A 144179-nucleotide genomic window follows, 5' to 3' on the forward strand; every position below is an offset into this window, starting at 1 on the left:
ACAGTTATGGATGTTGAAGAATGTAACTAGTATCGGTCTTCATAATTGTACTTGTCATGATGAAAAATATTTATCAAAAGAAAGAAAGAAAAAATATTATTAATAAAATTAACTTATTAAAGCATGGGTTTCATGCATGGGTCAATTATTTTTAGGTCAAAGCCTCCATTGCAAGCTTCTAGGGTTTATGTCAAGTGTCCTTGTCCATGTCATATTGTAAGAAACCCTTCTTGGGATTTCTTTGTCAAAGAAGAAATTTATTTTAGTGTATTTTAGGTCTTCTAGGCCTCCTCTGCTAAGTTGGCCTCAAAACTGGACAAGTCAATATAAAACTGGGCAACAAGATCACTATATAAAGATAGCAACTCAACCTCATTTGTAACTCACTCACAACAAGTTCGATCTGCAATTATTGGGCCAAGAAAAAGTGTGAAATTCAAGGGAGAAGGAGAAGAAGGAGGACTCTCTCTAGCATTAAAGTCGAAATTTTCTCTCTCTTTCTCACACGTGTGAAGTTGTGCAGCTGTTGGAAGGCGGCCGAAATTCTACAGTAACTGGGAGGCCAAAAATCTGCTGCTAGGGTTTGAAATTCTGCAACTGGTAAGTCGAATTACTGGTTTGTTGTTTGGGCCGAAGTTGTTGGATAAGAAGAGATAACTATATCATCTTGGAAGGCTAACTTTGTGGAGGAGAAAGGTCTATTGTTCTAGGGTCTTGGTCCATCTCAATTTGAATTACTGAAGGAAGAGTTCTTGACTGGGTATTCCCCTATATAGGGGTTTTCGCCCTTGCTGTCCACCTACATCTGGTGCCCCTGATCTTCATATTTTGCTTTTGATAACTGCTTGATGAAACAAAGATAAAAGAACATAAGAAAGTTAATAAGACCATAAGAATATCACAAGTAATTATCAACATAAAAAAATCTTTTTGCCTTTCTGACTTTTCAACATGGTTTCAGAGCTAAGGTGAAAAAGAAGGAAAAAGGAAGGATAAAGGATCTATTGAGGAAAAAGGAGATCAAGAAAAGGGTCATTAAAAGGGGATCACATAAGAAGACAAGCCTACTATCTACAAGAACTATGACAAACTCAATGAAAGGAGAAGACAAACTGGAAGGAGACTCCAACTACAGGGCCTGGAAACAGAGAATAGACCTCATCCTCGAAAATAACAAAGTTTTGGATCTTGTTCAAGGAAAAGTCAAGAAACGGATTGATGAATCAAGTGGTGCAGAGAAAGCAAAGTTTAGAGAAATTGAAATATTGGCTATGAACCTAATAGTGGATGGATTTAAGGACACCCTAATTCCATAAGTTTCCAACATAAATTTTGCACAAGAAATGTATGAGGCTCTCTCCAATTTATTCACAATCAAGAACATTGGTCAAATAGCAAGCCTCAAGAATGAACTAAGAATTGTCAAGATGACAAATGATGATACAGTTTCATCATATTTTATAAGGATATCTAGAATCAAAGATGAACTCCAAGCAATAGATGAAGTTGTCCCAGAAAATGAGCTCATAATCACTGCCCTTCTAGACTACCAAAATCTTGGAGTGCCTTTGCATCAAGACTTAACAGTTGGAAGGATACTCCAACATTTGAACAAATGTGGAATGCTTGTAGTCAAGAAGAAGCAAGAAAATTGTTGGTAAACAAAAAGGAGGATGAAGAGAAAACACCTCGACTGTCTATTATGCTCATCACAAGAAGAAGGGAACCTTTAAGAAGTTCAAAGGACTAAAGAAGAAAATGGACCTATCCAAAGGCAAATGTTACAATTGCCACAAGATGGGTCATTACAAGAGTCATTGTCTTGAGAATCCGAGAAATAAGAAGAGAATTAGGGATCAAGCAAATGTCACCGATGAAGCTCACTCTAAGAAGAACAAGGCTAAGAAGAATCAGAAGTCAAGGACTCATACTATTAAGTCCTCCCTTTCACATATCCTCCCTTAGTCTTTATTCTAAGTTCTAAATTTCCTTTATGTTTTGATTTCTAAAATTTGTAGGTCTAACATGTTGTGTTAAGACATTTTTGAATTATTTTTATAAGTTATACGTACCCCTCAAAGATTGGATTAAGAAGGAGCCTCCATCATTTACCAAAAGATAAGTATCTTGTTCCTTGTTTCATCTTTTCATATTTAGTTTCTCCTCACATTAAGGTTTATTTGTATTATATGCTAATACTCATGACTTTCCTTGGTAGTAAAGCTTGCAAGATGCACAAAGGCTATGGAGGAGACCTCAAAGGATAAACTTGAAGCATGAAAGAAGTTCTAAAATTCCATCAAGAATTGATGTCCTACAAGGTTTGTTAAGAAACAACTCAAGGTATGTCTTAGCCTATAAGCTTTGTTACAGATTTCTCTTCATAAAAGGTATGTTCATTCTCTTTTAAATTTTACTCTACATTACTAACATCGTTATGTCTAGGATTTTGAATCATTAGAAATTCTTGTTAGGGTGATTAATCATTAGATTAAATCTACCCTCATTACATTATAATTCTTATTGAACCCTAAAAGGTTCTCTATAAAACCGTAACCTAAGGGTGTGTCAATACTGATTATGAAACCCTAGTCTACTCAGGGTTGATGATGAAGTCTATAAATCATGTTTTCTTGATATTTAGAGTTTTGGTATTGTTATGATAGAAACCCTAGTCCTTTAGGTTTGTTGTTAATGTTTAAATAAAACCCTAGATCTTTAGGGTTTGGTAAATTAGGTTTTAATAAAAAAACCTTTTGATGTCTATAGTAAGATTCTAGGGATGAAATCTTAGGTGTTTATTCCTCTGTTTGATCGAAACCCTAGTCATGTCAACACTGCTATATATCTAACTTTAATATATTTATGTTTGTATCTTGGGTTTACCTAGTAGATATTAAATGCTAGTACATTATTATATTGTTGTGATATACCTAATCCTAGATGTAGGTAAATATGCTAACTAAATTATTGATACTCATGAAATCTAGGGTTTGTAACATAACCTTAGTAAAGATTGATATTCTAGGACTTGATGATATTATTATATGTTTTAGTTTTGATGAAAAGTCTAGGGTTTGCAACAAACCCTAGTAGAGTCTAACATGCATAGTAGAATTGTTATTTGATTAAATTGCTAATATCTAAAGGCTTTGTGGAATCTATGGTTGGCAAGAATAAAAGTCTGTTATAATATAATCTAGGGTTTATGACAATAATCCTAGAAAAAGATTGAAGTATGTTTCTCTTGCTATCTAGGTTTAGGTATCAAATGTCTAAAGTTTGAATTATAATGACTTGATTTTTGGTATAGTTAACTTCATATTTGTATTTGGTTCTACTTGCTATTAAAGGATTTGCAAGTACACAATCTTCAAGGTGATGAAGATGATAAGCATGATGAAGGAAGATGACCTTGATACTGTAAGAAAGAATGAAGACATAAAAGGTTCTCTGATATTATAGAAGAAGAAAGTAGTTGATCTCCCTAAGTTAAGAGGGAGCCTGGATAGAAGGAAGGATATCTCTCCCCAGGAAAGAGGGAGGGCACATTATGACAGTGAAAGAACTTCAGATGAATTGAGAAAGTACTAAGGATATATTTGGTGCTAAAACAAGAAGGAGAAAGCTTCCGACAAAATTGTATATAACTTGATGATACTGGTAGCATCTAAATATTTGAGGACCCCGAAGGTTTGTATTTACTTGTTTGTATGTTTGAAAGATTATTTTTAAATGGGGTTTGTGTTTGTACAGGTAAATCTCTCCATAAGAAGGTCGAACACTTGGGAAGCATGCTTGGACAAATGGATATATCTAGTTTATTAGGGAGAGTTGAAGCATCTAACGGTGGATGCTTGGGAGGACATTTGGTTGGCTAGATGTCGATGTCTAGATCCCAAAGAGCGAGGGTGGCATTGGTCATAGAACTTTGACCTTGGATATGCACCTAGATCCTGGGTTTGGTTAGCAAGTAAGCCTGATGGTACCTAGATTCACTGAAAGCTTGAGTCCATCTTAGTCCCACCCGGATAGATAACCCTGGTCAGGTATCTAGTCTGAGGCACTGAATGTGCTAGAACTCTTTGTAGTTCATTTTGGAGATCTTCCGTGTACCTTCATATATAGGTAATTATGAATACCTCCCTAGTTAAGAGGGAGTGTTGAAGAATATAACTAGTATCGCTCTTCATAATTGTACTTGAGTCATGATGAAACATATTTGTCAAAAGAAAGAAAAAGAAATTTTATTATTAATAAAATTGACTGATTAAAGCATGGGTTTCATGCATGGGTCAATTATTTTTAGGTCAAAGCCTCCATTGCGGGTTTCTAGGGTTTATGTCAAGTGTCCTTGTCCATGTCATATTGTAAGAAACCCTTCTTAGGATTTATTTGTCAAAAAAGAAATTTATTTTAGTGTATTTTAGGTCTTCTAGGAATCCTCCACCAAGTCGGCTTCAAAACTGGACAAGTCCACCTAAAACTGGGCAGCAAGATCACTATATAAAGGCAGCGACTCGACCTCATTTGTCACTCACTCACAACAAGTTCGATCTGCAGTTACTGGGCCAAGAAAAAGTGTGAAATTCAACGGAGAAGGAGAAGCATAGCAAAGAAGGACTCACTCAAGCATAAAAGTCGAATATTTTCTCTCTTTCTCACACGTGTGAAGTTGTTTAATTGCTAGAAGGGGGCCAAAATTCTGTAGTAACTGGGAGGCCGAAATTTTGTTGCTAGGGGTCGAAATTCTACAACTGGGAAGTCGAATTACTGGATTGTTGTTGAGTTGAAGCTGCTAGATAAAAAGTGATTACTATATCGTCTTGGAACGTTGACTTGGTGGAGGAGGAAGGTGTATTGGTCTAGGGTCTTGGTCCATCTCAATTTGAATTACTGAAGGAAGAGTTCTTGACTAGGTTTTCAAGTATATAGGAGTTTTATCCCTGGTTGTTTGCCTACATCTGGTGTCCCTGATCTTCATATTTTGCTTTTGATAACTGCTTGATGAAACGAAGATAAAAGAAGAACATAAGAAAGTTAATAAGAACATAAGAATATCACAAGAAAATCTTTCTACCTTTCTGATTTTCCAACAATAGACACACTACTTCAAACCAAGTTTCCCAAGTAATGCCCCTCTTATGACCCTAAGGCCTTTAAAGGGCATCTCACTAGACTAGCGTTAAAGACTAACCCCCAGGGTAAGGTGAGAGAACAAGCTTACAATCAAGATCGGTCAAATATCCAAATCACCCCTTTATCCAGGTTAGAATGCCCAAAACATTAAGTAAAAGCACTCGATTGCAAAATGGTTAAATTACCTACCTAGTGATAGACCACCTTCATTCAAGAGGAACGCTAAATGGTGAGAGGTGTATGCCCTGTGCAAATGACGTAGGAATGTGGCATATCATCATCACTGAGCAATATGTAGGGCTACTAGTTGGTTGGTTGTCTAAGATAGAAGAGAAGTTTCCTCCTATGGGGTTACTCACTTTTAGTGGGTAACATCTAGCTCCAACTTGGGGGCATGTGCTCACCGTAGAGCGCATGATCCATATGCTTGAACAGAAAGTTCATGAGAACCCCAGCAATCCCTAGGCTCACAAACTTGTTACCTATACACTCAAATCAATTTGTTTTCTAGAATGTGTATGGGGTTTCAATCATCACCCTTGCATTTATATGATATAATAAATCCATACTGAAAAAAGAAACGAGCTTAGCTAAATTCAATCTAATCTAGAATGCAACACAACATTATGAGAAATGAATATGTAGAATGCTCACACAAAAATGTAACACACATGCAATGCAACTACTTATCTAAAAATGCATCAAGATCTATTGAACAAAGTAAGGTGGTACCGAGGAAGGTAGGAGTTCACAATCAAGTTTAGCAATATCCTACTTTGCCATGGACCCTAAATGGAATGGGGTTGCTGACAAGAACCAAATCACCAACTTGAAAATCTTTACCTTGTCTTTGAACCCATTGTTTCTTTTTATTTTGGAATGTCAGCTTCTTATTCTTGCTTGCATGAGTGTTCTTGACTTGACAGACATTCCCCGATGATGATTCAACCTCTTTAGGCCTTTCACGGACCTTTTGTTGGTAAAGTTGTCATTGATGTCAATATGATAAACCCTAAGTGCATTATTGAAGCAAACCCCAATTGCATTGTTGAAGCAAACCCTAGGAACAAACCCTAGCATTGTTGAAGATGATAACCCTTAAACCTTAACAATATATCTATGTCAATATGATGTCAAGACAAGCTCTTGTTGGAGATGATGAAACCTTAGTCCTTACAACCCTAGGAACTCTTGCTCTTGACGATACCTTAGCCTTGATCCTAATTAATTCATATATCCAACATCCCTAAGATGAAGAGGCCCTAACGTTAATGCCCTCAATCCATGATTTCTTAGCCTTGATGTAACCCTAACACTGTTGAAACAAGCTCCATGTAAAAAGTGTTATTAAAAGGTTGGCAAGCCCTAAATCCTAGATCAATGAAGAAGATCCATAATGATTACACCCTAGCATAAATAAATGAAGTCCTATCCACTACCCTAAAGCCCTATCCACTACCCTAAAGCCCTATCCACTACCCAAATGTCCATAACCTAAAGGTTGTCATAGTCCTTAAATTTTTTAATCTGTCCCTAATATTTGAAAACAAGAAATTATTTTGACACTTACACAATACCCTGAAAACTATTGTTTACAACAGCTTGAAGAAGCCTTCAAGCCCTCCCCAATCAGTCCTTTTCCATCCCCTAAATCACCTTGTTATGGACTTATTGTTTTTTAAATGTTTGAAATATATATAGTTTAAATGTTGGCTCCTATAGATATGTCGGCCCTCCTTTCCAACTGACATGTCTTTTTAATAAACAAACAACTATATATATAAGCTAAGGTACATTCAGTCATTGTCATCAAGATTTCGGTGAAGATTCAATGCAGAGCAAGCAAGATTAAGTTCACTCCTTGTGAACTAGAAGGGTAAAAGGGCAAACGAGTTTGTGAAAACATTTTTTTGAGAAATTTTCAAAGAAGTTGCCTGTGGTTTCATTTTTTTGTGGAAGCATTACTTGTTTTGTGATATCCGAGTAGGCATTTTTTTATTTTTAACAAGATTTGTGGGTTAAACTTGGAGACCTTTCACTCGAGACACCTAAGAGATTACACCTTGGACCTACAACAACACTCCACAAACATGTGATAATCCTCTATAATTTGGAGCTGTGACCATTGGAAGAAACTCGAACCTATGGAGAACTGCAAACTCGGACTTGTGGTAAGTTGCAAACTCGGACTTGTGGATGACTAAGCCCTCTCGGACCTGCAATAGCCTCAATACTAAAGCTTATTCCTACAAATTTGTGAAAGCCTAGTAGATCTGGTCTGGCATCCTTTGAAGACTGCTCTTAGCTTGGATTTGCAGCACCTCCGAATTTTTGAGAAGTTCTTTTGACTTGTGGGAAGGTGGACACATGTTCATACATCAAAGGACTTGTTGAAGTTGCATACCATCTTGAATTTGTTAAAAAGTTGCAGACCATCTCAAACTTGTTAAAAAGTTGCAAACCATCTCAAACCTTGTCTCTTTTACAGTGTGTTTGACTGAGAGAAGAATTTAGTTCTTGACATTTTTCCTAAAGGCTTGTTGAAGGAGCATTGAAAAGCCTTGCTTGTTAGAGCATTCTTGAAGGCATTGCTTGGACAAAACTTGGTCAGAGTGTTGAGTATATCTTGAGCATATTTTGAAGGCATCATTATTGAAGACGCATGGTTTGGGCATCATTTGAGAACATTGAGGGAAATGTATTAAGTATTGTATAAGGCATTCTTCTTGAATACTTGTGAAGACTTGTTGACTTATAAAAATGAAGACTTGTTGACTTGTGAAGACTTGTTGATTTGTGAAGACTTGGAGATCATTTTGAAGATCAAATTTGGCGCATACTTTGAGGAGTATTGATTTGACCCTCTTGGAGCATCTTATTAAAGACATTTTGAAGACCTCTTGAAGACTAGTAGAAGTTGATCTTGGAGTCATTCTTGGAGACCTTGATGCATGATTGAAGCCCTCATGGAGTAACCTTGAAGGAAATTGTTTGGGTATCATGAAGAGTTTTGGAGACACCTTCTGTGATTGCTAAAGTTGTCACTGATGAACTAAGTACTTTGGATATTAATTGAAGGCATTGTTGAAGGCAATCTAGAAGATATTATCAGGGCTTGCTACAGAAGATATTGGAAGCCTTGAAAAACTATCAAACCTAACCTGAAGAACAGAAGTAGAGGGTTGGAGCCCTAGATGTTAATTTTAGAAAACAATGGTATGTTCTATGCTTTAGCACAATTTACTTCAATGTTCCTTATCATCCCAATGGCAATTTCCAATATATCCAGTAGCAATCACATTAACTTAAACACATTGATAGTAAATGCAGACAAACCATAAAAACATGTGCATAAGACAAGCCAAGACAAGAGGACACAAGATTTGGCGGATGCCATGGAAAAACCCCAATGTGGGGAAAACCCTTTGATCAAATCTTCTTATTATTATTCAATAGTTCAGTGGAGAGAGAGAGTACAAATATTAAGTTTACTTGCCCAAAACTATCCTGTCAAAATCAGCAATCAACAACAGTCAACTACAGCCCTAACCAAAAAGTCAATGGTGGTCAAAGCAGCATTAAAAAGTCCTCCAAGCATCTCAATCAACAACAATCCAATTCAGCCTTCCAAGAGAGTCAAAGTCAGCCCAAAACAGTTCGGTCAAACCCAGTCAAACACTGTTGTAATTTTTGCAGTCAAATGTTGAAGTCAACCTTGGTCAAACTGTCCAAATCACCTCAATTTCTGTGCCAATAAATGTAGCCTCCAAAACTCAAAATTTTGCCCTCAAGATCGAAGTCAACAGAGGTCAAATAAGCCCTGGTCAACGTTGGTCAACACTGATCTATTTTCCTGAAATTCGACCTGTTCTACCCCAGAAGAATTCGGCTTCTTGCCACACGTGAAGAAGAGGAGTTGCCTCCAAGTTGTACGAACAGAGAGGAGAGAGAGAGATGTGTGATGTGATGAGTGATGTCCAAATGAGGAGAGAGGTCACTCCTATTTATACAAGTCGTTGAGGGTGAGAAGACACATCTATTGGGCTTCATGAGCCTACATTTGGCTGAGGCCGACCTTGACAATTTGTGCACGAGAAAGAATAAATTCAAAATTCCACTTTTACTTGTCAGAATGAGATGATCTTAATATCAAAATTGGACCTCCCTAAAAGAGGAATCCAATGCAATAATCATCTCTATCATATGAGTTGTCCTAAGGTGAAATTTAGCTCTAGTTGCCAATTTTAAAACTCCCTCTCAACTAGGGAGAATTCCACCTGGCAATCCATCTGTCATCATGCCATCCTATCATCCTACACCATCCCTGTTATCACTTCCCTACTCTGCTCTGTTGAACCATGAAGTAATAATGAAGAAGAAGTGATCGAGAGTAAGTCATAAGATCATACCACTCTCCACTGACAAAAGTCAGTCCTGGATCCCAGATCAAGTTGTTGAACACCATGCATCCTAGTCATGGGGAGTACGGCAATACACGATGCGTCCATCGGTAGTGCTATGGTCCCTAAACATCTTTTCCCAACTCAATGGCCATATGAGAGGTACTTCCCATGAGTCCCGGACTCCATGGGTAGGATGTGTGTTGGGGCATCGGCAGGAGAAAGTGAACCACTCATCCACTCATCCACTCATCCTACTAAAATGCCATACGAGAAGGTGAACCACTCATCCTATGCATATGTCAATCTTAGGGGAAGGTGAACCATTCACCCTACATACATGTGTCCACAATGGTAGGGGAAGGTGAACCACTCACCCTACACACATGTCAAACCATCATGGGGTATCATGGGGGAAGGTGAACCACTCACCCTATGGTTTTTCATAGCTCCAAGAAGTACCCCAAGCCCCAAAGAGCTCCCAGAGCTTAGTGTCCAACTCATACTGAACCCTCATAGGAGGATTGTTCCACGACTCCAAGTCTCTCTCGGAAGGTTAAGAATTTGACCTTCCCCAAAGGCTTCGTGAGAATGTATGCGATCTGCTCATCCGTCTTGATGTGTTGGAGCCTTATTGCTCCATGTTGTACCATATCCCGGATAAAGTTGTACCTAATATCAATGTTCTTGGAGCAGTCGTGGAACACACTATTCACTGATAGGCGAACCCCACTCTGGTTGTCGCAGAAGATCATGGTGGTATCTAACACATGCTCAAATAGCTCATTGAAGATCTTCCGAAACCAAACATCTTCACAACAAGCCATACTTGCAACTATGTACTCACCTCGATGGTGCTTATAGCAATTGATTTATGCTTCTTGCTCATCCAAGATATTGAAGCCCCTAAAGAGAAGCAGCACCCAGACGTGCTCTTTTGATCCACCACACTGCCAACCCAATCAGCATCTGAATCTCCGTGTAGCCTCAAATTCCCAACAGTGTATCTCAATCTATAGTGGATTGTGCCCCGGAAATATCTCAAGAGATTCTTAGCAGCAATCCAATGAATGTGATGAGACTCGACCATAAATTGACTCAACATGTTCACAACAAAGCATATGTCAGGATGAGAGATGACCAAGAACATCAAAGCCCCCACAAGTTGATGATACTCAAAAGGGTTCACTAATCGGGGCCCAACATCACTACCACAGCTTCTTGAGGTTGAGTTCCATCGTAGTAGATACGGACTTGCATTCCAACATCCCACATCTATCAAGTAGCTTGACAATGTATTTTCCTTGAGAAAGGAAAATTTCACCTGGCTTTTGCCAGACATCCAGTCCTAGGAAGTAGTGCATCAGTCCTAGGTCCTTCATTTCGAATTCGGAAGCCAACTCCCTCTTGCATTGATGAATGAGAGAGTCACCACCTGTCAGAAAGAGATCATCCACATAAAGGACCAGAATGAGAGGTCTGTCCTTTTCAACCTTGAAGTATAGGTTCGGGTCAACATCACGCCTTGTAAATCCCAGCTTCATAAGATAGCTATCAATCCTCTCATACCAATCCCTAGGGGCTTGCTTCAACACATAGAGGGATTTCTTCAAACTGCATACATTTGTCTCACGATCTTGAACTTCGAACCCCTCGGCTAACGGATGGTGGTATATCGGGCAACCGATGCAAATATCTCATCATAGTCTACTCCTTCCTTTTGAGAGAAGCCTCAAACAACAAATTTGGCCTTGAACTTTTCAACACTCCCATCAACTCCATGTTTTATTTTATAGAGCCATTTTGAAGTGACTTGTCCTTGCATCTAGGAACCACATCCCAAACATCATTCTTCATGATCGATTCATACTCTTTGTTCATCGCATCCTTCCAAACTTGGTGTTTCATGGCTTCTTCAAATGTACAAGGCTCAGATTACACAATGGTACTCATGGCAGCTAAGTACCCTTGGCACCTGTTTGGCTTCTTGCTTTCACGAAATGTCCCCCTCAGTGCAATATGTTTCTTAACACCTTCAAGAGTATCTTTAAGCCACAAAGGTCTTTTTATTGAAGTAGAGGGCTCACTAGGAAGTGGATCAATGGGATCTATCAACTTTCCACATCGAGCATCGGTTCATTAGACGGAGGTTCATCTTGCTTTCTTGCATCATCGTCATCATTTTCCTTTCTAGGGATAGGAAGAATCTTCATCGAAAGGGCAGAATCTTCATCCTAAGGGCAGAATCTTCATCGAAAGTGACATCATGGCTTAATTCAACTTCCCTTTAACTAGGAACATAGATTCTATATGCCTTTAAAGTTTCACTGTAGCCCACAAACGTTCCTTTCTTCCCAGATGCATCTAGCTTGTTTCTTTTCTCTTTTGGTACATGAAAATATATGGGGCAACCAAAAATTCCAATATGAGAAACATCAGGTTTCTTACCGGTGAATACTTCTTCGAGTGTCTTGAAGTCCAATGCTTGATGTGGGCATCTGTTTTGAACATACACAACGGTGTTGGCAGCTTCTCCCCATAAGAACTTTGGAAGACCTTGGTCATGAAGCATGGCACGAGTGGCTTCTATGATAATACGATTCTTCCTTTTGGAAACGCCATTTTGCTCGGGAGTATATTAGGTAGTGGTCTCCCTCTTAATGCCAGCTTCTCTACAATAGTCATTGAATTCATTTTACTCATATTCGGTCCCATTATCGGTCCTCAATATTTTGATCTTCTTCCCTATTTGATTTTCGACCAAGGCTTTGAAAGAGCGAAACCATTTGAACACTTCATCCTTCTCCTTTAAGAAATAGATCTATGTTTTGCGAGAGAAGTCATCCACAAAAGTAGCATAGTACAAATATCCTCCCAAAGATGTCACAGGCAACACACCCGAGAGATCAAAATGAACCAATTGAAGAACATCGGTAGTTCGAGTTTCACTTGAGGGGAATGGTCCCCTTATATGTTTTCCAGCTGCACAATCCTGACATACACCTTCATGACCTAAGTTGAATTCGGGCATCCCTGTGACCATCTGCCTTGCATCGGGTAAGGCTTTGGAATGAAGGTGAGCAAATCTCCAGTGCCATAATTCGAATTGAAGAGAAGTATCACAAGTCATTGCTCTCAACAGACTTTCTCTAACCTGATAAAGACCTTCACCCTAAATCCAAGAGTGAATGCATCTTTTGGGTTCCATTTCCAAACACAACCTTCCCATCAATGAATGTCACCTTGAAACCTTTGTCTTCCATCGCAGAAATAGAGACTAGTTTCTTTCTCAGATCAGGTACATATAACACTTCTTGTAAATGAAGGGTTTGACCTTGATTTAAGCGAAGAGTAACAATCACAATTCCTTTCACGGGATAAGTGGCATTGTCCCCAAGTATAATCTCCATATTTGTCTTCTTTTCACTCAAGTTAGAGAGAGCTTCTTTGTACGTAGTGAAGTGCCTTGAGACACCACTATCAATCAACCAATCATCCAATGTATCTGGAGGAGAGGCGGTGGTGAGGGCAGAAATAAGATAAAATTATTTTGCTTTACAACATTCACTTCTTCATACCTGGAGTTTCTCGACTTCTTAGGAGGACGCGGGAGCATTCCTCTTTCCTTTGTTGTTGAACCTGTTGTTCCTTTGATTGTCATTGCCCTCATAGTTATTGTTATTGTTGTCATCATCTCTTTGGGTATCCTTCTTGTGAGGACATTCTCTAGCGAAGTGGCCAAACCTGTTACAACTGAAGCATCTTCCTTTTCTTCCTTCTTTAAATCCTGGCTTGAACCCTTGACCTTGTCTTTTTGGACCAGATTGTTCTTCCTCTTAGTATGAGCAGAGAATATGGTAGGATTGTTTCCATTTGAGGGCTTGTCTCTTTCCATCATCCTTATTTCTTCTTGAGTGCATCTAGCCAATAGTTTATCAAATCTCGGAATCTTGTCATTGTTGAGAATGGTAGTGTTGAACACATCCCATTCTCTTGTAAGGCCTCCAAGTACAATAAGAGTGAGCTCCCTGTCACCAATGACTTCTCCAATAGATAGGAGATCATTCTTGATTTCGGTAATCCTCATGAAGTAGGATTGAATGGATTCTCCTCTATCCATCTTGATGTCTTTCAACATGTTCTTGAGAAAGAGAACTTGATTTGTGTTATTTACTTTGAACATCCCAACCAGCTTGTCATACATCTCCTTAGACGTTTCCAAATCAGAAATATAGGCAACCAAAGGCTTGTGTATAGAATCAACAAAAAATTTCTTAGCTTTAACCTCACCTTTGTTGTACTTGGTTTGTGCAGCTGCGGATGCATTTGAAGGAGGCTCCACCACTCTTCCTTTGACATAGTCCATGGCATCATTTTCTTCCAACGTTAGATCTAGAGACATCTTCCATGCATGATAGTCGGACTTGTCCTTAAGTTTATCCTCGGATTTGAAGTAAGATATAGTCGTCATTGGGACTAGTTCCAAGTCCTTGTCCAACAGCTTTCCTTGGTGATTGTTTTTCCTCACTCTTGCTTGGGCTTTGTCTTCACTTGAGCTTTGATACCATATTAATTTTAGATAACAATGGTATGTTCTATGCTTTAGCACAATTTACTTCAATATTCCTTATCATCCCAATGACAATTTCCAATTATATCCAGTAGTAATCACATTAACTTAAACACACTGATATTAAATGCAGATAGAACATAAAAACATGTGCAGAAAACAAGCCAAGACAAGAGGACACAAGATTTGGCAGATGCCAAGGAAAAACCCCAATGTGGGGAAAACCCTTTGATCAAATCTTCTTAATATTATTCAATAGTTCAACAAAGAGAGAGAGAGTACAAATCAATGTTGTAGTAATCATTATCGGGATATTATCAGCGAGGGGAAAAAATCGTAAAATACAAAAATATTCTTTTTTCAATTTTTTAATATCTAAAGCATCTACAACATAAAATAAATACATTGACACATAAATATGATAAAAGAACTAATATATAAGATGTGTAATATCATTTCTAGTGCTACATCACACATAACAGTGAATCATGTCCTAAATAGTAAGTCCTGACTCTTGCGTCCCAACTAAGCCTCAAAATATCAACAAAAAATATAATAATGTATTTCATGAGTCATAATGTCATATACAATTAAATGAACCAAATAACTAAAGTCTAATACTATTGATTTCCTCTGCCCTTCTTGCGAGAAAATGCAATAGCTTTTCCTTTCCCTTTAGATGTAGATGTCTGTGGAGTTGGCAGTGGACTCTATTGTGCTCTAGAAGTTGAAGAACTAGGAGCTATAGGAGGTAGACCACGTCCTCTACTTGTGGTAGGGGTAACCTGGGTAAGTGGTGTCACCTCCTTCTCTTGTTGCTCCGCCTCCTCCTCCTCCTCCTCTGCCTCCCCCTCCACTACCTCCTAATCTAACCAATCATCGACAGACTCCATGAGAGGCCTCTCGGCCTCAACCCTCCATGCAGCAGTGGTGTCAATCCCATCCAATGAGATGGCCTCCATATCAGGTATCCTCTCAAGTTGCCTCACCCACAATCGAAGATTGTAGTAGACGTAGACCATGTCATTAAGTCGCTGGGACTCCAACCTGTACAAAGATCATGAAATAATAATTATAAAAAAAATATTGTTTAATGAATTCAAAAAATTATTTGGAAATTTGCAATATTTTAAGTTTTAAGTTTAACCTGTTGCGCTTCTTGTTGTGTATTTTTTCAAATACACTCCAGTTGCGCTCGCATCCTGAGGAGCTACATGTTTGGCTGAAGATTCAAATGGCAAGATTTTGCAGAAGGGGTACCCTAGCACCATACATTCTCCACCATGCATCTACAACAAAATTAAAAATAAAATTTTAAATAAACATAAAAAAAAAATGAAATTTGAAATTTGAAGCAAAGTATGAAGTTATGAATTTGAAGAGACAATGAAATTTGAAACAAACTAAAAAATACCTGGCATTTTAGTCGTCCTATCAGTCACAGCCATGTCAAAGCCAAATGTGCCACCTGCCATTCTGTATGTCTCAATTTCTTTGGAGATTTCTGTACGTTCTGTTGGAGACGCACCATCCTCTGAACACAGGTTAAGAATCCATCCATGATCTCAGCGTCAAATACGAACCCACATGGGTAAGAAAATGCGAGGTTCAGCTTGATCCCTGCAGCATGAATGGGACGATGGAGTGTGTTGTTCCATCGTTCATCAATCACTTCCCATAGGAGGAGTCGTCTCTAAAACCCCTCATCTCCCTTATCATCATAGTAGGCCCGAATGGATTCTTTGGTCCTGTCCATGGCCTCATACAAATAGCCCATTGCAGGCTTCTCACCATCAACTAATCGAAGAACCTTTACCAAAAGTTCAGTAACGGTGCACACCTCTTGCACTCCCACCCAGAAGTCTTCCTGGTATGAAACTAATCTGCATATGGCCTCTCCCTCTAGTTTGTGGCTCATTGTCAAAACACGCCACTCCTCTGAAAGAAACATTCTCTTCACACCCCACATAGAATTCAAGAAGGATTGAAGAGATATGAAACTGGTGGCAAACCGTGTAATGGCGGGGCGCACCAACTCTTTGTTGTTGGTGAATTTTCTCATCAAGCTAAGCACAGATGTATGATTATATATAAATTTTGTAATATTTTTTTGATGACTCAACAATATCTTTGACAAAGGAAATTTTCTCTATGTCCTCCAACATCAAATCAATACAATGTGCAGCACAAGGTGTCCAAAATAAAGTAGGATGCCTCTCCATAAGCATCCTGCCAACAGCAACATAGTTTGCAGCATTGTCCGTTATGACTTGGACAACATGTTCTGCACCCACCTCCAAAATAAACATAACCAGCTAATCACATAAAGTTTTTGCATCTTTGATATGTGAAGATGCATCAACAGATTTCATAAACATTGTCCCCTTGGGACAACTAACCAAGAAGTTTATAAGGGTTCTCCCCTTTTGGTCAGTCCAACCATCTGACATCACAGTGCATCCTGTTTGTGCCCATGATACCCTAAACTCCTCCAATCTTTTGGTGCAATCAACCTTTTCATTTTGAAAAATCCAGCCTCTAAAGTCATCATAAGAAGGGATTTTGTACCCTGGGCCAATAGTTGCAATAGTATCAACAACACGCTGGAAAAATGGATTATTCCTTGCAATGGTGAAAAGAATATCACTCCAAAGGAAAAAATTGGCCAACAACTTGTCAACTTGTTCTTTCTCAGTTTTTTTAAGCATTGAAGTGATAGATGGTTGTGAACCAAGTGTGGTTCTAGAACAAAAAATATTAAGGCAACTACTGGGTTGGTTGTAGATATTGATGCTAAAGTAGAACCAGTGCCACTTCCTTGTTCCCTGAGCCTAACACAGTCTTTGTTAGTTACTTCTTCATTTCTGCTTTGGCCTCTCTATTGCGCTCTAAATTTTCTAATGATCTCATGGCTTTTCGGATGATTTCCGGATTTGTATTTTTGCAAGGCCCTACATCAAATCCAGGGATTTGTGCAAGGTGATACTTCAATCTATAAACCCCCCCTGACATATGTTGCCCACACAACTTGCAAGACAAGTTTATTCTATCAAACCCTCCATCAAGTTCACCAAATTCCCACAGAGAGTCCAATTTCCTTGGTATGTTTGTAACTTGGTTGAACTCTTGACTCTTGAGTTTTAAATTTGTAAGATGAAGTTTAAACTTTGAACTTTGAAGTTGAATGGTGAACCTATGGCAAAATAAGGATTACAAGTTACAAAATTAAAAAAAATTACATACATGAGTAACATGACAAAACACATGGAATTTTTGACAATTTAACAAACAAAAACCCCATCAAATCAATTCAAAAATATTTGATAAACAATGGGTTATCCAGATTCCAAACCCAACCAAAAACATAAAAAAAAACAAAACAAAGTTACAAAACACATAAATTTGGTGCCCATACCGGTTTGCTGGAGAAAATTCCTCTCCTCCTTAGCTCTCAATCCGTTTTTCTCCTCCAATCAGCTCCCAATCGACCAAGGTTTTTCTCCTAGGTCACTCCCAAACCACGTCGTTGTCACTGTCTGTCCAAATGAATTTTAAAAAATCATTTTTTGGTCTTATAAACCCGTTGTCCATTGGCCTAGCGATAACTATGCATTGAATCACGATTTTTTTGTTTTTATCGCGATTATTTCAAAAATTCTAAGTTAGAAAAAAAAAACCGTTAAAAAATCGGGGAAAACTGAAAATCACAATTTTTGCATCACTAGTACAAATATTAAGTTTACTTGCCCAAAACAGTCTTGTCAAAATCAGCAGTCAACTACAACGCTAACCAAAAAGTCAATGTTGGTCAAAGCAGCACCAAAAAGTCCTCCAAGCAGCTCGATCAACAACAGTCCAATTCAACCTTCCAAGAGAGTCAAATTCAACCAAAACAGTTTGGTCAAACCCAGTCAAACACTGTTGTAATTTCTGCAATCAAATGTCAAAGTAAACACTGAAGTCAACCCTGGTCAAACTATCCCAATCACCTTGACTTTTGTGCCAATAAATGCGGCCTCCAAGAATCGGAAATTTTTCCCTCAAGATCAAAGTCAACGGAGGTCAAATAAGCCCTGGTCAACGTTGATTGTTTTCCTGAAATTCGACCTATTCTGCCCTAGAAGAATTCAAACTCCTACCACACATGCGAAGAAGATAAAGTTGCCTCCAAGTTGTACGAACCAATCAAGAGAGGAGAGAGAGAGATGTGTGATGTGATGAGTGATGTCCAAATGAGGAGAGAGGTCACTCCTATTTATACAAGTCGTTGTGGGTGAGGAGACACATCTATTGGGCTTCATGAAACTACATTTAACTGAGGCCGACCTTGACAATTTGTGCTTGAGAGAGAATAAATTCAAAATTCCACTTCTGCTTGTCAGAATGAGATGATCTTTATATCAAAATTGGATCTTTCGAAAAGAGGAATCCAATGCAATAATCATCTCTATCATATGAGTTGGCCTAAGGTGGAATTTGCCCTAGTTGCCAATTTTAACAGGATTGGAGTCCTTAAGAAAACCAAGTTGGTGCTTGGTGAACTACAAGTTGGAGCGTGGTTGATTTGGAGATTGGAGTCTTCATCTAGGGTTGGCGCCCTGAAGAATTAGTGTACATATTGGAACTTGAATTATTGTAAAAGAGGATTGGAGTCCTCGTTAATCTGATTAATAAAATTATTTGTTATTCATTTTGTGTTTTGTTTTTAAGTGATATTAACTAGCATAAAATAACAATTGTAAAAGAAATATTGATTCACCCCCCCCAGTATTTCCAACACCTTTGGCTCAAATTGCACTTGTTTCAAGTTCAAATATTTCTAAGGCATGTTACCCTTGGATTTTCCAACAGGTTGAGGGAATGAGAATGGTTACTTGTCTTCCACATGCTTAGGCATGTGTGGTACTCTATATAGGATGAATGGTTTCCCATCCATAGTAGGTACAGTAGCATATGATAAATCTATTTGTCACTGCCCACCAATAGAGCATCCCCCAAGCATTCAGCACATCTATGACTACAATATCCATTATCACTAAGATATCTTTATTAGCATCCAAAGATACTTTAAAATCCTTTATCAAGCCATACACTAGGATAGACTTTGAGTCAAATCCACACACATTCTTATATGGCCTAGAGATTTCCATTTCCAATTGGTTCAAGAATCTTAAAGGCATCACATTAGCAGAGGCATCAAAGTCAAGCATGCAATTGTGTAGAATTAAATTGTCTATCACTAGGGACAGTAAGAAGGGTACATGCCCTCCATTCTTTCTATCATTATACATGTTTTGGAGAATTAGTGGAGGGTCCTTGAGCTCTTTCTCAAGGTTGAATGCTTTCTTCACTTGCCCTCTTTGGGTCTCAAACTTGGCCAACTCCAAAAGAGGCACTTGCACATTCATCTTTTCTTGAACACTTCCTAAGTCAACATCCAAAGACATACTAGGACCATGTGCATTCGGTTTTAGGATGTTTTAGGAGGTGGGGGTGGCCTAGCACTCTTTTGAGGGCCACTATTGCTACTAGCACATTCTTGGTTTTGGCCATTGTATCTTCTATTATAATTTAACCCTTTGAACCTTCCTCCCTCCCCAATGACCATGAATGGCTCATCATAATCGCTAGTCAATTCTTTGTTGCTTTCTTCATGTTGTTGTTGAGAGAAGTAGGATTCTCCAAGCAAGGTGTTAAAACGAGCATCATCATTAACAATGTTAAGATGCTCCAGGGTTTCCTCCTCTTCCACTCGATTGTAAGGACACTCCTTTTGGATATCCATTGCATGTTTAACACCAAGAGGTCCCTTCTTGGCCAACCATATTGGTTGGGGCAAGAGTGTTGGGTACACTTTGTTGTGAAGCAATGCTTCCAATGAAAGAATTCTTCATAGAAGGCCTCTCTTTGTTGAATTGTGGCTGAGGAGGTAACGTGGGGCAGTGAATATATTCTACCTTGTTAATTTTTCATAGAGCTACATTTTTCTTTGCTTTGATAATTGCATTTCTCCATTAACACATTAAGTTCACCCCATAGCATTATAACATTATTCAAATTTACATCATTATTCATCATCATATGCAACCATGTAGAAAGAACAATATCGCCATCATCAATACAACGGAACATAAAGGAAGAATAGAAGAAAAGCATGCACGCATAAAGACACCAGAATTGGTCGGAGACCAGGGAAAAACCCACCACAGGGAAAACCCTTGCAAATTCTTCTTCTTCTTAGATCATCATCAAATGATTCAGCAAAAGAGAGTACAATGATTCATATATTCTTCTATGCAACAAAATTACTATAACATCCATGACATGACCCTGAACATGCTTATACTTGAAAACCATGATCCTCAGGACTGTAATGCCCTATCACTGACTATAGTCAACTGTTGAATGTTGTTGTCACTGAGCAGAAACTTCGAAGTACTGATAATTCATCTTTTGGTCCCATACGCTCCCTGAGACACTCTATGGAAGCATCTGAGACTGACCTTGATGCTCCCAGGTGAACTACATGCGAGTGTCCGGGCCCAAACTGGACTACGGAAACTCTAGGCTCCCAGACGCTCCCCAGACCACTCTATGCTAGCGTCCAGGATGAAAATCCTTAATTACAAGCATGCGTCCGAGAAACAGAAACCCTAGACACATGCGAGCTTCGACCTTGTAGCTTCAGACCCTTTGCGCGAGCTTTCCTCCATTAGACCTATGCGAACCAAACAATAGAAGAGAGAAGAGAGTGTTTGATGATTGTGTCCAAATGAGCTTGAGGTCTCTTCTATTTATAGGCTTTCATGAGGGTCCACTTGATGTTGAGGCCGACATGTCCAATTGAATATGTGCATAGGGCCAACCTAATCCAATATACATGAGTAAATAAATAAATTCAAAAACCAACTTCTACTTGTCCAAATAAGGTAATCTTTAGGTCAATTTTGATCCTCTCGAAAAGATGAATTCAATGCAATCATTATTTCGATCATGTGAGTTGTCCAAAGTGGAATTTGACTGTAGTTGCATAATTTTAACACTCCCTCTCAACTAGGGAGAATTCCACCTGCCAATATATGTCCATCAAACAATATGCCATCCTGATATCTTAAGTGTCATCACGTATTGTCACAGACCATCTCTGTCATGTAGTCGTCATGCCATGATCATAATCACAAATCACCAATGTACATCTCAATTCATTCCTTGTTTATCTCTTGATCATCCCTACTCATATGTTGAATATTCTCGAATCTAGAAGAAGAAGAATCGGAGGGGAGCTTAAGCTACCACCCTCTATTCATTGGTTAGTAACCGGTATCTCTGTTAGCGGGCTACTACCGGGAATATCAATCAACGGGCTACTATCTGGAATGTCTGTCGAGAAGCTACTACCCGGAATGTCTGTCAACGGGCTACTACCCGGAATGTCTGTCACGGGCTACTACCCGGAATATCAGTCAGCGGGCTACTACCCAGAAATATGTCATCAGGCTACTACTTGGAAATATGTCGACGGGCTACTACCAAAAATATGTCATCAGGCTACTACCTGGAAATATGTCGACGGGCTACTTCCCGAAAATGTCATCAAGCTACTACCTAGAAATATGTCGACGGGCTACTACCCGAAAATATGTCATCAGAGTACTACCTGGAAATATGTCGACGAGTTACTACCAAAAAATATGGCATCAAGCTACTACCTGGAAATATGTCGACGGGCTACTACCCAAAAAAATGTCATCAAGCTACTACCTGGAAATATGTCGATGGGCTACTACCCGAAAATATGTCATCAGGCTACTACCTGGGATGTGTCAACGGGCTACTACCCGGAAATATGTCATCATGTATTATCATTAGAGAGCATATCCCCAGGGAGCACATCTCAACCTGGAACCATATCAGGGAGCTACTCCTCAACCCATCCTATCACCTGCTAATCTTCCCAGCAACAACCCTCAATAGCCATGTGGTAGAACACCTACATCGTAATCCTAGCTTGAGCGAGATACCCAACTTACCAGAGGTAAGGATCTCACACCCCCAAGCCTCCACCGTTGGCCAAACGGAGAGGGATAATCCCAACAAGACCATCTTGTGGGTATGATGCCAACTAGGGTATACTCTGCAAAGAACAAGATAGGGTGAGCTATTACTCCAACCATATGGGTAAAAATAGGGGTAATACCCTATTATCCAGAGTTCCCTCAACCCCAAGAGCCTTCTATCTCAATTCCACACCCTGGGAGCTTAGACAGGGGAGGAAGAGCTTGGCTCAGTGTCCTCAATCAGTGTTGCTCTCATCATACTTGTATCAGGTAATCATCATGTATCAATAGCAGTTGTCTCCTGTTCATACAGGACATTGAATCAAATATCATGTTAGAACATAAATAATCATATAAATCACAAAAAGATACCATATTGATCCTCCCTCTCAAGGAGGTGCCAATCACAAGCCTAAGCTTGTCTTGTACAGCTGCACTGTCTCAATATATGAGAATATCTCAGTCCCAACTATATATATGGGATTCTCTGCCTCTTTATGTCATCGCAATGTATCCATGTCATATTCAGAACTTTCTCAAACATCTCTTCAAATGCTTCTTCATCATGCCTCATAGCTAGACATGCTAGCAACATCATACTCAACCCTAGTCGTGTTATGGACCTCTCATCATGGCAGATCTCATACTAGGGCAGCACTCATATGTGCTCATCTCATCAATAACAATCCCAATCAACATCAGAATATCCATACAGTCATATATCATAAGAAGAATATCAAGAATAGATCGTTCCATGCAAGTATCTCAAAGGGTGCTCGATGGCAACTCTATGTGAATGAATTGAATCAAGTTCTATGCACATCATGTATGTATATGGACGGATGTTCAAAAACAGAACATCTATGACTTAATCAATTGTTGGTTGCCAAGTCAAGTTCAACAATATCTATTCAATCAAGGTGTCCAAGGATTTGCATTTCCTCTTTCCAATACTTCTTCAATAGATTATCTTTTCCCATTTTTTTCAAAAATCGATTCATCATGCCATGATTTCTTATTTTGAGCTTCAGAAGCCATTCCCTCTTACTTAGATCATCATAGGATCATTTCCTGTCAAGGGTAGATCATCAGTGTATAAAACCAAAACCAAAATCAAAGTCATACCTTGGAACACATCATCCTGACTTCACCAGATAACAGTCAATGCGACATATTTGGATCGGAAATCTTGCTTCATGCAATGCTCTCTGCAAACATAACACTTTACCAAACCAACTTGCTCAGCTTTTCACAAATCAATATTGTACCGTCAACTAAGTCAACTTATCACAGTATCAATTCTATAGACCAGGTGACAAGTAGAGCTCATATTAAGTCTTAACTTCATTTATTATTATACCAACAAGTTGTCATTTATCATGCAATATCAATCAAATCGTTCTCATAATCAAAATACAAGTCATTATGTCACAATATAAGTCATCACAAGTGACTATGCTCATATATCATTCTCATCAAGGCAAATCAAATCATTATACATTAGGTCAAATTCAGATTTGCTATCGCAGAGAGATCTATAGTCCAAAAACATATCTCAATATCAAGTCAGAGTTCTAAATCATTGTCAAGTATCATGTCAAACTTCAAACACAATTTATCTATATTAGTCAGCCAAATCTTTTGTATCACAAATTTCAATGGTTAAATCATAATGGCATATCTATATGCTTATCTTGGTCACCTACAAACACAAGTTCATATTATAGCAAATATCTAAACTTTTCCTGCTCATAGATCTTTCTGTCTTCATATCTGTACGACTGACATGCTTTAGGTGGACATCTGACTTCATGCACAATACTTCATTTTTTTTTTGTGATCAACAATTCAACCCAACAACTTCATAAATCAGTTTATAGTGGCTGGATATGTCAGGGACGCCTTGATTCAGACTTCAGGCAGCTTCAGAAAACTTCAGATGATGGTCAACTGTAGTCAAACCCTTGGACATTCCCTTCAGGTTAACATGGGAGCGTCTTTAGCATCCTAGACATTGCCTGACCTTAGCATGCATGCGTCCAGGGATGAAATCTCCCAGTTTTGTGCCTGCGTCCGAAACAGAAACCCTAATTTTGTACGAGCTTCAATCTGAGACTTAGATGCAATTCAATAATGTCATATGCACAAAAAATCATATTTCAACAATACCGAATGAAAATAGTAATGAGTAAGAATCTTGAGAAGAGATTCTCCCTCTGAATGGGAATCTACTTCATTCATGTCATCAACTTGTCTCTGCTAGTGTCATGAAACAGCAGATTTGTTAGATCATAAACATATATCTATCATGGTCATCAATATCATTTCATCAAGGGTTAGACTTGAATGATTAAGGCAGCAAACAGATGTGACATCATATCTCAAGAACAATAACACTTTCTATCATTGCATTTTACCATATGCGATGGTTACTCATCACATCAAGACATGACCATGGTTACACTTTTATCACCATGCTTATCATTATCAACAAGATCAAGTTAGGTCATTCAATAAAACTTTATCAAAACAACAAGAGTGTCAACCCTTCCATGAGCATAATCATATCATGTATAAGAATCAAGGAGCTAACCTTCTATGTGAAATCCATCATGTCTTATGCATGTCAAGTATCAAGAGTATCTAGAGTCAAGGTGCTAGCTTTCTTTATGGGATCAAAATATCCATCATCAAGTATATCAAAGATCAACATAGAATTCAAGAAGATAAAAAGTGTTCAATACCAAGTGCACCATTTCATCATAAATCAAATCACCTTCATATGTATGTATGGACCATTTGAGCAGGAGATATTCTCAATAGGGCTTAACAGCTAAAACATAATAGTGAAACAATATATCTAGCATACCTTGAAATATGCAAGTACCTGTGCACCTTCCCAATAGACATAGGCAACTCATGTAGTGCTCTTTACCCTTCTCCGGATCTAGCCACCTTTCCTGCATTTCAAATTATCCTCAAGAAGGATCCACTTATCACAACTCATCAAGAGGTTAGAAACATCCATATACATAAACACACATGCAGGAAGTATAGACAATAATCAAAATAATCAGATCCATAAGTCTAAACAAAAGTAAGGATAGAAGGAAGCATCATAAGTTAAGAAATACTTATCTTTAATGAGAGGTGATCCTCTCCCTCTTGAACCAACCTTCAAGGGTCATCAATATCCATAGTCCATATACCAATGTTGCCTTCATTTATCCAACCAGGCCTACTAAGGATTATCCCATCTAGGGCTTCATCAAATATTTCACAAGTGCTTGAGCCTCTTTACATTGACTATATTATATCTCATGTCTTTTCCATAAACCAAGGGTTTTCTCTCCAACCCTAACCTTATAGAATCCATCAAACCCTAATAATCAAGTTGCCTAAGGTTTTCTTCAAATCCTAGGATTCTTTTAGGTCTCCACCATCCTCTTCTTACTCCCATCAACGGTGTCATCATCGGGGTGATCTCCATGGATTTTCTTCAGCCTAGCTCCAATACCATGTTAATTTTTCATAGAGCTACATTGTTCTTTGCTTTGATAATTACATTTCTTCATTAACACATTAAGTTCACCCCATAACATTATAACATTATTCAGATTTACATCATTATTCATCATCATATGCAACTATGTAGAAAGAACAATATCATCATCATCAATGCAGCGGAACATAAAGGAACAATAGAAGAAAAGCAAGCACACATAGAGACACCAAAATTGGTCGGAGACCAGGGCAAAACCCACTACAGGGAAAACCCTTGCAAATTCCTCTTCTTCTTAAATCGTCATCAAATGATTCAACAAAAGAGAGTACAATGATCTTTTTCTATGCAACAAATAATTATAACATCCATGACATGACCCTGAACATGCTTATACTTGAAAACCAAGATCTTGAGGACTGTAATGCCCTGTCACTAACTATAGTTAACTGTTGAACACTGTTGTCACTGAGCGGAAACTTCAGAGTACTGATAATTCATCTTTTGGTCCCAGACACTCCTTGAGACACTCTATGCAAGCGTTTGAGACTGACCTGGACGCTCCCAGGTGAACTACATGCGAACGTCCGAGGCCAAACTGAACTGCAGAAACTCTAGCCTCCCTGACGCTCCCTCAAACATTGTGTGCGTGCGTCCGAGACTTCCCAAACGCTCCCTAGACTACTATGTGCCAACGTCCACGGATGAAAATCCTTAGTTACGAGTGTGCGTCCGAGAAACAAAAACCCTCAACACGTGCGAGCTTTGACCTTGTAGCTTCGGACCCTTTGTGCGATCTTTCCTCCGTCAGACCTGTGCGAACCAAACAATAGAAGAGAGAAGAGAGTGCTTGATGATTGTGTCCAAATGAGCTTGAGGTCTCTTCTATTTATAGGCTTTCATGAGGGTCAACTTGATGTTGAGGCCGACCTGTCCAATTGAATATGTGCATAGGGCCGACCTAATCCAATATACATGAGTAAATAAATAAATTCAAAAACCAACTTCCGCTTGTCCAAATAAGGTGATCTTTAGGTTGATTTTGGTTCTCTCGAAAAGAGGAATTCAATGCAATCATTATCTCCATCATGTGAGCTGTCCAAAGTGGAATTTGGCCGCAGTTGCATAATTTTAACATTCAGAGGGGCATAAAATAGCATTTTATTGTGGTCATGGTTAGGGGACTAACAGCTGGGCAGATATTCAGGCTGTACATTGTATTGGAAGTAGCAAAAGGAAAGACAAGCAGAGGACCTCCAAATCTTTGGGGACTCAAGGCAAGTAGAGAACCTCCAAATCTTTGGGGACTCGAGACTAGTAATAAAGTGGATGAGTGGAGGATACAACAGTCAGAACCTGCTACTACAGGATGCAACAAGGACGGTAAATAAGATGAAAAGCAGGATCTCCAGGTTATCCTTCTCACAGGGCAGTGGAGTCTCAGTATGGGCTGTTGAAGATGACCAAAGTTGTAGGAGACAGTCTCCTCTCTCCCTTCAAAACAGATCCTCAACTAGTTTTGGTATGAGACGGTCTCCTCTCTCTGTCTTACTGTTGCTTTAGCGCTTTATGCTTTGATCCAAAATTGGTAGATGCCAAGAGTCCAGACATTAACCAGAGTTTGACAGTTGTTCTGAAGATGTTTCAGTCTCCAGGCAGTTTAGAATCTAGATGACTTTTGCAAGTCATTACAGAATGTATCCCCAACTCTTTCTACTTGAAATACAAAGAGATGACTGTTTTTTGTGGACAAAAAAATACTGAAAGTAAATAAACATCTAATTAGGCGTTTAAGAAAGTGCCCTGCTATAAATTCTCAGGAAATGTCCATTGCTAAGCTTTCATGTTAGCAGTTTGGTGGCGATTGTTAACAGTTTGGTGGGAAGTAAACAGAAGAAGCTAACATATATACTGAGTTAAATTTTTTGATAACACACACTGCTCTTACATATACCAACCATCATAGGGGTGTGTCCACGGACTGTTGGTGCAACATTGTAATGTTTTAACTGCAAGCATTTCCAATAGTTATTTGATGGCAACAAAAGTACCTTAGGGACAGACATGTACGATATAGGACACAGACAGGCCTCTTTTCAATCAGAAAATATCCCTCCAATAACTTGGGATCTTACTATGTTTGTAATATGTGGTGAACCTGCTAATATCCAGTTTATTTACCATAGATCCTCTATGATCGTCAACTGAACTAATGACAACCATATACTCCCTGAGGCATAAAGGTGTGAAAGACATTCCAAGCTGGACATATATAAAACATCAGGAGATATAGAATGACTTTCGTGGGCAGATTATGGCTCATGGGAACTGTTACCCACCTAAAAGTGGGTAACCCCATTGGAAAAAAAATTCTCCTTTGGACAGCAAGTCGGCCTCTTTTCAATCAGAAAATATCCCTCCAATAACTTGGGATCTTACTATGTTTGTAATATGTGGTGAACCTGCTAATATCCAGTTTATTTACCATAGATCCTCTATGATCATCAAGTGAATTAATGACAACCATATACTCCCTGAGGCATAAAGGTGTGAAAGACATCCCAAGCTGGACATATATAAAACATCTGGAGATCCAGAATGACTTTCGTGGGTAGATTATGGCTCATGGGGACTATTACCCACCCAAAAGTGGGTAACCAGATTGGAAAAAAATTCTCCTTTGGACAGCAAGTCGGCCAGCAGCCCTACATTGCTTAGTACATGATGATATCCCATATTCCTCCACCATTTGCACCAGTCGCACACCTCTCACCATCCAGCATTCCTCTTGAAGGAAGGTGAGTCACCATTCGGTATGTACTTTAGGCATCTTGCAATCATATGCTTTTACCTATGAAACCGGATTCGTCCAAAACCCTGGACGAATCGCGAATCGGACGAATCGGACACGATTCTGTCCGGACACGTGTCATGATGGCAGGACTCGTCGTGTCCTCTTGTGGCACGTCGTGTCCAGGGGCGTGTCCGAATTTCGAAAGCGTGTCTCAATTTCCTGCCGACTCCTGGTTTGCGGATTCGTTTCGAGGGTTCGGAACTGTTGCTAGGTTAAAGGGGGCGTGTCTCTCTCGATATTGGAATCACCTAACAATGGAAAATGCGTCTATATTGATGAAAATATCAACCTATGAAGCCCTGTTATCAACTCAAGAAGGAAGAAGTTTCGTGGAATAGAACAGGGAATAGATCCTCACCTTCAGTCGTGTAAATGTCAAGAAGGGTTAGAGTTACGACATGGTAAGGCACAACCTTCACATTGTAAATACACATTATATTTCAAGTGAAACATCAGATCAGGGTGCATAATTTTGTAGATCATGTGCAAATCAATTTGTTATTTACTGTGCTTAAATAATTTGATAATTCTGAAAAAAATATGCATAATTTGTGGCGGGATCAGTCATCTATTTAAAATAGCGAGTTCTATTTTTTCGTTCAATTATAATTAAGTATTACTCCCTCATCACTATTGCAGAATTTATTGTAATATTTAATTATAAGTAATAAAAATGATAAATATTTTAATTTTCTTTTTAGAATATGTATGTTGAAATACAATTTTGACATAGTTAAATATACTTTTATTATTAATTCTTTATGAATTAATGATTTTGGTTTTCATATGGTTTACTAAATTTACTAAAAGACAGGTTATCTTTTATGTTCGTTTCAGCTATCACAAATGTCATGTCATTCATTTTGTGTTTATATAGGACACAAATTTGCTTGTTTGAGCTGTTTATTCATATGGACTTGCTTCTTTATATAGAGATCACTAGAATATTTTGCCAAATGTATTTATCGTAATTAAACTGGCCATAATTAATAATGTCATATAATGTTGTTTTTTTATATAGAGATCACTTGACTATTTTGCAAATTTATTTGAATTTTTATGTACTATGCATGCTAATAGCTATAGATGAAGAATCAAAATCTATGTTTGAATTTTGAAATCAATAAATTTGTATCATTAATTAAAATTTGTGTAAGAAATATGCTAATATCTAATTTTTAATATTATATATATATATATATATATATAATAAAATAATATATAACGTGTCCTGTTCCGGGGGTCAGCGTGTCCCGAATCCGACACCACGAATCCCGAATCCTACGTGTCCCGAATCCCCGTGTCAGGTGACTTAGGCTTTTACTTAATGTTTTAGGAATTCTAACAAGAATTAAGGAGTGATCTGGATGATTGACCGATTTTGATTGTAAAAATGTTCTCTCACTTTACCATGGGGGTTAGTTCTTGACCCTAGTCCAGTGGGATCTCCTCTAAGGCCTTAGGGTTATAGGAGGAGCACTACTTGGGAGACTTGGATTGAAGTATCGTGTCCATGATTATTCCATACCACTTTCCATAATTCCTCTGATTTCATCTCCATTCTTTGGGTTTGTCGTCACTGTTACATTGGGATTGGCATCCTCTTATCCTCATTCTTGAGCCTAGACTGAAAACTTTTCCCTAGAGTTTGTTGCAACTAAAAGAACAATAAAAGCATGAAATAGCCACAATAAAGAAAAAGAAAGTTGAAATGCAAAAGATGGTCGAGACAATAATTAGCATGTGGGAAAAAGCCTAGCATGAGCCCTACCCCCTCATTAGTCATCACCCGGCTCTTGAGCACTTGATGCTCCATCGCATAATAAAGGAACCCTTATACATGCCAACCCTGATGAGTGATAAACTAACTCATCATTAAGGGGTAATTAGATGTTAAATCATTAAAAGCAAGCTTGGAATCCTAAGCTATGCTCTCAATCAAAGCATTATCAAAAAGATGTAAAAGGCGCACTAGAGGGGTGGAAAAAGCAAGCCAAGGAAAGGGGTAACTCCTACCTCCACAATTGCTCCCTCCTTATGTTTATACACTCAGGTGGGTGGACCTCCATCAATTGGTCCCATGGCCATGGCACCTTGCCTTGAAGTCCTTCCCCTCCATTGCTACCATTATCCCAAGCACCTTTGGATTCAAAAGGTTGACCCTAAGACATGTCACCTCCCCTTAAGGGTTGGAAACACCTAATAAGGTTGACCATTTAGCCATCCCTAATACAAGTAGGGAACACTTTTATAGGACTTGTTCTAGGTAGATATTTGAAGGTGACTTTAGTTTGAAGTGTTTTTATGCCCTTAACAATCAAGTATGGTCCACCGTGATGCATATATGGTCACTGTCCCTAATGATTGGTGGCTTTCACTTGATCCTGAGATGGTTTCGCCAAGTGGTTCCTCATTCAATAGTAGAGGCCTTTGAGGGCACATTACATCACTCTACTACACATCATGCCACTTACACTTTCTGGAGAGCAGTGATGACCTTGCAAATGCATCATTGCCCCTCCAGAATACAGTGTTGGGCACTTTGATTATTCTAGTTGACGGTTGACACCTTGGAGCAACCCCAAGTGCTGAATCACTAAGCTCCACATGCCTGGTGTTGGATTTACTTATTGTTATACCCAACAAACCTAGCTCGTCCCCAGGCTGACCTTGAAACTGTTTGATGGGTGTTGCTTGATCTGAAGTCCAGATGATGATGATCATCCCCAGGATGACAAGGGAGGGCTTGTACTTGCATAAGGAGCCCCAACGCTAGAGAGAGATGATGGCACATCACCCATATATCCCCTAAGAGGGTGACATATGGCACCCATAGCATGATTTTGACACATGTAAGCATTTTGAGGCATTTCTTGAGGTCTCCCCTCAAGACTTGAGTTGATTACAATGATGGGGCATCTCATAAGCCCAACCCATGCATTTTGTAGCATTTATGACCCAAAAAGGGCATGGCATTATGCTTTTGGAGGACATTGACCCACATGTGTGGGCTTCTATGGCGTTATTTTGTTGTTTTGAGCTATGGATGTAATAATGTCTCGGGGAAATTAATTTCCTATGGGAAGAAATAGCATATCAATCCCTGTAGGCTATAGTCCTTCGTAAAGGGGAAAAACCCCCAAAATTCCCAATGTTGCGCAAGTTTGGGGGCAGTTGGGCAAAGAAACCTGTTGAAAAATGTAACAAGGTTCGGTCTTCATAATGAACTAATTGTAATCATGACATTGTATATTCTTTATAAAGAAAGAAAGAGAAATTATATTTTATTTTGGAGTATGGGTTTCATACTCAAGTTCGAGTCAAAAGCATGTTCTTCTTGCTTTTAGGTTTTCTAGGTCATTCTAGGATAAAGAATAATATTTGTCATGTGTCATAGTCCCATTTGGACTCATTGTAATAAAGAAAAATATTTATTCTGTCAAGAAAAAGCCACTTATAAGCCCAAGACCAAGTTGGCTCAAGGAGCAGATCAAGTCAGCCTAAAGGGAGGGAATTCAACCCTCAAGAAAGGCTATATAAAGAAGAGGAGCTCAACTCATTTTGACACATTTCAAGTACAAGTTCAATCTACAATAGCGAAGAAGAAGAAGAGCAGCTGGGAAGACGAAGAAGAGGAGAAGTCGAAGTTTGAAGTCTATCTTTTCTTGTCTCATTGTTCGGATTTGTGAAGCTGCCAATTGCAGGAGGCAAAATTTATAGGCCGAAAATCTATGAAGCAGTTGCAGGGGCCGAAGTTGCAGTATTGAAGTTCTGGAAGTTGCTTAAGGTCTTGCTAGGGGCTGACTTAGCACTTGGTAGGGTTGTTGGCTTTGGTCTTTAGGTCTTGGAAGTCACTTTGTAAGAAGATTCTAAAGAAGAAGAGGCATTTTATGGGTTTTCCCCTTGGAAGGTTTTTGCCTTGGCTTCGAACCTATATCGTGTGTACTTTGTCTTGTTGTGATCTTCATTGTTTTGATAATTACTTGATGAACAAAGATATAATAAGTAATAAAAGGCCAACACGAGAGGTTCATTCTTTGTTTATCGCAAAGTTTCAATACTCATCGCAGGAGGTTCAATGCATATCATTCATCGCAGAGGATCAACACATAGTTGCAGAGGATTTGCATATGGATCAATTCGCTCTATTCCTCATCCTTGGCTTCACTTTTTGGCATTGCATTAACTCGCAGGCTTGACATTACTCTATTTCTCAGTTTGGCATCGCATGGATGTTGACTCTCGCTCATATGACATTGCACAGATCTCTCTCACTCATATGACATCGCACAGGTCTTTCTCGCTCTTTGTATAAGTCTCTTGGCACAATTGTAAATGCACAGGTCTCTCTCACTCTCTATATAAATTGTAATCGCACAGGACTCTTATCTATGGTCCTACAATAGCTTATGGCATCCCTAGTAATGTATTCGCATCACTGTAAGATTTCAGATCATGATAATAAGTATGGTTTCAGATCACGGTATTAGGTATGGTATGAATGTCATCCCTGTAGTATATTTGATCCTCATGGCATTAGTCCCATTACTTTGTCCTATCACAACTGTCATAAGTATGATATTATGGCATCATATACATATATATGAGTTGGTAAGACTTGTGCAACATATATGGCTTCTTGCTATTGGTATGCTACCATATATTCAGGCAGATCAGTATTATCATGAGTATGAGCAATATATATATGTATAGGGAAAAATCACATTAGTATACATGGCAGAGTCGTATTGATGTAATAGTGAATATCGCAGACCCATATTGGTGAGGCATAGTTTATATATGCAAACCCCTTGACACCTGAAACCCTGAACAGAAACCCTAATGACAGTATGGTACTATTATATGTATGGCACTCTTTGTTAAAGTGTGTGAATGGTATCATTGACATCTCAATTTTATTGAGGAATAGTATAATGTTTGGTATGTCGAGCGGTATAAGTAGAGTGTATGGTCAACACTGATATTGACATCACAGTTATGTTGGGTATTACAGTTAGCTCTATAGTTTAACACTACACTTGGCACCACTTGGTATTATAGTTGTATCACTTCAGTTGAATCATCACACTTGACACTGCAGTTGTGTATGGCAACATTTGATATTCCCTGGCATCTTCAAGTGATATGCAGAAACCCTATGTCCAACAAAAACTCTAATCATCATATATATACATATATACAGTCAGCATTACAAGAAGTATTGGTATATGTATGGCATCCTTGCCAGGTATTTTTGGCAAGTTATTGATGTTAATATCGTATGGAAATTTTGGTGATGAGACTTGTTCACAAACGAAGTTGTGAACAAGTCATAGCCATGGGTAGTCTGTTGACATTTGTACATTGTACCTCTTTGATTAAACTTTCGATGACAATCTAATAGAAGAAGAAGAATTGAATTCTGGGTTTTCCTCCTTGTGGGGTTTTTCCCTGGTCTCCGACCAATCTCGGTGTCTCTATGTGTGAATGTTTTTCTTCTAATGTTCCTTTTATTTCCCCTACATTGTCAATGATGTTGTTCTTTCTACATAATTGCATATGATATGATGATGTTATGGGGTGAATGAATATGTAATTAATATATATATATATATATATATATATATATATGAATGCAATTATCAAAGCAAAGAACAATATAGCCCTAAGTGAAAATTAGCATTCCTCTTACTAATTCCTTTTCAGAATAAACCTTTATAGGATCGACAGGCTTCTCAGTGACATCATTATCACCAGCTGTGAGAGAAGATTCACGAACTGTCTTTGTCTTTGGATTGTTTTGTTTGTTGCTAATAACAGGCAAGCTTGAAGGTGCAAAATGACCAGTCATTCCCTCAAATGCCCACATCTTTGGTTCTATTTTCTTCAACCTGGCATTGATCTCTTTCAGCTGGCGTGAGCGAAGTTTGTGATGTTGGAATTCCTCCTGAAACTGAGGTTCTCCTTGATGATACATTTCCTCAAAACATAAAATAGCTGCTTCCCTAGCCTTGTTGTTTGAGTCTTCTAGCAAATGTAACACTGATGGAAGTACCTCAATGGCAGCAAAGAGACTAAGGGCAAACGCAACTGTTCAAGCAAATTCTTCATGAACTCACCAATTTTTATGTATCCAAGCATATCTCCCTGCTCTCTTCACAATTATTATTGGTGAAGTTGTTCCATTTCATTTTTCTTAGGCGTTGCAACATTTTGTTAAATTCTTCTAATCTTCTTATATTTAATGTTTGTTGCTCTTCTACCTTCCTCCAAGACTCTGCTTGCTACTCTTCTAGCTTCTTCCAAGGCTCTGTTTGTTGCACTTCTAGCTTCCTCCAAGACTCTGCTTGTTGCTCCCAAAACTCTGCATACATTTCCCAAAAATTTGCTTTTGGTGATTCTATTTCTAAATACCATCCAGGCTGGTAGGATTTCTACTCTGATACCACTGTAGTGGTCTACGGTGATTTTTGCCTTAGAATTTCACAAGGCACTAGGGTTTCCTCTAAATTCCTTTTTCCAAACAATAGTTAATTAGATTACATATTCTTCAAATACCAATTTCTCAAAATTACAATAGATTGAACAAAGCCATGTGCGAATTCAAAGCACAAATTCACCAATACAATAAGCCCAATAGTATAATGTATCATTCATCAAATTCATACACGATACAAGCTAAACATTTAATATTCCAACAGTAAACATGTGACCCAGATTCTGTTGTTCAAGTAATCCAGTCCCACTTTGACTACCATTCACAAAGGTGATTGTACCCAACAATGTCAATACAAATATAATCTTAATTAATACAATGTTAAGATATGGTATGTACTATGCTTATAGCAGTTTACTTTTCTTTCTATTATTATTATCCACAAATTAGCAATCACATATGGATAAAGTAAAGTGCAGACAGAACATTAAACGATCAACAGAAAACAAGCCAAGACAAGAGACACAAGATGTGGTTGCTAGCCAGGGACAAACCCCACAATGTGTGGGGAAACCCTTTGATCAAATCTTCTTTTATCTTCAATAATTCAGCAGAGAGAAATAGTACAATAAATCTGGTTTATATCAGCAGTAGCAAACCCTAGATTAGCAGCATCAACAATAGCAGCTCCATCATCAAAACTAGGGCAGTCGTTATCTCGCAAACCGGCCGTCGGATTGGCTTGATTCCACCACCAAAAGTTGCGGCCTTTAGAGGAGGTCCAGATGAACCTACAACGCAGTTCAGAAGAGGAGGTTTGATGGTCCGCGCTGGTCAAAGTTTGGATCTGCAGTTGCAGCTTCAGTTTCAGCAACTTCCTTCAAACTAGGGCAGTCGATATCTCGCAAACCAACCGTCGGATCGACTTGATTCCACCACCAAAATGTACGGTCTTCAGAGGAGATTCAGATGGACCTACAATGCAGTTCTGATGAGGAGATCTTCTGGTCCACACAGGTCAAACTTCACTTCTGTCGTTGCTGCCCTAAAATCTACAACTGCTCCACATGTGTGAGAAAGGTCTCTTTTCTGCGCAATAGAAAAGAGCCTCTTTTCTGCGCAGGAGAGAGAGAGAGATGTGAGGAGATGAGTGAGTGTAAATGAGGAAAAGTCCTCCTGTATTTATACACAACTGTTGATGTTTGAATAGATGCCACTGTTGGGCTTCTGAGCCTACATGAGTTGTAGGTCGGCTTGATAATAATTCCATAATCATAATAAATTCATATCTCCATAAATACTTATCAGAATCAGATGATCTTTAGATCAATCCTACACCTCTCGACGAGAGGAATCTAATGAAAATATTATCAGTGATGAATAAGATGACCCACATGGAGTTTGGCCCTAGTTGCCAATTTTAACACTCCCTCTCAACTAGGGAGAACTCCATCTGCAATCTATCTGTCGGTCGCTACTATTCATCCATCAAATGCATTGCCCTATACAGCCTGACCCTTGCCCTGCTCTGCTCTATTCTGCCTGTATCGCTTTGTCTTGTTCTGCCCTGTACTGATCTGTACTGCTCTGCTCTGTTCTGCTCTGCTTTGTTATGTTCTGCTCTGCTTTTGTCTGAATTATGAAGAAGAAGAAATGATCGAGGATGTATCATACTAACTCAAAGTCAGTCTCAGAGTATGTACCACTGGTCCCAGACCAGTCTCAACCAACCCGAAGTCAACGTCATAGTGAGTACAACTCCTACCACTGGTCCCAGACCAATAACATCCTCCACTGACTTAAAGTCAGTCTCAGAGTGCGTACCACTGGTCCCAGACCAATCTCAACCGACCCAAAGTCAGTGTCATCGTATGTACCACTCCTACCACTGGTCCCAGACCAGTATCACAGGCTCAGAGAGTGTACCACTGGTCCCAGACCAGTCTCAACCGACCAAAAGTCAGCGTCATCGTATGTACCACTCTCACTGGTCCCAAACCAGTCCTGCACTAACACGAAGTCAGTCTCGGAGTATGTACCACTGGTCCCAGACCAATCTCAGCTGACCCGAAGTCAGCGTCATAGTATGTACAACTCCTACCACTAGTCCCAGACCAGTATCATTGATCCCAGATCAATGAAGGTCATCCTAGCGTAGGGAGTACGGTAGATACAGCGATGCGTCCATCGGTACTACTATGGTCCCTAACTTCATTTCCCTGCTCATTGATCAGATGAGAGGTACTTCCCATGAGTCCCAGACTGCATGGGTAGGATGCCTCGACAGGAGAACTTAATCAATCCCGTCCTCACAGGAGAACTAATCATCCTGCTACACAAACACCATGGAGAACACATCATCCAGGCCTCACAGGAGAACTAATCATCCTGCTACATAATCGTCATGGAGAACACATCATCCAGACCTCACAGGAGAACCAATCATCCTGCTACATAGTCGTCATGGAGAACACATCATCTAGACCTCACAGGAGAACCAATCATCCTGCTACATAGTCGTCATGGAGAACACATCATCCAGACCTCACAGGAGAACCAATCATCCTGCTACATAGTCGCCACGGGGTGTACATGTACACCACCAGGGGATGGTGAATCACCCTATGGTCATATGTCGCTCCAAGAAGTACCCCGCACCCCCCCGAAGCTCCCAGAGCTCAATGCATCATATAGGACCCTCATCGGAGGGTCTTTGAACAACACCAAGTTGTTCTCAGAAAGTTAGGAATTTGACTTTTCCTAGGGGCTTTGTCAGAATGTCAGCGACCTATTCATCTGTACCGATATGTTGGAGCCTTATAGCTCCTCGCTGCACCATATCTCGAATATAGTGATACCTGATATCGATATGCTTGGAGCGATCATGAAATACGGGATTCTCTGACAAACGAATCCCACTCTGGTTGTCACATAGGATCACGGTGGTATCTAATGTAAATCCAAACAGCTCACTGAAGAGCTTTTGCAACCAGACTGCCTCACAGGAGGCCATGCTAGCAGCAATATGTTCTGCTTCGGCAGTGCTCAAAGCCACCGACTTCTGCTTCCTGCTCATCCAGGATATCGAAGCAGATCCCAAGGAGAAACAGCACCTGGAAGTGCTCTTACGGTCCTCCACATTGCCTGCCCAATCAACATTAGTATATCCAAGTAGTCTCACATCTCCGGCAGTGTATCTTAACCCATACGTAATTGTGCCACGAAGATATCTCAACAAATTCTTGGCACCAATCCAATGTATGTGGTGAGGTTCAACCATATGTTGACTCAATGTGTTGACTGCAAAGCATATGTCTGGACGGGAGTTCACTAAGAACATTAATGCTCCGACGAGTTGCCGATACTCGGTAGCATTTCGTAAAACAGGTCTAGCAGCACTACCGCTTAACTTCTTGAAGTCAAGCTCCATCGGGGTAGTTACAGGCTTGCAGTCTACCATACCAAATCTTTCCAATATCTTCACCACATATTTTCCTTGAGATAGGAAAATTTCCCTTGGCTTCTGCCAAACTTCAAGTCCTAGGAAATAGTGCATCAGTCCTAGGTCCTTCATTTCAAATTCAGAAGCCAACTCCCTCTTACATTTGTGAATGAGAGGGTCTGCACCTGTTAGAAAGAGGTCATCCACATACAACACCAATATGAGAGGTTTGTCATCTTCAACCTTAAAGTAAAGGTTAGGATCAGCTTCACTCCTAGTGAATCCCAGCTTCATCAAGTAGCTATCAATCCTCTAATACCATGCTCGAGATGCTTGCTCCAGCCCATAGAGAGCCTTCGTCAACTTCATACATGAGATTTTCGGTCATAAATCTCAAACCCTTCGGGTTGCTCCACGTAAACCTCTTCTTTGATCGAACCATGCGAGAACACGATCTTGACATCCATCTGATGTAGGTTCCATCCTTGTGAAGTCGCAAGGGCTATGATCGAGCGGATGGTCGTATATCTAGCAACAGGTGCAAATATCTCATCATAGTCTATACCTTCCTTCTGGGAGAAGTCATGAGCAACAAAACGAGCCTTATACTTTTCCGTACTTCCATCTACTCCATGCTTTATCTTGTAAAGCCATTTAGAAGTGATAACTTTCTCATCTGAGGGTCTAGGAACTACTTCCCAAACATCATTCTTCATAATAGACTCATGTTCTTTAGTCATAGCATCCTTCCATATTTGATGCTTGACGGCATCTAAGAATGATGAAGGCTCATTTTGTATGATCGTGCTCATGATGGTCAAGTATCCCTGATACCTGTTAGGTTTCTTACTTTCACGGAAGGTTCCTCAGGGTGCAACATGTCTTTCAGCATCATCAAGTAGCCCACTAAGCCATGAAGGCCTCTTCCTAGAAGAGGAAGGCTCAGGTGGATAAATAGGATCCATGGGTTCCTCCACATCAGGCATTGTTACATCATTTACCCATAGAAACTTCAGAAGTCTTTGGACAGGTTCCACAATCATACAGTTCTTCCTTTCTGCCACACCATTCTGCTCAGGAGTATGTGGAGTAGTAGTCTCCCTCTTAATGCCAGCCTCAAGTATGCCTGAGTGAACCAACTGTAATATATCGGAGGTCTTGCTTTGGCTTGAGGGGAATGGTCCCCTTTTGAGCTTTCCTTCGACACATACACCTTCTTTCTCTACTCGGAATTCGGGCATCCCTGTCACCATTTGTCTTACATCGGGTAGAGCTTTATAATAAAGGTGGGCAAACCTCTGATGCCAAAGTTCAGACTGAAGAGATGTGTCATAAGACATGACACCTAGCGGACTTCCATCGACCTAATATAATGAATCAACACGAAACCCAAGAGTAAAGGCATCTTTATGATTACTTTTCTATATACGTACCTTGCCATCGTTGAAGGTTACCTTGTAGCCTTTGTCTTCCATTGCCGAGATGGACACCAGGTTCTTCTTTTTTTTGAGGTCAGGTGCATTTAATACATCCTGAAATTTCTAGCCTTCTTGAATGGTTGTCCTCTTCCTTGATTCTCAACACTCCTTTTACCTTTGCTATTGAATTTGTCATTTCTTTGATTGCCATCAGAGGGATTTTGATCATCGTCCCGGTGCGAGTCCTTTCTATCAGGGCACTCCCTTGCATAGTGACCTGCTTTATCGCAAATATAACATCGTCCTTTTCTTCCACCCTTAGGTCTAGCCTTTCTTTTTGATTTAGACCCGGAATTCTTTCTTTTCTTAGCATGAGAAGAAAAACAGCAGGAGGACCTTTAGGCATGGGCATTCCTTGCTCTTCAACACTTGTTTCTTCTAGAATACATCTAGCCATTAATTCCTCAAAACCAGGAATTACATTATTGTTCAGAAGAGTAGTCCTGAACACATACCATTCGGATGGTAATCCTCCAAAAGTCATGAGTGCCATTTCCCTATCAGTAATAGTCTCCCCAATAGATAGGAGATCGTTCCTGATCTCGGTGATTCTTAAGAAATATGCTTGCATGCTCTCATCTTTACCCTTATGAATTTCCTTCAGCTTATTTCTAAGAAACAAAACTTGATTTGCATCATTAACTTTAAATAAACTCACCAGTATATCGCAGATTTCCTTGGAGGTGTTCAAATCTGAGCTGTAGGCTACCAAGCGCTTGTCAATAGAGTCCCCGATGATCTATTTCTCCGGTCTTCCATTTGTTCTTGGCAGCAGCAGATGCATTTGACGGAGGCTCAACAATATTGCCTCTCACATGGTCCAATACTCCTTGATCTTCTAGGGTTAGATCGATAGACATCTTCCATCCGTGATAGTCAGCTTTCTCACGAAGCTTGTCCTCAGTAGAAAAGACTGATGAGGACCCCATTGTTCTTTTAGGATAGCCTTGCCAATCTTCTCTTCGGTGATTGCTTTTGCTCTTGCTCGGGCTTTGTCTTCACCTCAGCTCTGATACCATGTTAAGATATGGTATGTTCTGTGCTTATAGCAGTTTACTTTTCTTTCTATTATTATTATCCACATATTAGCAATCACATATGCAGAAAGTAAAGTGCAGATAGAACATTAAACGATCGACAGAAAACAAGCCAAGACAAGAGACACAAGATGTGGCGGCTAGCCAGGGACAAACCTCACAATGTGTGGGGAAACCCTTTGATCAAATCTTCTTTTATCTTCAATAATTCAGCAGAGAGAAATAGTACAAAAATTTGATTTATATCAGCAGCAGCAAACCCTAGATCAGCCCTAAACTAGGGCAGTCAATATCTGTCAAACCGAAGGTCAGATCACCTTGATTCTGGTGCCAAAAATTGCGGCCTTCCAAGGAGAATCAGCCACACCAAACTCGCAGTCAAAGAGGAGTCCACACTGGTCAACGCTAGTCAAAGTTCCTTTCTGCAGCTTTAGCCCTAGAAATCTGCGTCCCTTTTCCACACGTGTGAGAGAGAGAGAGCCTTTCTGCGCAGGAGAGAGAAGAGACTCTTTTTTTGCACAGGAGAGAAAGAGATATGTGTTGAGAAGTGAAGTGTGCAAACGAGCAGAATGCTCCTTGTATTTATATGCAAAACGTTGGGGTTGAATAGACATGACTGTTGGGCTTTTGAGCCTACATAAGTTGTTGGCCGACCTTGACAATTTGTCCATAATCAAAATAAATTCATATCTTCATAAATACTTATCGAAATCGGATGATCTTTAGATCAATCCTACACCTCTCGACGAGAGGAATCTAGGAAAAATATCAGCATCCATAAATAAGGTGACCCACATGAAGTTTGGCCCTAGTTGCCAATTTTAACACTCCCTCTCAACTAGGGAGAACTTCATCTGCAATCTGTCGAACCATCACTGTTGTCCATCCATTAAATGCATTGTCCTGTATGGCTTGACCCTACTTGCTCTGCTCTGCTCTGTTTTGCTCTACTCTGCTTTGCTCTGCTCTGCTCTGTTCTGCTCTGCTCTGCTTTGCTCTGCTCTGCTTTGCTCGAATTATGAAGAAGAAGAAATGATCGAGGATGTATCATACCATCCTCCTCTAACCCACAGTCAGTCTCAGAGTGTGTACCACTCTCACTGGTCCCAGACCAGTATCACTGATCCCAGATCAATGAAGGCCATCCTAGCATAGGGAGTATGGTAGATACAATGATGCGTCCATCGATAGAACTACTATGGTCCCTATCCTCATTTCCCTGCTCATTGATCAGATGAGAGGTACTTCACATGAGTCCCACACTGCATGGGTAGGATGCCTCGACAGGAGAACTAATCATCCTGTCCACAGGAGAACGAATCATCCTGTCCAGTGGATGCCACGGAGAACTAATCATCCTGGCCTACAGGAGAACGAATCATCCTATTCCACAGTCGCCATGGAGAACGAATCATCCTGGCTCACAGGAGAACTAATCATCCTGTTCCACAATCGCCATGGAGAACGAATCATCTTGGCCCACAGGAGAACTAATCATCCTATTCCATAGTCACCACGGGGTGTCACAGGGGAAGGTTGAACCTTTTACCCTGTACAAAGTGCACCAACAGGGGATGGTGAGTCACCCTGTGGTCATATGTCGCTCCAAGAAGTACCCCGCGCCCCCCCTGGAGCTCCCAGAGCTCAGTACATCATACTTGACCCTCATCAGAGGGTCTCTGAACGACACCAAGTCGTTCTCGGAAATTCGGGAATTTGACCTTTCCTAGGGGCTTTGTTAGAATGTCGGTGACCTGTTCATCTGTACCGATATGTTGGAGCCTTATTGCTCCTCGCTACACCATATCTCGAATATAGTGGTACCTAATATCGATATGCTTGGAGCGATCATGAAATATGGGATTTTCTGATAAACGGATCCTGCTCTGGTTGTCACATAGAATCACGGTGGTATCTAATGTAAATCCAAACAGCTCACTAAAGAGCTTTCGCAACCAAACTGCCTCACAGGAGGCCATGCTAGCAGCAATGTATTCTGCCTCGGCGGTGCTCAAAGCCACCGACTTCTGCTTCTTGCTCATCCAGGATATTGAGGCAGATCCCAAAGAGAAACAGCACCCAGAGGTGCTCTTTCAATCCTCCACATTGCCTGCCCAATCAGCATCAATGTACCCAAGCAGTCTCACATTTTCGACAGTGTATCTTAATCCATGAGTGATCGTGCCATGAAGATATCTCAGCAGATTCTTGGCACTAATCCAATGTGAGTGGTGAGGCTTAACCATATGTTGACTCAAAGCATATATCTGCACAAGAGTTCACCAAGAACATTAATGCTCCGACGAGCTGTCGATACTCAGTAGCATTTCGTAAAACAGGTCCAGCAGCACTACCGCTTAACTTCTTAAAGTTAAACTCCATTGGGGTAGTTACGGGCTTGCAGTCCACTATGCCGAATCTTTCCAGTATCTTCACCACATATTTTCCTTGAGATAGGAAAATCTCTCCTAGTTTCTGCCAGACTTCAGTCCTAGGAAATAGTGCATGAGTCCTAGATCTTTCATCTCGAATTCAGAAGCCAGCTCCCTCTTACATTTGTGAATGAGAGGGTCTGCACCTTTTAAAAAGAGGTCATCAACATAAATCACCAGTATGAGAGGCTTGTCATCTATAACCTTAAAGTAAAGGTTAGGGTCGGTTTCACTCCTAGTGAATCCCAGCTTCATCAAGTAGTTGTCGATCCTCTCATACCATGCTCGGGGTGCTTGCTTTAGCCCATAGAGGGCCTTCTTCAACTTGCACACATGAGATTCTCAATCATAAATCTCAAATCCTTCGGGTTGCTCCACATAGACCTCCTCTTTGATCGAACCATGTAAGAATGCAGTCTTCACATCTATCTGATGTAGGTTCTATCCTTGCGAAGCAGCAAGGGCTATGATCGAGCGGATGGTGGTATATCGGGCAACAGGTGCAAATATCTCGTCATAGTCTATACCTTCCTTCTGGGAGAAGCCACGAGCGACAAAACGAGCCTTATACTTTTTCATACTTCCATCAGCTGCATGCTTTATCTTGTAAAGCCATTTTGAAGTGACAATTGTCTTGTCCTGGGGTCTAGGGACCACATCCCAGACATCGTTCTTCATAATAGACTCATATTCTTCGATCATAGCATCCTTCCATACTTGATGCTTGATGGCATCTGTGAATGATGAAGGCTCATTTTGGATGATCGTGCTCATGATGGTCAGGTATCCCTGATACTTGTTCGGCTTCTTACTTTCACGGAAGGTTCCTCGGGGAGCTATGTGTCCTTCAGCATCATCAAGTGTCCCCCTAAGCCATGAAGGCCTCTTCCTTGAAGAGGAAGGCTCAGGCAGTGGAGGATCAATAGGATCCAAGGGTTCTTCCACATCGGGCATTGTCTCATCTTCTTTTTCTTTCAGTTCCCTGGTGTCAGCTTCTTGAGAGCTCCTCAAAGTCGGAAGATTGTCCACCTTGCTAAGGGCCCATGTCTTCGTCAAAGGAGACATCATGACTAATCTCGACTTCCCTTTGACCAGCTACATAAATTCTATATCCCTTAGTATTTTCACTATGACCCACAATGATTCCTTTCTTTCCAGATGCACCCAATTTATTCCTTTTCTCTTTCAGCGCATGAAAATATACAGGGCTTCCAAAAATTCTAAAATGAGATACGTCAGGTTTCTTACCGGTGAACATTTCTTCAGGAGTTTTGGAACCCAATGCTTGATGAGGGCATCGGTTATATACAGCAGTGTTTGCAGCTTCGGCCCATAGAAACTTCGGAAGTCTTTGATCATGGAGCATCGCACGGACAGCTTCCACAATCATACGGTTTTTCCTTTCTGCCACACCATTCTGCTCAGGAGTATATGGTGTAGTAGTATCCCTCTTAATGCCAGCCTCTTTGCAAAAGTCATAAAACTCATTGGATTCATATTCAGCCCCATTATCAGTCCTTAGGATCTTGATCTTCTTTTCGGTTTGATTCTTGATCAATGCTTTGAAGTGTCGAAACCAGGAGAACACTTCATCCTTCTTTTTCAAGAAATATATCCAAGTCTTGCGAGAATAATCATCTGTAAAGGTGAGTTAATATAAATATCCTCCCAAGGAGTTCACAGGCATCATACCGGATATGTCTAAGTGAACCAACTGCAATATATCGTAGGTCTTGCTTTGGCTCGAGGGGAATGGTCCCCTTTTGAGCTTTCCTTCGGCACATCCTGGACATACACCTTCTTGCTCTAATCTGAACTCGAGCATCCCGATCACCATTTTTCTTACATCAGGTAGAGCTTTATAATGAAGGTGAGCAAACCTTCGATGCCATAGTTCGGACTGAAGAGATGTGTCACAAGACATGACACCCAACGGACTTCCTCCGACCTAATATAATGAATCAACTCGAAACCCAAGAGTAAAAGCATCTTTAAAGTTCTTTTTCCATACACGTACCTTGCCATCACTGAAAGCCACCTTGTAGCCTTTGTCTTCCATTGTCGAAATGGACACCAAGTTCTTTTTGAGATGAGGTACATATAATACATCTTGTAAGAGGATGGTATTACCCTGATTCAATTGAAGAGTGACATCCCCTACGCCTTTCACGGGATATTTTGAATTGTCTCCAAGAACAATTTCCAGGTTGATTTCTTTCTCTACCAGATTATAGAGAGCTTCTTTGTAACCAGTGAAGTGCCTTGAGGCACCACTATCAATAAGCCAATTTTCCAGCGAGTCTGGGGGAGCAGTGGTAGATAGAGCAGCTAGTAGATAATATTCATCTTGCTTATTGTCAACAGTGTTAGATTCATACCTGGAATTTCTTGCCTTCTTGAATGGTTGTCCTCTTCCTTGATTTCCAGCACTCCTTTTACCTCGGCCATTTGTCCTGCCATTTCTTTGATTGCCTTGAGAGGGATTTTGATCATCATCCCAATGTGAGTTCCTTTTATCAGGACACTCCCTTGCATAATGACCTGGTTTATTGCAATGGTAACATCGTCCTTTTCTTCCACCCTTTGGTCCAGCCTTTCCTTTGGATTTAGCCTCAGAATTGTTTCTTCTTTTAGCATGAGAAGAAAAGGCAGCGGGATGACCTTTAAGTGTGGGCATTTCTTGTTCTTCCATCCTTGCTTCTTCTTGAATGCATCTTGCCATTAATTCCTCAAATCCAGGAATTACATTATTGTTGAGAAGAGTAGTCCTGAATATATACCATTCAGATGGTAGTCCTCCAAGAGTTGTGAGTGCCATTTCCCTGTCAGGAATTACTTCCCCAATAGATAGGAGATTGTTCTTGATCTCGGTGATCCTTAAGAAATATGCTTGCATATTTTCATCTTTGCCCTTCTTAATTTCCTTCAGCTTATTTCTAAGAAACAGGACTTGATTTGCATCATTAACTTTAAATAAACTCACCAGTCTATCGTAGATTTCCTTGGAGGTGTTCAGCTCAGAAACATAGGCCACCAAGCGCTTGTCGATAGAGTCCCAGATGATCTTCTTTGCTTTGACTTCTCCCTTGGTCCATTTGTTCCTGGCAGCAGCGGATGCATTTGATGGAGGCTCAACAACTCCGCCTCTCACATGGTCTAGCACTTCTTGTTCTTCTAATGTTAGATCGAGAGACATCTTCCATCCGTGGTAGTCAGACTTCTCACAGAGTTTGTCTTCAGTAGGGAAGTGTGTATAGTTCCTTTTAGATAGCCTTGCCAACCTTCTCTTCGGTGATTGCTCTTGCTCTTGCTCTTGCTCTTGCTTGGGCTTTGTCTTCACTTCAGCTCTGATCCCATGTTAAATTATGGTAAGTTCTATGCTTAGAGCAGTTTACTTGTTTTTCTTATTATTATCCACAGATTAGCAATCACATGTACATTAAGTAAAGTGCAGATAGAACATTTAAACAATCAACAGAAAACAAGCCAAGACAAGAGACACAAGATGTGGCGGCTAGCTAGGGACAAACCCCAATATGGGGAAACCCTTTGATCAAATCTTCTTTTATCTTCAATAATTCAACAAAGAGAAATAGTACAAAAATCTTATTTATATCAGCAGCAGCAAACCCTAGATCAGCCCTAAACTAGGGCAGTCAATATCTGTCAAATCGGAGATCAGATCACCTTGATTCCGGTGCCAAAAATTGCAGCCTTCCAAAGAGAATCAGCCACACCAAACTCACAATCAAAGAGGAGTCCACGCTAGTCAACACTGGTCAAAGTTCCTTTCTGCAGCTTCAGCCCTAGAAATCTACGTCCTTTTTCCACACGTGTGAGAGAGAGAGCCTTTCTGCGCAGGAGAGAGAAGACACTCTTTTTCTGCGCAGGAGAGAGAAGAGACTCTTTTTCTGCGCAAGAGAGAGAGAGATATGTGTTGAGAAGTGAAGTGTGCAAATGAGGAGAATGCTCCTTGTATTTATATGCAAAATGTTGGGGTTGAATAGACATGACTGTTGGGCTTTTGAGCCTACATAAGTTGCCGGCCAACTTTGACAATTTGTCCATAATCAAAATAAATTCATATTTTCATAAATACTTGTCGGAATCGGATGATCTTTAGATCAATCCTACACCTCTCGACGAGAGGAATCTAGGAAAAATATCAGCATCCATAAATAAGGTGACCCACATGAAGTTTGGCCCTAGTTGCCAATTTTAACAGATCAGCAGGTTTAACTGGTTACGGTCCAGTTCTTATAACATTGTTTACAGGAAGAAAACCTTTATGCAATCAAAACAAGTAGTAGATATCAATAAGTCAATGTTCGTACAAGTAGGGCCTCTTTTAGGGACACACAACTAGGCTTTTACCATTCAATCCTCCTCTCTTGACTGATTTTGTTGGATGTTCTTGTGGAGGGTGTTTTAAAAGTAATGTTTTTTGTATTTTTATTTTTCACACTGCGGAGTCTAGGCTAGGGCCAGCCCCAATGTTAGATGGAAAAATAACTTTCTTACAAATGAAATGCTATCACCAAGATTGTGCAAATTTAAGTCAAAATAGACACCCCTTAACATAATTTCATTCCCCAAAACAATATTACCAGAACCAACAAAACCTAACAAAAACAAGCTAATTAAAATTCAAACTAGTTTGGGAGGTTTCTGATCTGAACCAAATTGAAACCAGTTTGAACCGGACCTGGGCCTGAACAGGTCACAACAGCGCCATTAAAGACAAAACTGGTCAAAATCAATTGGTTTCACCATATTTGTGCTGATGCATCCCCATCCCAGAAAAAGAAAAAATCGAAAACATAGAACTACCTTAAAACCTTATTTTTATGTCCTTAATGGGGCACACCCTCTATTACAAATAATATTTATTATGAACTTAACATATTCATTATTAACTTAACATGTGATAGAAAGGATTTGAATCCAGATGGGGAGCAATATTTATTATGAGCTCAATATGTGATAGGCAAGACTTAAACCTAGGTAGGGGGATAATAACATTTCTCCCAACCACCTAAGCTAAACCCAATTGACACTAACAATGTTTATATACCAGAGAAACTTTACATATTTAATCTCATAGTTTGGATTTATATTAATGTACATGAATGAATGGATAACTTTTTCATGAGTTACTAAGTTTTTTCCTTTTCCTGATTCTGGTGCACTTCCAGTTTGAGGTCTACCAGTTCAAAAAAATTCATCAAAATTTGAATATTTTATATTTTGTTTTGATTGACTAGTTTCCAGATTGGGATCTACCAGTTCGATAAAGTTCATCAAAATTTGAATATTTTGTATTTTGTATGGTTTGACTATTTTTTTTGGTTTTTTTCCTGTTTCTGGTGCAGTTCCAGTTTGGGGCTCTACCATTCAAGAAATTTCACAGGTCACATGGAATGCCGTTTGTAAAATCGTAAGGGGATAAACTATGACGATTGAAAATTCATACTTGGCCAATATAGACATCCCAAGCAAATAAGCAGAAAGTTACATTTTACCCTGGAGGTTCACATCTCAAACTCGAAAAAGCAATTAAAACATCTGGTAGTTGCAATATATATTGCAATAAATTATGCTCTAGCGATACACAGAGAAACTTCTTTGCATGCAGAGAACAACAATAAATACACATTGTAAACCGTGCTATGCTAAGTAACTTTTAGTTCCCGGGTGAAACGCCGAAATGTCCTAACAGTAAATGCCCTTCTTTGTCAGTTTTCTGTTGATTTTAAGCAGATTATGTGAACCCTCTATTGACCTTGGTCGTGGATGCAATATATGAAACCTAAATATGCATGCATTACAGTTTTGCCATGTCATCCGTCCTAAACAAGACCAAGTTTCGGAATGAACGCCGGGTACATTCAAACCCAATTCCATTCTTCGACGACAGCAAGAACAGTTAAATGGGATTCTAATTACATTTGCCTCGAACAACTAATGCAATGCCATTTGCGTGCAGTTATACGACCTTTACTTCATATCTCAAACAGGAAGATGAAAAAGACGGACAAAAAGTAGTCTCTATATCTCTCCAAATTGGGAATACAGGATCAGACCTGGCAGTTAGTGCATCAGTCCACGTCCCTCTTCTGCAATTTGATCGAATCACCCACGCCCTCCAATCAACGCATCAATTTCTGAAGGACATCATCGCTGTAACCTGACCGAACTGCAGTAGTAGCTGCCCAACCTTAGGGGTCAATGTGGCTTTAGGTCGATGTGGAGTGGGAGATTCTAGTGCTCGTTTTAACTCACTAGATGGTTGTGGCACACTCGCAACTTGTATCAAGTACTTCTGAATCGTTAAAGAGAGGCGGGGAGCGTACTTGTTTTTATGTATATAAAATAGGGAGTAAAATTATGTTAGGAACTTAAGAATCTTGAAAAAGAGAGGGAAGTACTTATTTTTATCATTATAAAATAGTAATATTATGTAATATTATGTTAGGAAATTATATTGTTGGTAGTAATATGTGTTTGAATTTTTTTTTACGTGAAGTGTAAATATCTTTGATTTTGAGTTGTGTAATGTATGTTTTATAAATAGCAATGAACTAAAGAATTTTGTTATGGAAAAGTTTCGTAAACAAGTATGGGGAAAAGAGTTGGGTAGAAAGAAGAAGTACTACATTGAGGAATTCAACCCTACATGCGATTTACAACAAAAAGAGTTTATTGGAGCTAGCATTTCGTGAAGGGAAAAGGTTCTTCTTGCTCAATTAAGAACCAACTCGCATCAACTTTGGTGTGAAACAAGACAGTGGAAAAGGCCTAAAGAAGCTTGGGAAAAACGAGTGTGTACATTTCGCACGTCTAGGGCAGTGGAATTGGAAAAACATTTCATTTTGCAATGTGATGCATTCAAAGACATCAGAAAAAGTTATGGGAATATGTTAGCATCGGTTTCTTGGCATTGTCTTTTCAGCGAGGGGATTGTTGGAAGGTTGGGCTAGCTCATCATCAATTTGAATAAGAAAATGGTTGAATTGCAAAAGGGGAAAAGAAGCGAACTAATAGTCCCATAGACTATTTTTAGTCTCATAGACATTAAAATATCATTTCATTTCATATATTGTTTGAAGCAAACAAACATCCTTCTTGTATTCAAAATGTAAAATACGCAATGTACAGTAAAATAAATAAAATGTAAAATACACAATGTATTGTAAAATAAATAAATATATGTATAGATGATATGTAAAATACACAATGTACTGTAAAATAAATAAATATATGTATAGATGATAGAATAACATCATGATTGAATGTTACAATGAGGATTTTGTTTATATATTAAGAAACAAATATATGTATAGATGATAGAATAACATCATGATTGAATGTTACAATGAGGATTTTGTTTATATATTAAGAAACGTGTCATTTCATAAGTAGTCGTGTCTTTTTGGATATGTCTCTTTAATAATTAATTACTATTTAATGTATATTTATATTTGTTACATTGCCACCTGTTAAGGGATGCTTTGCCCTAAAAGCATAATGAAAATGATCATATCCAGTTGTGCATGTTGTTTTGCCATATATAGTTCATTGTAATTCGACAAATAATAGAATTGGGGTTAATCTTTTTCCTCATGGCCTAACTTCTTCTTTTTCCAATAAAAATATTATTTTATTAATTAATTATTATTATTTTTAATTTTATTTGATTTATTTATATTATTAAAAGTAGCTTTATAAAAAATTATTATAAAGTAACTTTATAATTTAATAAAGTCACTTTCACAAATTTTATAAAGTAACCTTATAAATTTATCATAAATTTATTTAAATTTATGAGCAATCTTCACCATATAGATTCATATAATCGCATCCGACAGCACTTCAACTTATATGGTCGTGTCCCTGCGCCAGTTGATCGTTCTATATGCTAGTGCCTTATCGTTGGAGGGGATCCACAAGATTGGGGTGCATAAATAGTTGGAAAATGGCTGTCAGTTCTCTCGGAGAATGTTGAGGCACACGTTGCCTTCGAATTGATGTTGGGTTTGGTGAGGCGCTTCACCCAATGGGAGTTGATAAGGGTAATCTTGCAGAATGCTTATGCTGAAAATGAAAGACTCGTCCTCAAAATACCCTTCGTCGACTCAAATGGTTATCACGATGTTGTCTGCAAATCGAGAAGATATGGTCGTTGTTCATTCCATGAGGTCAACCTCACTCAATTTTTTCCACAACTCAAGTTTGTACATGTTACTCTTCCAAGTTGAAGACTACATGGAATACCCAATTGACCTTAATCTGGTTCCGCTTAGGGATGTCAACCCATTTCTCAAAATCAAATACCAACTTCTTACGGAACTTCCATGAAATCTGTATTCGAGGACTTGTTCTTTGCTTTTCGAGAAATTAGTATGTTTAATGAGGGTGTGCAATCTACAGACTGGACGATATTTTGGGACCACAAACATGGGAATATATAATGTTCGTGGAACATGCCGTTGCATGGGAGTTGTCATGCCTCTTCATCCAACTAAAAATCATTCAGGCAGATTGGACAGATTGAACTGTTATTGTCGTTATTAATATTTATGTGGTCGTCTATGACTATTCAACAACGACTTTGTCTGTTGGGCTATCCACTGTTGCGGAGAGATCACCCTCTTCATAAAAAATTATTGCAAACAGATCTTCGTCATCTACAGAAACATCTTCAAAGTTAGAATTGTCCACCATAGACATCCAAATGAGAGGAAGATGCCAGTAATTTTCATCTTGTCTATTGTAACCATCATTCGAGTCAGCATAAGGATTTGGCAGACCTCCAACATTGGAAATGAATTCCTCTTCCTTCCATTCAATTGTGTGAACAAAGGAAACTATTTCTACTTTTAACGAAGAAGCAGTTACCGTTTTCTCCTAATTCTGGATAGTGAAAATGTGAATATGTTTATTTTTGTGTCACTTTTTCATTTATAGAGTTGATCATGGGGTTTACATTGAAAATATTAATGAAATGTCCTAAGCATTGATGGACCTTCCATTTTTTTTAAAGAAGGGGAAGGAATGGTTCGAACACATCATGGATGCTAACTATCGCAATCATTACAAAGGAAGTTTCTAAATCGACCACTTCACCAAAAACAATTTTATCTGGAAGTTTGGTGATTAAATCTCTATTGTTGTAGATATTGAATTAGATGTTTGATGGGTAGCGGTGTCATTGTTTCTTTCTTACTAATTTTCTTATTGATAGGTTAGCTTGTTTCATTATGATAAGAGTGATCCATAGGTTCCTTTATACTTTCAAGATGTTTAAAATGACATGCATCTTGACAACTATTGATAGACAAGCTATCCACTATATTTTCTCCCTTGGCTGCTCCAAATCAACTATATTGGATATTGACTTCACTAAATCAGAATCCACAACTCCCTGACTTGCAACTTTAATTTCATCATCTTCTTTAATAGATTCACGTCTTGTAGTGTCAATTTTATCATCCTTCTTAACAGTTTCCCAAATAGCAGTCTCATTTTTAAATTCTACATCTTCAGGTGCTAAATTAAATTTTTCATACAACTTTGTTGATTTTGCAAGTATTTCTCTCATTTCCAGCAATAATTCTCGATTAGTTTTATGGTCATACGATACTGCTTGGGAATATGTGTTGGAGAATCTAGTAGGCAAGTTATTTAAACAATTCTCCTTATCCTTAATAATTGCTTGTGAACTTTAGTTAGCTTTTTATTCTTCTTTATTAGATTCTTTCAACAAACAATTATTAAGAGCATAAACAATAGAAACAATAGACATCAGAAGTAGGCTCCAAGCCAGGGCAAAACCCCTCCAAGGGGAAAACCCAGTAAGAATCTCCTCTTCTTGTAGAAGCAATTCAAATGAGAAAACCAAGACCCAAAAACCAAATTCAAACCTCCTCCAAGCACCAAGTTAGCCCTCCAAACTATCTCCTTCAGGACAAGACAAGGTCCACCACATTCAAGAAAGTCGTCTCCTTCAATATCTGCTTCAATCAAGATTTCGACCCTCAAATTAGATGTACAACTTCAGCCTGCAACTTTCAACCCTACGACAACAACAAAAACCCTAGACTCTTCACATGTGTGAGAGAGAATGATTGCAAAAGTCATATTTTTGTTCTCTTCTTGAGATGTTTCCTTCTCTTATACATTCACTCCCTTTTTCTTCTTCTTTCTTTCTTATGATCAAACTACAAAAGTTTGTCCAAGTGAATCGAGCTCCCTTCCTTTATATACACTTTTCATGTGGTCGAATAGGCCAACTTGTTCTTGAGTGCGCCAACTTGGTCTTGGAGGCCTTTTTTACTTTCTTGGACTCAAAAAGAAATTATTTACATGTTAAAAGTTGCCCAATAGGGTCTTATACAAAATATAATGACCCTATTGACTCAATATAAATATTTCCTTGACTTGACAAACCCTAGGAGCATGAAATGCATGCTTGGCCTAGATGACTATTTAAATTGGGCATGAAACCCATGCTAGAAAATAATATTTTTCTTTCTTCTTTTTCTTGTAACATAAGATATACATAGTGACATGAGTACAATGACAACTATGAAGACTGAAACTAGTTACATCTTCCAACACTACCTCTTAACTAGGGAGGTATTCATAATTGTACAATCGGTACAAGGATGTTCTCAAACTGAAGAGTTCTCATAAGAAGAGTCAGATTAATAAGTCATATTTTAAGCATCAACATCATAACCAACATTGTCATCATAGTAAGGCCTTTAACTGACAAGTTCATTTTATTTTAGAGCATAATGTTGGGAGGTTTTACATGAGACACCACACTACCTCTAAGGCACATACCCCATCTGGATGTTCACTAGGTATGTCCTTTTAGGACTTATTCTTATCTTGGATTACCTATCCTCAAAGAACGTTAATCCTCTTCGACCACTCTTGTCTTGGATACTTGTCCAATACTCAAAGAGTGTCAGTCAACTTCCTATCTTGGATTCTATATCCTCATGGAGTATTAATCTCATATGCTTATCCAATCCTCCAGTATCCTTTCCAGTGCCTTCACTGAGACTTACGGTTGTTAGTTCTGGTCTAATGCATGACACATGGATAATATGATGTCTAACATCACTCCCTCCCATTCAGAGAGGAGATCCTCATTCCCTCTTGATCGGGGAATAGATCTTTGCTCCTTCTTAAACATTTAAGGAGACTTCTTCCTTCCTCTTAAGCATAGGGAATATTCCTAACTTCCTTTCAATTGGGAAGTTAGTTTTTAGTGTGTCTTCATCAATACATTAGCTACCAGTTCTTCATGGAGATATTCAAGTAGTTGCATGCTCCTCCTTTCCTTCGCATCTCATCATATTGAGCTTTTATTTTCCTGGATGTAATGGAGCCAAATTTGTGACAAGGTCTGGGCCATCAACCTTTCATACCACTTTCTTCTAATCATCATCGACAAAGGCATTATATCGACAAAATTAAAATAAAGCTAGTCATAGCTCCCTCTAATCATGAAAGTGATATTCATTGTTATCGAAACATAAACATCAGGTTATCTTATTACACTACTAGCTTTCAATCCCAAGATGATGTACACATCTTGAACATGTAATTCTTCAAAACCATCCACTCAATCCATGTATTCATTGAATTGAGTTCAAAACAAATAGCTATAGATATACTTACCTTAACATTCTACTAGGTAGCAAAATTGTATACCAAATAGATAACCAATACTAAAACATCAATATTGCACATACCTCAACATGATGGCCTCTTGCCAAAAGATCAAATTTTTCTTTCTTGTTTCCTTTTAGATCAACATCCTTTTGCATGGTTTATCTTCATATAGTTCAAAAAATCCTTCTCCATGCTTTCACTTTTGATCTAAGTGCCCATGGAACGAACTAATCATCAGGATACAATATCTTCTTCCTTGGAGTTTTCATTATTAACTCTCTTTCTTTCTTCAGGAAACCATGTATGAAGTTGATCAATATCATCATTTCCAAATCATGCTTTCTTGTGGAAGAGTTTTGATCTTTAGTCATTCCAAAGCATACCAACTTCTTAAGCATCGAGTAGCGACATGGAAGACTTTTCATGCTTGTGTTTATGACCAACTCTTTCTGCAAGATTCTTGTAGACATGAATTATACCTTCCAAATAAAAGTTACTAAAAACATGCATACCTTTTTTTCCAAATAACCATCTAGTTGTCCTTTATATGAATGAAATTTCTTCTATCCTTGTCGAAGATAAGATTCCTTCTTCAAGAGGAGAAAGGATTCAATTATTCCTTTCATATTGCAACTCGGCCATCTGCATCCCTTCATTGTTCAAGACTATTGATTCCACACTAAGTGGAATATACTAATTGTGTCATAATGCTACTTCCAAGAACCTTCCTTAAATGATGGTTTTTATTGGAGGATCCTGGTGATCCTTATTGCAAGATAAAATACTCTAACATTGTGTTAGAAAGTGTTTGTTTGAACCATGGTGTGCAAGATGATCCTAATCTACTCATTCTTACCAGCTAGATGACTTATTCCAAAGAAAATTGATCATGTAGACTCTAAATCTTCTACTATCATATGCTTCCTTCTATGATGCCATGTTTTATAAAAGCAAATAATTTTTCTAGAGAATGCAACTATGCATGCTTACTCTAACTTCTACTTTCTAATAAGAGAAAGATAAAATGTAAATGCACCTTAAAGAGATGGAGCTTCCTTTAATAATATAGATCCTTGGGATCTTCTCCTTTCAGTTTCTTCTTAGTTTCTTCTTTTTCTTCAGTTGTGTGAGCTCCACTTCTTTCCTTCCTTTTGTTGTTCTTCTTGTTCTGAGGATTGTTTGGACAATCCCTCTTAAAATGTCCATATGCATTACACCCATAACATTTTATTTTAGACATATCTTGTTTTCCTTTGGACTTCCCAAACTTCCCTTTCTTCTTCTTATATTTTACAACAAAGGCTTGAGACTTTTCATTTGATTTGATGTCATCCTTTGCCTTAATACTTGTTTCTTCAAAGATACATTGAGCCCAAAGTCCATCAAAGGGAGTAGTATATTTTCTTGAGTAGACACTAGTTGCAAAATTGTTCCATTCAAGTGGTAAAGTATTTAGTACACAAGTAGTCATCTCTGAATAAAAAATGACTTCCCTAATACCTTACAACTAGTCCCTCAATTGTGAGATCCTCATGAGGTATGAGGACATATCTTCATCCTTTGACATCCTTGTTCTATATAGTTGATTCCTCGAGGATATTTTATGGCCTAATGAAGTTATAAACTATAATTTCACCAACTTATCATAGATAGCTTTATATGTACTCAAATCAACAACAAAGGGAATACAATGATCCTTGATGGATTCAATAATGATCCTTTGTGCTCTCACCTCTCCCTTCTTATATCTAGCTAATTCTTTACTCTTCTCTTTGTCTGGTTGAGTAACTTCTTCTAGAACATATTCCATTGCTTCAATTTCTATGAGTACCAAATCAATCATTTTCTTCCATGCTAGGAAGTTTGTTGATCCAACGAGTTTGTTGCCTTCCTTGAAAAACGAAGTCATTTGATTTGTAGATTGAGACATGGAGAACAATATAATACTTACTTATCAAATAGGTATCCTTCTTGATGATGCCTTCAACTATTTTAATGCCTTTAATAACATTCAAGAGACTTCAAAGATGTCCTTCACCAATAGTGTCTTCAAGTTGCTTCAAAGAGTAAACGATGTACCCAAGATTCTTGATGCTTCCTTATCTTCCTTAGCTTTGTAAGATGCTTCCTACAAATATGTCTTCCAACGAGCCTTCCAATAGAGAGAGAGATAGATCAATATTCTTTCTCAATATAGAGAAACCTTCCTTCAAGATGTTCCTTCAAAAGCAAAGATCCTTTAAGAGAGAGAGATGTTCTTCTTTAAATGATGAGGCCTTCACTGAGAGTTTGATGCAGTAGTCTTTCTTCCTCCAATGAGAGCTTGATCCTTCTTAGGATGATGAGGTATTGTTCTTTATGTCCTTCCTTGTGTCCTTAGCAAATGGTTCCCTTTAACATGCAACATTTTCTTATGCCAACAAGATGATCTCCAAGTCGCCTTCTCTTCACCTTAGCTTTGATACCATGTTGGAGAATCTAGTAGGGTAGCTTTTTAAGCAGTTATCCTTATCCTTAATAATTGCTTGTGAAACTCAATTATCTTCTTATTCTTCTTTATTAGATTCTTTCATCAAACAATTATTAAGAGCATAAACAATAAAAATAATAGACACCAAAAGTAGGCTCCAAGCTAGTAAGAATCTCTTCTCTTCTTGTAGAATCAATTCAAATGAGAAAACCAATAACCAAATACCAAAGGCAGACCTCCTTTAGCTTCTTATTCTTCTTTATTAGATTCTTTCATCAAACAATTATTAGGAGCATAAACAATAAAAATAATAGATACCAAAAGTAGGCTCCAAGCTAGTAAGAATCTCTTCTCCTCTTGTAGAATCAATTCAAATGAGAAAACCAATAACCAAATACCAAAGTCAAACTCCTCCAAGCACCAAGTCATCCCTCCAAATGATCTCCTTCAAGACAAGACAAGGTCCACCAAAGTCACGAAAGTCTACTCCTTCAATATCTGCTTCAATCAACTTTCAGCCTTGCAACAACTGTAGAAACCATAGACTCTTCACACGTGTGAGAGAGAATGATTACAAAATTCATATTTTTGTTCTCTTCTTGAGATGCTTCCTTCTCTTAGACCTTCACTCTCTTTTTCTTCTTCTTTCTTGCTTGTGATCGAACTACAGAAGTGTGTCCAAGTGAATCGATCTCCCTTCCCTTATATACTCTTTTCATGTTGTCGAATAGGCCTCTTCTAGGCCAACTTGTTCTTGATTGGGCCGACTTGGTCGTGGAGGACTTTTTGACTTTCTTAGACGTAGAAATAAATTATTTACATGTCACAACTTGCTCAATAGGGTCTTATACAAAAGATAATGACTCTCTTGACTCAATATAAATATGTTCTTGACTTGACAAACCCTAGGAGCATGACATGCATGCTTGACCTAGATGATTATTTAAATGGAGCATGAAACCCATGCTAGAAAAATAATATTTTTCTTTCTTCTTTTACTTGTAACATAAGATATACATAATGACATGAGTACAATGACAATTATGAAGACTGAAACTAGTTACATTTTCCAACAATATTTTCACATGACTTCAAGATCTAAAGCTTAGTAAACAGACTATGCAACAATTAACGTCCAGAGGGTCAAATGGCTCTGATACCACTAAAGCAAACAAACATTGTAGCTTGTTGTACTTAAAATGTAAAATACACAATGTACTATATATATGTGTGTGTGTGTGTGATGGAATGTTATAATGAGGGCTTGCTTATATACCAAGAAAACTGCCCTTTCATAAGTAGTCATGTCCTTTGGGACATGTCTCTTCAATAATTAATTACTATTTATATTTGTTACCTTGTTGTATTTTTTGTGTGTTATAATTAGTATATGTTGAATTTTTATTTATTATATGGGTTTTTTTTTTAAGTATTTTGATTTGATATGTTTTTTAAAACTTGCATTTATATGTAGTTGGTTTTGAGTGTAATCTTCTTCATGGTGTTTGTGTTGTTACAAATTTAAATATAGTTTTATAGATTTTTTATCCGAACGAATCTCATTCTGTGGAAACCAAGCCTAGTAACAATAAAGACAAAATACAATAATTATTCTCTAGAAATACTTGAATCATTCATAGGTAAACTTACCCGATGATCGAAATAAGCCTTCAATCCTTTGCTTGCTTGAGATCCTGCTCCACTTTCAATCCCTGAAATGGAATATGTAATGACAAAAACAGAACAAGATCAAAGCATACAATATATCAATGAATTCAATCTATTTCTAACCAAAAGATGAAGGAGCTTTGATATATATATATATATAAACATTGAACACATAGTATGAGAAAAATAATGCACTTTGTATTAACAATGGGAAGACAATATTACAACCCTTTTGGCCTTGATGTTATAAGCTCTCTTCCAATAAATCTCCAATCCTTCCTCTTACAATGATAAGCCTTCACTCTTCAATTTGACAGCATAAGGGTACTTCAAAAGCAACCCCTACTCCTTTAGTCTGCATTGTATTTATGGGAGAGGAGAGGAGGTTGGAGATCCATCTTCTAAGGGATGAGATCCACAATTAGAGGGGATTGGTTCCATGATAAGGGGGATGAGATCCATCATTCCTGGGATGAGGTCCAAAGAGGTAGGAGCTCGAGGTCTAGTTGGTTGAGGGAAGATTCCTCAACAAGGTTCTAGACTTTACTTTTTTATTTTTAACCATGTTGAAAGGGTGTCGCACTTTGTAATGGAGAACAGTGTGTCACTATGTGCAGGTTTCAATGACTTAACTTGCAATGTCGTAGTTTGTGTCTAGGTGCGACACTACTTAAAATGAGGGTTTTTAAGCAATGTAATCCAGGATTCTTGGGATCTTTAAAATGGTTTTTCTTCTAACTTTGTAGGGAATTATTGAGAAGGGTTCTTCAGATAGTGAGGGATCCGAATTTGGGGTCATTTTCCTAATGGTAACAAAATGACGTGTAACAAGATTATACTTATATTGTTAACTAGGTCCAGTTGGAAGGAATGATTGTTATCTTCTCCATTCAAGTTCAAACGTTGTAAGTGAAATGTTGAGCTCTTGACAAGTATATTGTTGTAATGGCTTCAAGCTCATTGTTGACCAACCTTATGCCTTGAAGATTCTAAGGTTTACCCTGAGTACCATCCCAAAAGATTAAAAAAAAACAAAAAAACAAAAAAACAACAAAACAAAACAAAACTTATACCATGAGGACCTTATTGAATGTGGCAATTTGACATTGTGGTTAAGGATCAATGTCCATAAGTAACCAATGTTGAATTCAATCTCAATCTCCTTGTGGTACTTATGCATCACTATAACTCCACATAAAACTTCATGGGTTGAATTTCTATTTTCTACCAATGGCATGTGTACCTTATCAAATGCTCAACTCTAACATTTGTCAAATACAAATATCTAGTAGTTTGGTAAAAGAATTATATCCAAAAATAATTGGTGTTGAGTTCAATTATGTCCTACTTGCCAATGCTCATGTATCAATATAAGTCCATGGAGCAATAAAATATACTTTATTATAAAAAGTTTTCACAAATATTAAATGTTGATAAATATAAAATATATCTTGTTAAATTTTCTATTAAATTAATATTTATAACATATTAGCCTATATGGGCAGCTAAATTGGCAGTTGTTGTGTTGTGAAGTATCATGTTAATTGTGGGATTTAAGGTTCAAAACCCCTAATGATGTTACCCCACAAAAGAAAATAATACATAACATGTTTTATAAAAAACATTATGTAAAGGATGCCTAATGGGAGTGATAATCGAGGAGATTGGTGGACTTGGGGACTATGCATGCCACCTTGGAGAGGAATACATTAAATGGAAGGAGTGGTGTGGCGACCCCCAAGCATGCAGAAGAATGTGAGCATACAATATCTCATCAACCATGACAAGTGAAGTACAGAGGAGGAAAGGGGGGCGACAGGTTCAACTAGTTGAATGGCGTTGTCATTGATTCCAACGTTGATTCTTGAACACTCTTAATATTTGTCTAGATTGTAGTGATTGGAACTCCAAAACTCTAGAAGTATTGGAAAACCCTATAATCCCCACACTTGTTGAAGTTTTTTAGGATGAATATCAATTGGGTTGCTCCTATGACCACCATCATTGGATGCTCCTCGTCATGCCAATTCCAATGGTATATGACACACCTCGTGGCTCCTCACAGTTTGCAAAATATTCCTTTCAGAAAGTCAAAGCCCCTTAATGTGGTCCAAATCCCCAAAATGAGGCAGTGTGGAAAAATATAGGGTTACGATTTGTTCATGATTTTAGCCCACCATCAAGGCAAACATCTTAGGCATATGTGAAAGTCTGAGCACAAATCATGGTGTATTTTAGGGCACAAACTTAAGCAGACCAAAGGCGGTCAAAGTTCAAGGATTAAATGCATAACACCAAGATTGTGAATGCATCTCAGCATAATTAAAAGCATAGTCACTTTAAAATCTGTATTAATGCAACTCTACCTATTGTGTACTAGATCTAAATTTTTTCTTGAAGGATTTGTTGGCCTATCATAGTCACAAATTGATACAAGTCTATGGCATGGTCTTTTTCCTCTAGAGCAAATTCTTGAACTAGTTTGTGTTGAGGAATATAACTAGTTTCGGTCTTCATAATTGTTGTACTCATTTCAATATGTATCCTCTGTAACAAACAAGAAAACAAAACAAAAGTTATTATTATTAAACCATGGCCTTCATGTTCATTATTGATGGCCTTCTAGGTAAAAGCATGTTCTTTGTGCTTCTAGGGTTTGTTAGGTCTTAGGATTTATTGTCTTGAGTCAAAGGATTCAATACCCTTCTTGGCAAAATTGTATTTGTAAAAGGAATTATTTTTTAGTCTAGAAAGTCTTGGAAGCTCCAAAGTACAAGTCAGCCCTGGGAACATCAAGTCGCCCTAAATGAGGGAATTTGACCCCTTGAGAAGGCTATATAAAGGAGCAGTTTGACCTCATGTAGCACTCACTCACTTCACAAGGTTGATCTATCAAGAAAGGGTTTGATCTATAGTTAGGAAGCTTGAAGAAGGAGAGCAAAGGTTTAAGAGAAGAAAGAAGGAAAAAATACCTTGGTTTTGGGCTTTATCTCTCTCACATGTGCGAAGTTATAGGGTTTCTGGTATTGCAGAAGGATAATGAAATTGCAGGTCTAAGTCAGAGTAGGATGAAGTACAAAATCTTGTAGTTGGAAGGGATAAAACCCTATATTGACCATTTTTACCTTGGGAGAGTTGTCTTTCTCTAGGAAGGTCTCAAGAGGAGGATGGATTAGGGTTTCAAAAGAAGTTGCAAGGCCGATATTACAGGGTCAAAGTTGCAGGACGAGTTGCAGTAATGAACTTGATAGGTTGAAGTTGCAGTATGTAAGTTGGTTGATGCAGAATCAAGGAAGGAATTGAAGAAGGGTTGACTTGGTACTAGGACAAGGAATGGTCTAGGGTTTGGGTATTTGTACCTAATTTGAAGCAGATTATAAGAAGAGAAGTTTTTCCAGGTTTTCCCCTTGGAGGGGTTTTTCCCTAGCTGAGAGCCTAATATTTGTGTCCTCTATTGTTGCAGTTTATATTCTTGATGTTTGTTTGATGAAAGATACAACTAAAAGAACACAAGAAGGATAATAAGTTCACAAACAAATATTAAGGTTAAGGAAAGTAAGATTAATAACTGCCACTTTCCATTTTATAATAGTTTGAACAAGTCATATCCTCCAATAGTGCTCTACAACTTATGTGTGTGGCCTTACATATCACTTTGCATGAAGAAGACCCGATTGTCAAGGAACCTGAAGTCCCTTGTCTATGAGGCATGACGTTTAACAAGAGATTGCACTCCTGAAGTTGATATGTAACAAATGTAAAACCAAATCTATGAATACCTATGGCTACACACTAAATATTGATAGTGCACAAACTTGTACAAGGTATGTTTATCTCTTACAAATAGTGATCCTTAAAGTTGTTGTCAAATAGATTTATGTACAGACCAATAAAGAAGTCATTATATGCTTGATACACTGGTATAAGTAGTACTAGAAGGTTGCATTTCTCCTTGTTCTAAACACTGGAATAACACAGATACTGAGTATTCATCTCTAGCAAACAAGACCACATTTGCACCCACTTTCTTGAACAAGTATGTTGTGATAGAATTGAAGTGCACTATGTATTTGGCACTATATCACTGAAGCATCTTGGAAGATATGACAGTAACTAATTGCACATCCTACAAGACTGAATTATATTGAAACATCAATTCTGAGTGAACATAGGTATGTTTTAAGCTATGTAAACTAACAATAACATCTTCAGGATCAACCGTGACAGAAAATATGCCTTTGGTTACATTGCTGGTATAAGTCTTGTTGTTGTTTGGACTAACTTGATACTAAGTCAGAAGATAGGATTTACTTAGCTGAAGTGGCCAATGGCATTTCTAGGATTGTCATGATGTTGAGAACAAAACCCAATATGGAACACTCGTATGTCTCTCATATATTAATGAGCAAAGAAGTTGTATGACAAGTTTGTATGTTCTCCCAATACTGCTGTGAGAATTTTTGCACTGATAGGATTTGACAAGCTTGTAACAAATATTGTTGACAAGAAGAGGACAAAGGTCATTGATGATCTGCATGTTATTATATCATTGAATTTGTACCATATTTTGAGTTATAGTTGAGAAAGGTTGCTAGTAAGGTATCGTGTCAATAAAATATATTGCAATGTTTACTTAGTCGTTGTGTATGCTTGATGGGTTTTGAAAGTTTGAAGAGAAAAGTGTAGAAAAACCTATAGATTCACAAGCTCATGTAATCTACTAAAACAAGAGACAAGAATCTACTTCTACTCTTTATAGTGGAAGCCCATAAACATCGATCAAACAATAATCAATAGAGGAAGAGAATCAAAGGCACATAACACAATAAATATCTGGGGAAAGCCACAGCTCAAAACCCCACTATTTGTTTTGTATTAATCCGAAAAATCAAGATGAAATTACAATGCTTGTTCTCTCTAGAACAATCCCAACACTCAACAAATTCAATCTCCAACTCATAAGCAAGCTCAAGGCCAAATCTTAGCCAATTCACAAGCTCTCCAAGTCTCTATTCCAATGTGTAATTCCTATGAAGGATAGCTTGTATTTAAAGGGAAATAAAGCCTCTAAAAATAGCGCAATCCCTCAAGGATCAGTTCCTGATTGCATGCACTATCAGTGCAACTCAGAAAAATCTAAAACAAATAGTACATTGTCCCTGCACTCTAGTCTCAACTGGGTCTTTCTCATAATCAACATGCATGAGTTTCTGATGGTGGAATCTTTAGTTAACTAGAGTAGCACTAATTAGGTCACTAGTGTCCCAACTGACTGTTTACTCACTATTAGTTCCTGAAACTAATTGGAACTAATTTAACTAGACTTAACTCAATAAACTGAGTTAACTAATTACAACTCATTCATAACTCATCCTGAACTCCTATAAGTTAGGGAGAACATATAAATGTCTTCTAAAAGACTTCCAATTCGAATTTCCTAAATTAATTAAGTTAATTAAACTTAATTAATTATTTTTAAATTGCTATGAGAAAATAATTATATTTTAATTCACAGTTAATTCAAGGACAAACTAAACTAGAATTTCGTCTTGCCATTTCTCAACACTCCCTCTCAACAAGAAAGGGATTATCCACTACCCCGATCATGGCTATGTGAAACTCGAATTTACATCTTGGCAATGCCTTTTTCAACATGTTAGCATCTTGCTCCTCCGTGGGAATGTAATCTAACAACATGATCTGCCTCAATACACAATCTCTGATATGATGATGTTGGATATCTATATGCTTGGATCGATCATGAGAAACTGGATATTCAGAGAGTTTGATACAACTCTGATTATCATAATAAATCACTGTCGAATCCATCTTCTGACCAAGCAAACCAACCAGGATCATCCTCATCCAGATAGCCTCACATGTTGCTTGACTTACAGCCATGTACTCTGCCTTTGTTGAATTGAGTGCAACCGATCTCTGTTTCCTGCTGTACCAAGAAATTGCAGTTGGCCCAATACTAAGATCCCTCCTGATGTGCTCTTCCTGTTGGATGGACTCCCTGCCCAATCTGCATCGGTGAAGCCTTGAAGCTTCACTCCCTCTGTCTATTTGTACCATGACCCAAACTGAGTAGTGCCTCTAAGGCATCTCAATACATGCTTTGCCGCCTTCCAATACAACTTGGTAGGCCTAACCATCTCTTGACTAAGTTGGTTAACTACATAACACATATCCGGTCGTGTGTTCACCAAGTACATGAGTGAACCCACAAGTTGCCTGTAAACAATAACTTCCACTACTTCCCCTGAAGTAGCATCCTCCTTCCTCCAGTTACCAGCTAGAGGAGTCTCCATGGGTTTACTGCTCTCCATGAAGAATCTCCTGAGTATCTCATTGGCATACTTGCCTTGAGAAACAAACAACTCCCCATCTCCCTTCCATACCTCCATGCCAAGAAAGTAATGCAAGAGCCCCATGTCCTTCATCTCAAACTCTCTTGCAAGATCCTCCTTGAAAGATTTTATGAGCTTCTCATCACCTATCAGTATGAGATCATCTACATAAAGTACAATGATCAAAAGCTTACCTTCCACCACTATGTGATATAGGTTCGCATCTGCTTCACTCTTCGAGCAACCCAACCCAGTGAAGTAGCTATCTATCTTGGTGTACCAAGTGCCGGGTGCTTGCTTTAGCCCATACAATGCTCTCTTGAGTCGCCACACATGTGACTCACGGTCAAAGGTTTCAAAACCTTTGAGCTACTCTATGTACACCTCTTCGTCAATCATGCCATTGAGGAAGGCAGTCTTCACATCCATCTGATGGACACTCCAACCCATCTGTGCAGATAGTGCCAAAATAGATATGATAGATGAGTACCTTGCAACAGGAGAAAAGGTCTCATCATATTCAATCCCCTATACCTATGAAAAGCCACGAGCCACAAATCTAGCCTTATGTTTCTCAACACTACCATCTGCAGCTTGCTTTACCTTGTAAAGACAACGGGAGCTCAAACTGACTTGTGCTCCGATCTCGGGACCACATCCCAGACACTATTTCGAACTAAAAGGAAGATGGCTCTGTCACAACACCTGCACCCATAAGTGCCATGTATCCAGTGTACCTCTCCGGTGACCTCCTCTATCTGCGCTGAGAAGACACATTCTCCCGTGCATCATCCAACAATTCGTCAGCCTCTCTAGTGTGCTTTCTTCCCTCTCTGGAAGACTTTCCCTGAGTTGATGTCTCCACTCCCAGAACCTTTGCATGTGGCTACTCCACATCAATCTGAGGCTCCTCAACCTTAGGAACTAAAAGTTCCTCCTCCGCTTGTAGCTCAAGCTCCCTCTCAAGGGATACTCGCACGGCCTTCTCCTCATCAAACTTGACATCCATGCGAACCACTGTCATCCGACTGGTTTGCATGTACACTCAATAGTTGTGGAGAGTATCAGTGTATCGCACAAAGATACCCAACTCTATTGTTGGCCCAAGCTCCTTCCGTGCATCTTTGGTCACATGGAAATAAACTGATGACCCAAAAATCCTAAAGTGACCAACATCTGACCTCTTACCGGAATAAGCTTCCTTTGGTGTTTTACTCTCAAGTATTCGATGTGGGCTACGGTTTTGAACATAAACCGTTGTGTTGCATGCATCAACCCACAAGTGTAGTGGTAGGCCTTGATCATGCAACATCGCCCTTGTTGCTCCTACTATGCTCCTATTCTTCCTCTCGACAACCCCATTCTGTTGAGGGTTATGAGGTGCCGTCAACTCTCGTTTAATCCCTTCCACTGCACAGAAGTTCTTAAACTCATTGGAGACATATTCTCCATCGTTATCACTCCATAGAGCTTTAACCTTCTTTCCTGACTCTTTCTCGACCAATGCTTTGAATTCACAAAACTTTGTGAATGTCTAATCCTTTCTTTGCATGAAAAATATCCAGCATTTACGAGAATAGTCATTTACAAATATAACATAATACCTGTGTTTGGTGGTGGATACTGTCGAGAATGGTCCACACACATATGAATGGACTCTCTCCAGAATAGACTTTGCTCGACTGTCTCTGTCTCCAAAGGAAGACTTGGTGTATTTTCCCAAAGTACAACCCTTGCATGTATCAACTTGCTCAAGCGTACCTTTGGGAAGACCAGTAGATATTTGTTGCAATATCTTCAAAGCCCCATGATGCAAGTGGCCCAAGTGCCTGTGCCATAACTTGCCAACATCTCGGCTCTGCATCTTTTCTACTTTTGAACTCAAAGCAGCACACTCCTCTACCTCTAGCTTATAGAGATTCTTCACCCAAATCCCTATCTTCTTTACTTGACCCGTGGCTATGTGTTGAAGGAACACCTTTCCTTTCGAGAAGATCACATCATAGCCTCTATCCTCAAGCATGGTGACAGATACCAAGTTCTTCATCAGACCGGGTACATGCATAACATTCTTCAAGGTGAGAGGAGCCCCGTGCTCCCTCTGAAAGGTTGTAGTGCCAATACCGGTAACACTATGCTTCCCATAGTCACCCATATCGATATGCATCTTGAGATCTTTCTCCTCCAGTTCACTGAATAGCTCTTTGTCGCCAGTCATGTGGAAAGAAGCTCCACTGTCTAAGTACCAGACACTTCCCATCATTGAAGACACCATGTATGCAATGAGGGAAAATTCCAATTTGAATTGGGAGGCCAAAGCCTTACTCGCCGCTCCTCTTGAGGACTTCTCCTTGGACTTCTTCAATGGAAAATTTGTAGCAAAGTGACCCATCTTGTGACAATGAAAGAATTTAACTTTCATCATGTCCTTCTTCTTACCTCCATGATAAGAATCTGATTTGGAACAAGAAATTTTACCTTTCCCTTTCCTTGCCTTAGTCGCTAAGGCACAGTTCTCTTCATCATCAGTCTTTAATGAAGATCCATCCCTTGTGTTCCTCCTAATCTCATCATGCATCAAATCTGACCATAGTCGTTCCCAATCTAGCAGCTTCTCCCGACCATTGATAGAGTCCTGATAACTATGCCAACTCTTTGGGAGTCCAAGAAGAGCAAGGCTCACCATATCCTCCTCGGAAACTATGATTCCAACACTTCCAAGTTCATCCTGACATTGAGTGAACTTGGTCAAGTAATTTGGAATCGTCTCGCCTTTCTCCATCTTGATTTTACAAAGTTTATCCTTTAGTGCCAACTTCCTTTGATCATTGTTATTATGATACAAGTCTGTCAATGTTTTCCACATAGCATGCAGAGTTTCCTTTCCATGGAGACTCGAGACAATGTTGCCTTGAACTCCCTCAAGGATTATCCGCCTTGCCTTCACCACACACTTCTTCCATTCGGCCAAGTTCTATGCATCTGTAGCTGTTGGCTTGGGGACTTCTTGATCAATGAATTCCTTCAAGCCATTATCTTCTAGCACAACCTCCATCTTGTCCCTCCAGGCTAAAATTCGAGTTGCCTTCCAAGGCATACTCAAGCCTCAACCCACGGAACGCCATCTGCAGATCCTGAAGTATGTATGAAAATTCGACTTTCACCTGTAACCCAGAAAGTCAAAACTTCGAAATATCCTCTAGAGATACAAATATGCAATTTGTTTCTGAAAATTTTGCACAGAAATTCTCATAAATTCTCTACAAACTCTCAGCCCAAAAAGCAATCTTGCTTTGATACCATGTAGAAAAACCTGTATATTCACAAGCTCAGGTAATCTACTAAAACAAGAGACAAGAATCTACTTCTACTCTTTACAACAGAAGCCCATAAACATCGATCAAACAATAATCAATAGAGGAAGAGAATCACATGCACATAACACAATAAATATTTGAGGAAAGCCACAGTTCAAAACCCCACTATCTGTTTTGTATTAATCCGAAAAATCAAGATGAAATTACAATGCTTGTTCTCTCTAGAACAATCCCAACACTCAAAAAATTCAATCTCCAACTCATAAGCAAGCTCAAGGCCAAATATTAGCCAATTCACAAGCTCTCCAAGTCTCTATTCCAATGTGTAATTACTATGAAGGATAGCTTGTATTTAAAGGGAAATAAAGCCTCTAAAAATAGTGCAATCCCTCAAGGATCAGTTCCTGATTGCATGCACTATTAGTGCAACTCAGAAAAAATTAAAACAAATAGTACATTGTCCCTGCACTCTAGTATCAACTAGGTCTTTCTCAGAATCAACATGCATGAGTTTCTGATGGTGGAACCTTCAGTTAACTAGAGTAGCACTAATTAGGTCACTAGTGTCCCAACTGACTGTTTACTCACTATTAGTTGCTGAAACTGATTGGAACTAATTTAACTGGACTTAACTCAATAAATTGAGTTAACTAATTAAAACTCATTCATAACTCATCATGAACTCTTATAAGTTAGGGAGAACAAATACATGTCTTCTAAAAGACTTCCAATTCGAATTTCCTAAATTAATTAAGTTAATTAAAATAATTAATTATTTTCAAATTGCTATGAGAAAATAATTCTATTTTAACTCACAGTTTAATTCAAGGAAAAATTAAACTGTAATTTCTTCTTGCCATTTCTCAACAAAGAGAGACAATGGTTGGTTGATGATGTACTACAGAGTCCATTGGATAGAAGCAAAAGCAATGGAATCCTGGATATTGATCAACTGAGCAGAAACTTGTCAAAGGAACATGTAACTTGAGTAGAAATAGGTTTTGGAACTTTCATGTATATGTTGATTTGTGAGCAGAGGCTTACATTGCAGGCAATATACCAAGAGTTGAAAATGAAAGTGTATGATGCTTAGGGTTTGTAATTTAGAGATCAGACTACCTAGAACTTTCTTAGATGAGGATACTGGTTACAAATGATTGATGCCATGTTGTGTTGTGAGCATTGATGTAGCTTGAGCAGTGGTGCTATGGCCGTGAACTTGACAGAGTACATTGTTAGGGTTTTTTATGTTGATGAGCAAAAATATTTATGATACAAAGATATTTTGCTTGAGTTTTTCTTTTGGGGCAACGAACTTGATGCTACTAGATTGAGGGTTTGTTATCGATAAGATTGGTTGATGGCTTACATGATACAATTAATTTGATTTAGAAATAATGACTTGTTATTGAGCATAGGTAAATCTAGTATGAAAATATATGAAACGTGGTCCATCCGCTGATTAGGGTAGTGCTAGGGTAGGTTGGAGCCTGAACAGGGCATTGAGAATCCTTCTAGTTGTAGCTGGTAAACAGGGTGTTGGAGAATCCTTCAAGTCAGGGCCTGTAAAGTAGGACGATGGAGCGTCCTTCTAGCTGGAGATGGTAAATCAGGGCATTTGAGCGTCCTTCAAGTTGGAGCCAGTAAACTAGGGGGTTGGAACCTCCTTTAGTTGGAGATGAAAATCTTGATGTAATTATTGAAGACAAATATTAAGAAGTGTTCGGTGGTTTTTCCCTCGGAAGGGTTTTCACCTAAAAATCTATTGTGTCTACTATCTTCATTATTGTGCATTGTTGAATGATGATGTTTACTATTTATATAATGTGGTTTTGATTAATGTGAATTTAATGTTCTGAAGAATAAAATTAGTAATTGGAAAGAAATAATGATTCACCCCCCTCTCAGTATTTCCAACATGTTTGAGTTAAAATGTTGTAGGGAATCAGTTTGGAGTCCTGAAGAAAACATTTTGGCCTATCATGGGAATTCTAGGGTAGTTGGAGGTGATTAGCTACAAGCAACTCAGGATCATAATTTCTTTTCATCCCCAGGAGTGGCTTTGGAGGGCATGGATAACAGAGTGGCACTATATGCAAGCCGTGTGAAGGATAATTGGGTGTTGGTTCTATGAGGCACAGGGATAAGGAAGACTTTTGGGATTTTAAAACACCTTCTAGCTACAGACCACCGTGTTTTGGTTGCTCTCAATGTAATTGGCATGCAAAGACCCTCACTAGTAATTTTCCCTTGACGCACAAAGGTCACTGCAACATGGGTAACTATAAACCCCTCTTGTATTTATCATTTAGATGTTGGTATTATGCTTGGATTTGGGTGTTTTATTTTGGTGTTGGCTTTTGGTATTGGCTTCTAGTATTGGCATTGTTGTTTTATATTCCGTGTCATATTAGTAGTGGGATTCTATCCCTATATTATGGTGGCTCCCGTTTTCAATTTTACAGGCCCTATATGTACCAGTGTTTCGTTATTATATGTTGTTGGACATTCCCCCTCTGGAGTTGGCTCTTGTACCTATTGGGTTTGGTCATCCTAGTCTTGTCGATGGCTTTAACTTTGCCTCACCTTTATATTCAAATTTTTGTTCCTAGCTAGTTCTGTGTTGATACCCAGAGGATAAGCCTATTTGACTATATGCAACGCCAACATATGGGAAGTAGGCGTGGGGGGGGGGAGGTCATGACCCATAGGGCTGAAACCAAGCCCAATAGTAGCCATAGGAGTCTGTTAAGACTTTCAATTCACTTGTCCCCTCAAAAAACTGTAATGAATTTCGACAATTGGAAACCCCGACAGCTAGAGACAACTAGAGATAGGCAGTACTTCTTAGACTCAAAGATAATGGAAAAAGTTGGCCAATGGGTTCTCGACTGTAGTCCTGCCAAGGGAAGGAAAAAGCAATATTTAAATGCCATATCACTATATTGGCAAAAGAAAACCTTGTTGGGCAAGGTCTTTACAAAAAAAAGGTAAACATATATAATATATTTGCAAGCCTTGAGGGTGTCAAACACATCGAGAGAAACTAGCAGGTCTATCTTGAAAAATGGATGCTAGGTTTGCTCATATTGAGTGTGACATTCAGTGTGGTTCTACTATGTCAACTCCTGCAGGATCTAGTGTTAGGGATCTGACACCTGTTATCTCTTCTGACTCTTAGCCTTTGTAATGTTTGTTGGCAGTTTTATGTTTTTCAATTATGCAGTAGATGCTTTAGTTATGTTACAGTTGTTAATACTTTTGGAGTTCTGGACAAATTATTCTATAGGTAGGTGGTAAAAAAATATATGGTTTTTCTGCTTGGCATATTGAGACCATCTACCGAAAAACATGCTTACAATGGTTGGATGACTGATGTACTCGGTTGACATGATTTTGTGAGGCAAATACAATATTAACTTTATAAAATAAAGTATTATGTAAAGGAAATATTTTCTTTGAGTTTAGTGCAACTTGTATTTTTGGAGTCTTCCTTTGGTGAGAGGAACTCAGTGTATCCCAATTAGGAAGGGGGCGTTTCTAAAAAATCATACAAGGTGACAATCTCACGGTGGAAATATCTTTTTTAAGTTGGTGCAACTTGTATTTTTTGAATCTTCCTTAAGTGGGAGGAATTCAATGTGTCCCAATGAGGAAAGGGAGTATTTAACAAAAGTCATATAAGGTGACAATCTCATGGCGAGGTGGAGAGCTAAAAAGAAAGCAATTTTTCAAACAATATCATGTTAAAATATATTTATTAAATGTAGAGAACACATGGTTGATAATGGTGCAGTCTAACTTATAGACAAAATGACATTTTCCACTGGAATCCAATGATATAATTTCAAGCAAGATTGTGAATTTTTTCTTGTTCAAAATACATTTTTGAATGCATAAATAGATTCAATGCCCTGAAAAAACCCTTAGGGCACTCAAATTTTACAAATTAAACAACTTAAACTCAAGTTCATAAAAATATTCCCCAAATTTTGGTTAAAGTTAACTAGAAAAAATGCTCTGAAAAGAGTCATTTCATTTATTAATTAAGACTACATAATTAATAATTCCATCAACTCAGGTTGCTAGTTGAAGGAGATCCACTAACTTAACTTCTCATTTCTTGGGATTATATCCTTTTAAGAATATTGATGGGAAATTGACTTAGTTATTTTGGGGTTTGTGTCCTCATATATATATATATATATATATATAATTTTTATTCATTTATAAAATAAAAAATAAATTTTCAATATAAAAATTTATTTTTCAATTTAACATAACATTAAAAATAATTTTGTTTAAAATTTAAATAACAAAAATATTTTTCTCTTTAAAAGTTTGAAGTATTATTAATTTTTTTAAGTGAGAGTATTTCATTCACAACAAAAGATTACATCGATGTCTACAATTTTGCGAATTTCTACCGGCCTCACTCTTACCATATTTGTTGGTCAGTTTATAGTTTACCAAACTTCTTACATCGGCCAAAAAAATGTTATACTTTCCAAAACATAAAATGCCCACAAAACCAAAATACTAGCAAATTAATACCACATTCATACCACAATATGAAACCATTTAGGAGTCAGAGTTCTCTATGTTCATTCACCCCATCAAGGTTTGAAGTAAACACATTTTAAAAAAATTACAAGAAACACTTTAATATTTTTATAAAATCTTTTACAATTACACATGTCAAATAGCATATCGCTTATAAAAGAAACTCTCTAACATCATTATAAAATATTTTACAATTACATAAGTCAAATATTATATTGCTTATAAAAGATGTTGTTTTTTAATGAATTTTTTTACATTTGTATTATAATTGATTTGATTGTGTTAGAATATAAAAATATAAGTTCAGGGGGGAGCTTAATTGGTGATGGTAGTGTTATGAAGTACTATGTAAACCATGAGATTCAAGTTTCAAATCCTCGTGGGTCAAGCCAACATTATATAATAATAATAAAAACATAAAATAGTTTTAAAATATTAATTATAAATAAATTTATGTCATGTATGGTCCATGTAATAGTTATAGTTATTTGAGCCTCCAAGGTTAGCCCAATTGGTCGATTCCCCGTCATCAAAGCACCTTTGCCATTGAGAGGTCACAGGTTCAATTCTCTTCACACCCTTTAGGTTAGGCTCCATGGTTGACCCAACAGGAGGTGATCCCTTCGGGTGGATCTACCTAGTACAAATATTTCTTGGACGTAGCGGTCACCGATCTCTAGGGTTCGTGAACCACATAGAAAAGAAAAAAGAAAATTATAATTATTTGGTTTAATTTTTTTCTTTTAATCAAGGGAGACAAGAGTGGGAGGGGTAACTTTTTTCCTTGAGAATCAAGAAGAACATAGGTATGCTTAGGGTTTAGGTCACACTTCCAACAATGTTGTTGAAGTTTATGCCTTATATAAGGGTTTGAGGCAAATTGTGACTCTAGGAGTCCAGGAGGTGATTGTTTTTGGTGATTCGTCAAATACAATTCACCATTTATATTTAGGATCTCTCCCCTCGAATACAAATTTAAGTTTGGTTTTCAAGTGGATTTATCAATTGTATCCGTTTATCCCCAAGTATAAATGTCCCCATGTTCTCAGCCAAACAATTTCAAGGCTGAGTAAATGGCTAATTTGGGGTCAAGGCTTAATCAAGGTGAACTTTGGAGGAAAAGGGCATGTCCCCTTCCTTAATGGTTAATCAAAAGGCTCATAAATCAAAGCAAATGAATAATTCCTCATGGTTTAATGTAACATTTTGATGCTTTGTAAAGTTTCGTTTTTTGTTAGGTCAGTATTGGCCAATGTACAAGTGGAATACTATATATATATATAGTATCATTTTGTTCAAAAACTTCAAGGTCATAATTCTGTAAATGGTCGTTGATGCATACTCCATTATAACCATGTCTATTGGTTTCAACTTGCTTATGTAAATCATGTATCTAAATTGAGCTTTAGATCAATGTCTTTTAATATATAACTATTCTTGGTTCTTGCTTAAAAAAAAAATTCCTTTGAATCAATAATCATAGGAAAAAATGCAAGCTATTAGATATATAATTTTTCTTTAAAGTCTAATAATCAAATAAAACATGTGATAAAAAATGAGGGGAGAACAATGTTTGAAGTCAATAAATATAAAACCTTTGATAGGAAAATATAGCCATGTTGTCACAATTAATTCCAAATCATGTTTTTCATTAAAGTCTAACATTGATAGTGGGGTCCCTTGGATGGATGGGAGGGATTGGCCACCACCCAACCAAATTTTATAGATGATAGGCATGGCATAGCGCCCCCTACCTCACAATAATGTCATCTCTACACCCTATTATGAAGGAACAATGCTCAAAGTATTGGAAATTTTGTGGGAGTGCAATCTAGTTAATGCAAAATCGGTCAGTTATCAACTTAGACCCAAATGGTGATGGTGAGGACTAGAGATGCAGTGCTTGAAATCCTTTTGGGTTTATTTCTCTGAGTGGTAGTTGCATCATGCACAATGGAAAAATGAAGATCCTGAGCATAGGTGCATCATTACCTAGGCTATGAAACAAATGGGGAAACAAACCTCACACTCATCGGTGCATATAACCACTCATGGCCTTGGATTCCACTTGCAATTTTCATGGTTGGAGAAGGCAGGCTTTCCTATTAATTCTCACGCTTCGTCGTAGACACAAACCATGCCCATTTGTTTCCTTCTTAGGCAAACTCGACTCTTGGTTACCCTTCTACTTTTCTTGCATGTTACTCCCCTCTCTCCCTCGTTGAGATCTCTTCTAATTTTCCATCATCTTTCCTCGACCTCATTGGTCCCTTGCCTCTGGAATTATTCTAGAGCTTTCTCCGACACTTGAGAATTCTCTCCTTGCATGGCTTTCGTTTTGGTCTATAATCACAACATTCCCACAAGGCGGGGCTTAATTCTGTTGTCACGACCCCTTCTCCCCATCTCAGTCACCTTCAATTTGTAGCCAACCTATGTTCCATAGGTTTATTTGAACAATACTATGCCTACAGAATAATCCAAAATAAGAAGAGGAGTGGCATATTATAGGGAAATGGGGCAAACGTGTGCCCAACAATGTGTTGACTCCTCAACTGGTCGATATAGAGAGAATATGCTAGCACAAATACAAGATGAAATCGCTCAGGCCGAGCGAGAAATTATTCGTGAGTGGGGATGTCTCTCCGACATGGAGGTCACTCGTGAAATTGCAAATTGGATATCAGACGTTGGTCATTTGAGAGGGATATTCAACCACTACATGCATGCAATTGACATATATTGACACCTCAATATGCTAATGGGATGAGTTATGGTGGACAAGGATGAGCCAAGGGAGGAGATCCTACTCATTTTGGATGAGATTCAACCCACGGCTCGAGGGTTGGATTGATAATTGGAGCACATGGAAGCTCATTTTGGTATTCCCCCATATCCAAGCCACTCAACAAGGAACAACAAATAACTGATAGTGATTGAAGAATTAAACTCTCCTAAAACTAGATGATGCACTCAATACATTCTTCTTTTGATACTTTTTCAGTTTTAAGGTTCATAGTTATTTTGGTTGCTTCGAAGTCATAGGATAATAGTCTTTTAATTTTAAACTTTTATGACATTAGTGTTTTGGGGATGATGAGGAAACTCTAGAATTGCCACTAATTTGGTTTCCCTAATGGCAGACCAGGGCAAGCCACTATGTGTTTTTTTGTCTGGTTATGATGAAATGATAAAATTTTGCTATAAAAAAAAAACATTCAAAGTGGGGTGGCAGTTACAGGGGGTCATCATTGACCCCAAATGGAAATTGGAAGTTTGTTTCGCTTCGAGAATAGGTATAACTTCAAATGATAAAGCAAAGATATATGCACTTTAACAAAGGCTTAAAATTACCACAAGCATATATATGTATTCAATCAAAGTGATTTGTAAATCTAGGATCATCATCAATCATATTATCAAAAGTTAGTGCCCATGAATAACTCTCTACCCTCAATTCTAGATTAACATAGACAATAAGAAGATTCCTTCACCAATATTCAATTCTACCATATCTTGCAAAAACAAAACAAAGAGGTGGATCAATGGGAAAATGCAGGTTCATAAAGAAAGTGGGGAGGGATATTATGGCTAATGGTGTGTTATCGCACTAATTAATCCTCTAATCAATGTCTAATGCATTGATATATTCAGTATCAGTAATATGTCATATGGCAAGAACCAATGGATTCTTAATATACCACATGACAAATAATATTGCTCAACCCTTCAAACATTTGAACATTTATGTCAAGAGACAAGCACCAACTTTGTTCTTGTATGCTTATGTTTATTTCTCCTTACAACGTCAACTCATTATGGGATAATGGGGTTTAAGTTTGAAAGGCACAAGGAGTTTCCACATCTTATAAGATAGGTAAATATTTGTATTTCCTTTCTTTTGTTCTTTAGTTTACTTCAATGTGCCAAGGATTTACATGAGCTACCTCCTTAATGGAGTATGAGACATTGGGTTTCAAGGAGGAGTCAAGCTATTTGAGTGATCAAAAGTAGTGGTTAAGGCCATCGGGTGTTTTTGGAACTAGGAATTTGTTGAATTCAAACGCTAGGAGGTGCATCTAGTTTCATTTCTAGAGCCGAAGAAGATTCCACAATGTGCAGGAGTTGAGGACCCAGATGGTTCTTGTTCACATGGTATATAATTTGTCAACAATATGTAGTCCTTTTTTTCCCAAGCAACAATATGTAATACTTATATAGGGAAACTTATTGATTCAAGAGATCTTCAAAATATTCACAAAGTTTCACAAATCCATGAAGAACACATCCACTATAATGAATCTTCTCTCTTTTAATATTGCATCAAAAACCCATGAAATTGAGAGTATAACTTCCTTGTGATGTGTAAACCTACATAGTCTTTTTGTGAATGCGAGCTTGGTCAAAGATGGAAAGGCTAATCATTGATTTTTCCTGCATGTGTGTGTGTGTGTGTGAATGTGAAGGAGAGTGGCATTCACTTTTGGTGTTAAAATCTAATCTAAATTTGAGTGTGTGAAATGCCCTTGAGTTAAGTTATCCTCAAGGCATTAAGATCTAGCACAGGGGTGGTTAGTTGTGTAATTACAACAAAGGTAGCATAAATCACATTGTCTTCAATGACCTTAATGCAACAAGTGGTAGTTGTAGAAGTTGAATGCTATCTTGTCCAGGATTTTGCACAGGCTTTGCAAGGGTGATTAATGAATGGCTTCGAATCCATCGATCTTAGTAAAAAGAGAAATAAATTATGCATTAATTTAATGAATAAATGAAATTTGTGAGACATGAAGTTGAAATTGAAAATGCAAGTTGGAAGGTGATGCTAATCATTATGCTAATTATTGATTTAAATATTTTTTAGGATTAGGCATTTACTATAGAATATAACATTAAGAAGCATTGGTTATTTTTTCATTAAGACAAAGCCTTTGTTTTGGCATGTAACAAGATATTGTATAAACTATGTAAGTGATATTTTGGATAACCAGATTTATATAAGGATGTAATCTTTGCGGTAACATTAATAATAACCTTTTGTTAATAAAAATTTATTCAATTACTATTAAAAATAGAAAATTTAACTACAAAAATTTATTAAAAAAAAAAATTAACTACAAAAAAAAAATTGTTTTTTTATTATTATAAAAAATAAGTGCTATGTAGTAGGTAGTACATGTCGCTTAGTTTAAATATAGCTAATTGGAGTCTGAACTGCTGACAAACTGTGAGTTGATCAATTAAAGCCTTCATAAAAAATAGAAATTAAAGTGAAAATGTTGTGCTAAAATGGTGCTTTTTGGTGAGCACCCTACCTCATTGGTTGTAATGAAACTTTATAACTTTATTTCTTTGGCAATGTTTTGTTCAAATTGATATGGAGAAACTTAGTTTCAACTAAATGAGATGTCAATTCCAAGAAACTTGTTTTGCACAACCATTTCTCTTACAAAGTTCATGAGCATTGTACATGATTGATATAGAGTTGAATGGAATTGTTTTTATAGCAGTGAAGGCAGGGGAATATGGAACAAAACTTTTATTGTTATATCTCAAATGCTGTCCTGTTTTAAATAGGACTGCTTTCTTTTGCAGAGCAAAATGAAGTTGGGATGATCTATGACTTGTGATTTAGTATTAAGTTATTTTTTGAATTAAAATGTAAAGACAAGTTAATTAATATTTATGAATAATAAGCAACAATAGTGGTTTTACTATTAATTTAACAAATAAATTATAACTAGCACATTTATATAAATTAAATCACTAGTAACTATAGATAAATATCAAAACACTTTGTTTCTAATCAAAATAATTAGTTCCTAAAACCTTTCTTATTGTCAAAATTAAAAGAATATATATATATATATATATATATATATATATATATATATATATATATATATATATATATATATATATATATATATATATATATAGATAGATAGATAGATATAAACAAAATTAAAATATATCATTAGCCATTTTCAAATATTTTCCAAATATTATAAGTTTGTCTATGATTTGTGATTTAGTATTAAATTGGTTGAATTTGGCACAATCACTTTGAATAAAACCAAGAATAAAGTTGCAGTAGATTAAACAACTTTAACAAAATTTAAGCATTAACTCTTTTCATGGTAACTGAGACCAATCTTTTGTGTTTGGTTTGAGGAAAGAAGGTAAAACAACTTTAATAAACCAATTGAAACATATGAGAAATTAAAGACTAACCTACCAATAAAAGTCGAGCAATCTCTCTGGTAATACCCCCATTGCTGCTTACTGGTAGAAGTAGTTTGGATCCCATACCCCAATCTTTGCACCATAGAATTTGAATCCCTTAAAATGAAATGAAGAGCTCCAGTTCATTACATTGGATTTGCCGCCAGCGAAGTGTCCACTTCGACTGGAGTTTCAAATCCTTTGACATGCAAGAACAAATACACACAAACATAATCATATACACGTAATCAGATACACATGAAAGGAGAAGAAAAAAAGAAACTTCTTGAATTTTTTATATTTTATTTTTAATTTTGAATTTAATTTAGATCAATTTTTTGAGTTTAATAAAGTTAGGAAAGAAATAATAAGGAAATCCTAAAAATTAGTAACTATATATCAATAAAAATTTCTTGATAAAATTAAAATTAAGAAATAAATGCTCATAAAATTCTAAAAATTAATTGTTTTTTATTAATTTAATTAATTTTTTTATTGAAATAAAAAATTATAAAAAATAAATTTAAATAATAATAAAAAATAACCAAAAAAAATAATTCTCAATATTAAATTATAAATAAGCAGCTTAAGCCGCTTAAATTTTTGGCAAAAAATAAATTAATATACAATTAAAAACAAAACTCAATGAGTAATACCATGTTTTAAACCATTATAATAATAACATTATAAAAAATCAGATTTCCATTAAAATTTTAACGAAAAAATAAAATAAAATACGAAATAAAAATGGTGAGAAAATATACGTGTAAAACCTAAAGAATGATAATGAGGAGAAAATATAGGCCAGGCCGATTACAAGAAATTGCAAATCATTTAATCTTCGAATTAATCAGATTATTTCCTCAAAGTTAACACAAAAAGACGTACTTTTAGAATATTTTGGAGTACGAAGCGCTTTGAAAAAAACTATTAAAAACCAGGGACATCATAATAAAGTTAAGAAATGTGATAAGATAAAATAATTTGAAAGTGAATTTAAATATTTACACATTGATATTAATTATAAATTTGATAAAACATGATATAAATTTACTCCGCGATTCATATATAGAAATGGATAATTTTAAATATTGTTTGATTTATTTAATAGTTGAGAATATTTGGTTTTTCTTAAAAAGTTATATGTTTAAATCTAGAGGGGTAGAGTATATATATCTTCGTAAACTATAGTGGTTATATCATTGAGTGGAGGTAGGGTTTCTTGTATCACAAACAAGGAGTCTCATACAACAATTTGGTATCTAGCTTAGTTGTGAAGCTAAAATTGGATGATTATTATTATTATTATTATTATAAAAGCGTAGTCTAACTCTTCAACATTTTGATCCTTTTCCAGGTTTTTGGTCAATTGTACCCGAAATTTGGTAAGGATTTGTTGGGATTGTAAGTTTGAGCTCTGTAATCTAGATAATCCAAGTGCCCCGTGGGTTCCTCAGGGCATTAAATCCATTTATGCATTCAAAAACACATTTTAAACAACAAAAAATCACAACCTTGTCCAAAATTGTATGATTAGATTCCAACCAAAAAAACCAAAACATTGAATAGTTAAACAATCTCTCTCTCTCTCTCTCTCTCTCTCTCTCTCTCTCTCTCTCTATATATATATATATATATGAAAAAACACTTAGTTTAAAATCTATTGAGGTTATAACACAACCTAAAAAATAAGAAATATTTAGGGATACTAAAGTCTAGATAGTGTTTCTACATTCTTCAGATAGCTACCTCCATTTTTAAAATCCAAATAGAATGATTCTCTTCAAACAAGGTTAACTTCTCATTAATGGAAGGATCCAAATTTTAAAGGAAGTTTATCCCCTTTTTTGTATCAAAAGAATCAACAGACTTGTCGCCTGTCACCAATGAGGATCAAAGTCAAGTTGGGGACTGCCCCTATACTCTTGAGCTTAGCACAACCACCCACAAGCACACTAGGTAGGTTAATCAAGTTTCAAATCTAGGCATAGCCCCAATATTGATCAACAAATGCTTTCTGATGTGGGGAAAATGGTGGATACCCTGCATCAGAAAGTGTTTTCTTTCAAATATTGAGGCCTTACCTAGGTTTGACACTTAGTTAACCCATGTAGCATGCGTGATGGTGATTGCATTAGGATCAAGAGTATAAATCCCTTTAAAATAAAGTCTTATTGTGCAACATATGAGAGCAACGTGCCCATAATAAAAGAAAAAAGAATAATATAAAGTTCTAATAAAATGTCACTTCGTGAGATTGAATGCAGTCTAGAGTTTATTGAGAACTTTTGTTAAAACATTGGAAAAGTAAATAACTAATGTGTTAGAAGTTCTAAAGGTTTTTCAGGAGGAGTGGTTATTTTATGGAATATAAAACCATTTAAATAGATTAACAAGAAGGTGAGTAATTTGAGTTATTTTCTAAGGGCAATAGGTGTGGGGATTGTTGTTGATCCTAGAAGAAAATAAAAAGTAACTTTTTCTTCGAAGCTTGGGAAATCGTCAAATAAGCAAGTTAAAGCATATGCTCCCTTTCAAGGCCTACTTATAACAACTGGGAATAAGGAGCTTAATTATTATCGAGGGTCGAAGTTTAATAAGCCATCAAATGATATCTATATCCTCCTTCTCCTTTAGTATAACTTGATCATGTAAGGTAGCAAGTGGTTTTCATAAGATTCTACTCGAAGTACCTCAAGAACAACATTGCCATGATGATGAATAAGCCAATCAAGCCACACAACTTCAAGAAGGTGTGTTAAGGAAAAAGTGGACGTTTTATCACCATCCAATTCCTTAATTTATTTTATTATCAAATCATGACAAGTGTCCTCATATTAATGAACCAATGACACATGATCAAGCTCGACAAATCACATATGAAGCAAAGGGATATGATAGGACTTATGTTTTATTTCTAAGCATGTAGTCTCATAACTCTAGCATATCCTTTGAATACTATGTGTGGATTTATTGTAACGAATGTGAGATAATGGATATTATTATGGGCACGAGCCTTGAAAGTGGGAGCAAAGTTGTTTTCCTGGATATCTACCAATTTGGTTCATTTGGAGGCTAAGGAGGATGATACTATACACTAGATGATGAAGACATGGATATTGGTGACCAGAAATCAAATATGACTAATCTAGGGTTGGAAGAAGCATAAGAATAATAACTTGGATGTGCTCCATAAAGGATCAAGAACTCTATATATGCAGATAATAAAGAGTTGGCATTTTTATCTAAAAGTTACAACAACAAATTTTGTAATATTAGTTGCTAAGCTTTGGCTGCAAACTTTTATCTAATACAATTTCTCCCAATTTTGTTAAAAAAATTGAATTATTTTCCCCTTTGAATGACTTTAGAAGTAATCAAAGGATCTTACCTTGAGTGGTTTGATGAAAAACTTGTTTTCTTAGCTGCGCGGGTTCAAGTCTCCAAAGATATGTTGTAATTGACTCATTTGTGGCATTTATGAAACAATTGTACCTAGTGTAATAGTGGAAGCCAATCTTTCGAAGTTACCAATTCTCAAGAAATTCTTGTTCTAGATAATAAAAAAATGACTTTAGAAGCAATCTAAGGAAGAAGATAATAAACATGCATGTTCCTATATGTTTTTATGCCTAGATTCATTAAAAAAGTAGTTTATTGGTAATCCTTTGCTAGATCTGACAAAACTTTTTGGAGGAACCTCTTGGCTTGGGTTTCTCCAAAAGTGTTTACACCATATTAGGGTTGTGCTTTCATGTGATTTGTTGCACACCATGAAATCCTAACCCCTTGTTGTATCTTAGATTGTTTTGGTTAATTGACATTTGGAGAGCTTATTATAGGTGGATCTTTGTCCTTGAGATATGTGTTAAAGGAGGTGACTTTCTTGTGGAATTAGCTATCTTATGTGCTAGTTGACACCTTTTATATATAAATATGTTGAGGGGGATGTGTGCTTGGCATAAGAAGTTGAGCTATCTTACGAAGGACCACTAAGAATAAGGATGAATGAAACTTATCCCTAGTGACATTAGGACAATGTGGCACAACAATGGAGTTTGGCCCTTGGCTTGGGGGAGTCTTTCTCGGAGGGCTTTCCATTAGAGATTGCTTGTGGAACCAAATTACATGTGTGAAGGAAAATAATCGATATTTGGAGCTTAATTTGGAAAAGGTGCAACATTATGACAAGGGCACTTGACATGTGGAAGCTTAGCTTGGAGAGTGCTCCAATTAGGAGGTGCTACCTAACCACCTAGTGAGATGTGTACTCTCTTGGTAGAGGAGAACCCTGCTTGCGGACCTAGTTCACTTTTTTGTTGTTGGCCTCCCTCACCTCTCTTATATAAAGGGAGAAGCGTTATTTACTGCTTGTATTCATCTCTATATTTTTCTTGGAGCCTTAGCATGAGTGATACCTAGGTTTGTGGGATGAAACCCTAGAGAAGATATTGAGCTTATGTAAACAAATGCTAGAGCAGCCATACATACATACATATGTGTGTGTGTGTGTGTGAGAGAGAGAGAGAGAGAGAGTATTAGAAGACCATCTTATTGAGCTCTATTAATAAGAAGGAAGTGATTGAGAACAAATATTAGGGTTCCCTTTCCGATGGGATGCAATTTGAGAGATTGTCGATATTTGTGAGATGCAAGTTGTGATAGGGTGATGTAGTTGGAGTTTTTGTGATACATATGTGTGTGTGTGTGTGAGAGAGAGAGAGAGAGAGAGAGAGAGAAAGTATTATAAGACCATCTTGTTGAGCACTAGTAATAAGAAGGAAGTGATTGAGAAGGAATGTTAGGGTTCCCTTTTTGATGGGATGCAATTTGAGAGATTATCAATATTTGTGAGATACAAGTTGTGCTTGGGTGATGCAGTTGGAGCTTTTGTGATACATGTGTGTGTGTGTGTGTGTGTGAGAGAGAGAGAGAGAGAGAGAGAGAGAGAGAGAGAGAGAGAGAGAGAGAGTATTAGAAGACCATCTTGTTGAGCTCTAGTAATAAGAAGGAAGTGATTGAGAAAGAATGTTAGGGTTCCCTTTCTGATGGGATGCAATTTGAGAGATTATCGATATTTGTGAGATGCAAGTTGTGCTTGGGTGATGTGTTAGAGTCGGTCTTGTCAGTCCTCCGTCGGAGATCAAAACTCTCTCTGCATTTCATTTTTAGGTGTCTCGCTCCATTCACTCAGCTGCATTCCGCTAGGGGGCATGCCATAATCTGACGGAAGGGTCTTGTCAGTCATTACCCCTCATGCCTTGTACCTGCTGGCTCAGGTCTGTTCATCAAAGTTCATTAAATGACAGTCAATATTTGGTCTTTTGATGGGAAAAAAATCATGTCAGTCATAGGTCTAGGGTTTCATAAGTCGTGTTTTCAAAGTACCCAATAATGCCAGCAGGCTAGAGGGAGGTTCAACAAGTTTCATCTCTAGATTTTCATCATCCATAATGATCAAGGGTGATTCCTCTTCAAAACTCTGTTTTGAAGAGGAAATCGTCAGATCAATGTTTATGATAAATATGTAAAGTTCTCCACCATGAAGTAATTCAAAAGCAGATTCTGATCATCCTTTGCCAAATTCCTTGTCAGCTACCCCTGCAAAAAATTGCCAAAAATTTCATCATTTTAGTCAAAAATCCAAAAAGGAATGTGAAATACACAGTTGCATTAAATTGTGGAAAAAGTGCCAAAACAAAACATTGCAAAAGTGGGTTTTTAAGAAACAAAGATCAAAACCATGTCTCCATGTCTTTATACAGATTTTCTCATAAGGATCAAGGTCATTTTAAATGCCAAGGTCGGAGAGAAGCACTTCAAAGTAAATTGGGTGAGCCAGCGCACGTTTTAGGCAAAGTTGGAGGTGTCTTGACAGGCGCGGCGCATACAGTAGGTGGCGCGGCGCACTGGGCTAGCGCGGCGCACTGGGCTAGCACGACGCATTGGGCGCGATCCTCCAGTGCAATTTTTAACGGGCGCGACGCACCGGTAGCGCGTGGCGCATAGAACAGGCAGCGCGACGCATACAGTCTAAACACCCAATAAACGCCCGAAATTCCTCCAAATCACCATCAAATTGCTTGGACGTGCTAAGGTAGGGTCGACATCTCGATGGTTCATCCATTTTTGTGTGTTGTGTGATGGTGGTTTATGGTTCCAAATGTTTGAATTTTTTTTTTTCCAAACCCTACCTCTAAAAATCCTTATGTCAATTGCTGTTAAGGGTTGCAAATTCATCATTTTGTTACCAAGGTTCCCCTTCCATCCCATTTGTCCCTTTTTCCTTCATTCCCTTTTTCCTTATACCATATCCCTTTGAATGTCATTGTTCCCTATCCCCTAAATTTACTAAACCCTTATCCCCAATTCCCTTTCACCCATTGCCCAATATAAAAACCCCAAAACCTACCCTATGCAAAGTTCCCAAACCCTCCTACACTGCCCTAAGTAAAATCTATCCTAATACTCCTAATCCCTTCATATTTTCCCTCCCTAACAGTCCCTTGTTACATTGCTCCCTTGGTGACAGATTTCAACCATATTACAACAGCAGTCCAACACAGTCTTGCGACCAGCATTCATTTCTCCAAGCAGTTTTCATAGCATCAATTATGTCATCTGATCATTCATCCGACTATGAGGTGGAAACTCAAAGTGACTCACCCACGGAAAAACATGCACCCCGGAGGCCTCATAAAAGTGGCAGACATGTTAGAGAAGAACCAACTACCCTCACAGAATTGCAGGCCTGCCCTCTTGCCGTCTCTTGTTTTCAGTTTCAGTCATGCTATGAGTTTTGTGAAAAGGTTGCAAATGTTCAATTTCACCATGAGTTGGCTCGCCTATTTGTTCTACATTTACATGGTGCTCAAGTTACTTTGGCCGGTGTTACTTTCACACTTACACCAGACTCTATCTCATTAGCTACCGGCATGCCTAATATTGGAGAGCCATGGAACAAGAGACAAAAAGTTGACCGACAACATTATGAGCCATATGTTAAACCTGGTTTCTTGAGGCAGCTTAAGAGGGTGTTTCCCTTCCGATATCTTAAAGATGAATATGCCCCTCTAATGAAGTTAATTATGAAGTATTTCAGTTGTGAAGGCCGTTTCTCCTGGTTATATGCTTATCACATCAGGTTGCTCATGCATTTCACCCGGGTACGCATGATGAACATCCCATATTTCATATGCCAAAACATAGAGAGGATGACCGCCCTTGTGCAACACAAGACCCCTGAGCAGCAGTTCAACAACATTTGTCATTTTGCTCTCATCAAGATTTTGGTGGTGCATCAGCTTGATTTACAGGGTATCACTTGGGATGATTTCATCTCTCGTGACTTCTTCCGAGCTTCACAGGGACCTTCAGAGACTAGATTTGAGACAGGGGGACCTTCTCATCAGTATGAGCGCCATGAGACCGCTAGTGTGCCGGTATTCATCACATATCAGAGGGGCGCTAGACATTTGTTTGCAGCAGCAAAGCGAGTGTTATCTCCACCCGAGGTGGAAGGGGCCTTGCTTCCGACATCAACACTATAGGTATAGGACAGAGGTAAGGAGCCAATGCATGATGAGGGGCCATCAGGTGAACGAGAGACCGACTTCGTTCTCCTTCATGATGATGATACAGATACGGGTCCGCAAAGTGCACAGCTTAAAGAGATCATCCAGGAGCAGCAAACAGAGATCCAAGCCTTATCCCTTGACTTGGAGAGAGCCAAATGGAATATGAAATACCTGGAGCAGAGGAACAAACAACTTGAGCATCGACAAGCTGAGATAGAGTTGCAACTGATCAAGGAAAACCGGCAACACATCATGGCAGCATAAGGTAGACCTATGGAGCAAAGAGATGAGGACCGGGAGTATGTTTTAGAGAAAGTGAACATTCACTTGGAGAAGCTGTTGGAGAAGGCTAATAGGGAAAAAGCAATGCTGAGGCGCATGACTTACCATTACATGGCCCGAAACTTGAGCTCCAAAGCGAGAATCAGGAGCCTAAAGGCGAAATTGAGGAAGGTGACAAAAGGACAAAAGAGGAAAAAAGAGCGAGATCGGCTCCGAATCTTGGTCGAGGCCTCTTTGGCCCAGCATGAAATGTGATGGAGAGGGTATAGCCCAAATTTCAAGAAATTTGGAGCACATTTTTGTGTTTAGAATTTTTTTGCACAAGAAACAGGGTTTTTCTCCCTGTGCGTCGCGCCACCCGGCGCGCGCTTTTGCTAGGGAGCTCCAAATGACAAAAAGTTTATATTTTTGGATTTTCCATGGAAAATCATGACTGCTGGTGCATGGCCAAGAAGTTTGGGCAAGTTTTGAGTCCTCAGGAGGTCAAAAACACCCAAAAAATGACCTCTCTGCCCCTATTTTGACACATGAAGCAGTCTTGGGAGATTGCAGTTTTGGAGGGGCAAATGACATCCAAATTGAAAAATTTCACTTGGGTTGGAAAGTAGACAGGCAGGGCTTTCCAACAAGCACACTTGGGCTCAATTTGGACTTCAGGAAGTGCCTCAAAACCACCTCCAAAGTGGCGTGACGCATACATCTTTTGGCGCGGCGCACAAAGATCCAAAGGCCAAATCACTTCCGCTCTACAAGAATTCGATTTGTTTCAGTGCGATTTTCTCCAAGTAAGTTTGTCAAAGCCTGTTCAATGATTTTTTGGCTATGGTACTGTGGTTTAGAAGCAAATACAGTTGAAAGTGAATATTGGCGCGTGGGTGAGTTAAACGAAAATTGCTGGTGGGCCCGTTCATTAACAATATATGTTTTCTCTTCATTAAAGGCGCATCTTATTTAAAAGCCATGTTATTAAACTGATAGTTGTGATTCAAACGGCCAAAAGGAAGGCAAACAGTCACCCCAGAAGATCTATGCTACATTTTTGTTTTTTTTATTGGTCATCAGAGAAATTAAATGTAACGCTGCTCCTGTTACTGATGGTTGGCTTTTCATTTCCGCTTGTAATGATTAAACAATCCCTCAACTTTGGGTCGATCCACTTTCTCATAGCAAAGCTTATTTATTGTATTGAAATTCATTTGTAAGAGGTTGGAATTTCTGGGAATAGCGTGGAGAAAAACTCAGCACTTTCATTGTACAATTTTGGCTTGGAAATTAATAGAATGATGCAACTCTGATTCATGAGATCCCTGTGGTGTGAGTTTAGCAAACATGTTTTTCTTTCTATGTTTCATATGTATTTTGTTATGTTTACCATCCATTCATAATCATTTCTGGTTGAATGCTATTAAGTAGAAGAGGTAGAATTCAGTTTATGCTTTGCCTTGTAAAGCATTCATATTTTGTATATCTTCTTCTGTCTGAAAAGGATTCATGTGTATGCCCTTTTTAGCTTTTCTCAACAGTCTTTCCACCCCATTTTATTTAAATCTGATTGCTAAACCTCCCGCCTATCTTGCCTCACAAAATATCTTGTGTCTTTGATTTAATTTCCCAGTTCATGCGATCCTTTGGTCCCACGCAGCCCGCAAAATTCAGTCATTCAAAAATCTCATTTTTCCATATCTATTTACTAGCCTAAATTCAGTATTTAGTTTAAGTCATCTTAGACCATATTGTTTATTCCTCATTGAGCATGACCCGGAGAGAGCCCTCTCCTGTTCTGGTAGGGCTAGCTACCAGACTGAGCGTGGTTTGTGGTTACCCTGAATTTTTCCTTCTTTCAGCCTAAGGCAGATTTAGGCCCTAACATAGTGGTGACTCCGCTCGGGACGAAATTTTTTGCCTGTTAGTCTTCTTCGTTGCGTAAATGGCAGGCTTAACCTACAAACACCCCAATACTTCTGATAATTCTAAGCTTCCGGATGATAAGTTTAGGATTTGATAGGCTGAGTAAGTTGTTCATGTCCTTTTGATTTTTTTTTTGAAAATAGCACGCTGGCTTCAAGAAGATATACCAAAGCTAATCCAGATCCAGATCCTCCTCATATCTACAAAAATTCCAATTTGATTCCTAGACTTCTTCATCAAGAGAACTCTATAACTCCCGTGTTCAAATCCTATTCATGTCCTGACATTTTCGAGTATCTTGAAGAGCTTGATTTTGATGAGCAATTTGAAATATCATTGTTCGAGACCAAATTCGAAAGGGCTGTTGACTCTACTGTCCCCAATCCGCAGTTTCTTGTAGACCTAGAAACTGAAAGAGCTAACCGGTCAATTGATGATTATATTGTGACACAGCTTCAAACTCCAATTGTTAATTCCCTACAAGTTGCACACACTCCTCCAACACCTCCAAGACCAAATCCACCAAGAGTGATGGCTGCTCGTTTTGTACCTCTTGTGCTGCCTCATGTTTTAGATGATATGCCCGCAGATTATCAAAGCAAAATCCCTTTGTTTGATGGCACTCCTAACAGCATTACCGCTCAGCAACATGTGGACAGAATGGCAGATTTCTGTGACCTTCATGAAATCGATGCAGAAAATGTGACAATGAGACTCTTTGTACAAACATTTGCGGGTGAAGTTAGGAAATGGTTCAGAGGTTTGCCGGCTGCACGTATCGCTACCTTGGCCGAACTACAAAGACAATTTTTAGACCGTTGGGAAGTGAAAAAGAATCCTCTTCAAATTCTGGCTGAATATGAGCAAATCAAACGAAACGCTGGTGAGTCGGTCCAAGACTACTGCATTAGATTCAATTCTGTTTATAATGAAATTCCCGATCATCTAAGGCCACCTGTGGGACTAGCCATGATGAAGTTTCCGGATGGTTTTGATGCTGACATGGCTTATCAACTAAGAGAGAGAGAGCCGGCCACAATGGAAGACATGCAGAAAATCGCGGTCAGCGTTGAAGCAAATCTGCTGACCAAGAGGGCTAGAGCAAAAGCAGAAAAGAAGGTCACAGTAAAGGAAGAGTCTTCCTCGATGGATCAATTACTCAGGAAGGTAGAGCAGATGCTTGAAAGGGTGAAACTTGACAAACTTGAGCCACAAGTTAGAAATCCTAACTTCCGTGGCCAGCAGCAGTCACAATATAGAATAAGACAGAGAGAGCAGTGAACCCAAGATCAGACAGCACAACAGCCAGTACAACCACCTCTGCAGCAAAATTTTGTGCATGGACCGGAGTTAGATGAGGAAGAGAATGTGATAGGGGAAGAAAACCACTTCTTTACTCCTAATGATTTGCCTATTTACATTACTGAAGATGAGGAGTATGCAGAAAGTTCAGTTGCACACAAAGACGCAAATTTCATTCTAGCAAGTGACACAGTTTTGGAAGAAGAATCAGATGAGTATCAAAGAGGCTATATGACTGCTCTGTCCGCTCAGCAGCGGCAATATTCACTTAGAAACAGAGATGTGCCGGTTAGCCCAATTTAGAAGAGGAAGGAAGTTTCAGCATCAAAGAATGATTCATCAGTTGCACAAAAGAAAGACAAAGAGGCACTTGATCCTGATAGCAGCAAATCACCATCAGCAGAAAAATCAAATCAGCAAATTGTATCGAGAGAAAAGGAAAAGAAAGAAGTCCCAGTCAAAGAGGTAGAAAAGACTTCCGCTTTTAGTTTAGAGAATGAAATTTCTAAATTGAAGGTATCCATTCCCTTGACTGAAATAATGAGGAACAGCAGTTATAGAGGGCAAGTTTCTAAAATTTTGAATTGTGATCCAATGTCTGATATGGTGAATGTTGAAGATGATCAACCCGAAATGATTTTTGGGCCAGCATTGAATGGTGAGTCTCCAGATAGTGATGTGCCACCTTTTTATATCAGTTTAAGATTGCATGATTTTGTGTTACATAATGCCATGTTCGATTCCAGAGCTTCTCACAATCTCATGCCAAAGGCTATCATGGATAAGCTGGGTTTGGACGTCACCCGGAAATACCATGATCTCTATTTGTTTGATTCCAGCAGAGTAATATGTATTGGACTCATCAAAGACTTGGTTTTGAGTCTGGATCAAATCCCAATGAAGAATGTTTTAATGGATATTGTTGTAGCGGATATTCCTCCCAGGTTCGGCATGCTTCTTTCCAGGTCTTGGGCAGCAAAATTGAAAGGGACACTACAACTAGATTTCTCCTATGCAACAATTTCGGTGTTTGTCCAGATGAGAAAACTGTATTGGGAACAAAAAATGAAATACATGATTATAAGCAAGGAGAAACCCATTAATCATCCGATTAATTATGTACATACAGATCTAGAGTCTTTTGTTTTGTATTCAGATAGTTTCAATGATATTGATAGTCAGTTAGTAGAAGTAGAAAGTATTCCAGAAATAGCAGCAAATTTCAGAGAAGTTTTGAAGAAAGAAGGACAAGAATAGCAAAACACCGTTGAGAAATCAGCTGAAGGTAATGGACAACAAGCAGGAAAAACAAAGCCAGCAGAATTTCAGCACTTGGAAGAAGAGGAAGAAGGTTTGTGGACCATGGATTTCGATGGTGCAGTGGGAAATGATGGTGCTGGAATTGGTATTTGGGTACGCAGTCCTTTCTCCGCCCCGAACAAAGTGCCTAGTAATGTGCGGGTATGTTCTTACAAGTTAGCTTTTGATTGTTCGAACAATGAAGCTGAGTATGAAGCTTTGATTGCTGGCCTAAAAATTCTAAGAAAGCTGAATGCTAAGAGGATTGCAGTATATGGCGACTCCGAATTGGTGATTAAGTAGGTCAGAGGTGAATATCAAGCAAAGCATCCTCGGATGCAGGCTTACCGGAATGCAGTTCTAGACATCCTGAAATTATTTTCAGAATATACCTTGACATGTGTGCCTCGTGTTCAAAATAGCATTGCTGATGCTCTTGCTAAGGCAGCCAGTAGTTTGAAGATTCCAATGAACTCCAGTAATAAATTCGAAATCCATGTCAAGCATCGTCCGACTATCCCCGACAATCAGAGATATTGGCAAGTTTTCCAAGATGATGAGGAGATTGATGATTTTCTGCAAAACAAAGGTAAGTTCAAAGAAACCTCAATTGATGTAGAAAATGATGATGGTAAAGATGATGTGCAGATCAATCAAATGGACGTGTTGCAGCTAAAGGATAACATTATTCCTAAAGGCTTGATACCTTTAGAAGAACTCTTTGATCAAGATGACGTAGCCCGCAAACCAACATTGCAGCCAACAGAGAAGGGTGTTGAAGAGGTCAATATCGGAACAACTGCTAATCCTAAAATGGTAAAACTGTCTAAAGCATTGCCACAAAAGATAAAAGCCAAATATATCAGTTTTCTGTCTTCATTTGCTGATGTGTTTGCTTGGGACTATTCTGACTTGAAGACATACGATACCAATATAATTCAGCACACTATACCCATTAAGCCTAATCAGAAACCTTTCAGACAGAAGTTGAGAAGGCTAAATCCAAAACTGCTGCCATCAATTGAAAAGGAGATAAACAGGTTGTACAAATCAGGAATCATTGTTCCCATCAGATTTTCGGACTGGATCTCTAATTTGGTGCCCATACGAAAGAAGACAGGTGAGATTCGCTTGTGCATTGATTTTAGGAATCTCAATAAAGTTTCATTGAAAGATAACTATCCACTGCCCAAAATGGATCATATACTTCAGCGAGTAGTTGGAGCATCTCGTATGTCACTACTCGATGGTTATTCTGGATATAACCAAATTTCTGTCCATGAAGATGACCGAGACAAGACAGCGTTCACCACTCCGTGGGGAACTTTTCATTACGCTAAAATGCCTTTTGGTTTGAAGAACGCGGGTGCCACCTTTCAGCGGGAAATGGACTTGGCTTTCGCAAATGAGAAGGATGTCTTTTTGGTTGTGTACCTTGATGATCTGATAGTGTTTTCCAAATCAGATGAAGAACACATGTATCATCTGAAAACTGTTTTTCAAAAGTGCAGAAAATATGGCCTGTCGCTGAATCCGAAAAAGAGCTTGTTTTCCATGGAGGAAGGCAAACTACTTGGGCACATTATCTCAAAAGATGGCATTCGTATTGATCCAGCACGTGTACAAGCGATTCAGCAAATCGATCTGCCCCGGAATAAGAAGGAGATTCAATCTTTCAATGGTAAAATGAATTTTTTACGCCGCTTTGTACCTAATCTTGCTGAACACCTAAGAGAGATTACAAACATGCTTAAGAAGGACAACCAAGTGAAGTGGACGGAAGAGGCTGTAAAATCTTTCAATTTAGTCAAATTGGCTCTTTCTTCAGCTCCAGTTAATCAGCTCGGAATACACTCAGGATTTTATAGTGTTTTCATTCGCTTCAGAGCATACTATGGCAGCTGTGTTGATGCAGAAAAGAGATGATCACGAAAGACCAATTGCTTTCTTCAGCCGAGCTATAAGAGATGCAGCCTTAAAGTACAACATCATTGAGAAGCAAGCCCTCGCACTTGTGAAAGAATTGAAAGATTTTCGGGTATATATTCTGCATTCTCATATTTTGGCTTATGTTCCTAACGCTGCTGTCAAAGATGTTTTAGTGTAGACAGATCCGGAAGGAAGACGAGGCAAGTGGATTGCAGCTTTGTTGGAGTATGATGTGGAAATAAAGCCCACAAAGCTTGTTAAAGGACAGGGATTGGAAAAGTTAATGGCCGAATCAAACTTACACGCCTTAGACATAAATCTGATCGCTGCTATGTCTGATGAGAATGAGGAAGGTTCGTCAGTTCAGGTATCTGAAATGTTTGCTCTTTCTCCGTGGTATTCAGATATCATATATGTGCTTCAGAATTTGTCACCACCACCCGGCATGACTAGAAACAAAAGTAGAACTCTCAAATTAAAGGCTGCTAAGTTTTGCATTCTAAATTCTGCACTTTATTGGAAAGATCCCAGTGGCGTTCTGTTGAATTGCTTGGTGGAAGAAGAGGCAAAGTAGGTCATGGAGGATTTCCACGAAGGAGATTGTGATGGTCACCTTTTTTGGAAAACAACAACAAATAAAGTTCTGAGAGCGGGATACTATTGGCCGAAGTTGTTTGCTTATGTATATAAGGTTGTCAAGAGCTGTCATAAATGTCAGATTTTTGAAGGAAGACATAAATTACAGCCTTTGCCGCTTAAGCCCATTGAGGTGAGTGCCCCTTTTCAGCAATGGGGGTTGGATTTCATCAGTGAAATTCATCCCGCTTCTTCCGGTCAGCATCGGTGGATTCTCACGGCAACAGATTATTTCACGAAATGGATCGAAGCAATTCCCACCAGACAAGCTACATATGCGGTAATTATTTCATTCCTTGAAAATCACATCTTGTCTCACTTTGGCTGCCCGAATAAGTTAATCACTGATAACGCAACAGCTTTCAAATAAAAAAGGATGGTAGAATTTTGTCATAAATATCACATCATTTTGGGTCACTCAACTGCCTATCATCCACAAGGCAATGGGTTGGCGGAGTCTTTTAACAAATCTTTAGTCAACATCATTAAGAAGCTGCTGGAAATCAACACGAAGAGCTAGCATAAGAAGTTGGTCAATGCACTTTGGGCAGATCGGGTCAATCAGAAGAAATCCATTGGTATGTCCCCCTTTGAGCTTGTGTATGGAGTTGATACAGTGTTTCCTACCTCTCTCGCAGCTCTAGTAGTCAAACTTCTTCAGGAGGCTGGCGGTGAAGACGATCCTATGCAGAGAAGATTGAATCAAATGGTCCATTTGCAGCAGACCAGAGAATAAGTTTTCCAAATCACGTCCAAGTTGCAGGAGAAGATCAAGAAAATTTATGACAGAAAAGCAAAGGTGGACAACTTTCAGTTGGATGATGTGGTGCTGAAGTGGGATGCAAGGAATGAGGGAAAGGGTAAGCATGGTAAATTCGAGAATCTCTGGAAAGGTCCCTTCAAGATTGTAGCATATCGGGGTCAGAATGCCTTTCTTTTGAAGGAAATGAACGGGGAAGATTGTCCAGGAGGGCCGATCAATGGTCGGCTGCTCAAGCAGTACCATTTCTGAGTTGTTTATGCTGCTTCCATTGTCACTGTAAATACCATTTTATTTCAGTTTTGGTTTGAGTTTGTCTAGTCAGTCTTCGAGTCATTTTAAGTCCAAATTTGAGTCAGTTCGAGTCAAGTTTCAGTCAATAAATGAGTCAAGAGTTTTGTGTTGTTTGTCGAAATAATGACTCCATAGCCCAATGGACGAAGGCACTGTCTGCTCTCCCAAAGATCTGCCGTTCTTGGCACCTCCGAGGAGCTACCATCCCCCATTGGAGCCAATGTTAGAGTCGGTCTTGTCAGTCCTCCGTCGGAGATCAAAACTCTTTCTGCATTTCATTTTTAGGTGTCTCGCTCCATTCACTCAGCTGCATTCCACTAGGGGCATGCCATAATCTGATGGAAGGGTCTTGTCAGTCATTACCCCTCATGCTTTGTACCTGCTGGCTCAGGTCTGTTCATCAAAGTTCATTAAATGACAGTCAATATTTGGTATTTTGATGGGCAAAAAATCATGTCAGTCATAGGTCTAGGGTTTCATAAGTCGTGTTTTCAAAGTACCCAATAATTCCAGCAGGCCAGAGGGAGGTTCAACAAGTTTCATCTCCAGATTTTCATCATCCATAATGCTCAAGGGTGATTCCTCTTCAAAACTTTGTTTTGAAGAGGAAATCGTCAAATCAATGTTTATGATAAATATTTAAAGTTCTCCACCATGAAGTAATTCAAAAGCAGATTTTGATCATCCTTTGCCAAATTCCATGTCAGCTACCCCTGCAAAAAATTGCCAAAAATTTCATCATTTTAGTCAAAAATTCAAAAAGGAAATGTGAAATACAGAGTTGCATTAAATTGTGGAAAAAGTGCCAAAACAAAACATTGCAAAAGTGGGTTTTGAAGAAACAAAAATCAAAACCATGTCTCCATGTCTTTATACATATTTTCTCATAAGGATCAAGGTCATTTTAAATGTTAAGGTCGGAGAGAAGCACTTCAAAGTAAATTGGGTGAGCCAGCGCATGTTTTCGGCAAAGTTGGAGGTGTCTTGACAGGCGCGACGCATACAGTAGGTGGCGCGGCACACTGGGCTAGCGCGGCACATTAGGCGCGATCCTCCAGTGCAATTTTTAACGGGCGCAGCGCACCGGTAGCGCGTGGCGCATAGAATAGGCGGTGCGGCGCATACAGTCTAAACACCCAATAAACGGCCGAAATTCCTCCAAATCACCATTGAATTGCTTGGACGTGCTAAGGTAGGGTCGACATGTCCCTGGTTCATCCATTTTTGTGTGTTGTGTGATGGTGGTTTATGGTTCCAAATGTTTGAATTTTTTTTTTTCCAAACCCTACCTCTAAAAATCCTTATGTCAATTGCTGTTAAGGGTTGCAAATTCATCATTTTGTTACCAAGGTTCCCCTTCCATCCCATCTGTCCCTTTTTCCTTCATTCCCTTTTTCCTTATACCATATCCCTTTGAATGTCATTATTCCCTATCCCCTAAATTTACTAAACCCTTATCCCCAATTCCCTTTCACCCATTGCCCAATGTAAAAACCCCAAAACCTACCCTATGCAAAGTTCCAAAACCCTCCTACACTGCCATAAATAAAATCTATCCTAATACTCCTAATCCCTTCATATTTTCCCTCCCTAACAGTCCCTTGTTACATTGCTCCCTTGGTGACAGATTTCAACCACATTACAACAACAGTCCAACACAGTCTTGCGACCAGCATTCATTTCTCCAAGCGGTTTTCATAGCATCAATTATGTCATCTGATCATTCATCCGACTATGAGGTGGACACTCAAAGTGACTCACCCATAGAAAAACATGCACCCCGGAGGCCTCATAAAAGTGGCATACATGTTAGAGAAGAATCGACTACCCTCACAGAATTGCAGGCCTGCCCTCTTGCCGTCTCTTGTTTTCAGTTTCATTCATGCTATGAGTTTTGTGAAAAGGTTGCAAATGTTCAATTTCACCATGAGTTGGCTCGCCTATTTGTTCTACATTTACATGGTGCTCAAGTTACTTTGGCCGGTGTTACTTTCACACTTACACCGGACTCTATCTCATTAGCTACCGGCATGCCTAATATTGGAGAGCCATGGAACAAGAGACAAAAAGTTGACCGATAGCATTATGAGCCATATGTTAAACCTGGTTTCTTGAGGCAGCTTAAGAGGGTGTTTCCCTTCCGATATCTTAAAGATGAATATGCCCCTCTAATGAAGTTAATTATGAAGTATTTCAGTTGTGAAGGCCGTTTCTCCCGATTATATGCTTATCACATCAGGTTGCTCATGCATTTCACCCGGGTACGCATGATGAACATCCCATATTTCATATGCCGAAACATAGAGAGGAAGCAGTCTTGGGAGATTGCAGTTTTGGAGGGGCAAATGACATCCAAATTGAAAAATTTCACTTGGGTTGGAGAGTAGACAGGCAGGGATTTCCAACAAGTACACTTGGGCTCAATTTGGACTTCAGGAAGTGCCTCAAAACCACCTCCAAAGTGGCACGATGCATACATCTTTTGGCGCGGCGCACAGAGATCCAAAGGCCAAATCACTTCCGCTCTGCAAGAATTCGATTTGTTTCAGTGCGATTTTCTCCAAGTAATTTTGTCAAATCCTGTTCAACGATTTTTTGGCTATGGTACTGTCGTTTAGAAGCAAAGACAGTTGAAAGTGAATATTGGCGCATGGGTGAGTTAAACGAAAATTGCTAATGGGCCCGTTCATTAACAATATATGCTTTCTCTTCATTAAAGGCACATCTTATTTAAAAAGCCATGTTATTAAACTGATAGTTGTGATTCAAACAACCAAAAGGAAGGCAAACAGTCGCCCCAGAAAATCTACGCTACATTTTTGTTTTTTTTTTATTGGTCATCAGAGAAATTAAATGTAATGCTGCTCCTTTTACTGATGGTTGGCTTTTCATTTCCGCTTGTAATGATTAAACAATCCCTCAACTTTGGGTTGATCCACTTTCTCATAGCAAAGCTTATTTATTGTATTGAAAGTCATTTTTAAGAGCTTGGAATTTTTGGGAATAGCGTGGAGAAAAACTCAGCACTTTCATTGTACAGTTTTGGCTTGGAAATTAATAGAATGATGCAGCTCTGATTCATGAGATCCCTGTGGTGTGAGTTTAGCAAATGTGTTTTTCTTTCTATGTTTCATATTTATTTTGTTATGTTTACCATCCATTCATAATCATTTCTGGTTGAATTCTCTTAAGTAGAAGAGGTAGAATTCAGTTTATGCTCTGCCTTGTAAAGCATTCATATTTTGTATATCTTCTTCTGTCTGAAAAGGATTCATGTGTATGCCCTTTTTAGCTTTTCTCAACAGTCTAAACAACCCATTTTATTTAAATTTGATTGCTAAACCTCCCGTATATCTTGCCTCACGAAATATCCTGTGTCTTTGATTTAATTTCCCAGCTCATGCGGTCCTTTGGTCCCACGCAGCCCGGAAAATTCAGTCATTCAAAAATCGCCTTTTTCCATATCTATTTACTAGCCTAAAATCAGTATTCAGTTTAAGTCATCTCAGACCATATTGTTTATTCCTCACTGAGCGTGACCCGGAGAGAGCCCTCTCCTGTTCTGGTAGGGCTAGCTACCAGACTGAGCGTGGTTTGTGGTTACCCTGAATTTTGCCTTCTTTCAGCCTAAGGCAGATTTAGGCCCTAACATGATGCAGTTGGATTTTTTGTGATACATATGTGTGTGTGTGTGTGAGTGAGAGAGAGAGAGTATTAGAAAGACCATCTTGTTGAGCTCTAGTAATAAGAAGGAAGTGATTGAGAAGGAATGTTAGGGTTCCCTTTTCGATGGGATGCAATTTGAGAGATTATCAATATTTGTGAGATGCAAGTTGTGCTTGGGTGATGCGGTTGGATTTTTTGTGATACTTACTAGTGAACCTCTTTGATAGCTTGTGGGATGCAAGTGAGAGATCCTCTAAAGGACTTGTTGGTGTTGAATTATGCCTCTGTTTTCCCAGGATTTATTCCAAATATATGATCCTCTTATATTACCATCCATCCTTATGCGGTCATTATCTAGCCAAGAGCTTGCATATTTTTCTTTCCAAATGATAGCCCAATGTGCCTCTGGTTCTTTTATCCATCGCCACCATAATTTTGTCCCTAAAACCTTGCTAAGAATCTCAGGATCATCCAATCCAAGACCCCCGTGGTTTCTGGGTTTACAAATTTTTTCCCAGGCAACTAAGGCCCACTTCTTCTTTTCTTCCCCCTTGCCCCATAGAAAGTCTCTTTGTATGTTTCTCATTTGATGTAGGATTCCTTTAGGAGCAGGGATAGCTGAAAGAATAAAGACTGGGATTGATTGTAGAATAGCCTTTGTGAGGACCAACCTGCCAGCCAAGTTTAAAGATCTCATAGTCCATTTCCTGGTTTTGTCTTGTAATTTGTTAATTATCGGCTCCCAAATGCTCTTGTGTAACAGTTTAGCAGTTAGAGGAACTCCTAGATAATTTGAGGGGAGAGAATCTCTTTGAAAGCCCAGAATTCTAGATATGTTCCTCTGAATAGCAATGTTAGTATTGAAGAAAAAAATCTTAGATTTGGAAAGATTTACTTCCATACCTGAAGCCATGGCAAAGTCACTGAGGATTTTTTTATAAGCAAGAGCTTCTTTGACTGTCGGGATTCCTTGCAGCATGGTGTCATCCACAAATTGTTGGTGAGTCAAGGCCTGTCCATTGTTCGAGAGTTGGAGACCCTTGATTTTACCAACTTCTTTTGCATTCTTGATAGACCTACCCAGTCCTTCCATCATGAGGATGAAGAGAAAGGGAGAGAGTGGGTCACCCTGCCTAAGGCCTCTGGAAGGAATGAAAGTCTCCAAAGGAGAACCATTGACCAGAATTGAAAAACTGGAAGAAGTGACCAAAGCCATGATCCATCTTACCCAATTGTGGTCAAACCTGAAAGCAATAAGAACTTTCCTGATATAGATCCAGTTCAACTTATCATAAGCTTTGGCTATGTCCAATTGCATGATCATTCCAGCCTTTCTTTTGCTAGTAAGAGAATGCACCACTTCATGTGCTTGAATGATGTTATTAAGAATTTGCCTTCCTTCCACATATCCAGATTGTTCCCCCGAAACTAGTGAAGGAAGGAGGGGTTTGAGTCTATTTGCTACAACTTTAGATATTATCTTGTAAACCACGTTGCACAAAGCTATAGGTCTAAACCTATCAGGGGTTTGAGCCAACTCCTGTTTAGGGATCAGGGCTATAAAAGAGGTGTTCAGAGCCTTCAAAATGGTTCTGTTCATTCTGGAATCTTCAACAACCTGCAGAATGTCCTGTTTGACAATATTCCAACAAGCTTTGAAGAAGTCAACATTGAAACCATCCGGTCTTGGCGCCTTACCATTCTGCATTTCTTTGAGTACTCCACTGACTTCCTCTTCAGTCACTGGCCTGTAAAGGTTGACATTATCCTCTCTGGAAACCATCCTGGGTATATGCTTAGTGAAGTCCTGGATGTGGAGTTCTCTATCATAACAGGTTTCCTTTGCTATGTTTCGAAAGTGCTGAACTAGAACTGCTTCTATTTCTTCATGAGAATTGAGAATATTTCCTCTTTCATCCTTGATCAAAGAAATTCTGTTATGAGCTCTGTTTGCTATGGTGGATTTGTGGAAAAATCTAGTATTACGTTCACCTTCTTTTAGCCACTAAACTCTAGATTTTTGTCTCCAAAATATTTCCTCTTGTTTGCATAAATTCTCCCAGTTTTGATGATATTTGGTGGCTTGTTCACTTTTTACTTTGTCATGTCCCTTCGTGATAAGGGATTGGTTGAGTTCCTGCATTTTACCTTCAATAGTTTTTTTTCTCTTCAAAGATATTGCCAAATTCATTCTTGTTCCAATATTTAATCCTCAACTTGATGTGTTTTAGTCTTTTCTGTAGAAGGAACATTCTGGTGCCCTGAATGTTTAAATCTTCTGACCACCATTTGGCTATGTTGCTGATGAAATCTGGGTGGGAAAGCCAGATGTTCTCAAATCGAAAAGGTCTGTTCCTGGCGGTGCCAATGCCCTGAACCTCCAGTTGTACCGACCAGTGATCTGAGCCTCCAAAGGGGAGCATTCTTGCTACCATTTCCTTGTCATTGAACATAAGATCCTCTGAGATTATGAATCTGTCTAATTTTGAGGCCACCTGAGACTCTCCTCCTCTTTTATTGTTCCAAGTAAAGATTCCATTACTCGTTACAATGTCCACCAGCTTCATCTTATCAATAAAGGTTTGAAAAGCCAAAGAGTCTTTGCCTAGAACTCTAGTTCCCCCTTTTTTTCCGTAAGTGATTTGATCATGTTGAAATCACCTCCTAAGATCCAGGGTATTCTTGCATGTCTGTCTCTAAGATTCTCCAGAGAGTTTAGAAGCCCAAGTTTGTCATCCATTCTTTGAGGGCCGTAAACATTCATTACCAGGTAGGTTTCCTTGTCTCCCACAAGTTGAATGACTATAGATAAATAATCCCTAGATGCCTCTGCATCTATTAAGTCAATTTTTTGTGGATTCCAAAGAGTGAGAATACCTCCAGCTGTATTCTCTGCTTTGACTTCTAGAAACTCAAATCTATTGAGCCATTTACTATGGATATCTCTTATCTTCTGGATGGAACACTTAGTTTCCAGGATGAAAATCATATCCAAAGCTGCTTGTTTCATTCTATTATTCAGTGATCTTTAATTTCTTTTACTACCTAGACCCCTGATATTCCAAGAAGTGAACTTCATAATTAAAGATTAGTAAAGGGGTAACTAGATAGGTCTTTCATCTTACCTGAATCTATCATTAGCTTTCCACATTCCATCAACAACTCATTCTGCTTTTTTCTGCCCCTTTTCTTCCCTAGGTTTCTGGGTGCTAGTCCTGCTGCGTTTTTCATTGTTTTCACTCCTTCGTTGCCCTGCCTATCTTTGTATTTTTGTCTGTCCACCCCTTTAGTCTGGGTTTTCCATAAAAACAGCTGCTGAACTCTATTGAACTCCTCTGTAGGTAACAAGTCTAACCCTTCTTTGGTTCCTTGATTCAAGAAACCTTCCAAATCTAGGTTCTCTTTCTCAAGAATTTCCTGGAGCTCATGGTCCTCCGTTTCCATCTCACTTTGGGTCATTTCATGGTCCATCTCCTGTTCTGCATCATTCATCATAAATTCTTTCTATTTGTTATTATCTTGTATTTGTTCCCTGTCTTCTACTATCTCCTCCTCCACTGGACTTCCTTCCTTTGCCTGATCTATTTCTATTGAACCTTCGTCTACTTCAAGGACGTGAAACATGTTTTGGTTAGCTTGTTGCCCTGCTGATTTACGTGGTTTTGGTCCTCTTTTGCCTCCTTTTCCTTTATGTTCCACCTTGAAGAAGCTTTCTGAATCCTTCATTGTGTCAGTTTTGTTTTTGTTCTCTATTTTACTTAGAGGGTAGTCTCTGAACAGGTGTCCATGCTCGTGACACTTGCGGCATCTGAATGGGATATGTTCATAATCTACTGTTTGTATCCATTCTTCATCAAAAACCTCCAAAATAACCTCGTCCAGCAGAGCTCCAGAGAGATCCATCTCCACACATATTCTAGCAAAGGAAGTATACTTTCCCCTTCTAGTGGCCTCAGAAACTTTGACAAAATGACCTAACTTATTTCCTATGGCGGATAGAGATTCCGTTTGCCAGTAATCAAGAGGTAGAGAATAGAGTCTTACCCAAACCAGGACCGATGTAAAAGTTTCGCATTCCGGAACAAAATTCATAATCCAAGGTCGCATATAGAGGCCTGCTGCAGCATAAAAGTAGGGCCCTCCTTCAAACACTCTGTCCTTATCTTCAATATTTGCAAATACTACAGTGAAAAAACCCTTAGACCCAAGATGTAGGTCAATGCTGCCTTTTGGTTTCCAGTGGTATTTAATCCACGTTTGTAAGGCTTTTTCAGTGGGCCATAAACCCATGAATTTACAAATGATTGCATATGTTTGCATGTGATCCCTGTGCGCCTGCAGCGCTGGCTCATTTAAAATGACCCTGGGAGTTACCGCCGCTTTGGGTTTGCATGGTCCCATGTGCGCTTTGTCTTTTGTTCCTTGCTCCTTGTCTTCTTCCTCATTTTCCTTTGCATCATTATGCTTCCTTAACTTAGTTCCCTCCTGTTCTTCTTCACTATTTCTTTCCCTTCCTTCTGAAGGCTCTCTGTCATTTTCCATTGGTTTTTTCCCCTGCTGGCCATAGCCTGCTTGTAGGAGGGAGTGGAGCTCCCTCCTTTGCATCCTTCCATGGAGAACGACCTCTGTAACAGTTTGAAACCCTAGTTTTTCGTCCTGCTACGTCAAGTCTCCTCAACTGTTGCATGTCTTCACATAGACTTCATGTTTGATTTTCTCCAACTAATTAACTCAAGATGAATTAATTAATTATTTTTCAAATAGCTAGTGAGACTAAATTCAAATTTTAATTCTCAATTTTAATTCAGGGACTAATTAAAATTGGAATCTATCTTGAAATGCTGTTTATAGCAATGCTATTTTTAGCATTTCTTGTTGCCATTTTCAACACTCCCTCTCAACAAGAAAGGCATTCAACTCGAACCTGATCCTGAACCTTTGGAATGTTCTGCATGCAACACTTATCCCTAGTGTTGTTGCTCCAGTAACTCTAGAAACAAAAAAATATCCAACCTGAATGAGAATGATGCCTTTATCATCAAAGTCTCTGACTGCTATTGCCTTTGTCGACTGAAAAACTTTGCACCTCTATGCTGTTCAGTATCTGACTGTTCTAGCCACTATCACTTTGATCTCTGTCTGTATCAATCACATTGATTCCTCCTGCTGCATCTATGCTGCTGCTGGTCCTGTCTCCCAGCACTGCATCCGCACTGCACCTCCTCTCATCATGTTGCATTGTGCTGCGCACTGCTGCACTGCAACTCAGTTACTGAGAAGTAAGTAACTGATCTCTCAACTGACCTCCCTGTTGGGCTAGAAACATCCTTTGATGCTGAAGCTTCCTCTGCCGCTCCATCCGCATCTGTCTCTACCCACTTAGCCAGTCATGCTACTCCTTGTCGGGGCTCTCGTAGCAAGGTCTAATCCAAGAGGCTGGGTACCTCAAGGATCCTACCCCTATTTCAGCTTTCTTTGGGCTATCACTTCACATCGCCCCACCTCACACCTGGAGGTATGGCTACATGTAATCCCTCTACTGACTCTAATTGTGGCTCCTCCACAATTGTTTGAGACTTCTTCTCGGACTGCATGTTGAGAGGTAATTTACTCTCCCTCTCAACCACCAAGTCTCTAACATTTGACTTGCTCCTCAAGGTTTTTCATGCATCTTGAACCTCAAGAGCATACAGGTTCTTGACTCATGAACCGATCTGCTTCACTTGTCTCATGGTGATGTATCTAAGGAAAACCTTTCCCTTGTTGAAGACTACATCATAGCCTTTGTCCTCCAGCATCGCGATCGATACCAAGTTCTTCTTCAGTCCTGGCACATACTTCACATCTGTCAAGGTAATGCGAGCTCCATGCTCCCTCTGAAAAGAAACTGTGCCCACACTTGAAACACTATACTTTTCATCATTACCCATCTCTATGAGTATCTTTAGGTCTTTCTCTTCCAAGGTACTGAACAGACTCTTATCGCTGGTCATGTGGAATGAGGCTCCACTATCAAGAAACCAACCACAACCCATCATCAATGAAACCATGCATGCGATGAGGGTAAAATCCAATTCGAACTGAGAGGCCAATGCCTCACCTTCAGATCCTTCCTTGGATCCCTTCTTGGATTTCTTCAATGGACAATTAGTTGCATAATGGCCCACCTCATGACAATTAAAGCATCGCACTTTAGATTTGTCAATCTTATTCCCTACATGAGAAGAACTCGATTTGGGATGAGAATCCTTCTCCTTCCCTTTCTTTGCCTTACTCGCTAAGGCACAATTTTCTTCATCCTCCTTGGATGAAGAACCATCTTTGGTGCTTCTCCTGATCTCCTCCTGCATCAGATTTGACCACAGTCGTTCCCAATCTGGCAATTTCTCTCTTCCATTCACTGAGTCCTGGTAGCTATGCCAACTCTTAGGAAGACCGAGGAGAGCAAGACTCACCATGTCATCATCGGCTATCGTGATTCCTACACTTCCAAGCTCATCCCTGCAGGTGGTGAGCTTGTTCAGATATGTAGAGATCATGTCGCCCTTTTCGCACTTGATTTTCTGAAGCTTGTCTTTCAGCACCATCTTCCTCTGATCGCTGTTGTTCTAATATAGATCCTTCAATGTTTTCCACATTGAAAACGGTGTCTCCTTCCCATGGAGACTCGAGACAATGTGGTCTCGAACTCTCTCCAGAAGAATCCTCCTCGCTCTAGCCACACATTTCTTCCATTCCGCCAAGTCTTGGGCATTAGCAGCTGTTGGCTTAGGGACTTCTTGATCAATGAAGTCCTTCAAACCATTGTCCTCTAATACCACTTCCATGCGATCCTTCCAGGCTATATAATTTGAGTTGCCATCTAGGGTATACTCGAGTCTCAAACCGTTGAACGCCATTGGTGAAATTTGAGATGTGATAAGAATTCGATTTCTATAATTAAGAACTTCAACCTTCGAACTTCGCCCTTCTTTGTATACTGTTCTCTGCTTTGATCACCTTTGCACTGATACCATGTAGAATTTCTCACTACTCCGATAAACTAGGCTCCGATACCATGTAGAAATTCTGCTGTCTACACATCTTGTAGAGAAACTATAAATTACCTGATTATGCAATGTACTAAAGCAAAATACTTAATTTACTTCTACAATCAAACTTGCGAAATCTTAATCGATTTTGAGCAAGATCAAATAGAAAACATATAATAGATGAAGAAGAAACAATCACACATGAACATAGAAGAATACTCTAGGGAAAGCCTCAGCTAAAAACCCTGCTATCTGTATTATCATACAACTGGAAATATCTCAGGATTACACAAAGATTTAGCTCACAAGCTATCCAGCTCTCAGTACAATTCCTCACTGCTGCTCATAGACAGTCAAAGGCTTCTCACAAACCTTCTCCTCTGCCCTCCAAGCCTCCTATTTCCTTGCGCAGTTTCTCTTGCGTCCTCCAGCTGCAACCTGTGTGATTCTCACCTCACACACAACATTGACCTCTGAACTAACTGCACAATCCTAAAGGAGATAATTCCTTCTGCATGGATGAGTTTCCTATATAGGAAAATTCCTCCAACTGATAGTACACTGTCCCTTCCTTTAATCTCAACTGGGTCTCTGTCTGAACTGAAATGCATGAGTTATTTATGAGAGAATATTTAGTTATCTGGATAACACTAGTTGCATGAATGCATGCATTAACTGACTGAACTCACAATTAGTTCCTCCAACTGTTTGGAACTAATTTAACTGGACTTAACTCAGTTAACTGAGCTAACTAATTACAACTCAAATACAACTCATCCTTATCTCCTTAATTAAGGGATAACTTTCTCAATCAAAGGGATAACTATTGCATGTCTTCACATAGACTTCATGTTTGATTTTCTCCAACTAATTAACTCAAGATGAATTAATTAATTATTTTTCAAACAGCTAGTGAGACTAAATTCAAATTTTAATTCTCAATTTTAATTCAGGGACTAATTAAAATTGGAATCTATCCTGAAATGCTATTTATAGCAAGGATATTTTTAGCATTTTAATTTTTTTCTATTTCCAACAGAGTTGGAGTATATCCTGAAATGTTATTTATAGCAATGCTATCTTTAGCATTTCTATTTTTAGTATTTTTTGTTGCCATTTTCAACAGTTATAAGTCGTATGATAGACAATTAGATAACAGAGAAAGAAACACATTTAACACTATATATATATATATATATATATAAGTAGTGAACATTTTAAGAAACATAAAAAAGTATCGATATTAAAAGTAGTAAATGCACACACAATAAACAAACAAGGGAGCCACTGCCGTGGCGGTAGTCCCTGCCGGGGTCTGCCACAACAACAATACAAACGCTCGAGAATAAGCAAGTATACGCTGATGGAGCTAGATTGCTAAAGGCCTCTTGAACATGAAAATCATTTCCCAGAGTTTATAAAAACACAACTCTCTTGATGTTCAAGTTAATTAAAAATACCAACTGCAAGTAGAGTGAGAAAGGCTTGCATGCAAAAAGGGAAGCCAGACCTGAAAACGAGAAAGCAACACAGAATGCAAGCCCAGTGAGAAAGACCGGCATGCAAGAAGGGAAACTAGACCTGAAAACGAGAAAGCTACACAGACTGTAGGAAATAAGGAAGCGAGATTTAATAAGTTTACAGTAAACTTCATGAAATTGATGGAGAAACTCGAGGCCAATCATTGCAGCTCTCCTTTGCTGGCTCTCAAAGCCTCAAGTTGCAGCAACAATGTCTCCTTTGCTGGCTGTCAAAGCCAAAGTTCGAGCAACAATGTCTTGAAAGGTGAAAATCAGCGCACTGCTACCTCACTTAACCATTCTTGCCTCCCGAACTCTTGCAAGCGGTTTGTAGGAAGCGCCATGTTTATTCATGCCTCCTTCCCTTCCTACAGGGCCAAGGCAGGTGCAAGTACTGGGGTTTCAAGTGCAAGTGCTAGAGATGCGTTCTGGAGCACTCTCTGAGGACATCTCTGAAGCCTATAATTACTGCATGGCAGGTGCAAGTACTGGGGTTTCAAGTGCAAGTACCAAAGATGTGTTCTGGAGCATTCTATGAGGACATCTCTGAGGCTTATAATTACTACATGGTTTGACCAAATGCATCACCAAGCAGAGGAGGAATTGATGGCTACAAGGTCTGGCTTCAACAGAGCCATATCTGGAAGCCCACAGACGTTTTAAGTTCATTTGTGAAATTAGTCTGGGTGCAGGCTCTCTGAGGTGTCGAAGCGCTGACTTTGATGCCGTGGTGGTTGTAGACTCGGGAATTATGCCATGATTTGAAGATGCTTAAGTTTTTTGTAAATTTTTATGGGCAATAGCTTGTGAGTTGGTTGCATTATTAGATTATATGAAACGATTTACAGATACACTGCTTGTTATATAAACAGGTCACTGCGTTGCGGACGACATACCTGCCAAATGATATCGGTTGCATGTAAAAACATAGTTGACCTAAAAATAAAACATAGGATAATAATCTTCAAAAATTTATATAATGAGTTTAAAGCTCTAACTAAAACATAGGATATGATCTTCAAAAGTTTAATCACTTTAAAGCTAAAAACGCAAGCTGGCCCTAAAGTAAAATATAGGATATGATCTTCGGAAATTTATGTAATGACTTTAAAGCTCGAGCTAAAGCATAGGATATGATCTTCTAAAATTTAATGAGTTTAAAGATGGAACTTAGGTTAATGGGGTAAAATTAATGCGCTAATCAGGTAATCTAAAACTAAGTTGCGATAAGAGGTCCATTCTTCTTTCCCAATCAAATAGCTAGGAAACTTTGGTTAAACGTTATCATCCCTAGCTGCGATGCTCAGCCACAAAGAAACTTTGGTTAAATGGGTGATATAAAAAGCAAGTCAACAGAATTAATATGCGGTCAACGACATACCGATCGCTATATAACAAATGTAGCTCCCAAAACTTTATTTCTTGGATCAGAAATAGTCATCTGATGAAAATTACAGAGTCCAATTTGGGTATAAAAGCCTTAGATATCCATTAACCATCTTATTATTGATGTTTGGTGTCTGAGTTTACGAGATCTCGTTTGAATAACGAACGATCCTTTAAACATGATTTTGGGAGAAACACTAGCTGATGAAATTGATTCAAGCATTGATCCTAATCCATGGGGTAGGAGTTAAAGGCACTGGAAATGGAGGTTTCGCTGAGTTGGATGAATTTTTCTCGCTGAACAAGAACTGCAATTACACAGAGATTTACAACAGTTTATTGGCCCACCAATTAACTCCTACGGACGACTCAATCAAAACCATATTTCAACATGCATGATAATATAATAAAAAAAGGCAAATGTAAATGACATTTGCACGGAAGTTGTGACATGTGTTGGCACCGCCATTCACTATTTTCTATTTTCCATGTAATTTTTACAAGTTGTTCTGACCAGAAACCGGGTGGCATCCTCAAGAGCTCGCATTTGTAAGTGGCAATCGACTCTAATTCCCATGATTGAATCAAACTGTCAAACCATTTGCATATTCCCAGACCTCGCATTTGTACGTGGCATTCGGCTTTAATTCGCATAACAGAATCAAACTGCGAAACCATTTGCATATTGATTTGGTTTTTTTCCTGATTTCTAGAGGTGCTCAGGCTGTATTTTAGCCATAGAGATTTCCTCTGACTGCATTTTGGCCATGCAAAATTAGGAGTATAAGCTTAACCACGATTGCTTGGGTGTTGGGCAGACAACTAGCAGATGAAAGATGACAACCAATAGACCAGGAAGCAGACCACACCTAGCTAGAACCTGGCTTTCTCCATTGAACCCTTGATCCCGCTAGGCGGTGATGTGAAACTAGGGTTGTTGGTGGGTGAGTAAGTTTCGTGTTTCAGGCGTGCACGAGGGGTCTCGTTTCAGAGTGAAGTGGAGAGCGGCGTGCTTTAGAGGCAGAGAGGTGCTGGTGGGTTTGAATCAGCAGTGCCTACTTGAAGATCAGCGTCACTGTTGACAAGGATCCTGGTATCATTTGGGATTGCAGGGAATGCAGTGTCTTATGTTAATGCTGCCTTCTTGGCTTGAATTTCGTTCAATAAGCCTGGGGTAACCGCCCTTGGATTCACAGTGAGGCACCTGTAAGCCATGCAGAGATTGTAAGTGACAAAAGTAATGTGGACCCCACATGAAGGCCACGCGCCTTACTATTCAGTTCCCCAAAACAACCATGCAAGACATGGAGGATGCCATGTGACTACTTGGAGTCTCTCGATTTTGAGCTTGATTACCTCGGAGGTAAGGAAAATATCCATTACAGAGCTTCGATCTTAATTATATTTGTTAGCCTCTTGCATGCAAGTCTCATTTTTTTTACCGTTCCACGGAGCTAGGGTTAATTGCAGGGGCGACATTGGTGCTGGTGATAGTCCTGCTATACTGTTTCTTCAAGAAGAAGGCTCTGGCAAACGAAAGGAGGAGAAGCCGAAAGAAACTCCTCTCGGCCAACGGTGGATCCTTCAGAATCCCAATTTTCACATACAAGGAGCTGGAGAAGGCCACAAAGGGCTTCTCCGAAGAAGAAAGATTGGGAAATGGCGCGTTTGGAATGATCTATGCCGGGAAACTCAAAGGCGACTGTCCCGTGGCCGTAAAAAAGATCAGACATATCGACACCCAAAAGGACATGTGGAAAGGTCCTTGGAAGACATGTGGAAAGGATCTTGGAAGGACATTCGCGCTTAATTTACTTTTCTTCATTTGTGATAACAGTGAAATAGAGTTACCAATGTATTTGGTGGTGAAATCCATCTCTCTGTCGATACTCACCTCTCGACGCTCTTCAGTTTTCACTGCCAGTGACCAAATTCAATTTCTCCATTAGTAAAGTATTTTTCTTATACTCCCTATAGAATTACTTTACCTATGTCTGTTTATTCTCAATATGATTATTTAGTGAGATTAATCGCGCATATTAAAAATGTAGTTCTTTCTACTTATACAGAAATGGTTTGGAAAGGAGCATTGCCATCGCGAGGGAGTCGGTGCCATTCATTCTGTGAAAAATGGTATTTCACTCATTTTGTTTTATCAGTTTATCCAAAATGACTACATAACCGTGGCTTTGGAAAGAAAACCAATAGATGGTATGGCTAATTAAAAGCTTTAAACCCAGCGATTATATACTGGGTCTACTCAATTGGCAGGAAATCAACTTAGAAAAAAATAAAATAATACAGAGCATGACTGTTAATTTACTAGACCTTCATTGAATAATTGAAAACTTTTGCCTTTAGGCCCATAAAGTATAAAAATATAACATGCAGAAATACAGAACCCACCTTGTTTCTGAAAACTAAAAAACATAAAAATAAATAAAGAAATATCGTTGAGGCTAGAGAACATGCCTCTCAATTACGCCACTTGTACCATCCCCTCAGTAAATAGAATGTGACAATGGCCATCAACTGTTTGGCTTCTTTGTGGTCTGCTATTTATTCTTTACAAATAATAAATTAGTGATTTTGCAGCAGGTGCAACATTTTAGACATAACAACTTCCCCTTAGAAGCTGATTTAAGATCTTACCCAGTTAGTTGAAAGCTTTGGTTGCAGGTAACTATGCGTGGAGTAAGCATCTCAAGATCGAGGCGCTTGATGTTCAAGTTAATTAAAAATACCAACTGCAAGTAGAGTGAGAAAGGCTTGCATGCAAAAAGGGAAGCCAGACCTGAAAACGAGAAAGCAACACAGAATGCAAGCCCAGTGAGAAAGACCGGCATGCAAGAAGGGAAACTAGACCTGAAAACGAGAAAGCTACACAGACTGTAGGAAATAAGGAAGCGAGATTTAATAAGTTTACAGTAAACTTCATGAAATTGATGGAGAAACTCGAGGCCAATCATTGCACCTCTCCTTTGCTGGCTCTCAAAGCCTCAAGTTGCAGCAACAATGTCTCCTTTGCTGGCTGTCAAAGCCAAAGTTCGAGCAACAATGTCTTGAAAGGTGAAAATCAGCGCACTGCTCTCTCGGGTATGCACCGGCTAAGGATGGTGTCATTTAACAATACTAATGTTGCATGCATGCAAAAGGACATGTGGAAAGGTCCTTGGAAGACATGTGGAAAAGGACATGTGGAAGGACATTCGCTGCAGTAACTTTGGATGTATGCCCTTCTAAAAACGTTTTGGATATAGAAAAAACTTTGCACGATAAAACTGTTTGGATATGGAAAAAGATTTGCATGATAAAAGACTTTGCCACAATCGGACTTTGGTTAAAATAAAATAACATAGGACTTTGGTTAAAACAACGTTGGGCGAACCTTCCTGCATCAAGGTGTTTTTGCATCGAACAACGTGAAGGCTGTAATAAGAGGTCAATTGTTTTCCGAAACAAAAACTTTGCTTAAAATTTTGTTGAATGAAATTGGGTCCCGTAAACTTAGGTTAAAATGCAAAAACACTGAAAAAATCGGTCAAACTATAAACTAATGCTCGGTCAACGAGCGAGCGATCACTAATAGTCCCAGGCAGGAACTAATAATAACAAGGATCCCATATTCAGGATTTATAATGAACACATAATATACTACATTTTAAACAAAATACTATATAGAAAATTTATTGTCACATGGCCCATTTAAAAGAAATGATAAAATTCCATTGTCATACATTATCTCGAAAACTCTGTGCAACGAAATCCATGAAGTAAAGAACACATTAATAAGCTAATCATTCTAGGAATGTAAAATCTCATCAAAAACATTATACAATTTTGAGTATACAAAGGAAGCACGTCATATAAAGAAGACTTTGTTTTAACCATGGTCATTGCATCTTCTAGATAGGTATCTAAATCAAATTCGAAACAAAAATAGAACTAACAAAAACTCATTGGTTGCAATCAATGTCCCTATGAATAAATTCACCCTTTTCTTTTCAAAAAGTATCCAAAGGGTTCAAAGAGGGTTGTCCAAACTAAAAATAGGACAAATTCGAACTTTTAAAATAAAAAACACGAGTAAAATTCCAATTTTCCAACCATGTTACGAAGTAGCACCCTTTGGAGCAAGCCACGACAATGAAAACTTAACACGGGAAAAATAAACACCATACTCCGTCATTGTTGGGTAAACACTTGGAAAATTAAATGTTTAACCATTATAGATTCAGCAACGAGTGAAAGTAGTTTAATACTTGAATGGCCACCACACCAACTCCAAGGAACTTCTGTGCGTAAGAAGGAAGTAAGGAATGGTTATATAGGAAAGACAAGTAAATCAAATAAATATGTATTGAAGTGATTAAAAGAACCAGAATAAAAAATGTATAATGGAGGGTAGGTTATTCCATTACAGTACATAGATGATAAAAACTATTGTTACTACAAATAGTTGGATCAAAAACTGTAAAGTGAAATGTGAAAGGGTTCTACATAGAAAATTTAGTACAACTCACAAAACCAAGAAAGAGAAATAACAATAGAGCATATTAGTTATAGATCCTTGCATCACTATCTACGAATTTTGACATAGAAGTTACAAACAAAAGGAACCCTTATCAAAGTAAGAAACACTAGGGCTTAAAACAACATGAAAACCTACCTCGCAACCCTAATCGGTGTAAAAACAACTTGGAGTTAAAAAATAAATAAATAGGGAGATAATATTCAGATTTCCTGCCGAGATAAAGAGAGAAACCTTAACAATAGGGATATTCAAAATATTTACCTTGTATGAACGAACTGGAAGAATCCACTCTCAGTTCCTCACAGAGAACAATGTTGAATGCAGAGAAGCACTACCTTAATATTTGGGAAACAACCATGTATGCTTGCGAAGACACAATAATGAGTTTAGACTGGAACTCAAACAATTTCAAATGTAAGTTCACTAAAAATCTGGAGCTTACAATTTCTATAGAAGTCAACTTAAATATTCTTACCTCTATTCAGGGTGTTGACACATTATAGGTGGATACCATACACAATTGACAAAATATAAGGTTCAACTGTTCCCATGTGACTGATGTAGGTAATATGCCAAAGGAGAGAATTTTTGAATCCACCTATTGGCATTATGTCGAAAAAAATGATAGAAAGTTGTTGAAAACAAGGGTGAAAACCCCAACCATAGAGCGACATATCCAAAGAAATGCGAATGAGAGATGAATCGATGAAGTGGAAAACTAAACAACGTTATTAAACGAACCGTGAAACCCTAATTGATTCATTATCATTGAACTAGCAGTAAATACATCTAAGTGGTTGATGGGATCATCCCCAGTACTGTATGCGTGGCAAACACGATGAACTTCCTACTCGAACATAGAATGATCTAGAAGTATTTAGAGTGTACAAGTAGTTAACTAAATAATACCGCATTGGAAAAGACCCATAAGAGTCTTTATCATATATTGTGCCTAGTTGTAACAACCCCAGGTTAAAAGTTCATGCAATAAAGTTAATAAAGGAAAAATAGGTCCAAGGTCATGGGACATGTATTCTAAGCTAAATGTTGGACAAACCATCCTAGTGGGTGTTCATTTGGTTTATTATGGATAAGGGGAAATTGGCAAAGGCTTTGGAAAGGCAAGAGGCATTAATTGGCATTTTATTTATGAAAATAATGGAAATTAGGAGAAATGGAAGGTGAAAGTTCATAGGTTACATGTGAGGAGGAAAATGAAGGAAAAATAATGGAAATTGAAGAAAATAGAGGTCTCATTCATAAAAGGATTATGAGGATCAGTTCACAACTTTTGTCAGTATAACCTTTTGTCAGTACAACCTTTTGTCAATTTTAGCTTGGAGCTCTCTCTATTCTCTCATACTCTTACACACTTAGAGCATTCTTAGAGCACTCTAGCTTTGGAGGAAGGAAGGCAAAGGAAGGATAAGAAAGCAAAGGAAAGCAAAGATCAAGCAAGGAAGAGTTGGATCAAGCGACTACAACGGGATTACTTGTAGGTATCGAGTTTCATGTATGATTTCCTTGCTAGTTTTGGAATGCATGATACATGCATGTGTGTATTTGGTTCTCTTGTTGTCATTGGCATGGGTTTTTCCAGGTGTGATAGTGGTTCCTTGCCTTTCTATTTACGGATATCCATGTTTTTATAGGGTTCTCTTACTTGGTTGAGTTGGATTTCCGGATGGTTTCGAAACCGAGTGGGGTGGTATCAGGAAAATTACCAAAGGCCTAGTAATCCCTACACCATAAAGGTTGAATATGTGGTAAATCTTGAGGGTGGAGACGGGAAAATTCCTCATAGTTTAGGTGGAGAGATCCAGAGGCATCCATGCTTATTTAGGGCCTAGTGATCCCTGGACTGGTAATGGTGGGATTGCGGTAAAGCTTGGTAGTGTATGTTTCTTTTTTGAGCCTAGGAATTCCTTGATGGGATATATGGTAAAGCCTAGTTGTATTGGTGCTTGCTTCGGGCCTAGAAATCCTTGACCAATTTTGGCGGGATGTGTGGTAAATCCTGAGAAGCATGGCTAATTTTGTCATGAGTCCCACATTCATGCTTGAAAGATGGCACACGGGTGATTGGTTGAAAGAAAGATTTGGTTGAGCCCAATCTATGGTCGAGTGGTATGTCGAAGTCCCTCACTTGGTTGGCTTTTGCATATGTTAATAAGAGTTTTTTTCCTCTCGTGTTCTATGTGTAAATGTACTTTTTATTATGTGGCTTTAATGGTTATTCTATCATTGTTATTTTGATAGTTATATGATGTTTATAAGCATGGTTTTATGACAATCTTTGGTTATGGCTCTCATCATGTTTTGTTTAGTAAGTGAGATGTAAATGGATGTATGACCTAATACATGATAATGAAACTACTGTGAGAGGGCATCATACCTTCTTGACGAATCCCAGATAAGTATGAGGCCCTTATGCTCAAATGTGTATTTATGACATGAACATTACATGTTCATGATGTGTTTGACGAAATGCCTTTCATGGTTAGGATGAGTCAGGTCAGGTCCTTGTTTAAGTTTTGCATTAGAGGCCTTGTGTTCTTATCATTTATCACTTCTGAGTGTTTCATTAAGTTATGGGCAGAGGCTTGGGTCCTAGCCCTTAAAAAGTGGCTAAAATACTGCAGTCGATGGCACAAAACTAGCTGAAAAAGACTACAGTCGTTGCGAAGCAAACCTGTGGGTACGAATGGAGGGTTTTAGTCGCATGGAGGCCTTGTCATGGGAGTGACTGGGGGTCTAGTTTAGTGAAATGTTAAGTTGACTCAGGGGATGGGCACATTGAGTGGTTGGTTAGTTCTTGGGGGTCGTGTAGCACCTAAGGGAGGTCTGTAAAGTGTTGGTTAGTGGGTTCCACTTCCTTAAGGTGATCTAGGAAGTCAAATAATATCATAGTAACTCTTTGTCACATATTTACCCTGATGGACTAGTAAGCTTGGGTAAGTGTGGGAGTAGGGTGTTACAAAGTGGTATCAGAGTGGGTTTCATTCTCTTTGGGTGATATCTGATACCACAAAGTGGTATTAGAGCATGGTTCACCCCTTGGACTGGATGGGCATAATGTGTTTGTCATGCATGCATGTAAGTTGTACATGTGTTTGATGTGTATGCATGGCGGTGGTCATTGTTGTAGTTGTGTTATCATGTAGAGGTTGAAGGTGTTGTTGTTGGGATGTGTTTTTCGTGAATTCATGTTAGTTGTATATGCATCTTTTATGCATGTCGATGTTTACATGTGTTATGCATGCATTGTGTCCAGTTGGTGTTATAGTTTGTGGCTTTGTGCATGGTAACTGGATGATGATTCAGATGATGTCTATATAATGTTATGAATATGATTATACATGTTTCATGATAATCTGGTTGATCTTGCAGATGAGACATCCTCCCCTTAACTATACTGAGGTATGTTGGTTATGCTTATATTTTGGTTTAGCTAACATGGTATGCTTGCAGGAAGAAGAAGAAGAGAAAATATGACTGACAAGATGGTAGACTACAATTCACAAGATTCTCCCTATAGATCAAATGAGAAACATGGTGATGGGTACTGGCATAGTACACACATTGAGAAATTTGAAGGCTGAAATAAGAAGTTGCAAAGTAGATACTGGCATAATCATTCAGGCACATGAGAAACAAGTAGAGGTTAATGCAGTTATCATTCAGAGTTTGTCAAATTTACAGAGACATAGACCACTTAGGATAAGTCATAGATAGGAGGACAAGACTAATGGGGCATATGGCAATATGTCTCATGGTGGATATAAGTCGGATAGGGATGTCACGATCAAAGATGGTAGGTTCTTGGATACATATGATAGGAGAGGTGATGGACATAGGTTCTATTCTAGTTCTGGTTCTGGCAAGTACCATGGTCATCATTGTTATCACCTTATAGGAGGAATAACAAGGGATATTTTCCAGGTGAGTTCAAGAAATCCAAGCCACGTACCTTTGATGGAGATTTGAAGAAGTCAAAATATGCAGAGGCATGGTTACTCGGGATGAAGTCGTTCTTTGAGTTGCATGATTACACAGAGAATATGAAGGCCAGAATAACTATCTCAATCTAAAAGGGAAAGCAAACATCTAATGGGAAGATGTGAAGTGGGTTAGAGATATCAGGACAAAGGAGTGATTTGGCATGAATTTAATAGATTTTTCAGGAATAAATATTTGTCAAAGAGGTATTATGATAGTAAAGCCAAGAAATTATATGAGTTGTGTTATAAAGCTCCAATAAGCGGTATGGGTATCATGTTGTTATCTTGTCATGTTAGTTTTCTTTGCAACAAGTGAATCATTGTAAACACTGAAACGAGCTAAGTTATAAAGCTCCATATGAAGTATGTTTTGGTTTTCAATGGTCTTGCTAGTTGTAGGTGTCATTGAACACTGAGGATGGTGTTCCCCTAAGGGGGAGGGGTCTATAACAACCCCTGGTTAAAATTTCATGTAATAAAGTTAATAAAGGCAAAATAAGATCAAGGTTATGAGACACGTATTCCAAGCTGAATGTTGGGAAAAACATCCGAGTGGACATTCATTTGGTTTATTATGGATAAGGGGAAATTGGTAAAGGCAATGGCAAAGGCTTTGGAAATGCAAGAGGCATTAATACGCATTTTATTTATGAAAATAATGGAAATTAGGAGAAAAGGAAGGTGTAAGGTCACAGGTTGCATGTGAGGATGAAAATGAAGGAAAACTGATGGAAATTGAAGAAAATAGAGGCCTCATTGATAAAAGGCTTTTAAGGATCCATTCACAACTTTTGTCAGTATAATATTTTGTAAGTACAATCTTTTGTCAGTTTTAGCTTGGAACTCTTTCTATTCTCTCTATTCTCTCATATTCTTACACACTTAGAGCATTCTTGGAGAACTCTATCTTTGGAGGAAGGAAGGAAAAGGAAGGACAAGAAAGTAAAGGGAAACAAAGATCAAGCAAGGAAGAGTTGGATCAAGTGACTATAATCAGATTACTTGTAGGTATCAGGTTGCATGTATGATTTCCTTGATAGTTTCGACATGCATGGTACATGCATGTGTGTATTTGGTTCTCTTGTTATCATTGGCATGATTTTTGCCAGGTGTGACAGTGGTTTTCAACCTTGCCTTGCCATTCTTGGATAGCCATGGTGTGATGGGGTTCTCTTACTTGGTTGAGTTAGATTGCCGGATGGTTTCGAAACTGAGTGGGGTGGTCTTAGAAAAATTCCCAAAGGCATAGTAATCCCTAGATAGGTAAAGTTGGGATATGTGGTAAATCCTGAGGGTGGAGATGAGAATATTCCTCACAGTTTAGGTGGAGAGATATGGAGGCATCCATGCTTGTTTAGGGCCTAGTGAACCCTGGAATGGTAATGGTGGGATTACGGTAAAGCCTAGTAGTGTATGTTTCTTGTTTGGGCCTAAGAATCCCTTGGTAGGATTTACGATAAAGCCTGTTTGTACTGGTGCTTGCTTTGGGTCTAGAAATCCTTGACCAATTTTGGAAGGATATGTGATAAAGCGTGAGAAGTATGGTTGATTTTGTTGTGAGTCCCACATTCATGCATGAAATATGGCGCTAGGGTGATTGGCTAAAAGAAATATTTAGTTGAGCCTAATATATAGTCAGGCGATACATGGAAATCACTGACTTGGTTGGCTTTTTCTTATGTTAATAAGAGTTATTTTCCTCTTGTGTTCTATGTGTAAATGTACTTGTTATTATGTGGCTTTAATGGTTGTTCTATCATTGTTATTCTGCTGGTTATAAGAATGGTTTTATGGTAGTATTTGGTTATGGATATCATCATGTTCTGTTTAGTAAGTGAGATGTAAATGGATGTATGACCTATTAGATGATAATGCAACAATTGTGAAAGGGAATCAAACCTTCTTGACAAATCCCATAAAGTATAAGGTCCTTATGCTCAAATGTGTATTTATGACCTATACATTACATGTTGATGATATGTTTTACGAAATGCATGTCATGGTTAAGATGAGTCAGGTCAGGTCCCTGTTAGCTCTGCTGCATTTTGTGACATTTGATGGATGGAGAGCAGATGTGGCAGCGTTGTTTCGTGCTTTATGAAGGCTCGCAGTGGTCGATTTCCTTTTCTGTTTCATTCTCCATATAACTCCATAGCCTTATTTTCCTTGTTCTCCTTTGAAATTTTGCGTAGTCCCATGTTCCTCTAAGCACCGGGTGCTAAGCTTTACCCACAATATGACCCAAGCATGTGACTTTGTGCATCGTAACCCACTTTTTTTTTATCACTCCGCCTAGACCCTTGTAACTCCCAATAACTCCGTTTTCCGCTTAATTGCTTCGCAAACTCATTTGAAACCCATTACCCTTGTTTACACCCGAATTTAGTGTAAAAGTTGTTTTTCCTCAGCACCCGGGTTCTTTAAGATTAAATTTTATATTGCTCTCACGACCATATTCATATAGCCGCGCTCTGTCCTCGTCACATCAGTTTTAAAAAGAGCACGTGTCTTATACCTTGGCCGTCTGATCACCCCGCCAGGATCCAACGATAGACGCTCCTCCCTCCACTAGAACCCACACACGCGATAACTCGCGGGGAAAGTGGTTTCCCCGCCGTCCCATCAGCCACGTGTCTCATTCCTACTCGATCGCGCCCCATGGTACGATTACCGCTCATTCCCGTAAAGCGGTGCGATAAAACTGCTTACCTTCGTCGTACCCTCCTCCCGCTCATTAACTGTCGCGTAGCTCCCGCTTTCGATAGCCGTCCGATCGTCCATCCTATGATCTGACGGTCCACATTCCTCCATTTGCATTCCCTCCCGATAGTCTCCATACGCTGTTCTCCACAGTTTGATTACACGATCCGACGGTTTGTAGTCGTTTTGCCTCGCGCCTTCTCATCTCCTCCCGCCATCAGATCTCAGCCATCCGTCTGAGCCATCCAACAGTTAATATTCTTTCCCAGTCCATTGTCCATTTGCCATATATTTTCCGTGCTTTTGGTTTGTTTCGCGCACGCGAAGAAGGAAGGAAGAGATGATCCGGTACTCTATGTATTGAATCCCCAGCAACCACATTCAAAGAGCAGCATGGCTAAGGACGAGAAGGACAGCCTTGAGCAGATAAACACGACATTTCACCTGTTTGTGAAGTACAGCAGAGCGGCAAAAAGGTCATTTTGTCCATTAAAACGATCAAATTGTATGAATGACCATATCTGATTGTAAATGCGGTTGGTGCTCAGTCATGACCCCTCCATGCATAGGTTAGGAGAGATTTTGTATTCAACCTCCATATATACCCACAAAGAAGATGTAAGCAGGGTTGATGAATGTTATCGTGGTGTAAGGTTCAACTTCTGGAAACTGCAACTACTGTGATACTGTAGCTTTTGGTCTTCATTTTCAGCTAATACAAGCTTCTTTTGCTGTTGATTGCTCACTTTCCACTTCTTCTTTGTTCCAGGCTGTGCCTGTTATGCATTTATTCATGTGCCGTTGATGTTTAGCATTAGAGGGGCTGTCATCCCACCTCTGTGTTAGAATTTAGCATGTATTATTGAATATGTATGCAGGTTTTTGTTGTTTTAATGCCAGAGAGCTATCATTCTGTCTGTGCATTAGGGAATAGATTTACAGACCTTTTAATTAGTTGCAGTTGGCCATTACAGGGTCCTGTGTATCTGCTGGTGTGATCAGTATTCTCCATCATCACATTTTCCTTAAAACCGTGAGTAATTGGTGGTCTAAAGCCTTGTAGTCTGGGGTGTTCACCCATGTCTGGGGTTAAGCATAGTAGAAGTGGTTATCTGGCTTGAATATGCATCATTTCATTCATTCATCCACCATTTTCCAACATTTTTGTTGAGTTTGTAATGTTCCCGAGCATCTCTGATATACAACCTAGGAGAGTTTCTTGGGGTGATAACATTAATTGGCGCCGTTGCTGAGGAGAGGAGAAAATAAGCTCAGCTTCCCTGGGAAAACGACACAGTTTCAAGCTTTGATGATATACAAGGTTTGAACACAGTTTCTGGTTGTAATTATCTATCTGGTGACTCCACTGGAGGAAGACCATCATTTGGCGACTCCACATTGAAGTTCTGGCTCAGTTTGTGAGACATACTCGAAGAAATCCTCAGAAATCACCAGCTGAATCAGTGCTTGACCCTGAGAGGACTGTCAAATCGATGAAAGCATCACAGAAAGAGGCATCAGGATTAGGTAAGCCAAAGAAATCTAATTCATCTCTGAAAGATAAAGTTGTAGCTAAAGATATACAGTTTGAAGTTTTTGAGCCCAGTACTGTTTATAAGGAAATTCTCTCAGAGATTAATACAGCCCCTTGTGCAATTAGTTCCCCTTTGAATCTCAGTCCAAAGAAAGCTTCCCATTCAATCCAAAACATCCCTTTGTCTCTATCCTCCATATCATCGTTTCACATGGCTCAATCTGCTAGTATTCTTTCACATATCCCAGTCATGGCAGGCCAGCAAGAACCCACGAAGATAGAAAGAATTGTTGCTGCCAGATATGGACCATTGGTCTTGCCTGTTCCTTTAAATCCTATGCCTGTGGGAGAATATCAGAAATATATGCCTAAGTTCACTGGCACAGAGGGAGTAACAGCAGAAGAACATCTTGAAGCTTTTACAGTTATGCTAATAATTTAGATATAAGTGAAAATGATGTGTGGATGAGAGTTTTTGTCCAGAGCCTTGATGGAGAGGCCAGGAAGTGGTTCAAAGAATTACCCCAGAGATCTATAACAAATATTGAAGCCTTAGATGATGCATTTTTGAAGCACCGGGGAGATAAAAAGGACTTGCTGTATTACCATACCGAGTTTGGTAATCTGAAGAGAGAAAATGGTGAATCTTTGCCTGATTTTAATAAAAGATTCAATCATATGTATAGCAAGATACTAGCTGAGGTAAATCCTACTCCTACCTCTGCCAAACTCACTTATGCCAATGCTTTTGACTCTGATTTCTACCTATTGTTGAGAGAAAGGAGATGTGCTACCCCGACAGACATGCAGGATGTAGCCCTAGAAGTAGAGTCTAATATCATGGCTGTAGAAAAGCTAAAAAATCAAGCTGACAGAAGGAGGCAGAGAGGTCAGGCTTCTACTTCCTTTACATCATCTTCAGAGCCTAAATTAGACAAAATGACTAAGATGGTAGAGTCATTGTTTGCTGAAATTTCTAAGCTAAAGGTTGAGCAGAATTCAGGAAAAACAAGGCAGCAGAACACATTTGCTCCAAGAAATCAGAATCCATTCAGAAGAGCAAATGAGCAGTTACAAATTATTCAAAGGGGTGAAGAATCAAAAGAAGATCAGAAAGTTAAAGCTCCTTTCCAAAATGTAGTCATGGAGGAGGAACATTTTGAAGAAGATGAGGATGAAATTCACTGCATGGAGGATAAAGGCAGCGTTGCATTTTTGACTTTGGCTGCTTATGAAGAATCATTGCTGCATGAACAAGACAACCAAGAATGGGACAGAGAAGCTGTTCTACAAATTGAACAACAACATAGATACAATTTGAGGTCCAATGCAAAAAATGTCAAGGACAATCATGCCCAAAGAGCTGCTGTCCAAATAGAATTGCAGAACATAAGACAAAGAAGACCAGCAGCTGATCTAGGCATCCTCAAAGCCCCAGTTCAAGAGGTAAAAGGTTATGATAAGTTATCTTCTTCTTTCAGCTTTGAGTCAAAAGTCCAGAAATTGAAAATATCTGTGCCTTTGGTGGAGTTGGTGAAGAGTGAAGTATTTAGAAAGCCTATCCTTGAAGCCCTTGAGCTAGAAACCACACAAACCTCCACTGACTCTATTAATTTGCAAGATGACAAGCCTGCCATTGTGCTCAACCCTATGATTGAGCCTGCTGATAATAATTCTCCATCTTTTTATGTCTCCTTGACCATTCATGACAAAATCCTCCACAATTGCCTGCTAGACATAGGGGCCAGCCACAATTTAATGCCTAAAGCTGTCATGGAAGAGTTAGGCCTTGACATCACTAGACCCTATCATGATTTATTCTCTTTTGATTCAAGGAAAGTGAAATGCCTAGGATTGATTAAAGACCTGGCCATTACCCTAACTCAGCTGCCCATGAAGAGTATGATGATGGATATTGTGGTAGCAGATGTCCCTCCTAAGTTTGGCATGCTACTATCCAGAGGATGGATTAAGAGACTAGGTGGGACATTGCAGAATGATCTATCTTATGCCACTGTCCCAGTGTTTGGAGTAGAAAGCAGGGGATTGTATAGAGAAGCACAACTGGCATAAATCATCAGTGATGAAAAGAATCCTACAAATCATCCCATATATGCAGTGGACACTGATTTTGGAGCATGTATTCTCCAAATAGAAGAATCTCAGAAGGCCTCAATGCAGATCAGAAAACCAACTGTTCAGGCTGAGGAAGAGCAAGGAAGTCAAATTTGGGAGATGTTCTTTGATGGAGCATGTTCCAGGGAGATTGCAGGAGCACGGGTGGTGTTGATATCTCCACAACAAGAAAGCATTCAACTGTCTTTTAAGCTGGTTTTTCAAGTCACAAACAACATAGCAGAATATGAAGCTCTGCTATTGGGCCTTAATGCAGCAAAGGACAGAGGAATCAAGAATCTGAAAGTGTTTGGAGATGCTGATTTGATCATTCAGCAAGTAAATAAAACATTTCAAGCAAAGCACCCAAGGCTAAAGGCATACAAAGATGAGGTATGGAGAATCAGAGATTCTTTTGATTATTTCTGTGTTTCATACATTCCTATAGCCTAAAATCAGCTTGCTGATTCCCTTGCTGTGTCTGCTAGTCTATTTATTCCTCCTATACCTCCCAGACAAGTTTATGAAGTCCAAATGAAGTACAGACCATCTTTGCCTGACAATGTCCAGCATTGGAAAGTTTTTAATGATGATAATGAGATAAATAGGTTCTTGCAAGTTATTGATGAGTTTTCTGAAATGCAAATTGACCAAGAAAATGAAGCCTTGCAAGAAAGCCCCCAATCCTAGCTTAGAAACAAGATTGGTAAAAATAGCATTGTCCAGCTTCCTAGTAATCATATTCCTAAGGGTCTAATTCTTCTTGAAAGGCCGTTTGACCAAAATGATGTGCCTTGCAAAGCTGCCCAAAAAGAAGACCAATCTGTAGTCTGTAAGCATGATATAGGGAGTCCAGGTCAGCCTAGATACATACATTTGTCCACTCATTTATCAGCTGACCAAAGTTCTGAATACTGCAAATTAATGAAGCAATTTGCTGATGTGTTTGCCTGGAAGTATAGTGATCTGAAAACGTATGATAAGAACATAATTCAGCATAAAATTCCTCTGGAAAAAGACACTATTCCTTTCAAACAGAAGCTGAGACCAATAAATCCTATGCTTCTTCCTTTGATTGAAAAAGAAATTAAAAGTTGTTGGCTGCCAAAATCATTGTTCCTCTTAGATATTCCAAATGGGTAGCCAACTTAGTGGTAGTAAGACAGAAGAGTGGAGAAATCACACTGTGTGTTGATTTCAGAAATTTAAACAAATGCTCCAAGAAAGACAACTATCCTCTGCCAAAGATGGAGCATTTGCTGCAAAAGGTCTCAGGAGCCAAAGTTATGTCTTTCTTGGATGGTTTTTCAGGCTTCAATCAGATTACTGTGTATCCAGATGACCAAGAGAAGACTGCATTTACCACTCCTTGGGTCACTTTTATGTATGCCAAGATGCCTTTTGGGTTGATGAATGCTGGAGCCACCTTTCAGAGAGCTATGGATATAGCATTTGTGGGAGAGGAGGACAAATTTTTCCTCATCTACCTTGATGACATAACAGTGTATTCTAGCAATCATCAAAGTCATTTGCAGCATTTGAAAAAAGTGTTTCTGAAGTGCAGAAGGTTTGGGATTTCAGTCGATCCTAAAAAATCTCAATTTGCTTTAGAAGAAGGCAAGCTGTTAGGACATGTTGTTTCTTTTGTAGGTGTTCAAATTGACCCAGAAAGAGTAAAAGAAATACAGACTTTGTCTGTCCCAAGATCAAAGAAGGATGTTCAGTCCTTTCTGGGCAAAATTAACTTTGTACGGAGGTTTATTCCAAATTTTGCAGAATCGGTGAAGCATATTACCTCCATGTTGAAGAAAGGAGCAGAGGTAAGATGGACTGATGCAACAAGAAAATCATTTGAGTCTATTAAAAAAGCTATTATGGAGGCTCCCACTTTAATAAGTCCAGATTACAACAAAGAGTTCCATATATTTTCATTTGCCTCGGAAGACACCATTGTAGTAGTTTTATTGCAAGCATATGAAGAAGGTTCAGAACATCAGTAGCATTTTTTAGCAAAAATTTAAGGGATGCTAAACTGAGGTATGATATTATTGAAAAACAAGCGTATGCCCTTATCAAATCCTTGAAAGCTTTCAGAGTTTATATTTTGCATTCAAAGATAATTGCATATGTACCCTCTGCTACAATAAAAGATGTCTTAACACAACCTAATGCTGATGGAAGAAGGGAAAAATGGATTGCAAAGATGATAGAATTTAACATAGAACTGAAGCCCACTAAACTGGTCAGAGGTTAGGGTCTTGCCAGATTGTTAGCTAAAGAAAATTGCAGATCTTTAGATATTGATTTCTTGTGCACAATTGCAGAAAATGGTCAGATAGATAAAGAAGAGGAAGCAGCTGAACCAGACAGAAAGCAGTCTGTGGCTGAAAATCTAGCTTCTTGTGATTGGTATGTTGAAATAATTAATTTCTTGCTTAAGCTAGAAATCCCTTCAGGATTTACTCAAAGTCAAGCCAGAACTATAAAGCTTAGGAAGCTAAATATTGCATCAATGAAAATCTTCTCTACTGGAGGGATCCATCTGGGGTGCTTTTAACGTGTCTGGACAAAGAAAAGTCAATAGAAGTGATGCAGCAGTTACATGACAGCATGTGTGGAGGGCACCATTATTGGAAAACCACAACCCATAAAATTCTCAGAGTTGGGTACTATTGGCCCACTTTATTTTTTGATGTATTTGCTTTTGTTAAATCTTGTGACAGGTGCCAAAGATTTGAAGGAAAACAACAGTTGAAGTCCCTGCCCTTAAAACCAATTCATGCAAAAGGACCTTTTCAGCAGTGGGGCTTGGATTTTATTGGAGAAATCAATCCACATTCCGGTGGCCAGCACAGGTGGATATTAGTAGCTACTGATTATTTCACTAAGTGGATTGAAGCAGTCCCTACCAGGAAGGCTGATCATAATGTGGTCATAAAGTTTTTGACAAAGAATATCTTTAGTAGATTTGGTTGTCCACATAAATTGGTCACAGACAATGCAGCAGCCTTCAGGGCAAAAGAGCTGGTGGATATGTGTGATTCAATGGGGATTAAACTGGTTCATTCTACCTCTTACTATCCTCAAGGAAATGGTCTAGCAGAATCCTTTAATAAAAGTCTGATCAGGATAATTAAAAAGCTGCTGGAAGACAACAAGAAGAATTGGGATTCAAAGCTCAAGTATGCACTATGGGCTGACAGAGTGACCATTAAGAAATCCACAGGGAATTCTCCTTTCAAGCTGGTATATGGAACTGAGGCTGTATTCCCAATTCAGCTAACTCTCCATGTGGCAAAATTACTTCAAGAAGTGCAGAATAAGGAAGAAGAAATGGCAAAGAGGATCACTGATTTGGCAGAGTTACATCAGATTAGAGAATAGCTGGTTGAAAAGGCTGCAACACATCAGGAAAAGATCAAGGAAGCCTTTGAAAAGAAGGCAAAAACAAATAATTTTCAGATTGGTGACTTGGTATTCAAATGGGATGCACTAAAGGAGAAGAAAGGCAATCATGGGAAATTTGATGCTTTCTGGACAAGGCCTTTCATCATTTCATAGGTTCAAGGGAACAACACCTTCATACTGAAAATTATGGGAGGAGAGACAGTTTTTGATGGCCCAGTTAATGGGCATTTTTTTAAGAATTATGTTGTTTAAGGTTGTTGGCCTTAAAAGTTGTAAATATTGTGTTTTTATTAGTTCTAGTATAGATGCAGTAGACTCCATGCCCAATGGAACACTAGGAATTTTGGCTAATTCGTTTTCAGTCGGAAAGGCAATGGTCTGCAGGTTCTTGAGACCTCATAGGGAGGATCTCATCCCCAGAAGGAGCCAGTGTTAGCTCTGCTACATTTTGTGACATTTGATGGATGGAGAGCAGATGTGGCAGCGTTGTTTCGTGCTTTATGAAGGCTCGTAGCGGTCGGTTTCCTTTTCTGTTTCATTCTCCATATAACTCCATAGCCCTGTTTTCCTTGTTCTCCTTTGAAATTCTGCGTAGTCCCATGTTCCTCTAAGCACCGGGCGCTAAGATTTACCCCAATATGACCCAAGCATGTGACTCCATGCATTGTAACCCACTTTTTCTTTATCACTCCGCCTAGACCCTTGTAACTCCCAATAACTCCGTTTTCCGCTTAATTTCTTCGCAAACTCATTTGAAACCCATTACCCTTGTTTTACACTTGAATTTAGTGTAAAAGTTGTTTTTCCTCAGCACCCGGGTTCTTTAAGATTAAACGTTATATTACTGTCACGACCATATTCATATAGCCACGCTCTGTCCCTGTCACATCAGTTTTAAAAAGAGCACGTGTCTTATACCTTGGCCGTCTGATCACCCGGCCGGGATCCAACGATAGACGCTCCTCCCGCCGCTAGAACCCATGCACGTGATAACCCACAGGGAAAGTGGTTTCCCCGCTGTCCCATCAGCCACGTGTCTCATTCCTACTCAATCGCGCCCCACGATACGATTATCGCTCATTCCTATAAAGCGGTGCGATAAAACCGCTTACCTCCGCCGTACCCTCCTCCCGCTCGTTACCTGTCGCGCAGCTCCCGCTTCCGATAGCCGTATGACCGTCCATCCTATGATTCGATGGTCCACGTTCCTCCATTCGCATTCCCTCCTGATAGTCTCCGTACGTTGTTCTCCACCGTTCGATTACATGATCCGATGGTTTGTAGTCGTTTTGCCTCACGCCTTCTCATCTCCTCCTGCCATCAGATCTCAGCCATCCGTCTGAGCCATCCAACGGTTAATATTCTTTCCCAGTCCATCGTCCATTTGCCATATATTTTCCGTGCTTTTGGTCTGTTCCGTGCACGCAAAGAAGGAAAGAAGAGATGATCCGGTACTCTACGCATTGAATCCACAACAACCACATTCAAAGAGTAGCACGGCCAAGGACGAGAAGGACAGCCTTGAGTAGATGAACACGACATTTCACCTATTCGTGAAGTACAACAGAGTGGCATAAAGGTCATTTTGTCCACTAAAACGATCAAATTGTATGAATGACCATATCTGATTGTAAATGCGGTTGGTGGTTAGTCATGACCCCTCCACGCATAGGTTAGCAGGGATTTTTGTATTCAACCTCCATATATACCCACAAAGAAGATGTAAGCAGCGTTGATGAATGTTATCTTGGTGTAAGGTTCAAATTCTGGAGTAGCTTCTGGTCTTCATTTTCAGCTAATACAAGCTTCTTTTGTTGTTGATTGCTCACTTTCCACTTCTTCTTTGTTCCAGGCTGTGCTTGTTATGCATTTATTCATGTGCTGTTGATGTTTAGCATTAGAGGGGCTGTCATCCCACCTTTGTGTTAGAATTTAGCATGTATTATTGAATATGTATGCAGGTTTCTGTTGTTTTAATGCCAGAGAGCTGTCATCCTGTCTGTGCATTAGGGAATAGATTTACAGAACTTTTAACTAGTTGCAACTGGCCATTACAGGGTCCTGTGTATCTGCTGGTGTGATTAGTATTCTCCATCATCACATTTCCTTAGAACTGTGAGTAATTGGTGGTCTAAAGCCTTGTAGTCTGGGGTGTTCACCCATGTCTGGGGTTAAGCATAGTAGAAGTGGTTATCTGGCTTGAAGATGCATCATTTCCTTCATTCATCCACCATTTTCCAACATTTTTGTTGAGTTTGTAATGTTCCCGAGCATCTCTGATATACAACCTAGGACAGTTTCTTGGGGTGATAACAGTCCCTGTTCAGTTTTGCAGTAGAGGCCTTGCCTTCTTTTTATTTATCACTTTGGGGTGTTTCATTAATTTCTGGGCAGAGGCCTGGGTCCTAGCCCTGAAAAAGTGGCTTAAATCTCACGGTCGTTGGCACAAAACTAGCTGAAAAAGACTGTAGTCACTGGGAAGCAGGCCAGTGGGAGCAACTGGAAGGTTTCAGTCACATGGAGGCCTTGTCATGGGAGCGACTAGGGTTCTAGTTCAATGAAAGGCTAAGTTGACTAAGGGGATGGGCACCTGGAGTGGTTGGGTATCTCTTGGGGGTCCTGTAGCGCCCAAGGGAGGTCTATAAAGTGTTGGTTCGTCAGTTCCACTTCCTCAAGGTTATCTAGGAGGTTGAATCATATCATAGTAACTCTTCATCACATATTTACCTCGATGGACTAGTAAGCCTGGGTAAGTGTGGGAGGAGGGTGTTACACTAGTCGATGTAACTAAACAAAGACGAGAAACTACTTTAAGGAAATATGTTGCAAACAAAAGTTTTTAAGGATTGTAAATATTTGAATGGTTTTTGAATGATAGAAATTCATAATTATGTGTTTGTGATAATGTTATATACATACTTATAATGTGGAATGGGCTAAGGTTCAACGTTTTGTTAAAAATCACAAGAGAACTTCACAATAAACTAAAAAATAATATTCCACATAGAAAATCCAAATGATAAAAGAAAGACATAAATGATCAAAGTTTTCATTGTTTGAAAACGGAAAATAATCCACTATTAAGATAATGTGTAAGTCTCAATATTGTAATGTTGCAAAGATAAGAAGTGAGCCTTATGGCTTAAGTTTGTATATATAAGGCTTAATTCTTAATATATATATATATATATATATATATATATATATAAAGATGAGATTGAGTTGAGAATCATTGTCATGATAAACATTTGGGAATACATTTTTATGAAAGGCAATGGTTGTATAGTTAGTATGTAAATAAAGAAGTACTTTGGTAGGAACTCTGAAATTAGTTCTCAATACAAATCTTGAAAGTGTTAACATAAGAAATGATAAGAATTTGACTTGTATAATAACTGTAAACATTTATCAATGAGTCATGGAATACCAAATATTTAAAGTTGTTACTAGGACTAGTCATGGATCCATAGATTGATAACTATTATAAATGGTAACTTAGTGAATAGTTGATATTATATCTTAAAAAAAAAAATATTTGGCATGTTGAGGGTCTTTACATTTGACGTGTCACCAAAAGGAACATTATTCCTACCAATGTCCATAGAAGAAGAAAGGAAATATTGAGTAGCAAATATAGGCTATGTTACCCACCACCGGTCGGTGACACCCATAGGAGAATTTTTTCTCCTAGATTGTCTTCAGCCGGTAGCCAACAACCCCTTGTAGCCACCAAATAGATCGATGTGCCACCATCTTCGCCACATGGGCCAACCATTATGTGCTCTCGCCCATTTGTTATGATCGTATGTTTGAAGATGGGCTTTCCAACCCCGAAGGAATGGATTTTCATTATGTAATTGGGAAATTTTGCTTACTTATCATGGAAACATCTAGACATATATTAGTGGGAGGATTCAGTAGAAAGAATGGGCTTGGTTTGAACTCTTCTCCCCTTATCCAATTTGGTGGTTAATCTTGTATCATAGTCTCGTGGGATCTCCTTTACTTGTTACTAGATTTAAGGGCAACACTACGTGGGAAACTCTGATTTTGGTTGCATGGTCCCACTTTCTGACATCATATACTTCACTCCCCTCCACTCATTATAACCCCCTTTCTCACTTCTCCAATCTGGGTCGACATTTTTCCATTAGGTCCACAAGGAGTTAACCTGCCCCTCCCCTTGTCCACACTTTGGGTCGAGCCTGGAGCGATGCCCCAGAGGTTGATGCAACTAAAAATAAAGTTAAAAGCATAATTTGGAAACTTACAACAATAAATGTACCATAAAATGAAAAATATAGCCAAGACATAAGAAATTAACACGTGGGCAAAAGCTAAACATGAGCTCTACCCCTATTATTATCATCATCACCCTTGCTCCCTAGGGCCCCTTATGTGAGCCCCCTGCATCATTAAGAAACCCATGATTGTTCCAACCCTTCGTGGGTGTTGAACTACCCTACCCTAAGGGCGTATACATTGCTATATCACTCACATCATGCTCTCATTCCTTGGATCCCCGAGCAGTTAAAAGAAAAAAAAATCAATAAAAGGCAAAAGACATATGAATAAGGGTTGAAAAACAAAGGTTGGGGTAATTCATGTACCATGATTGCTCCCTCCCACATGTATACACTCAGGTGTGTGCCTCCCTCATTATAACTACCCTTGTACCATGGCATGTGGCTTGGAGCCTGCCCTATTACCCCATTCCATTCCATCATTATTTTATATGACACCTACCATCTAACATATGTACCATGGACCAATCAATCCCTTTGAGGTTGAAACCACCTAATAGGGTCCTTGATTAACCTATTTCTTAAGCCCGGAGTCACCTATACATTCTAAAGTCCATTATGGAAGGGCATGCCACTACAATGTTCCCACTTGGTTCCATCATTTCTAAGCTCATTTGCTCAATTTCACTAATGAATTGTTGTACTGGAAGGTGAGGAGACACATTGGATCTTATACAGGATTGTAGGTGGGTCTTCATCTTGGGGTTTGGTCTCCATATACTAGATCCAAGCCCTCCAGAGGGACATGATGGAATTTGTAGGTTGAGCGTTGAGAGCCATGGGTCTTCGCCACAACAGAGCTTATATAGCCACATGATGGGATCCTTCAGCACCACCTATTTCTTGCTCGTGTCCCAGTTATTCGAGGATGATGATGCACTTTGACCACATTGCCCAACTGGCTACACACTTGCACCACACACTTGGTAGTTGATCCAAGGCCCAGATGGGGTTGTGTCTCACTGAGGGAGACAAGGGAGGGCTTGCATAATTGTTTCAACCCTTATAAATGGAGAACATTCTTGCTTGATTCAGTTGGAGACCAATGAGGCCATGCTTTGTGCCCCCACAACCACTTGGGAGCACCATAGGTTGTTTGCTTGGAGATTAAGGGGCCACCCCCTTCACCACTTTTATTCGAGCCCTCCTATTCATTATGACACATGAGGGACTTGATTTGGCATTCCAATGACCCTATTAGTTTTTTTTTCTATCATTTTAACCCTCTTGAGAGGCTTATTATTCATCTTTGGAGCTATTTGGTGGGCTTGTCACCAAAGCATAATGTTATTTGCAAATTATTTTACTTTAGGGGCATTATTAGGCTAATTAGACATAACTCAAACCCCTAAGTCTCATATAAATACATGAGAGCCTCATTGTATCATTCATCATCACTTGGATTCAATTTCTCTTGTGAAAAAGAAATCAGACTTGTAGTTTGGATGAAATTTTGGATGTTGGGATGCACTTCGATGTTTGGAAAGTTTTTCTATCTCATTTTGGAGCTTCTATTTGATGTTTTGATGGATGGATATATTTTCTTTTTCTTGTAAGTGCCATTTTCATGCTATTTTCTCTATGATGTCACATGATTAATGTACATAATATTTTGTCAAGTTTTATTGTGCCCTGATTAGAATGCGAATTCTTGGAAACATTAATTTTTGAAGTATTGCATGCATTACATGTCTAAGATAAAGTGAATGAATGTTCCTAGAGGTCTATTTTCCATTGTATTACCTTGAAACTCCAACCATCTTCAACGAAGTATAAATACCTATAGTAATTGTTGCTTCCTCTCTAAGGTTGATCGAGATTGATTAGGTCTCCTTGATAGAGAAAAAATTTAAAATCAAAGTAAGCGTCGACTCCATATTTCCCAATAGTCAGGCACTGGATCTCGAATCTTTGATGATCAACCTTTAAACTATTTTTTATCCTTTCTTTGGATTTTTGCCTTAACCCTAGATGGCTTAGCTAGGGCGTCAAGCGAGTTCCTTTAGATCCATCCTCTTGAAGAGTGAGTTTGTGTGGGGTTGCGCTGATGTGTCCTCCACTCGCCCCCGAATTTGAGGCCTATCCCATAACTAGATTGTGGGACACATCAAGACCTAACAACAAGATTGGTTTGGTCTTAGGTCATCTTTGGTTAGTGGTTGTTCAAGGGCCACTCATACTTAAAACTCAAAGAAAGTTCATCATTCATTGACCCTTCTCCCTTCCCTCTCTTGATCTAGTTACATTGTTGAAGATTATCCTAAACCTTAGGCCCTATTTGGATACCTAAGGTCTTATCTTGTGGTCCCAAACATTGTGCAAGATTGTTATCTTACAAAACCCTAAGAAAATCCCTTTTACTTCCCAAGGAATCATTAATCTAGGTACATCCCTCGTGTTGAGTATCCCTTTCATGTAGATCTAGGCCTCCTGCCATAAGCCTTTCTTGGAGAGCCCTTCTCTTGCTTCTAAAGGAAGCAACCCATCAGCTGAACCTCTCTTGTGAATGGGATTTATGAAATCACACATATCCAATCATTGACTTCATCATTCTAGTGATTTCCTCCATACTAGGACTCCTCCCATCAGTGAAAGTCCGTAAAAATTAGAGGACATTGACCGAGGTAACAATGGGTCCTTATCCTGTTGTTGTCACAAGGTATAGTAGTATTCCCTTTGGAACCCCTCCTAGGACCCATGCTAGATTGTGTGGAAACATGATACAAGGAGTGTAAACACCATAACTAAAGTAGATGAGTTAACAACCAAGCTTAAGACCATTATCATTTTTTCCAAGGTCTCTTGTTTATATAACAACACTACATTAGGTGTTGGGTGGTATAAAGAGAATGGGCATCGGGGCATATGACTTATAATAGGAGACTATCCAAAAAATTTAATGAGTAAGAGAGAGGATTGAGCGTAGGTTTTGTTGATGATACCAATTTCCCTATGGAAGGGTCTGGTTCCATTTCCTTTCAAATTCCTTCAAGTGATGCTCTTGAGTTGAGTAATGTGTTATTTGTTCATTGATTCAAGAATAATATTCTTTTAGTTTCTTGTATGATAGACTTAAGGACCATAACGACTTATCAGTAATTGTAGTTTAGGAAGTCTGAGGACTTTCACTATAAGTGTGTAGGATGGTGTCCTTTATATATTACTTGCTAATCCCATGACAATAGTAAATGAAAACGAGAAGTTATGCAATCTTATTTTAAGGAAGCGTATGTAGATAAGGAATAATGTGATACCATGGATACAATATTAGAACCTATCTTAGAATCAATTGGTTGACTTCAACTTGGAATAAATGAGAGTATTGAAGAGCATAGGGACAAGGTTGTTGGATTCTCTCAAAAAGAGGGAGTTGACCTTAACGAGATTCTTACTCTAGTTACGATAGGATTCTCTTGAAAATGGGAGTTGATATTTTTGAGGTTGTTTCTTAAGTTGCTAGAGATTTCAAGGTGCATGGATGAGATACCCAGTTTTATGACTTTCTGGAGGCCCTATGTGGGTTGTTTTTAACACTCTAAGCTCAATATTTTAGGATGGATTAGACTTGCACATATTTTTATCTTGTCCCAATTTTGTGTATAGATGTGATTATCTTTGCAGGATATCCTAAACAATGTATGATGTGGTGTGAGAAGATTATGGCATGTGAATTTAACCTAAGGGATGATGGAGTTTGACAGGTTATTAATGGTCAAAGGTTGTGTTCTTTTAGATTAATAGGTGTAAGCCCTTTGAAGAGGAGAGGTTCAAGATATTGGGATGATATCTTAGGTTTTTAATAACATGTAATGGGATCCATGATTTATTCTAAGAGTATTTTGGGTTACCCCCACTGCAAGGAGAATATTACCTAGTGAATATTTTTAATGTTACAAGATTGAGAAATATTATGAAAACAACATCCATTAGAAACTTTGCTATTGGTAGTAGAGGTTTAAATGGTTTTTCACTATAACTATAGATTTAGACAATTAAAGGTACCAACGAAAGTTTTTTCTAAGTGGTGCACTTATATCCTTAAGGTGCACTAGTGTGTGTCTGATTTAAGGCACTAATGTGTATTATATTTTTAAGGCACCTATGTGTATTGGATATTTTAAAAGCACTAGCACATATTATATATGTAAGAGCATTGGTGCATATATCTTTCTCTACACCGTAAAGCCTTGTAATGGTGATGATAAATGTAATGGAAATGTTAATGATGTTATGGTAGAGATCAATGTCATTGTTAGGAGCACTTTTGCATTGATGAAAATTACTAGCACTAGCGCATTTGTACATGTATACAAAATCAATGCTTAACGACCATTTAAACACATTGGTGTGTAGATATATATGAACAACACCCTTGAAGTCAAATGAATACAATGCATCAATATACTTTAGTGTTAAATTTTTCCATGTTGCATATATGCAAATATAACTTCTTGAATTTTAATAAAATTTTAATTAACCACAAAAAATCGACTATTTTGTTATAATAATTTAGATTTTATATTTTAATTGTTGCATTTGGTTATAATAAATGCATTAATTTTTCCAGGTATAATCATTGCATTAATGTATTATATTGTTTAAACAATTATGCCAGTTGATTACATGTGTGTTCATCATAATAATGTGAATTATCCATATATTTAATAGATAATGTAACATTTTGCAACATTGGAGCCTACAATAAGTGATGGATGGAGCTTTGAAGACTTTTACGGTGGCTAGGGTTTCTCCCTAGCCCGTCGATCCTTACTCTGATTGTGTGGAGCTCCTCATAGAGTTCCATAATGTGGCTCTTGCAACCTGAATAATGGTGAATCTTTGTGATTTAGCAGAGAATACAATAAACCTCAAAGGAATAACAACTGGTTCTGTAAGCTCTTCTTCTCAGGAAGCTCAAGCCAAGGTTTCTTGTAGTGCCCTGTTGAAATCTGGATCTGTTCTTTCGACAGTTCAAGAAGCGCTTGCTTTTGATGTTCCCTTGGGGGATGAAGCCTTTAGGTGTGAAAAAATATTTTCTGAATAAGGTTTGGTTTTTAGATTTAATGGGTTTTGACTGTGGATGACTAATCTCCATAAGTGGATTTCTTATTCGTGGAAACCTCTATTGTTTGACGATATGAATATTTACACTCTGGCTTGAGGTTATTTTGTTGTCATCTTTGACAATCCTAAGGATAAGAAGATTATTTGGCATTCCAGGTGTTGGTTTTTGGGAAGTGTTTGTCTCTTCATGCAACTATATTCTCCTACTTTTGATTCGGTTACGATGACAATATCCTTGGCTCCAGTTTGGGTAAGGCCCCTGAACCTTCCCCCACATCTTTGGAATCACCCTTTGTTAACTTCTATTCGAAATGAAATAGGGAAATTTTATTTCTGCAGTTCAGAAACTTAGCATTTCCTCAAGACCTATGCTCGAATATGTGTGGAGATGGATTTTAATAAAGGTTTTATTGCTAAGATAAACATAATGGCTCCAGATTATGTGTGGGTTCAGAAGTTTGACTATGAGAATGTTATAGATCTAACCCGAAATATTATAGGTTTGATATGAAAATATAAGACAATGCAAATAAACCCAGAAATAATATGAAATGATTCTTTATTGATCAAACCCTTAAGGTAGGGCAACACCATACATTCACTCCTTAAGGAAGGAGAACACTCCACAAGCCATATGCTTGTTCATACAATAATCCTTGACACAATTCCTTCACATCTCTCCATGTGGAGTCTCTAGCCTCTATATAGGCCTCATACATACAATACCATGGGTCATTACCATGGTTCCCTCATACCATCAAACTAATACCATGGGCCTATTACATTATTACTAACTACTGGTGGTCCCTTACATGATATGGGTTAACCACCTTATTTATTACTATGGCCCATCCCATTATTACATTATTACCTTGGGTACCTCCCTTGGTACCCCATATTATCCCCCCTAGGTATATAAGTGGTATCAGAGCTCTTTCCAGGGCCGGTGGGATCTCCATTTCTTAGCAATTTTTTTTTTGGCTAGAGACGTGTTCCGGCGTCTTTAAACCACGGGATCTGTCGTTGAGCGCATAAACCTGCGGATTTGGGGAGGTATGCACACAGGAAATACAAGAGGTGGTCACGCTTGTTGGACTCCCTTGTAACCCCTGTGGGTCCTCGGCTCTAGTTTGGGTAAGGCCCCTGAACCTTCCCCCACATCTTTGGAATCACCCTTTGTTAACTTCTATTCGAAATGAAATAGGGAAATTTTATTTCTGCAGTTCAGAAACTTAGCATTTCCTCAAGACCTATGCTCAAATATGTGTGGAGATGGATTTTAATAAAGGTTTTATTGCTAAGATAAACATAATGGCTCCAGATTATGTGTGGGTTCAGAAGTTTGACTATGAGAATGTCTCGCTTCGACGTTGAGCGTCTTAAGAAACGAGACATGTGGTCAATAATTTCCCCAATCAATTACTGAATAATAGAGTTTGAAAAAATAGTTGGAGGCCCAAATGATGGGAAGGTGATCATATAGAACATTACACTATATACAAGGAAGAAGTGACCCAAGATAAGGAGAAAGCAAAAGAAATTCAAGAGGAGGTTCATGTCAAAGAGGATCCACCAAAGGAATTAAAAGACAGTCAAGAAGAAATTCATGTCAAAGAGGACCCACCAAATTCAGAAACAGACAAGGACCAAGCCCAACAAACTCTTGTCAATTCTAGAATCCACATTGAACTCTCAGGAAACAAGGCTAGAAATGCAATTTCTTGGGTTAATCAGGCATATGGAAAAACTGATAAATACAACAAAGACCACTCATAGAAGAGAAACTCCATGAATCCATGAGAAAATATAGGTTGGATTCAAGTTGGGAAAAGGGAAAAAACGTCTCGCCAAGGAAAACGAGAAGTTAGTCAAAGTCAAATTGATAAGTAGTAAGAAATGGAAAGCAAATGTATTTGGATCTTGAGGGTATTTTAGAAAATATTTAGTTGGAAAGGGAATAAATTTTGTATTATGGAGTTCTCGCTTAAGGGTTTGGATTGAGTCTCCATGCTCAATCTCAAATCCACAAGGGATATTGGAACTCTAAATAAATGTAACGGTTTTGGGCCGAATCTCAACTTTATTTTTTATCAAAACTCTCATATCCGTTTCTTAAAAAAAACATTAGAGACTACAATAAATAAGAAGCTCATTTTGCTAAATACAAATATGGTAGTCATTATCATACAAAATGGGATGACATAAGAGCCAATGATAATGAAAATGTCAATAAATAATTACTACAATTTTTGATATCATGACGACATTTAATTGGAATAATATGTCTACTAAACACAATGTTTGGGTTTCACATATAAACATTCCAAAATATACAACTTGTAACATTCAATTTCAATTCATCATTCAAATCATTGTTGTCTTTTGAATTGTCTGCATGCCTTATTTCTTCATCACTTGTAGCTGATATTATACTTGGGTTATTTGGAATGTTTTCTTCAATGGCTTGTCTTTTTTCACTTCTTCATGTTATATCTACAAACATAGAAATAAAGTGTAATAAGCATATTTACATTTATAATACAATAAACATGATTGCATAAATAAAAAAAGTTTACCATAGTGAGTGATTCATTTAAGCATTCTTTCAAAGCAAACCCTCAATTCATCTCTCAACAAACATCTATTGGTTCCACTCCATGCTTTGTTTTCTTCAAGTTTTATACATTATGAAAAATCATAGATATAAATAAAGGTTTATTGTTGTTCTATTAATTATAAAATAAGAGAATTGAAACAAAATAGTGACTTACAAATTATTCAATTAACTCTTCATACTCCAATATATACTCACAACTCATATTTAATCCAATGTCAATCAAATGTTGGAATGGATCTTCTTTGTACATTAGCGCATATTAGAAAACATATATACATAATTGTAAATTGATTAAAATTAAACGTTACAGCAAATATGAGTTGTTGTTTTTGTTTTTTTAAACTGGAATGAAAATTTATTGAGAATTGGTAACTTTGATTAGATTGGATGCCACTATGACACTAGATACAACTATTTCATAAATGCAACTAACAAGCGAGTTGCAACATGTCTCCAGAGGTTTGAACACATGCATCGGGGAAAGCAAACTATTCACCAAAGAACTTGAGCGAAGATCCTTTGACAACAAATATGAAATTCTTTTTTTGGGGGTAAACACCCAAGGGGGTATTTGAACCTTGAATCTCATAATTTACATAATACTTCATAACACGATGATCGCCAATTGAACTACTCCTTGTGGGAAACAAGAAATATGAAATGTTTTTTTTAACAACAATGAGAACATTCTACCTTTATGGAATCAGTAACTTCATATACACAACTGCCACTATTTCACCAAGAAGAAAAACAATTCACAAATGCCATTAGGAATGACTTAGCAACATGTCTCTGGAGACTTGAACCCATGCAACTGGGGACACGAAATGTGTGCAATACCACTCGAGCTAAGTTCCTTCGACAACAACAAATACGAAATGTTAGGGAAAATGCAAGTACTATTTTTTTTTGAATCAACCTTTTTCTATCTTGTTGTCCCATCTTATTTGTTGAATTGGTTCCATTTTTTTTAACAAAAAACAAATTAATTAGTACTTCATGCAAGAATAAACTCTCTAACTACATATAATAAAATAAGAAATTACATACATTTGATGCATGTTTTTATCGGGATAGGTTATTCTATGATTCAATTACCCTCATTTCATTGACCATATCCTTGTACAGTTTTTGGACATACCTACTAACGTGTTTCATATACCATGTCCTTTATTCACTAGAGATTTATTAATCTTCTTGAAATATGAAAAATAAATCTATTAACATTTATATGAAATTAAATATAGCATAAACATTAATTTGGTACTTTTTTGGACTACTATGTACATATTATAGAAAAGCATGTTTAGTGACAATACTTTTAAAATGATTTTTATTATTATTATTGTACATTTCTGCTATTGCAAGTCTCATGGATCTCATCAACCATTGCATTGTAAACACTTATTGTAGTTTAAATATAATCTAATTATTGGATTCATTGGATTGGTTTTTTTTTTTTTTTTTTGACAAGTGAAAACATTTATACATACTTTCCACTATATAATTCATAGTTTTATTATAAAAAACCCTCATTAACTTCCAACACCTCTCTAGATGAATTGAAGACCAATTCATTATCATTTACATCATCATTTTTCTTTTTAAGAGTGCCTTTTGTTTCCTCATTACCAATCCCTACATAACATTCAACTCATTATTTACATAGTTTATAATGTTTTTTTCATAGAAGGGTCATTTATTTCTTCATTGTTGGTCTTTGTACAATACTCGATTCATCATTTACATCATACTTTTTCTTCCTTTTAGGAGGGTTGTTTATTTACTTGTTGTCAGTCTGTATACACCATTCAATATATGAAAAATTGAGTGTTTGAAACATGTTATCGATTATTATTAAGAAGTACATTTTAGTAAAAGGCCAAATAAAAACTTTAATTCCCCCTTTTGCAACATTTCTCTAAAGCTTTTATGCTTTTTTCCACTCATATTGTGAACACTCTTATTTAGTTTTTTCAAGTTTTTTCTCTACATGAGACAAGTTAACCAATATATATAATTTAAATCTACAGATCATTCTTACTTCTATATTGAAATTCCAAATAACTTTCCATGTTCTCTTCTTGGGATGTGCTTGCCTCATACTCCTTGTTATAAACTTTTCCTCCAATTTTCTATTATTCATATTCTATTAATAAAAGTTCTATATAATCAACTACATAAACTATGAAATATGTTTTACAAACTAAGTTAATAATTTCATACTAAACCATTTTTAGGTATAATAGTGTGTTTTATATAGTAATATGCATAAGTGTACATTATACAAATATACACACAGATGCATATTTACTATATTGTACATGCTACTAAAACCAAAATATTTTTTAAAATAAGACATAACCAGTTGGTGCTCTATACACCAACAAACACATCAATGTGACCCCACGGGGATAACTCAATCGGTAATTGCCTTAATAATGAAGTGTTATGTTCCTTGAGATTCCAAGTTCAAACCTCCCTGTAGGTCAGCAAAAAAAAAACAAACAAACACATCAATGTGACATTACTACATAATGGACACCACATAATTTTATTTATTTATTTATTTATAAATTTTAATTTAGATGGAAATATCAAGCAATGCACTCTCTAGTAAACAATGCACCAATGTATGTTTACTTGATAGTGTGCAAAATAGAATTTGAGTATGTTATTAGATCCAAAAACGTCGTTGTTGTTATATATATATATAAATGAGCAATCCCAAGCTAACAATATTCAAAACCTTAGATATAGGTACCAAAAACCAACAAATATCAAAAGCCCCAAAAATATGAATTGGCATTGTGAAAGAGGAAAGAGACTAAACCCTTCTTACTAGGGTTAAAATGACATAAAACAAAATGGAAGCAACAAGAAATATAGGGTTTGTAACAATGAAGGAAAACCTAAAACCCTTCTATTTTTTTATGTACAATACATATTTATGGGAATGGTACACTTTTTTGAGAATTTTTAAATCAATTGAGGGAAAACTTGAAATGAAGAGAATGAAGTCATGTACCTAAAAATTTTCATTTCCAAATTTGAATGTAACCCACAATGATCCCTTGAAAATTCAAATCTTTAAAAATCCTACCCACCCCAATATCTTCCCTATCAAATCTCTCTCGCACAAGTCTCCCATCTAACATTTGCAAAACAATGTAATAGGGATTAGGGTTTTGTTTAACTAAGAAATTCTCACTCATTTTTTTGCTTTATGTTTCAGTGCATTGATGATAAATGTGTGGCTTATTTTTAAAAAGCATGTTTTGTTTTGCACTACACCAAAGTTAAATGCACCAATGTGCTATATTGACATAAATGCGTCAAAGTAATAATCTACAACGAAAGTAGAAGTGTAAACCTATGTAATCAAAGCTTTGTGGATGTTTTAATATAATTTAATTTTCTAATTGCATCAAAATAAAATGCAGAAGTGCGTTGATTATAAACATATGCACTAGTGTGCTACTATAAATGAGGTGTGTCACTTAGTTAAACAAGGTCTTGGAAAGTCAATTTGAAGTTACACTGTTACAATCTTCCCAAATTTTCTTTTAATAATGCAAACATAAATTACAATACTCCATATAAAACATAATGATTAATATAATCTAAACCTCATGGGATGTGTTATGTATTAAATATTTAAGATATCATAATATAATAGAGTACACACCATGTATGAAATGTGAGTGTGGAGCACAACTCCAAGAGAGATAAGAGAGATGAGTTACATAATAACTCCTTAAATAATAGGAGAACCTCCTCCAACACTCTCCCTCTAAATTTATGACCAACCTTTTCATATTCCCAACTTGAGCTATAAGTTTATCCTTACCAAATCTACACTATAAATCCTACATATCAACTGGTGGAATAAGCCCTACCATACAAAGGGCACCCAATAGAGTGTAGGGGGGCCAACTTGGAGAAGAGAGAGAAGCAAAGGAAGAAGTGAAATAAATTAACCAACTATTTCATATTTTCTCAGAGCCGTTGATTCTAATTGAGTCATTCCCATCCAAATAAAATGAAACTAATACCTTAATGCATTACATCTAAATCACATGTTCCCCTCAACAATGCATATATATATATGGTCATTGTACGTGTAGTCCTTTTATCAAGTTGACCCCTATTACATATACAATTACCTTATTACTAAATACGTTTAGCTTAATATATGCCCCCCTTGGGGTCACATCATAGTACCCTCATTCAAAAAACTTTGAACTCAAAGCTTTGTAATTAAAGGCTTTACATGTGATGAAACCTAGTAATATGAATTCCTTATATTCATGCTTTCTTGTTCTCAGTGATGATGATCCATCCATCTAAATTTAGTTCTTTATGGTCTTAACCCTTGATAGTTAGGTGTCACATAATTTTCTTCCCTTTGATTCCAATGAGTTGTTGTTGTTCCTTCTCCAATTTGTTGCAATTGTTGGTCTCTAATAAATTTTCGTCAATGAAGGGTTTTGTGATGCCCTATTCCATGAATATTACTCATTATTCCATCTTATTCCTTGGTAATGTCATTGTCAATATTCTTGTCTTCCTTGAAAAATTTCTTAGTGATGAGGGCACCAACATGGTTTCACATTTGATGGTTTCCCTTCATTCTACATAGCCATGTCGTCCATATTCTTTTAAGAGACAATGGAATCCT

The sequence above is a fragment of the Pinus tabuliformis genome, chromosome J, assembly GCF_031772625.1.
Source record: "Pinus tabuliformis cultivar Carrire ecotype Pingquan chromosome J, CPIR1, whole genome shotgun sequence".
Lineage (NCBI taxonomy): Eukaryota > Viridiplantae > Streptophyta > Pinopsida > Pinales > Pinaceae > Pinus > Pinus tabuliformis.